At 41.3% G+C, this 144179-nt stretch overlaps 6 protein-coding genes across 12 annotated transcripts in view; 1 reads left to right on the plus strand and 5 right to left on the minus strand.

Annotated features, from left to right (window-relative positions):
- Positions 1–1249: 1249 nt before the first annotated feature.
- LOC124489033 lies at positions 1250–7701 on the minus strand. The gene is made up of 4 exons (XM_047051649.1): positions 5133–7701; positions 3008–4601; positions 2086–2889; positions 1250–1994 (listed from the first exon to the last, which is right to left on the minus strand). The coding sequence occupies exons 2-3, from the start codon at positions 3290–3292 to the stop codon at positions 2113–2115; spliced, it is 1062 nt and encodes a 353-aa protein (XP_046907605.1). The 5' UTR covers positions 3293–4601; positions 5133–7701; the 3' UTR covers positions 1250–1994; positions 2086–2112.
- Positions 7702–10715: 3014 nt separating this feature from the next.
- LOC124489025 (plakophilin-1-like) lies at positions 10716–46337 on the plus strand. 4 transcript variants are annotated; one of them, XM_047051632.1, is made up of 15 exons: positions 10716–11287; positions 12639–12754; positions 20207–20380; positions 20469–20653; positions 20982–21123; positions 22738–22945; positions 23197–23365; positions 23596–23725; positions 24027–24194; positions 24287–24460; positions 24627–24780; positions 43510–43696; positions 44041–44125; positions 44506–44593; positions 45553–46337. In XM_047051632.1, exons 1-14 carry the CDS (start codon positions 11113–11115, stop codon positions 44578–44580), a joined length of 2142 nt encoding a protein of 713 aa, XP_046907588.1. In that variant the 5' UTR covers positions 10716–11112; the 3' UTR covers positions 44581–44593; positions 45553–46337. The 4 variants fall into 4 exon arrangements, with proteins under 4 accessions (XP_046907588.1, XP_046907587.1, XP_046907591.1 ...); XM_047051631.1 differs by having other exon boundaries at positions 10718–11287; positions 45556–46337; XM_047051635.1 differs by lacking the exon at positions 10716–11287 and adding an exon at positions 11529–11588 and having other exon boundaries at positions 45556–46337.
- A 12359-nt stretch (positions 46338–58696) lies between these two features.
- tnnt2a (troponin T type 2a (cardiac)) lies at positions 58697–74199 on the minus strand. 2 transcript variants are annotated; one of them, XM_047051642.1, is made up of 15 exons: positions 74012–74198; positions 73644–73702; positions 73182–73192; positions 72854–72868; positions 72171–72248; positions 62174–62194; positions 61906–61927; positions 61667–61730; positions 61049–61165; positions 60817–60894; positions 60607–60714; positions 60110–60219; positions 59867–59957; positions 59575–59615; positions 58697–59042 (listed from the first exon to the last, which is right to left on the minus strand). In XM_047051642.1, the coding sequence occupies exons 2-15, from the start codon at positions 73673–73675 to the stop codon at positions 59009–59011; spliced, it is 822 nt and encodes a 273-aa protein (XP_046907598.1). In that variant the 5' UTR covers positions 73676–73702; positions 74012–74198; the 3' UTR covers positions 58697–59008. The 2 variants fall into 2 exon arrangements, with proteins under 2 accessions (XP_046907598.1, XP_046907599.1); XM_047051643.1 differs by lacking the exon at positions 62174–62194 and having other exon boundaries at positions 74012–74199.
- A 397-nt stretch (positions 74200–74596) lies between these two features.
- On the minus strand, positions 74597–106781 carry lad1 (ladinin). 3 transcript variants are annotated; one of them, XM_047051640.1, is made up of 12 exons: positions 106594–106781; positions 105706–105894; positions 104498–104759; positions 103599–103675; positions 103333–103501; positions 103079–103138; positions 102556–102599; positions 102388–102430; positions 101993–102036; positions 101720–101786; positions 101294–101425; positions 74597–75345 (listed from the first exon to the last, which is right to left on the minus strand). In XM_047051640.1, the coding sequence occupies exons 1-12, from the start codon at positions 106629–106631 to the stop codon at positions 75247–75249; spliced, it is 1224 nt and encodes a 407-aa protein (XP_046907596.1). In that variant the 5' UTR covers positions 106632–106781; the 3' UTR covers positions 74597–75246. The 3 variants fall into 3 exon arrangements, with proteins under 3 accessions (XP_046907596.1, XP_046907595.1, XP_046907597.1); XM_047051639.1 differs by having other exon boundaries at positions 104474–104759; XM_047051641.1 differs by lacking the exon at positions 106594–106781 and adding an exon at positions 106142–106311 and having other exon boundaries at positions 104474–104759.
- A 2962-nt stretch (positions 106782–109743) lies between these two features.
- On the minus strand, positions 109744–111936 carry LOC124489032 (putative nuclease HARBI1). The gene is made up of 4 exons (XM_047051648.1): positions 111416–111936; positions 110432–110547; positions 110189–110300; positions 109744–110126 (listed from the first exon to the last, which is right to left on the minus strand). Exons 1-4 carry the CDS (start codon positions 111846–111848, stop codon positions 109753–109755), a joined length of 1035 nt encoding a protein of 344 aa, XP_046907604.1. The 5' UTR covers positions 111849–111936; the 3' UTR covers positions 109744–109752.
- A 22313-nt stretch (positions 111937–134249) lies between these two features.
- The window catches only part of tnni1a (troponin I type 1a (skeletal, slow)), a 12625-nt gene continuing 2695 nt past the window's right edge, over positions 134250–144179 (minus strand). Inside the window, 2 exon segments of the mRNA XM_047051644.1 lie at positions 134250–134280; positions 134282–134352. Of these exon segments, the coding sequence (XP_046907600.1) occupies positions 134250–134280; positions 134282–134352 (102 nt within the window).

Raw genomic sequence — 144179 nt, forward strand, 5'->3', positions numbered from 1 at the left:
CGGCTCAGCCATCTGACCTCCAGTAGCTAGCTACTGTGGTGAACCTGGCTTGTTTTGCAGTGGTTTACACAGTCTCGCTAAACAGACGATTGGAGCGGTGTGATGGGCTCAAATAAACACGCATTGCTATGTTTTACAACCGGAGGATTTATCGGAAGACTAGAAACCGTTTTGTCAGAATAAAAAATAAAAAACTATGCCTCTGACTGGTTTTGAACCTACAACCCTTTGCTTACCAGCACAACATATCAGCCAATTGAGCAATTCCCAGGCATGGAATACACAAAGTTCAATAACTGGATAATAAAAAAAGCTGTTTCTCCAATGGCGACCATTGTTAGATTTGGTCCAAGTTCAAACAACTGTAATTCAGTCATATTTTGACATATCAAGGTAAAACTTTGCATGGTACTTCAGAGGCATGTCACCGTAAAGCCTTTTAGGTTTGAACCATCCTTCAAAAATACATTTGATTTAGTGACACAAACATATTGAGGCAATGTGGACATTTACATAAATACACGCCTTTCAGCCATTTTGTACTTGATTCAATTGCCTTAAGTAACATTTCTCAATACGTCAATTTCAAGTCAATTAGACCTTTGGTTCAAGAGAAGAGGAATTTTGAAGGTTTTCCAAAATTATCAATGTACAGGAAAATCCATCATGGCGGACCTTATGGGTCTTTGAGGCTTTTTTGTTCCATGAGGCATGCACACCAAGTTTCAGAAGAATTGAAGCAATGGGATGGAAATGCAATCACTTTGAAAATGTGACTTTTGGGCATGACCTGTGGCGCCCCCTATGGTCCGATGTGGCCCATATTTGGTGTGGGGGTACCCACTTGGATGTAGTATCAATGTGCTAAATTATAAAATCTATGACAAGGGACTTTTTGAGATATTGGGGCGCAAGGAGAAGAAAAATAATAAGAATAATAAGAATACCAACAATAACAATAGGTTCCCTCCTACCGGAGAAACCTAATAAGAATACCAACAATAACAATAGGAACCTTGATAAGAATACCAACAATAACAATAGGAACCTAATAAGAATACCAACAATAACAATAGGTTCCCTCCTACCGGAGGAACCCTAAAAAAAATAGAATACCAACAATAACAATAGGTTCCCTCCTACCGGAGGAACCCTAATAATAGGCCATTCCACCGAATGGGTGACATTTCCTTGTAGTAACCTTTAAAAATGTAACTTCATTTTTTTACTTTTTTCAACACTGAATCTAATAACACACACATTTCACTGTTCACAATGTAAATCGGTTAATCTCGGGTAACATTATTTTTTACATTGTTTTTTACAATGTTTTAAAGCGGGAGATGGATGCATTTTTCTCAGTCCTGTTACCAAAACTCATGTGTCTTTTAAAAAGCAAGTTTAAACGCGATGCCAACTCATTTCTTTGTTTTCCTCTTACAAAAGTGTTTATTTTAAAGAGTTTTTTTTGCAGTTTTAAATAATGTATTTTTGTCCAAAGAAATCACTATATATGCACACAAGGTGTAAAAATAAATAAATGCTAAGCCACTTTTTCATTTGAAAGGAAAACCAAACCTGAAGTTTTTTATTTTTTTATCATTTAATTAATTAACTATTGGATAAGAAAAACAATTTAATAACAGGAATGAAACATTGCGTAACAGGAATTAAACATTGCGTAACAGGAATGAACGTTGTGTAACAGGAATGTGCGTTAGTGTGTGTGTGTGAGAGAGTTTGTTTATGTCTGTGAGTGTGCATAGTTTATGTGTGTGAGAGAGATTTTGGAGGAATGTGCTTGTCACAGCAAAAAAGATGGAAAGAGTCCGTCCGTCATCTACCGCTTGTCCGGGGATCGGGTTGCGGGGGCAGCGACCTAAGCAGGGGGATGGAAAGAGTGAGAAGGAGAAACAGAGAGAATGGAGAGCCACTCTTCCCCATCAGCAGGCCATGGTGGGTGTGTCTGACTCCTGGGTTCTCTTCATCTTCATCTACAAAACAAAACATATTGAGTTGCAGAAACTCCATCCAACAGTGTTTTAGCTAGAATTGCACTCAATTAATTAAAACCACTTGCCTGACCTTTTCTAAAAAGCCGTCTAGTTTGGTTCAGACTTCGCTCTCAATTTCCATGTGACGACCTGTGACTGCACGTGTGGGTGGGATGATGCACACAATGTCCTCAAACAAGTACCAAAGGATGTCATCGCGTGCTGGCCAGAAAAATCTGTTGACCCCAATCTTCTGCATAAAACGGACCTCAACATGTATTTCACTTGTATCTGTGATGACACCAGGGTACATATCACCATCGTACTTCAGCACACACCATTTGCCAACAACTTCAGGACTTTGCCACTGAACTTCTGTCACTGTGGGGGCCATGGGAGCTGTTTGCTTACTGCTGAACTTGAAATGCTTTGCATTAAAGCACCGGCAGTTCAGATTTTGTGTTGCTGTGCACAAGCAGCTGACGTCCCTGTATATCAGTTCTCCATGGGCTTGGGACACTACCTGATGGATCCTCATAGTGGATGGAACTGGTGGCACATCATTGGGCATCTCAGAAACTGCTTTATCAACTGCTTCTTCGCTGACAAAAAACAGCTCAGCAGCATCCGGAATGTCTCTTCCTTGGCTGACTAGACCGTCAGCCCTCCTCTTCAGGGCCCCTCCCACACCATCCGGGGCACCCTTCCCGTGGCTGCCAGATTGCTGCCAGATTGCTGGTGGGCCCTTCGTTCTTGAGGGTGACACTGTGCAGAAGCACATTAGGCGAGGGGTTGCATTCACATTGCAAGCACACCTGTGTGCATGGTTGCCTGCTGATGTGATGCTCCGAAGTGGACTGCCTGTATTTCTGTGTGTACTTGCAGAGGTAATTTTCTGAAAAGTCAACATCATCAAAGTCAAACAAATTACGCATTCATGTGCTTTTAAGTTTTGTCTCAATGCCCTGTAGTGGGTAAACAGATTTTTTATGTTAAAAGTGTGTCTCTTAAACCTGAGCAGCAGCAGGTTGAGCTGTTCCAGCAGTTTTTATTGAGTTTCTCATGGTATCCAAAAGGAACCGTTTTTGCTTTTTGCTTTTCTTCTGAGTGAGGGTCTGCCTCTTCCCAGTTGTGATGCGACTCACATCATCCCTCGAGTAAAAATCCCTCACTCTGTTTATCAGACCATCTGCAACTCTGTTGTTCCGCTTCCGTTGGTATATGTAGTTGACCTTATTCTTCTCATTTTTGCATCTTTTAGTTGAAAAGCCCAATGAATTTAGGGCAAAGCGTTGCATTATCCTATTATCACTTTTGAAATAATTTGCTTTTCTCTCTCCCCCTGTGCATTTTTGTACTTGTTTCGGATTTCCTCCACCAGAGCTTCATGAAACAAAAGAGTCTTACGAATGGCCACATTTGGAAGCTGTCTCAACTGTTTGTTCACCTTTGTGCGTGGAGATGCATTTTTCTTTTTAATGCGCTGGAGTTTTTTCTTTTTGTGGTAGGGCTGACTTGCAGCGCGTTGGGCACACGCCCTCTAATGGGTGGGGTGTATAAATACGCAGTTTCCGCCTGAACTAAGTCGTTTTGAATTGTTTGACGCGTGGTGCCCGTGGTTGTGTGTCGCTGGAAGAACACTGGTAGGTTTCGATTTATATTTTTTATGTAGCGCTTACAAAAGCGCTTGTTAACGCGACATTTAAATCTGTCATTGCAGACGGCGCGTTGCTTGTGTGCTGGCGCATTGGCTGAGGTTTGTGTGTGGGAAGCCTGACTAAGGTATAGGGTTTTAGTTGTGTATTTCTTTCTTAATTATGTAAAGGTTGTTATGGTAAATATTATGTGTAATGTGTATCAGATCAGTCTGAACCTGATGTATTTTGTGTTTTAGCAGGAAAGACACGCATAGCGAAGTGGTTGACCACTGTTTTCCCTTACATTAATTTGTTTGGATTTATAGGTTGTGAGAGAACCACCAATACATATTTCTTTTGGGTTTTTGTTTACCTTTGTTTGTATGAATGTGTGTCCTTTTTGGTTAACTGCCACCTGGGTGTTACCACCCTCTGGATACATTAGGTCCAGTGAATTTATTGTCTGACATTTTGTGTGTTTTTGAGATCCCCAAACACTATTGTGTCGAGTGTGTTTGAGCCTTGACTCACATTGTTCTGGATTCTGTTAGTTCACTTAAATGGAGTGATTTGTAGTGTGTTAATCCAGATAGTGCTGCTTTCATTGGGGATTGGTTTGTCAGACTGTTTACTGGTTACTCGTGGCCTGTATACCGTGGTGGGGAGCTACTTTGATGGCAGTGTGTGAATGTATGTGTGAATTATTGTTCTGTAATCTCATTCAACATCAGCGACTAGATATTTATTAAATAAACCGTTCTGGATTTTGCTATACATCTGCCTCTGCATAGTCATTCATTTGATTAGCCTGCGTCCTGTGGACCTTCGTAATAAGTGACAGTCAGGGTTTGTCACATTGTACTTTTGTGTTTGTTGTGTTTCTTTTTTCAACAGAACCTTTAGTTCTTGTATTTGTTTATGAAGCTTCTTTCGTGTTTTTCGAATTCTTCTCTGCCCTTGATTATGTTGCCTAAAAAAACACATGCATCACAATAAATTACACATTGGAATAGTTAGGAAAACATACTGTTAGATTGTTAATTGGACCTCTATGACCTAATGGCTAAATTCATACCCCCGGTTTCACAGACAATGCTTAAGCTTGTCCCAAACTAAAATACATTTTTGAGATATTTTAACTGAAAGTAACTTGCACTAACATATCTTAAAATATGTTTTGTCTGAAGATGCACACACAATCATCTATATTTTCACTAACCCTAATCCCTCTAGAACAGGGGTTTCCAATCCTGGCCTCCCTGCCCTGCATGTTTTAGATGTTTACCTTCTCCAACACACCTGATTAAAATGAATGGTTGTTACACACCTGATTCAAATGAATGGTTGTTATCAGTCTTGGATAACGACCATTCATTGAATTAGGTGTGTTGGAGCAGGGAAACATCTAAAACATGCAGGGCAGGGAGGCCCGAGCACCAGGATTGGGAACCCCTGGTCTAGAACATTGTCTTTGGCACATGATTCAGTTCATAAAGTAGACCTGAAGTGCTTGGCTGTGGATGTACAGCTTGCTCTGGTGATAGCTGGAGGCTGTCTGGAGGGGTGACAAGGTGTTGAAGGGCTTCTTTTCTGTTCTTGGTCCTATGGTAAGTCTCCCTCCACTTTCTGCGGCATCTGCGCTTTACTCTCTCACTAAGGTCATTGATCAATTTCTTCCTGCCTGACTCGAGGTTCTCCCTGTATTTTTCGCATTCTATGTCTAAATATTTCTGTCTCCTCTCTGGGTCTGCATCGCGTCGGGTGCGATAGAGTCGCTGCTTTTCTGCAGCACTTAGTGGTGGATTGGCTCCCTGTAAGCATGGTTCACATTATAAAACTGATACGTGCACAACTTAAGTAACTGTAAAACTTAAACATTTAGTAAATTGTATTGCATAAACTAATATTCACACTAATACATCCATACACCAGAGGATGCTACTCACTCCTGTTACTGTTACTCAGTCCTGTTATGATTTGCAATGTAGCCACATGGCATACATGCTAATACCATTAGGATACTGAGCAAATTCTAGTGATTTACCTAAAATGTATATATTTAAAATAAACAAATAACATAACAAATAATTTAGGTAACAGGACAGTACGTTGAGATTTACCTTCTCAGACATAGCTGCAATATCATCAAATTTACAGAAAAGAAAATGAGAGGACTTACTTTTGGTCTTCCCATTGCCTTCAGAAGATTCAGATGATTCAACTTCCTGTTGAAAATGGGTCTTTGGCGGGAAAAATGTTTTAGGGTAACAGGACTGAGTGAAAACCTAGGGACACGACTAAAATGTGTATTTTATATAAAATATTATGGGTTTCTCGTGATGATTTTTTTAAAGCATAGATTGGATATAAAGTCACACAACGGTTTCTGAAGGTTTTTAATCATTATATTTCATGATGCAGTATAGCGATAAAGAGGGGGGACATGCAACAAATGCATTTTTTTGTGTTCTATGTAGTTTTTATGAATGTTTTTAATTATAAATTTTAAATTTGCATTTAGCTTAATGTGCAGGACACTTTGCTTAATAAGAACATTTATTTTAGAGTTAATTTTCATGCATTTTTATACATATAATGTCCTGGGGACAGAAATGTCACCCATTCAGTGGAATAGCCTGACGGAGGACCCTAATAAAGAGTGAATGCAATTATGGATTGAAGTTGGCTTTGTCCACATACAATTTGTCCATTTCACAACATCTTGTATTTCTAACGCTGAGAAGTAGCCTAGCCTAAGGAATAACTTGTCCCTGTGAGAACCCTGTGACGGACGCCAACTTTCCACCAGCTTTCATTTTGAAACGCATATTCAAGATAAGGGGTAACCTCTAGAATCACAGGAGCTTTTACTGTATTCCCATAAAGTATCCCTGAATAACTTGATCACTTGATAACTTGAACCCTGATACAACCACACAAATACAAGCTCTTATTCCAACTTTCTTGCGATGAAAGAATTCTTTCATCCATATAACAGTATCCATATTATATGTATGAGTATAAACACATATACGGTTCTTATATGTGTCTAACAAGTGTCTTTAAATGTTTTATCTCCATTACTAGCAGGAACATCATCACTGTTTGCTTTATAGTTTGTAATGATTCTCTATACTTGCACTGATCCCACATCCATTCCCTACACTACTGATTTGAATGACCGTCACATACAACCGTTTTGTTGTAAGCACTTTCTATTGAATAAATACACTGTTATCCATAGTCATGTGGCTTGCCACTTCCTTCATTTACTTCTGGAGCAATAAAGTATCAATCTAATCTTCCTATGAACCCAGTTAACACAAAATATCGTACGCTGCTAATCGTCAGCTAACTAAATGGTAGGCGAATAGACAATCAAGCTTGATATGGTATAGTCATGAACTAGCACTGTTCAAAGATGTCCAACCCAAGTTCTCACTGTCTGCAGAAAAACACAAAAGAGCTGCTCTCGCAATGCAGTGTTAGGCTACTAATAAAATAATTGTGATAACTTTTATTTATCTTCACAGTGCCCGCTCACTAGGGATAATTTTCCATAACAAATTACGCAATGCGCCCTCTACTTTTATGAGGTGACCTGACGTTCAGGTCATTGACCCTTTAGTGACACCATCTATATGGGTAACACCATTTTCATTTTCTGGAAAATCACACCCTAATCTTTGTTTGTTTGTTTATTTCCTTCTCATGTAATACACTTTCCCCTACATTCAGCCTAATAACATACTCCAAACTAACACAATGTACCATCATTAGGCTACAGTGTCTTGGTAAAGAGGTGAAAAATACTAGATTTTAACAAAACTTCCATTCAGGATTACGACTGCAGATGCATTGATTACAGAGAAGTTTAACGAATTATAATAGGCATTTTTGTAAGTCCAACTGTAATATCTGTAGGTTGCCACCTACACTCAGAAGCCAATGCTACTAAGAAAGACTGGCACTGGTCAGGGTACTCACGTTAACAAAGGTAAGGACAAGACAAAGACTGGACACAAAACAGGAACTAACCCTAACCCAAAACAGGACACAAAACAGGAACCTAAAATACACAGACCCTAACCCTAACCCTAAGACACAGGTGGACATGATAATACAAACCAGAACTGAAACCACTCAACGAGACACAGGTGAAGACAATGGCAGACACAGGGACGCGGTAGGGCAGGGCAAAACCAAAAAGGGGGACCGTGGCAGCTGTGGCCGTGACATCATGCCTGCCCAAAGGTGGGTGACTGTATTATCCCAGACTTCATGTACTGTTTGAACTGTACATAGGTTGTGTGTATGGGCAGTCTCAGGGGTATTTCACAGGTGTTGGCCTCTGGGAACACCCTTGGTGCTGGGGGAGGACAAGGGGATAGAAAGATAGTCAAAATATAGTATTTTCCTTAAAGTAAAGGTGCTAGACATGTCGTAAATGGATACAGGTCACTATACAAACGTTGAATGTATTCATTCACAAAAGGTAGTAGCCTACACTAAACCTTTCAAAGTGCCAATACACACATTTGTATAAGCCTGGCATGAGGTGTGTAGCCAACCAGTGCTTGTTTAATGCTGTCAGAACTGGATTCATAAGAAGATTTAGATAAGAACTTCAAGAAGTGACAAGCCACGGTAATAAGAATAAACATGTATTTATTTAATAAAAAGTGTTTACAAAGAAACGGTTGGTAAATTAGTAGTGTAGGGAATGGGTGTGGGATCAGTGCAAGTGTCGAGTGTAGAGAATCATTACAAACTAAAAAGCAAACAGTAATGATGTTCCTGCTAGTAATGGAGAGACCCAGCTTGTTAGGGCACAGCTTATTAAGGACCAAGGCACAGGTCACAGGTGTGCCCCTGCAGCAATCACAGCTCCTCTACCTGCCTGCCAACCTGCAACAGAACCAAAGACACAGAAACAGAAGACAGAGAAAGGAGACCCAAACAGTGCACATAAAAGCAACAATCTAACATGGTTTATGCCATCATCAAAGCAGGCATAGCCTTCCGGTCACTACAAGTCATTCAGGTAATGGTAATGTCCTATTGACTCATACAGCTGTGAACAGTATCCTTTCTGTAGAGCCATGGCTAGTGTTTGCTGACCATGGCAGTGTTTAACAGCGTTCAACTAAAATTAAAAGCAGTGGGCCTACATCTTACACAGCAGAAAGAAAAATGTATTTCAGGTCATCTGCAAGTCCTAGTGTGCCATTCCAATCAGCCCCAGCAGCAGCTTCAGTAGGCCTGGTTGCACAGTGAAACCCACCTGCAAGGTTGCTACCAGAAGGTGACCTGAGAAGGAGTTGGGCCTTTGGGACATCATAGATGATCTGTTAAGTATAAGGACAACAGTGTGTGAATGTGAGGACAGCCGATGAACCTTTATTTATTGGCTGTGTATTTCACTTTTGTAGGTCTATACAAGGAAGATGACTGCTCAACAAATTGGCATCACAATATATTGGCACAAGAACCTGTCACTTCATAACTGCTACCTCCAATCACTGTTCATAATGTCCTGTCACTGAACATACTGTCCTGTCACTGCATACTGTCCTGTCACTGTCCATATTATCTTGTCACTGGACATACTGTCCTGTCACTGTACATACAGTTCTGTCACTGAACATATTGTCCTGTCACTGTACATACTGTCCTGTCACTGTACATACTGTCCTGTCACTGCATACTGTCCCACTAGGCCTTCCATACGAACATGCGTCGCCGCTGGTAGACGTTCCTTACATGCCGTCGCCGCCACGTCGCCGCCAGTCTCTCATTTGCAGTCCCATTCACTTCCATTCAAAAAATCCACACGGTCTGGCGGCGACGTATGGTTAGGCTGCTCCTTCTCCTGGTAAGCCTAGGAATGTCCCTTTCCGCTCGCCATAGAGACAGGGCCGTGTCAAACAAGGCGCAAAAGACGCCGACTTTGCATGCCAAGTCGGCGTTAATTACGCGTGGTTAACACACGGGGGCGTCTTATTACTTGCCCACTGGGCCTTCCATAAAAAACGGATGTGTACAACCGTCAGTTTTTGACGTCTGTACACGTCAAAAATTGACGTCTGTACACAAACGAGATTTCAGACGTTTTGGCACAGTTGGCGTTCACACGTGGCACGGTTCAATTTGAAGCGAAAAATTTGCGTGGTTGAGACGGGGCCGTGTCAAACAAGGCGCAAAAGACGCCGACTTTGCATGCCAAGTCGGCGTTCATTACGCGTGGTTGACACACGGGGGAGTCTTATTACTTGCCCACTAGGCCTTCCATACTCAACGGCTTCTTCACTCAACAACAGGGTTCACGTCACGAGCGGTGACGTCCGCGAGAGATGTGCTGTAATAGGCTAGTATGGAACACTTCTAGAGACACAGCTGGTGCTTGGATAGGCTGGATCCAGTTTAGATGTTTTGTTTCAGTGATGGTACATCCCCAAATTATTTATACCTATAATGCATTACTTTGCTAAAATGCAACTTATCGGTACCATACATAAACAACTGATTTAATACTGTACAGTTTCCGGAGTGACAGTAGGCTATAGCACGAGCAAGTCACATCACAGAATGACACACAAACGAAAATATCCGTTCGGAATTTAGATGGTTACATTATGACCAACGAATGACGTTCTGGAACCCACCAAAAGTTTTTAACATAATGTCGTATCATAACCAACCAGGGACGTTCCTGGAATGTCCCGAATGTCCCCCGAATGTCCCCCAAAAGTTTTTAACATAACGTTGTATCATAACCAACCAACCCCTGAAGGTTTAAAAATAAATGTCTAGAACTGACTAAATAGTGACCTTTTAGGAACTTTACTAACGTCCAAAGAACGTCTTAGGACGTCCTGAGGACGTCCTAAGGATAACGTCACGGTATAACCTATAGGGACCAAATAGGAACGTCCCCAGGACGTCCCTTACATTTACATTTATGCATTTAGCAGACGCTTTTATCCAAAGCGACTTCCAAGAGAGAGCGTTACAAAAGAGCATAGGTCACTGATCATAACAACGAGGTAGTCCCAAACTTTGCAAGGAGCCAAAACATGAAGCATACATAGTGAAAAAACTAAACCCCTTGTTAGCTGGGTAGTAGGTTATAACATGGTAGGACAGTGGCCCCCTAAATTGTGAATTGGATAGACAAGTTTTAGGATATAATTTTGAATTGAGTCCTTAAACATATTATTTTTGACTCATACCATTTATAACCTGTTATGTGTGTTTATGCTTTCCTCACACTTCGCACCTCCCTGTGAAATTATCTCTCACTGGGGCGCGGTCCCATGGGTGTGGCTCTTTATAGGTAAGAGAACACATGTTACCCTACCAGGCGGAGACCAGACAGTGTAGTAACGCAGAACGTACATTTCTACGACTGCAGAACGTGTGGGTGAATTTTTTTATACCATAGTGTCCAACAAATTGTTACCTACCGACCAATTGGTAAGATGACGCTGGAGCCGTTGCGTTCGGCAAGGTCCATCGGTAATGTAGAGGACACGTCGCTTGCACTGCCTTCGGATAGTAAGCTTCGGTCTGGGCAACAACGGGTTCTGGATCAAGTTCATACCATTAAGAGGAGCAAGTCGAAACAAGGGAAGAACGGATCCCTCTCACCAGCAAGTAAGATATACTGATAGCATGTTGAGTGTGCGCTAAGGTGCGTCATTTAAAAAACTTCAAATAGGTCCCTGTAGTTTTGAAAACATTCCCTGTATTCCAACAACGTTGGAAAGCTGGACAGTATTGTTATCGTCCCAGATTGCTTGGCACTCTGGGATTTTCCCTATAGTTCCCTGCAAATATCTAACTTAAAGTCAGGGTAGGCAAGTTGCGCGAAGCTAGCTATTTTAGCTCCCTTCAAAGCCACTCCCACAAAACTACAGTATGGAGCATTGTGGAGGGGCAGAGTGCGCGCAGATAGGTACGTATGTAGACAGATTGGTCGACAGCCCCAAAGATTGGTCGTGTTTATTACAGTATTGCGACGCTCACAGATGTGGGAATGATTTCATATTACCGTCAAACCTTTATATATATTAGTTGCTATCAAGAATGTAAGTTACTTTGGCAAATATGACAAAAAGTGCATATGACTGTACAAATGCATGTCTCATGTAGACCATAAAACCTCAAATCTATGTATGAAGACTTTTGAAATGCATGTTTAATCGATTAAACATGTTGCCCAGACATGCTGTTTTCTGGGGTGCATGTCCATGTGACAGACAGACAAATAGATGTTTATACAAATACGTTGTAACCTAAAATGTGCACTTGTTGCAGAACATGACACTTCATGCCTGAGGGACTTGCATATATTAGATTGTAGTTTGGCATGCTTTCACCTCCTCTAAGACTGGTGTAGGAGTGTGTAGATAGGTATGTTTCTAAAATTACAATTAGTGTTAAAATAATGTATAGTGCACTCTTTCTCCCCTGCATGGTTCTGTGTTATTAGGAGAACGGTATTTGCTAAAGATGCAGTCCCCAGACAGACCAACGCCCTAGTGTGATTAAATAGAGCCTAGGTGCTTCGTGTTCTCAATGACTCATTCCTACAGACAAGATTTATGACGGACTGATTTAGTTATTGCAGGACATGCAGATTGACAAACCAATTCAGTAAACTAAAGTGACTGCCTGTCTGTCCCATTCAATTGGAGACAGTCTGGCCTGATGAACAGCAGACTTTAAATTTGCATCTGTGTGTTTGTGTGTTTGGTTACTACAGAGTCATGGTGAGAATTACACTCAACCAAACACACACATATGGGTGGGACATTGGATCTGTCGGATCTTTTTATTGTGTCAACATATATTATGCCATACTTTAACTTACCTACCCAAGGCTATAAAGGGTGCTATCCTTCAAAATAATAGTTGATGGATTAGGAATGGTACAAATATTTGTTTTTCCTTATGTATTTCATAAAGCACGACCCCTCTCTCCCCTACTCTTCTTCCTCTCCAGGTCCTCAGAGTTTGTCTATGTTTGCAGAGTTTGGTTCCTTCAAGTTCTCTCCTTCAAAAGCCAATGGCACTTTCAGCAGGAGCAACTCTTCGGGAAAAGGAGCCAGCAACAAAGCGGTAAACCAAATCACCAACTATCCTTCATTCATGTTAAGCCAAAGTCGTACTTTATACTTGCCAGGTCAAGTTCAGGACTTTCCATCGAGTAACTGTATATTGCTTTGCTCCATGGTATTTCCTGTTATAATACGGGTAGATGAAATCAAGCATTCTGATTGGTTGAAAGGGAGTCACGGGGTGTGCTTTATTGAGCGATAAAGTACTGAATGCCCATTTACTTTAAAGGGGAGAGTTCCATATTAGTGCGCACTCAATATAACTAAAAGGTTGCTGAAGAAAAAGACTACAAGTGTCTACAAGTACTCGTGTTCAGCAGTTTATTGGTTAGCAAGCTAGACTAGCAACATTCGGTTGATTTTTGAGCGACAATATTGCACTGTCCCGTGCTATCAGTGCTAACTAGCTGGTCTAGCTACTGAAACCTTGCACAGAAGCTCAGGTCTAGCCATTAGTTGCTTATTATCCACTCATTTAATTTGAGCTTCGTAGCCATGCAATTACATGACCTGGTCTTGGCTTCCTAAAACTACATTTTCCACGCATGCACAATTAATAGAGATATCCAAATCAGCATACGCAAACGTTAAAGATCCTGTAAAGTGGAATTAAAAACGAGTTTCAAGTTCACCACACCACAGAATAATGTGTTATTATACCATGGTCTGGGTGAATACTCGATTCTGATTGGCTGCAGGGGTGTCCATTATCGGGTGATAAAGGACACCTACTGGGTCATTGCAGCAAAACTGTCTTTTCACCGTTCTAAATTATTCCGCTGGCTACACAGGAGCCTGTACAAAGTGTCTGAAATAAGTAACCATAACAACAGTGATGGAGTCGAAGCCTCCATTTACAATTTTGAAAGACTTTAACAAGCTAACTTGTATTTACAACAATGAGTGACTTCAATATTTTTTACCTATTTCTAAAATGTTTCTTTTCTGAATGTAGTGTGTCAGTGTCACGTAACCGCTCATCTCACATCCCATTCGCTATTCACCTCGCTAGTCAATCTACTTCAGACAGGCTGCGGCCAACACGACAGTAGCAGCAACTCTACACATATTTTCTTCTTAAAAATCTTGATTTTATTTGGGGACAATGACATGGCTCGATAGCTGGCTAGTCTTGTTGTTAAACATACTGTCAAATTATAATCACTGTTTGGAGAAAATGTCAACTTTGATGCGGTAATCTCTCATCCATTTGCTATTCAACTCGCTCCACAGGCTGCAGCCATACTGTAGCCTAGTACAAGTATATGGACGATTTTGTCTGTGAAAATCTTGATATTGATTTTGGGACAGTGACATGGCTGGTTAGCTAGCAAATCTTATTATCAAGCATACTGTAAAATTATATTTACTGTTTGTCAACCGTACACAATGTTATTGCCTCTGAATATTGCTAGCATAATGTTAGCTTTCGGGTTAATAGCTCAGCCAAGGGAAAGCCGCTGTTGGTTCTATGAGCTGAGCGGACTATAAAATACCAGAGTTGGCTAACGTAAAAAAAAAAGTCAGATTTATTTTGCAAAACGCCTGAAAACATAAATCAATGTTTGTAAAAAAAATCGTTGGCAAGTGACCATGGTATAAGTGGGATAATGCCCTTCGAGGTGGACTCCGCGGAAGCAACGCCTCCGCATCGTCCATTATCAGGTGATATTGGACACCTCGATGGGCATTATCCCTTACTTAACCACCCATCCGAATTCGAATGAAAAAAAACTCCAACAAGTACGTTAATTAGGCTTTGAAATCGTGAGAAAATCAGCAGTCTTCTCTGTTCGAGACTGGGGGGGTGTGTCGCCTGAAGGAGCTGAAGCTCGGCCCCTTCACTGGAAGGCGCTGCCTCTTTCAAGTAAGCTACCTACAACCCAGATAATGGACGTTACGTCAAGCCAAACAAAACAGTATAGAATTAGAATGTATTTATTCAAGGAGTGAAACATACAGATGCATGTAAATTAAATATTCCCCTGAGCTGTAACACAGGAGTAAACATTTACAGCAGAGACAGCAGACAGTGAGCTCTCCAACTACTTCTAGCACATTAGCTACCATTTCACCAAAATACCATAATTCTACACCAAGTAGCCTAATAAAGTTAGCGGTTTGCACTAATTATAGCAGAGATACCTCTGGAAAAGTAATTTAGTATAATTATAAAAAAGCACACAGAACTGAGTGATGAACTGCTGGCGGCGGTGGATGGTCCAGGTGTGACCGGAGGATGAACAGCCTGGGGGGGGGGGCGATGCTCGGTACAGCTCCGCGCTGCAAGAGAAGCTGTGTGTTGGTGAACCCCGTCTGTCTCTGGTCCATGTTAAACTGTCCGCCGTGAAATGGTCAGTGGCGCAGAGGCGGCTGTTGGAGTTTATCCAAAGCTTTCCATGAGCGTGGCTCTTCACAAAATCTATCCACCTATTTTTCCTTTCATTATCAACAGGGAACTTAAATGGCGTTGCAGCGCAGCTGGAGTTCTTGCATCCAGGGAAGATGCAGTTGCGGGTGGTGGGAGACATACTGAAGCTAGCTAGCTAGCTGATGTAAGCTACAATAACAGTACAGCAGGAGGAGCCATTCAGTGATCTGACGTAGATAGGGCATTTTTTGGTTCCGCCCATTAAAACCTGATCTGAAAACGAAAGAGAAACTGTTCTTCGGTCTAACTCCACATTTCAGTGCGACAAAGTTTTAGCGCTTTGCACATGCTTCCAGGAACTCATTTCACACGTATATAATATACTTAGAAGCACAACATGGAATTTATCTTTAACAACAGCCTAATGTTAGTCTATCAAGTCCCAAGTCATTCGTACTGTACTATAGTTTACAGCATATGTAGCTAGCTAGCATATACCCAGTGCCTATGAAACGTTTATGATTGATTTAGAATGTTTAGGCCTAATGTTTAAATTAAATATAATTTCATTGAAAGTGTCCTATTGTCATTGTTGTTATTTTAAAGGCAACTTTTATAAAACGAGCAATATGAATGCCAAATCTAGCTAAGCTAAAAAACGTGAAGTTCACAATGCTGTTGCATAGCAACAACCACACGTATGGGACTATTTTTTCTCGGCTACTGAAGTGCGATACACAACGTTTGTTGGCTATAACTATTTTGTGCTTAAAGACAGCTTACTATTTATTTACTATTTATAATGTCGCTAGTAACCGTATTATAAAAGCAACAAGGTACTTGAGCATGAGCGTATCTAGCCCTATTTTGGGGCCCAAGGCCAAAAGTTTCATTAGCCCCCCCAATTTTTTTGATAATAAAAACATTTAAAAAAAGATCTTTCATATTTTAAATCAAAATTTGTTAATTTATTTTCCTAAAACCCACTAGAGGACACTATTTAAAAGGATATTTTCAAAAATGTCTTCTGGGGGAACATGCCCCCAGTCCCCCCTAGTTTTGCTGGGTCACAGGAAAAATAATAGGTTTTATCTAGGGGCTTAGCCCCCCCCCCCAAAAGTGGGAACCTAGATTCGCCCCTGTACTCGAGGCAGTACTTTAACGTCAATAAAGTACGTGTTCCAGGGTTTGCCAACAACACCCTTGAACACTTACTTTATTGATGATAAAGTACTGCCTCTCGTACCTTATTGCTTAAATATATCTTAGTGTTTCCCACACACGGACTAATTTGTGGCAGTGCGCCACAGAATCAACACTGGCCGCCACATATTGCGAATTGTAAAAAAATATAATAAACACAATTTAGGCTAAAACACTAATCTCTCTGTCACTCTCTCACAGACACACACAGTCACAACGTCAGCACACGTTAGCAACGATGCATACATCCGCCGTTCTAGTAAGACAGACAGCTATATCAGCGAGCCTTCAGCATTAGTACCGTAGCTTAAGGTCTAGGAAAGTTGTGGCTACTTTTCACCAGGTACCTACGGACATGTCTTAATCTGCTAGACAAGTGGGTTCCCTTCGTTCTTTTGGTGAGCCGTCTCAGGAGCCGTAGCTACTTACCTGGCATCATGGAGCCGACCAGTTAAATACTTATTTAGCACTAGCATTTCTACCTGCATATGCAGAAATTGTTTGTTTGTTGTTGATTTTGTGAAGGTGTGAATCAAAGTTCTGTGTAATGAATTATTAACGAATAAATTATTTTGAACTCCCCTCCCGCCCCTGACATGAAACAATCCCTGCCCCCCGCTATAAATTGCTTTCTAATTTGTGGGAAACACTGTCTATTTGTGTTCTTTAAGTCACCAGTCATGTTTAAAAAACATGAGAAATTATGAATACACCTTTGAAAATGCTTGTCAGGATGGGAAGGGTAAAAGTTAACTGTTGTGATAATGGTAGCTTTGTGTATCCGAGACCTACATCTTAGTCGAGGGAATCAAGCATGAAATGCATGAAATGTTTCCATATAGGTCTCTTCGAGCAGCACCCTAGTGTATGTTTTCTTCACACAGCACTAGGGCTGCAACAACGAATCGATTAAATAGATTAAAATGGATTATTAAAAGTGTTGGCAACGATTTTCATGATCGATTTGTTGTGTCGCGCGATTAGTACGCCACTCAATTTGTCGCGGGAATTTTTGAGTATTAAAAAAAGAAAGTTTAGTTGAGCGCGGAGCGGAGGTAGAGGAAAGGCCATCGGAGAGACGTTGTTGAGTAATGTTGTTCTGAAACCCAAGTCATCCAAGGTGTGGGAGCATTTCACACTAAATACATCGAAACAGTGTGTTAATTGACCGAGGTGAAGTTTGTTTCATATTCGACATTCGTCTCACATTCGGAAGACGCTATTGCAGCATCGCGTTCGGGACCAGGTGAAAACAACCCATTTGAAAAATGTAGACTTCTATAATATTTTTGGGAATATAAAACCTCAAACTGACACCAGAGTATCTTAACAATGTCTGGTATACTTCCACAGCCTTTACTTTTTCAATGAAGTTTCAAATAAAATGATAGAAAATCACTAATCTTTGAAAATATCTTAATCCTCGCAAATCTTAACCTTTTTCAAAATTGTGTCAAAAAATCTGAAATCTACACCAGATTATTCTAATAAAGTCTGGCCTACTTCCACAATCTTTCAATTTTCAATAAAGTTTTAAACAAAACTCAAATAAATTGCCCCTCTTGGAAAATAGCATTAAATTCACGCTAATATTAATAACTTTTTCAAAATTGTGTGCCTGTTTGTGCACATTCTGAAGATTTTTTGCACTGTGAATGTGCACAGTCAGTTCTGTTTTTGATTAAAGGGTTGGAAATCATTGCTTTTTTGTTTTTGTTTTTTATCCGATTCATCAATTAATCGAAAAAAGAATCGACAGATTAATCGATTATTAAAATAATTGTTAGTTGCAGCCCTACACAGCACCACCATTTAGTTTAACCCCCCCTTTGAACTTTTAACAAATCTAAGGAAACATCTCAACAAGCACAATATTATTTAATACCTGCCCACACTTGATTTAGAGGAGGTTGATAAACTGGATTTGTTGCCGGAGAAAGACAGGATAAGGCAGGGTCAAGTCTGAAATGCAGATTATCCACTGTTGAGGAGAGTGATCTCATTTTGCTGGTTGACCTGACCTGTCATAGAGCTGAGGTATTTCTAGAGAGGGTGATGATTGCAGCTTGCGGCTTCCAATTCATTTTCAATGAAACCGGGCGTTGACGCTCGCGTAAGCTCCCACAATGCCCTACATGAGCGTCAACGCCCGGTTTCATTGAAAATGAATTGGAAGCCGCCGCTCCGCTGTAGTGGACACGCACCGTAAGTGTGTCCTTAATCTGCTGTGCTCGTGCTTGCTGCAATACAGACATTTCCATTAGTGGTGGGAATCTTTTGGTACCTCACGTTTTGATTCTTGGGGTCACGATTCGATAACAAATTTATTCATGATTTATTTCGATAAAAAAAGACAAACTAAAATAAAAACTAATTTTTACATTTGTGAATCGATGTGAATTGCTAGAAGACTGAATGGCGATTCAAATGTGAATCAACTTTTCCCCCCACCCCTAATTTCCATATTTACTATTTAACCAGATAAGCCACCAAATGCATTAACATATTGGGTCTATTTTGTGGCTACCCATGCTTTCCAGCCCAAGGTTGTTAGCATTAGGGGGATGGAAATCTTGATCAATATGACTGATTCAAAAGTCAACAAATTGTTTGTTCCTTCTCAGACGTAAGAAAACATGTGTCTAGTTAATTTGACATAACAAGCTTCTTTTATATGTAGTACCAGGTGAAACAGGAACTTGCCAATGTAGAGGATTTATAGTTGTCAACGAAGGCCTCAAATGATACACAGAGATCATACACAACAGACAGATACAAGCAGGTTGATGTAGACAATCCAGGGTGATAAACTGTGTGAATTTGAGACTATTTTGTCTATACCGACATTGTTCATTTGTTCTATCTCTGCTCATGAGATATGAAACCGCTTTCACTCACGCTCACACACTTCACAAAGTTTTCAGTACAATCAAACAATGAAAAAACTGGTTGCAGTGTATCCTCAATTGTTTAAAATTAAAGTTTGTATAAACTTTGACCAATCAGTGTAAGCGAAGAAATTGCCTTTTTTATACTATAATTCTTTTTTTAATTTTTTTTTATGAGTCTTTCAATTTTTAAGGTCTGCATTTCTTCCTAACATCCCTGAAAAGTAACTTGAAGTAGCACCAGGTTTTAGACAGACTGGTCTAACAGGTGCTGTGTAGTCAGAACTCACAGAGCTTCATTGTGGGAACTTATGTTCCACCTGTGGTCAGGTATTGTCTTACAATAACATTCCAAGGCAGACTAATAGTGTTGTTAGATTAAATGAAGATGCTGGATTTGAATATTTTGTCTTTTTCTGTAGGAAAGGCCTTTCTTGTCATAGGAAAGACGTGTCTTGAAAAACAACACTTTCATGCATTTTATCTTTATTAGTATTATCAAATATTTCTGCAAATGTATTATTGGTTTGGTTATTGAGAGGCTGTAAATTGAATCTGTGGTGACTTTTGATGGGCATGTAAGCCAGCCTATAACATAGCATACATAATGTCAAGAGTAAGATGAGAGGAGCTCTGGTTTGGTGTGTATTTGGTCTCTCTTGTTTGAACAAAGAATGTGTTACTCACCTCTGCAGTTAGTGTATTTTCAATGTTTGTTCTTGTTGAATGAACAAATACTTTGTTAAAAAGAATTTCCCCCAAGCAGCAAAACGACAAGCATATAAGTATTAGCTGACCTGGTGTGTACATTATAGCCTACATTGTATTTTTTTTTGTATTATGTTGGTGCAATAAACACCTTAAAGTTTGTGCAAGTTTCCCTTTCCCTGTTGACCTCTTCCACTCTATAACCGTGACCATGGGAAGAAAAGCTGTGCATGGGTGTTTGAGGACCATACACCACCATAATAGCCCCTGTTCCTCTCTCTAGGTGAACGTCCAGAAGAGCCGTTCTCTGTCTGTGGGGCGAAAACATTTCACCAGCTCCAGCCAATGGGAGCAAGAAATGCATTCCAAAATCTGGCCCCAGTCACCCAATGGGCTCAAGCCGAGTCGCAGCGATCCCGCCTTGGGCCTCGCACCTGTGCCTGCCCCTGTACCCCAGGTAACCAACACATGGTCTGATATTGAAAGCAATATTTTGAAAGACGCTTAAATGTTTTATTATTCTTTTTCTAATGTCTGTTTTCCAGCAACGAGCAAAGGGTCTAAGAATTGCAGAATCGCAGAACCCCAACATCTCCATCACCAGTGGCAACAGCTTCATGGTCAGCAGCCAATCGCGCATTTTCCAGCCACCCTCTGTCCAATCGCATCATGAGACAAAGACCTCACTCACAGAAGTCACCAAGGCCACCAAGACTGAGCAGCAGTCAGAGTGAGTGTCTACATTTTATAGATGGAGTTGCACATCTAACCATTTTCTGGGGATTTTACCTAAGCTCAAGACCAGGTCAAATAAAATGAGCAAATACTGTCATTCGGTAAATGTCATAAATGTCAGAAAAACTTTTTACAGAAATACTTTCTTACTTACTTTAATTATTTCAAATAAATGGTCAATGTTTGTATCCCCTCTTTCCTCATTCCAATTTCCTTCTCTGTCTTTGCTCTCCCTTCTCTCTCCATTTGTCTTTCAAGTGGCCCTTCATATCCACCCCCCCACGTATCTTAATCTATTTTTCTCTCTTTCTATGCCTCTGCAGAGTGGACGCTACAGTCAGTATGGCAGACATGACTCTGAAGGAGGCTGTGGAGTTCCTGGCCAGCCCAGAAGAGAACTATCAGCAGTGTGGAGCCTCCTTCATCCAACACACCACCTTCAAGGAGGACCACTCCAAACAAGAGGTTGGAGCACATATATATATATGTGTGTATGTATACATACATACATGCATACATACAGACAGACAGACAGACACTATAAACACACACAGACTAAGGCCGAATCCCAATACTCCCCCTTACCCCTTCCCCTTACCCCTTCCCCTTAGTTTTGCGCGTTCCCGTGAGAGCTAGTGGTGTCCCAATACTCTTTTGGAGCTAGGGGAAGGGCTAAGACTAAGGGGTATACACCCCTTAAAACCAAGTAAGATCGGGAGCTTACTTGAAACCTAGGGCTATGTGTGAACTGCGCGACCGGCAACAATGGCGACCAAATCATCCAGAGAGTCCGATAAATGTTATATTATCGGCTTAATTAATTGATAAAAAAATTATGACAGTCTTGTTTTGTGTTATATACAGTCATGAACATATATATTTGCAACCATTTTCCTAATTGAAACGTTTCTAAAAATCGCTAGTTTGGTACGATAATGTTACAGTTCTGAATTGCACAACAGTCCCGCATTTCTTTGACTAGCATGTCTACAGTTCTAAGTAAACTCCATTAGCAGCGAATTTCGTTTAATATCAGTGCATAACGCTACTTGCTTTGGAGATATCGATACGTGCTAGATGACGTACCTGTAACCAAGTGGCGTCCCATTTCCTAGGGCTATGTAGCCCTTACCCCTTACTTTCGAGGGCCAAGGGGAAGGGGTCAATTAAGCGGAAGGGGTAAGGGGAAGGGGTAAGGGGGAGTATTGGGATTCGGCCTTATACTTAGGGGCAGCTGGTATAGGTTTAAGCCCTCCTTATCGTTTGCAATAAAGTTAAGATAACTATTGTTAAAAAACCTTAAAACAGACTGTTTAACCCGTTAATTAATAGCGTCACATATATGTGATTGTTCGAAAGCGGGCCCCGAGTACCGTCACACGTGTGATTCTGAACATTCCAGCCGACTATTTTCCGATAGACAAAAACTATATGACAAACGCTATAGTATGGCTTCAAAATTTACAATTAGGAGGCTAACAAGTAACACTAGCAGGTAGTAGCATTGCTACGAGTATTATGCTAGGTTGCTAGGTAACGGAAGCTAACTAAAGCTAGCTAGCTGTCGTTTTGAAAAAATAACTCACTCTGGTGGAAGCTTCGGTAATATTTAGAACTCACTCATCTAAAGGTTAAAATGCTGTGGCACCTAGAGCAGCAACACCAAATAGTCACACACAAAAACAAAAAAGGCTTATTTTTTCCAGCCCAAGTGCATCAACTACCATTCATCTTCATAGTGTGTGTGACAGGTTTTGAGGCACGCCCCCTTGATTGGCTGCTAGTTTGGGCTAAATTAATTCAGCCCACAGGCAACTGACTTTTTGACCAATGACTGCGGATGTAGGACAGTACGGTCAGGTGCTAGTGGCTACTGTGTAATAGACTATCATAGATTGGGCAACGTGATCGTTGACATTAGCAACATTTTGAATGAGGTGGCCGTCTGCTTGCCTAACATTTAAAAGACTGTACACTGTAACACTGTAGGTTTTAGTTATTGTGCCCTCAGGCAAAAGGGAGAAGTACACCAGCTAGGCCTTTAAATATGCTTTCTGTCTCTCCCCTTCCCCGTCCCAGGTGCTCAAGCTTGGCGGAATACCCCCCCTGGTTGCCCTCCTGAGCAGTTCCAACCCAGCTGTCAGCCAGAGCGCCTCTGCAGCCCTCAGGAACCTGGTGTTCAGGGACCAGGCGAACAAGCTGGAGGTACAGGCCTGTGGGGGCATAGACGCCGCCTTGCAGCTGCTCAAGGAGCCCGACTCCACAGAGACCCAAAAACAACTCACTGGTAAGAAACACACACCCAGACGTGTTTAGGGATGCACATGCTATGTATAAACACATGTATGCATGTACACAGGTTTTCATGTCATTGTAATTCATGTTATAGCTATATACCTTTGCTGGTTCTTACTCTCCTGCTATTGTGGTTTCTTCCTTCCCTCCTCTCTCTCTTTATACATTTTCTCTCTCTCTTTCTCTCTGCCTACATGCCCCCTTACTCTTATTGACCCCCACCCTCCCCCCATACCTATGCAGGTCTGCTGTGGAACCTGTCCAGCGCAGACAAGCTGAAGGGCGAGCTGATAGACCTCGCCTTGCCTGTTCTGACCAAGAGCGTGGTGGTCCCCTTCACCTGCTGGTCGGAGAGCAGCGTCAATCACAACATCCATCCGGACGTCTTCTACAGTGCCACTGGCTGCCTACGGTAATGCCCTGGTCACTCACCTCACTGAGTTGTACCGACCAGCTTGCAAATTAGCACCCTGGATTTATTTGTGTTGGAACTACAAGATTACTGTCCATTGTGCTGCTACCAAAGTGAGCAGACTCTCCAAAACAACACCTTGATATCTAAACAGTATTTGAAATCCTCCAGAAGAGTAGTTGTGGTTTGCTTTTATGTTATCTGTGTGTTTTATGTCTGTATATGTGCAGCAACCTTAGCTGTGCTCATCCGAGCACAGCTAAGGAAGAGAGACAGGCAATGCGGGTGTGTCCTGGCCTCATTAACTCTATCATGAGTTACGTCCAGTCTTGCATTGCTGAAGACAACCCAGATGACAAGGTACTGAACTGGACTGAGATGCAAGGCATGCCACTGTTAGTGAACTAAACCAGAAATTCAGACAAAAGTTGTGCTTCAGTCACAGTCCACTACAGACTAAACATTTATGACATACAATGTTTAATTAGTCAGGGTAGGGAGGTATGTAGGCTGAGTTGAATGCCTGCATGTGACGGAAAGTGCTCTCCAAGAGATGAGAAGAATGTAGTGTAAATGTGTTCGCGTGTACTACTATGTCACTATGGTAACCCAAATTCAACCTCCCCTCATTGTCTTCTCTCTCTCTCCCTCTCTTTTTCAGTCAGTGGAGAACTGTGTGTGTATCCTACATAATCTGACCTTCCAGCTAGAGAAGGAGGCCCCTCAGTGCTTCTCCAAGTTCAGCTCCTCAACAGAGCAGCCCTCAGGGGGACAAAAGAGTCCCACCATTGGCTGCTTCAGCCCCAAGGGTAGCAAAATCAACAGAGAGGTGAGTAGCCCACAACTACTTTCACATTGGCTCAGTGTAGCTCAGAATGGTTGGTTTGGATTCTTTCATTATCCTCCTCTCTGTCTCCACAGGATAGTTTCAGTTACCCTGTACCTGCGGAGGAGAGCGAGCCTGAAGGCATGTCCTGGCTGTGTCACTCCAAGGCCATGCAGATGTACCTATCTCTGCTCGGCTCCGCCCAGAAGGAAGCTACACTGGAGGCTTGCTGCGGAGCCCTGCAGAACCTCACTGCCAACAAGGGGCTGGTGAGAGAAAGCGAGAGAGAGGGATGGATGGAGGGACTAATAGGGAGAGGGAAAGGGGTAGGGAGAGAGACATGGACTGTTTGAATGAGTAATTAGGAGACAGGCTGGCTAGCTGGCTGATTTTATATTTTCTACATTGACCCTTCTCTATTCCCGGTGTGTTTAGGTGTCAAGTGTGATGAGCCAGACCCTGGTTCAGAAGCTGGGTGCTCTAGGCTATGTATCCCCCCTGATCCAGTCTCCCAAGCCCAGCCTGCAGAAGTCAGCCATGTCTCTGGTGGGAAACCTCTCCCGCACTGCCAGCCTGCAAAGCACCATGGGTAAGATTGCAGCCTGGAAAATTGAGTATTTGTCTATCAGCAATTAACTGCAACTGCAAGCGACAGGCATATTTGCGTACTTTACTATTTTCAAAACAATAGTTATCACTTTTTTTACGCAGTTGTAACGAGTGTTTCACTTTAACACTGCTACAAGAAAATAATAGTATAATGAATGGAACAGTTCAGAAGATTAAGGTCTTTGGAAAGATGGTAACTGTTTGCACTACAGAATGAAACACACTGACACATGAGCTATATTTCAGAGGTAAGAGAATGTTTGTTGTTATTATTTAGGATATTTGTTTTCTCTATTACCTCAGTTTTTTTTCTCAAGTAAAAATTTATAAATACACAACAATTGGTAAATGATTCAATGACAAGACACAATTCCCCAAATTAATGAAAATTTGAAATAATTGTACTCCCTTATTACCCTACGTTTTAGCTAATTATTCTTATTAGTTGGTTTTTCTGCTTTTAAAATATCTATGGGTTTATCACTATCTATCTTATGTATCACTATCTATCTTATCACTATATTATATTAATTTTATTAATGAATGTGGTGTCATTATCTTGTCATTATCTTGACCACATGGCTAGTAATGGCTGCCAATACAGTTTTCCATCAACCCTGTTACCGTCAACTCTGTTACCATTTTAGGGTAACATGGTTGAAAAAAGTTAATGCTTTTGTGTGTAGCTACATAAATGATCTATTATTACAAGTTTCTAAATTACATTGGTTACTGTTAACAAGAATGTTGTATTTATTTTTAATTGTTTTACTTTTAGTTATCAAGTGCAAGTCACAGGCATACAGTGCATACAGGAATGTAATGTATTTTTCTTTTTTTGAAACTTAAATGAACACCCCCCTCCCCCCTCCCCAGACCCATGGTACTCTTATAAGTTAAAAGCATATCCTAAATAGGTAAATAAAATGACATACATGTGAAATAATAATAATCAAAAATAGGTAAATGGATAAACAAATAAATAATTCAATGAAAAGAAATACAAATGAAAGTAAAATACATGTGTACTCTTATGCACCTTTTTACCACACAGCAGTGGCGGTTCTAGACACATTTTACTGGGGGGGCCAAGGGGGGGTCAGTGTTTAATCAGGGGGGCACATTAAAAACAAACAAATGATATTTAAACATTAAATACTTACATTTTGCTTTACATTAAAATCATACAAACGGCTCTGGCTCTCCCTCTTCCAGCTCTTCAGCTCTCTCAATACCTTGATATGCTTCTCTAACTTTTGTATTTACTGGGGCAATAAAGGCTGCAATGTCCCTTCCTCATTTCATGATGACTACTAGAATAAGAAAAACTAATTTTATTTTAACTTTTTTGTACTTTTTTTTTTTTACAGTCAGCTCAGGGGGGCCACAGGGGGGGCCAGGGACATTTTTACAGGGGCCCTGGCCCCTGTAGGCCCCCGTGTAGAACCGCCCCTGCCACACAGTAATAATCAGAAATACCAATGAAAGGTGCTAGTGCTGATCATTAACTGTACAAAGTAGGTATCAATGGCTGCTTACTCCTCAATCACCAAGGCCAGTTATTTGTTGTTATCTATAATGTTGGGGTGACAGATCATGGGGGGGGGGGCTACCTGCCGCTGGCGGACCAGAACAGACGGGCCAGTACACATATAAAAATGCCGTGGGACTTTACAAAGAGACTTCCCGAGCTGGCATCCTGTCTAGATACTTAAGTAGTGGCCTCCACTGAGTGTAAAACCTATTAGATGACCCTCTAAGTGAAAATGTGATCTTCTCCAGTTTCAGAAGGCCTAAAATGTCGTGTAGCCAGACTTTGATTGATGGTGGTTGAGGATCCTTCCACAATAACAGAATTCTCTTGAGGGCAATAAGAGAGGCGAAGGCAATAACATTACTTTGAATGTTTGAGGCACGGAGGCCGTCCGGGGGCTTTCCAAAAATGGCGATATGTGGGGTTGGAGTTAAGGTTATGCCTAATATGTCTGAAATTGTTTTAAAGAATAGTTCCCAGAATTTAGACAACTTGGGGCAAACCCAAAACATGTGGGTAAGATTACATGGAGTCTGCGAACATCTACTACAATTCCCATCAAATTTGTCTGGATAAAGCTTTGATAGTTTGTCCTTACTATAGTGTAACCTGTGGAAAACTTTAAATTGTCTCAGTGATAGTCTAGCGCAGCTAGATGAGGAATTAACAGCTCCAATAGCTCCGTCCCAGAATACTTCAGAAAAGTTCAATTGGAGTTCTGACTCCCAATCCAGCTTGATCCTACGTGAAATAGATTCATCGGCGGAGGACAGTAAATTATAAAAATAGGAGATATGGCCCTTTGACAGGGTTTTAGCCTTGAGAACCAGGTCCATCCCGCTGGGCGTTGGTATCTGTGGGAATGACGTGGCATGTGATTTCACAAAGTCCCGCTGTTGGAAATACCGGAAAAAGTCTGATTTATGTAGCTGTAAGGTAGAGATTAACTGATTGAAGCTTGCAAATATACCATCAATGTACAAGTCTTCCACACTACGTAGTCCTTTGTTTTCTAAGATGGAGAATCGTGGGTCAATCTTTGCTGGAATGTACAAATGATTATTGCAAATAGGAGTTGCTAGGGGGAGGGGGAGCCATCCGAAGTGGCGTCTTACTTGAGCCCAAATCTTTTGAGTTCCAACAACAACTGGATTAGAGGTAAAACTTGACGGTGAGAAGGGCAAGGTATTACATGCTAAAGCTAGTAGCGACGAGGAGCAAGAGGCTGACTCACTCTGCACCAACTGGATTGAGGGGAGGTAAACCAAGATATCATCTTATGTACGTTGGCCGCCCAATAGTAGCCGATTAGATTGGCTCGGATACAGCTAATTGGTTGATTGGAAAGTATTCACTTTTGGAGATGGTTAGCTTATATCCAGACAGACCAAAATAATTTAACACAGACAGGACATGTGGCACGTTTGCCAAGGGGTCACTTACATAGAGAAGCAGATCATCTGCATATAACGGAACTTGGTGTTTTACGCCCCACCTCTCAATCCCCCCAAATCCCTCTTCCATTTTTAGAGCAGCTGATAGTGGTTCAATCGCTAGCGCAAATAATAACGGGGAAAGCGGGCACCCCTGTCGTGTTCCCCGAAATAGTTGGAACGGAGTGGAGCGTTGATTGTTTGTGCACACTGAGGCGCAGGGAGAAGAGTAGAGTAATCTGACCCAAGAGATTAAGTTAGTATTAAAGCCAAATTGTTTTAGGGAAAAGAGGAGATAGGCCCACTCCACCCTGTCGAAGGTCTTCTCGGCGTCCAGAGATATTATTACTTCAGGGACGTTAGAGGAAGATTTAGAGAGAATGACATCCAGAAGCCTTCTGTTGTTGGCGTATGAGTGTCTTCCCCCTATAAATCCTGTCTGGTCCTCTGAAATGATCTGGGGCATAACAGATTCCAATCGCCGAGCTAAGATTTTTGTGAGTATTTTAACATCCACCTGAAGGAGTGATATTGGTCGATAAGAAGAGCAGCTCAGTGGGTCCTTACCCTTGTTATAAATTAGGGAGATGGAAGCTTGTATAAGAGTGGGTGGCAGGGTGCCTTGTATAAATGAGTGGTCAAACATTTCGAGTAATAGTGGAGCTAACTGATTCGAGATTTTTTTATAGAACTCGACCGGGTATCCGTTAGGGCCTGGGGATTTGCCACTGTTCATTGACTGTATCGCTTCTTTAATTTATGACAAAGTGAGAGCGGCGTCTAGTCGTAAATTGTCCTCGGGTGACACTTTAGGTAAGTCCAATTTTTCAAAAAAGTTATTTAGTTGGTTTTCATCTGCGGTGGTCTCTGAGGTATACAGTTGGGAAAAGAATTATCTAAACGCGTCCTTTATTCTGTCCGGGTTAGAGGTTATTGAGTCAGAGTCGTCTAGTATCTGAGTAATTTGATTTGATGCAGTTACCTTCAGTTGTTGAGCTAAAAGGCGTCCAGCTTTGTCACCATGTTCATACACTAACCCCCGAGAGCGAAGGAGAAGCTGTTCAGCCTTTTTGCATTGAATTGGGAGTGAAAAGTTTGGCCAATCCAAGGTCTATTTAACTTTCTATGGTCAGGGTTGCGTAAATGAGTCTCCTAAGAAACATTATGTCCGCATTTAGTTTTTTTATATGTGTCATAACTTTTGTACGTTTGATTGCAGCGCTTAGCCCACCAGTGTTTAGTGAGCTAATCCTCAGCCTGTCCGCCAGCGGCACCCCCCCGGTTACACTAGCCATAGTTTAACATCCAACAGTAAGATTGTTGAGTCAGTCTCAAAGAGCAAGCAGCGTAAGGTGAATGGACTTTCTGTATAGAAGCAGCCCAATGTAAAATAAATACACATAAAGCAAAGAACTCAAAATAAACAAAACCAGTTGAGTACATCCCTCCCCCTCTCTTCTACCCTATTCTATACATCAAAACTAAACCAAAGTGGTCAGACTTCCCTTTCTGCGTCATCTTTCCTCTTTTCCTTCACTTGTCCCAGCTCCTACAGCTTTAAATAGTCAGTTGGGACCCCTATAGTAATGAACGTACGTGAATCTTGAACATATTTTCATAACGCCTATATAGTATGAGTAGTTATCAAGATAGTTTTAGCATCAAAAGTGATTCCGAATGACCAAAGTGATTTTTAAGTAAACGTAGAGTAAAATAAAATAAATAAAATAAATACACACACACACCCACACACACATACATATACAACTAACAGGGTCTTAATTACTTAGATTTAAACATTGAGTGGACTGCAGAGGAAGTACCCCTTCCAATATAACATTAGTTGTCAACTGTGTGTTAGCTCGACAACTTTCTAACTTAAATAATATGAAATAAAATAATACAAGCTATTTTCCCCTTAGTTAACCTCAAGTTGGAATCAAGTGGAGTGTAACACACAAAGCTTCTGAACCCTTAAGTCTCTTTGAGATGAACACAATAACTCACTTAGTATATCGTCCTTATAAAAGTGGTGGGTGCTAATGCTCAGCAGTCTCCGGTCTTAATCTCAAGATTTACCAATACTAAAGCAGCTCTTCCTGCAAGGGAGCTAAGCCAGCATGGTACATATTTGGCCGCGGGTAAAATAGCCGTTAAGCTAATCGGGCTTCGGGGCCTGTTGATATTTGGTCGCGAAGGTGGTGGCTTCCTCGGGGGATGAAAATCTATTCTTCGTTCCGCTCTCCAGAGTAATCTGTAAACGGGCAGGGAAGAGAAGCGCCGGTCGAAGAGCCAGTTTGTAGAGATCGGCCTGCACCGCTCGATATTTAGCTCGTTCCCCGGCGACTTCTGGTGTGTAGTCCTCAAAGATCTGGATTGGTGATCCTCGGTACTGAAGTTTCCCGCGTCTCTTACGAGACTCCCAAATGATCAGCTCCTTGGTCTGATAGTGATGAAGGCGAAGTATTACCGGTCTGGGCCGAGAGCCGGGTTGTGGTTTAGCGGTGAGCGCTCTGTGGGCCCGGTCCAACTCCGGAGGAGACTGAAGGGTCTGATCACCGAGTACTTCGGCCAGGAGTTCGGCAAAAAAGCTCAAAGGCCTGGGTCCCTCGATTGATTCCGGGAGGCCGATTATCCTAATATTATTTCTGCGGCTACGGCTTTCAAGATCGATAGTCTTCTCTGTTAGTTTAGCGTTGCTATTTGCCAATGCTACACACCTCTCCTCCAGTGCTTGAATTTTTTGGGCATGCAGCTCAGCGTGGGAGTCCAGTCGCTGACCATGCTCAGTTATCGCTGTCTGCATTTTGTCAAGCCTCAATTCCAGAGCAGCGAATGTCGCTTTGAAGTCGGCTGCGATGCTGGCCCTGTGGTCGTCTAGCATATCTACTATGCTAGCCAGCGCCATGCTGTCACCCGCAGGAGAGGCGTTTGCTTCAGTCTTTTTAGATGCTTTTGATACTTTTGACATTTCTCCAGGGTGTTCAAGATTCTAATGTTAGGTCTTCTGCTCTCAGTTGGTTGGGGTTGGAGGAAAAAGTAAGTTTTCAAAGTTATTGCTGCGAGAGCCCAAGACAACGCTGCTTTCACATGCTCAGCCAAACTGGAAGTCGAATGTTGTAGTTTTTAATCTGATTTTGTTAGGATGCCTCTTTCTGCAGCTGAGAAACAGCGCTTGTACAGACAACGTAGAAGTGCTGATCCCGAGAGACGAGCAGAATATTCAGAAAAGGAGAGGGCAAAATGGAGAAAGGACCGAGATACAGGGAAAAAACTGTCTGTTAGTGAACTCAATGATCGAGAAAGGAGAGCCAAGTGGTGGAATTGGAGAGCAATTGTTGTTAATTGTTGTTAACATAGTTTATTCCCGTTATTTTAAAACAGATTTGATTTTTCGTAAAAACGTTCATGACATGATGGCAAATATATTATGTTAAGCGCGAGCATAGATTGTTGAGATGTCTATCTGGAGCAAAGACGAAGATTAATACTTCACTGTTAACCACAATAGGAAATGATATATATTTACATTTACATTTATTCATTTAGCAGACACTTTTATCCAAAGCGACTTCCAAGAGAGAGCTTTACTAAGTGCATAGGTCACTGATAATAACAACAAGATAGCCCCAAAGCATTGTGGGTAGCCAAAAACAAGAAGCACACATTGTGAACAACCAAAAAATAAGTGCTTAAGGGAAGAAACCATAAGAGCATGTAGTTAAGCAAGTTACAATTACACAACATGAATCTCTAAGTGCAAGTGTACCTGTAGGAAAGCAATAAAAATAGCATTAACTAAAATAGAATACAACAGTTTAAATCAGCTACCACTAACCAACTAGAGCAACAGTCTAAGCAAGAGTCATTGTGATCCTTGAGGAAACTAGCGTTGGGTTCAGCAAACCATTCCTAAGTACTGTTGTACTCCTGGAACAAGTGCGTCTTGAGCCTTCTCTTGAAGGTGGACAGACAGTCTGTGTATCTGATGGAGGTGGGGAGTTGATTCCACCATATTTAAATAATATTAGCCTTGCCTTCAGAAGCTTTTGTTAAACACACCCATTATTCTTTTTTGATCGTGTCATCAAGCCAGACTGCTTTTGTGGGACAATGAAGGTCCTCAGTGACTCTATGTTTCACCCCCACTTAGATCTGATGGAAAGGTCTTGTAGCCAATATGGTTCTGTGAATATGCCCCTTTTAAAGGCAAATGTTCAATAAAGTATATTTTAGACACAGTTCTCTAGCTTTTATTTATTACATTATTACCAAGTCTTGTTAAATCACGTTATATCCAATAGGCGTTTGGTTTTGTAGGATGAACATATAAAACACAGGCCACATTTCTACACTGATGATAAATTGAAGGCAGTGCGAATTTCGTGGCATTTCGTTTGAATATAAAGTTGACGGTAAGCTATGGTAAGTCAGCATTATGGAAGATTTTGGTTACCAAAATAATTATTAAGCTTTCTTTGCCTGGCGAGAACAACGACGGAGCTGTTCATGTTAACAGTTTATTTCATCCGATACAATGAATCAAATCAAAATCAAATCAAATGTATTTGTACAGCCCTTTTTACACGCAAGCATATCACAGAAGGCTTCACATATGCCCCCTCAACCAACCTAAACCCTCAAGGAAGACAAGGAAAAACTCCAAGAAAAACTCCAAACAGGAGAAAAAATGGAAGAAACCTTGGGAGGAAGAATTCAGAGAGGGATCCCCTCCTCCAGATACGATTGGTGAGAGAGAGGGGCAGAACACAAGCTAAACATAGTCATACAGTGTCAATGGGTTTTGAAACACCAAAATCCATTGTTGAACTTTAAAGATGTAGGACAGGACCGGGAGACTCGCTGTTGGCCGTCATGGAGACTGGTTTCCGGTTGACGACCAGGTCCAGCGTTGGCAGACCGACGACCAGGCAGGTGCTGACAGCACCAGGCAGGTGCTGACAGAGAGGGGAGAGCAGGGATTAGAGAATGCCAGGAGCAGCTAACAGTTTCAGTCATAATAGAATGAGATCCCCACCGTTCAAGTGTGGACTAGTGCAGCAATTTAACAGAGCAAAAGGGGGGTATTTGATGCAGCCCCACACACCAAGACAGTGACAGCCTCCCTCAGTTGGAACATGAAATCTGTTCCAGGGTCTTTCCAGGGAAAGAACTCTAAAATAAGTTATACTTGTACGAATGAGGATGAAAACAACCCGTCCCCTGTTGTCTCAAACAAGTAACAAAAACTAGAACAAAAACAATATACAGTAACAGGTTTACTTTATTCGTAACATCTAGATGTACCATCTAGATGGGGCAATATGAACATATAAGCTACAATTAAAAAATTACATGTGATACACACATAGGCAAACATGCACCCAAGGTTTATAAATAAAGTACATACACACATACTTACCTTTAACAATCGTAGAATTTTTACGCTTTTATCCAAAGCGACTTCCAAGAGAGAGCTTTACAAAAGAGCATAGATCACTGATCATAACAACGAGGTAGTCCCAAACATTGCAAGCAGCCAAAACATGAAGCATACATTGTGAAAAAACTAAACAAGTGCCAAAGGGAAGACCCATAAGAGCATGCAGTTATACAAGTTACAAATTAAAACAACATGAACCACAAAAAGTGCAGGACTGTACCTGTAGAGGAACAATCAACAGTAAAATATTTCACAGCGAGTACAAGACTTAACTTTGTTATAACTAACCTACAAGAGCAACAAGTCACTCAATAAGAGTCATTGTGATCCTGGAGGAAACTAACATCAGGTCCAGCCAAGCATTCCTAAGTGCCGTTGTACTCCCGGAACAAGTGTGTCTTGAGCCTTTTCTTGAAGGTGGGGAGACAGTCAGTGTCCCTGATGGAGGGTTCCATCAGGGACTCAACCCAGAAACACATTTTTCCATAGCATGTGGAAAATCTCCAGGCTTTATAGACATATATAGCTGAGTATCATCTGCATAACAGCAAACATTTACCCCAGAGTTTCTATTTATGTTTCCTAGAGGCAACATATAGAGTGAAAATAACAGAGGGCCTAGAACTGAACACTGTGGTACTCCGTATTTTACTGTGGAGCTCTTGGATGAGCAGCCATCATAGTGGACATATTGTAATCTATCAGATAGATATGATCTAAACCACTGAAGTGAAATACCAGAAATCCCAACATAGTTTTCCATACGTTCCAGGAAAATCTCATGATCCATAGTGTCAAAGGCTGCACTTAGGTCTAGAAGAACCAAGACAGAGATAGAGCCCGCATCAGAAGCTAATAATAGATCATTGACTACCTTGGCTAATGCAGTTTCAGTGCTGTGGTGAAGACGAAATCAAGACTGGAGAGGTTCATAAAGCTGATTTGAGGAGAGGTGCTCAGTGAGCTGTTGTGCCACAGCTTTTTCAAAAATTTTAGAGAGAAATGGCAAATCTGAAATTGGCCTGTAGTTGCTAAGACAACCTGGATCCAGATTAGTTTTTTTAAGAAGGGGCTTAATAATAGCTTGTTTGAAATCGTCGGGGACTTGGCCAGATACAATAGATTCATTTATAATACCAAGCATGGGTGGTCCAATAATAGGGAAAAGTTCCCTACAAAGTTTGGCAGGGAGGGGATCGAGAAGGCAGATAGTGGGTTTCGAGGAATCTATCAGCTTGATGAACGTTTCCATAGAAATAGGTTTAAAGTGAGTGAGAGCCTCAACATGCAGCATGCTGGGTATAGAGGAAAATTCAGTGTTGATGGCCACTCCTCCAGGACTAGTCTGTAGTTTGTCCCTTATAGCATAGATTTTATGGTCAAAGAAATCTAAGAAATCATTGGGAGATAGATCTGAACTAACACAAAGTGTACTTTTCTTAGTGAGTTTTGCAACAGTATCAAATAGGAACTTTGTGTTGTGTTTGTTCTTACCAATAAATTTAGAGAAATATTCTGATCTGGACCTGATGAGGACTTGCTTGTACTCCATTTGGCTGTCCTTCCATGCCAGAGGGAAAACCTGGTACGCCACTAAATGCGTTGAAAATCATACTCATATCACGAAGAAAAAAAGCAACATGTAATGAGTTCCATCTAGAATTGCCCTATATTCAGCCCTATAGCCTATTTCTAAAAAACAAGTGAAAGGAATACTATACAGTGACAGAATACATTTCCGTTAAGTTTGCACCATGTCTCTGATTCTTATCGGACTTGTACCCCATTCTGCCCATTGATTCTTCCACTCTAATGCCTTAGCTCACACGCTCGTAACCATATAAATCTATGCTCGCGACTGGTTGTCGCAAAGTATGAGGTGTACAGCTAGTTGCAAGCGTGCACGAGGTCTCGGAGCTAGGGAAAAAAAGAGCCACTGTTTAAAACTAGACCGGAAGAGTCGGAAGTGGAAAGATGGCCGCGTCCAGTCTCGCGCTCTCGCTTGACTCACTGCACCACTGAGCACTTTTTATAGAAATGAATGGAGACGCCATCTTGGAAGAAATGAATGGGGACGCCATCTTGGAAGACGCTTACTCTAGTTAAATTAACTCTATGCTTGAAACAGTGAATTCTGGTTAGACTTTTTGTCTGACTTGAGACAGCGCTGAGGCTAGGTCACTATGACTTACCCATCAAAGTACAGTGAGATCGATTCGAGAGCGCATTTCCTCAAGAGCAACTGCACGGGTTCTAATGACGACACAGCTATTTCATGATTGGCCAGACTCACACACGACAACTTTGACGTGTGTTTTGTAATTATTCTGACACCTTCAGTTTCAGTTTCAATGCTCAAATCCGGACCAAACTGTTTAATTGAATAAAAAACGTGTTGAAGAAAGGGTTTTAGTCCGCCTCTTCACTAACGAAAAGACTACGGTTAATTATAAATAAAGTAAAGTAAGCAAACAGCGCTTAATCGGCTGTGACTGATGTCAATGCAGCAAACCACGAGAAACTGGAATGTCCAACTTCACAGAGCCGTTTTTAACTCCTCCCCAACTGCAATCGGCTAATCTCGCCGGTCGTTTCATGCAGCCGCAGTCCATGTCGAACGCACCTATTGTTCTGCTAGAGGTAGTCACGCGTGTTTTCGTGACGTTAGTTACATATAACGTCACGTCAGTGACTGTGGCTAGTAAGTTAGCCACTGTTAGCTTCACTTTTCGCCACTTAAATGTAATTTCAACTTAAACCATGCAATGGAACGTAAATAAAAATACAAGCAACTCAACGCTACCAAGACAAAACTTTTGACACCAATGTTCTCTATGTAGTCCAAATGTTGACGGATGCTTAGGGGTGGCAAAAGAATTATAATAATATATATGTGAGAGAACAAAGGTTGTACCCTTGCCAAAGGCAAAACACACCCAAAAATATATTTAAAAAAAAAAGGTGTTACTGTTTTCCCTTTCGTTAATCAGCGTTTTGTTTTTTGTTTTTGCACTCAGCACATGAGCACAATTGTAACTGTTAGCCTAAACTCTGCCATACATACATTTAAATGTAGTCATTTAGCAGACGCTCTTATCCAGAGCAACTTACAGTAATTACTGGGACATTCCCCCCGAGGCAAGTAGGGTGAAGTGCCTTGCCCAAGGACACAACGTCATTTTGCACGGCGGGGAATCGATCCGGCAACCTTCTGATTACTAGCCCGACTCCCTCACCGCTCAGCGATCGGACTCCCCTACTTTGTTGGTGTTAATCCTTTAGGCAAAATGGCAAAGAAATCTGTGGTATGGAAGCAGTTTATCAAAGTACCTGATGACTCAAAACTAGTGCTGTCAAACGATTAAAATATTAAATTGCATTAATGTAATAGTTAACTCGCGATTAATCGCACATTTTGACATTTTCTAAATGTCCCTTAATTTCTTTTTGTCCCATTATTTTTTCTGATTTTAATGCTCTTATCAACATGGAAAAGTGGATTGGATTACTTAGTGCAAATGTTTTTTTATTTTATTGAAAACAACATTGCAATTGCCTGGCTTTGACGAGGGGGCGGAGAATTCACATCAGCTGTGTGCTTGGCCATCAAGTGGTATTTCAGACTGGACGTGCTGCGATGACAGCTCAGTTCACAACGACAAAACACACTGCGGTCTTGTCAATGGAACCATTTGGCAACTTTTTAAAAGTAAACTTTCCATTCAGAATCTTATTATACTCTGCCAACAACGTTTTACATTCCATAGTTCGACGTTGAATATGATGTCGTCGTCGTCATCTGCCGCTTGTCCGGGGATCGGGTCGCGGGGGCAGCGACCTAAGCAGGGAGGCCCAGACTTCCCTCCCCCCGGCCACTTCCGCCAGCTCTTCCTGGGGGACCCCAAGGCGTTCCCAGGCCAGCTGAGAGACATAGTCCCTCCAGCGTGTCCTGGGTCTTCCCCGGGGCCTCTTCCCAGTGGGACGTGCCCGGAACACCTCACCAGGGAGGCGTCCAGGAGGCATCCTAATCAGATGCCCGAGCCACCTCAGCTGGCTCCTCTCGACGCGGAGGAGCAGCGGTTCTACTCTGAGCCCCTCCCGGATGACCGAGCTTCTCACCCTATCTCTAAGGGAGAGCCCGGACACCCTACGGAGAAAGCTCATTTCGGCCGCTTGTATTCGCGATCTCGTTCTTTCGGTCACTACCCATAGTTCGTGACCATAGGTGAGGGTAGGAACGTAGATCGACTGGTAAATAGAGAGCTTCGCCTTTCGACTCAGCTCCTTCTTCACCACGACGGACCGATGCAGAGCCCGCATCACTGCGGACGCCGCACCGATCCGCCTGTCGACCTCGCGCTCCATTCTTCCCTCACTCGTGAACAAGACCCCGAGATACTTGAACTCCTCCGCTTGGTTCAGGATCTCCTCCCCGACCCGGAGATGGCACTCCACCCTTTTCCGGTCGATTACCATGGCCTCAGATTTGGAGGTGCTGATTCGCATCCCAGCCGCTTCACATTCGGTTGCGAACCGCTCCAGTGAGAGCTGAAGGTCACGGCCCGATGAAGCCAACAGGACCACATCATCCGCAAAAAGCAGCGACCCGATCCTGAGGTCACCAAACCGGACCCCCTCAACACCCTGGCTGCGCCTAGAAATTCTGTCCATATAGGTAATGAACAGAATCGGTGACATAGGGCAGCCCTGGCGGAGTCCAACCCTCACCGGAAACAAGTTCGACTTACTACCGGCAATGCGGACCAAACTCTGGCACCGGTCGTACAGGGACCGGACAGCCCCGATCAGGAAATCCGGTACCCCGTACTCTCGGAGCACCCCCCACATGAGCCCCCGAGGGACACGGTCGAACGCCTTTTCCAAATCCACAAAACATGTGTAGACTGGTTGGGCGAACTCCCATGTACCCTCCAGGACTCCGCGGAGGGTATAAAGCTGGTCCACTGTTCCACGGCCAGGACGAAAACCACATTGCTCCTCCTGAATCCGAGGTTCGACAATCCGACGGACCCTCCTCTCCAGGACCCCTGAATAGACTTTCCCAGGGAGGCTGAGGAGTGTGATCCCCCTAAAGTTGGAGCACACCCTCCGGTCCCCCTTTTTAAAGAGGGGAACCACCACCCCGGTCTGCCAGTCCAGAGGCACTGTCCCCGATGTCCACGCGATGTTGCAGAGTCGTGTCAACCAAGACAGCCCTACAACATCCAGAGCCTTAAGGAACTCCGGGCGGACCTCATCCACCCCAGGGGCCCTGCCACCGCGGAGCTTTTCAACCACCTCGGCGACCTCAGCCCCAGAGATAGAAGGGCCCCCCCCGATGTCCCCAGACTCTGCCTCCACGTCGGAAAGCGTGTTGGTGGAATTAAGGAGGTCTTCGAAGTATTCCTTCCACCGATCCAGGACGTCCCCCGTCGAGGTCAGCAGCGCACCATCCCCACCGTATACAGTGTTGACAGAGCACTGCTTCCCCCTCCTGAGCCGCCGGATGGTGGTCCAGAACCTTTTTGAAGCCGTTCGGAAGTCATTCTCCATGGCCTCGCCGAACTCCTCCCATGCCCGGGTTTTTGCCTCCGCGACCGCCAAAGCCGCGTTCCGCTTGGCCTGCCGGTACACATCAGCTGCCTCTGGAGTCCTACCAGCCAATAAAGTCCGATAGGCCTCCTTCTTCAGCTTGACGGCATCCCTCACCTCCGGAGTCCACCACCGGGTCCGAGGGTTACCGCCGCGACATGCACCGACCGCCCTGCGGCCGCAGCTCCGGTCAGCCGCTTCAACAATGGAGGCCCGGAACATGGCCCATTCGGACTCAATGTCCCCGGCCCCCCCCGAGACATGATCGAAGCTCTCCCGGAGGTGGGAGTTGAAGCTCCTTCTGACAGAGGGTTCCGCCAGACGTTCCCAGCAGACCCTCACATTACGTTTGGGCCTGCCAGGCCTGACCGGCGTCCTCCCCCACCATCGAAGCCAACTCACCACCAGGTGGTGATCAGTTGACAGCTCCGCCCCTCTCCTCACCCGAGTGTCCAAGACATGCGGCCCCAAGTCCGATGACACGACTACAAAGTCGATCATCGAACTGAGACCTCGGGTGTCCTGGTGCCAGGTGCACATATGGACACCCTTATGCTTGAACATGGTGTTCGTTATGGACAAACCGTGTCTAGCACAGAAGTCCAACAACAAAACACCACTCGGGTTCAGATCGGGGGGGCCGTTCCTCCCAATCACGCCCCTCCAGGTCTCACTGTCATTGCCCACATGAGCATTGAAGTCCCCCAGGAGGACGAGGGAATCCCCAGGAGGAGCGCTTTCCAGCACCCCCCCCAGAGACTCCAAAAAGGGTGGGTACTCTGAGCTGCCGTTTGGTGCATAAGCACAAACGACAGTGAGGACCCGTCCCCCCACCCGAAGGCGGAGGGAGGCTACCCTCTCGTCCACCGGGGTGAACCCCAATGTACAGGCGCCGAACCGAGGGGAAACCAGTATTCCCACCCCAGCTCGACGCCTCTCACCAAGGGCAACTCCAGAGTGGAAGAGAGTCCAGCCCCTCTCAAGGAGACTGGTTCCGGAGCCCACGCTGTGCGTCGAGGCGAGGCCGACTATATCTAGCCGGAAACTCTCTACCTCGCGCACCAGCTCAGGCTCCTTTCCCGCCAGCGAGGTGACGTTCCACGTCCCTAAAGCTAACTTTTGCAGCCGAGGATCGGACCGCCAAGGCCCCCGCCTTCGGCCGCCGCCCGTCTCACACTGCACCCGACCCCCATGACCCCTCCTGCGGATGGTGAGCCCACTGGAAGAGGGTCCCACGTTGTCTCTTCGGGCTGTGCCCGACCGGGCCCCATGGGAAAAGGCCCGGCCACCAGGCGCTCGCCATCGAGCCCCACCCCTGGGCCTGGCTCCAGGGGGGGGCCCCGGTGACCCGCTTCCGGGCAGGGGCAACTGAGAACCATTGTTGTATTTCTTCATGGTTGGTTTTTTGAGCCACTCTTTGTCTGGTCTTTCACCTGGAACCTGTTTGCCTTGGGTGACCCTACCAGGGGCATGAAGCCCCCGACAACATAGCTTCCAGGATCACTAGGACACGCAAACCCCTCCACCGCGGTAAGGTGGTGACTCAAGGAGGGGTGAATATGATGTACCACTTGAAAACCGCAAGTTGGCCTACTTCGCTAATGCGTGCTAACACGCGCTGGGTTGAAAAATGTACATGTTGTTAACATCTACAAAAGGAAAATGCAACTAAATCTTTCTCTGTTGCACCGTTCCCCACTAGTCTTGTACGTAAGTTATGGGATATCTTGAAAAGAAACTATAGGCTAGGCCCAGTCTATTTTATAATTAGAGTGGAATACTCAATGGCTTGTGGAGAGCGCTTGGGGAGGGGGAAGGGACAGAGAGAGAAATAGGTTTCTTTAGAACAATGGTGGACAGTCTATGGTAACTAATCCTTACGAAAGTTAGGTTAAATTGTTTGTAAACTAAATCAATCAGACAAATTAAATCACAACATGCCAATGTCACAAGTAAGAAATTGAGCAATATTGCAGTTACTGTGGTCGGTTTGAAGAAGAAGAGTCAAAGTTCCGTTATCGTAGTCAAACAAATAGAGCAAAGGAATCTTTCGTCAAAGATCCTGGTGGTCCAGTGAGTTTCTGATTGAGAAGGATATGTCAGACGTGTCGCAAACCCTTCTGGTGAATCCTTACGAAAAAGCAAGGTTTGCTTGTGCGTCAGGGTTTTATAATTTAATATATAATTTATATATATTTATATATTTTATAATCCAAGCGAAAGGGGGCTATCCTTTTGAAGGTGAACTTTTTGATTGTTCAGTTATTTCCACTGGGCGTCGTCCTGAGATTAGCGTATAGGTGTGAAATGGCTAGTTCAGTTATTTCAAATGTTCATGGATTGCTTATACTTCAAAATATTCAACTTCATAAATGGTTTTGTTAGTATGGTACAATTATTTGGATCTAAAATTGACTAACGTAACGCTTCCTGAATGGAAGTTATAATCCGACAATTAAACAATTAAAACAACATTTAAAATTATAAGAAAAGCACACATTATAACACACCAACTACTGTCATTGAAATAGTGTCCATGAGTCATATAGTCCTTGGGGAATGTTCTTATAAATCGAAAAAAAGTTAGTTTTGTCAGACTCCATTGTCTCCATATTGCTTGACCATTTTGGTCTACCTTCTGACCCCATGCTGGGCCAGCAGCTTTGAAGCTTCTCCTGATATGAAAGGGGGGGGGGGGAACCCCTTTCTCTGGTCGGAGGTAGGGTGTGAATGATCCCATGGTTTGTCTGTTGGCTCTGTGTTACACACCCTTTAATTGGCATGCGCTGATGATTTGCATGTTAAACAAAATATATTTTTAATTTGTAGTACATTGTAAGAGATAATAAATAATAACTAATCAGGCATTTTTAATTATATCGGCATTCGGTTACAACAGGTATGGTGACATGAGTCTTATTATTAGTAATAGCTCATGTATGTATGTATGTATTTCTTTCAGATTATCTCTTAAAATAGTGAGGTAAAACATCACACAAAAATGTTTGATGAAAAACATAATGACACTTGTAGAAGAAAAAAAAAACATTTGAAATTTGGATTAGTCAATTTTCAGAAGTGTTCAGTCGAGTCTTGGTCGACCAAAGAAAAACTTAGTCGGGAACAGCCCTAATGAGGAGATTATTGATTGGATTTTTTTTACAACAAATATAACATTACACAATTCAAGTTAAAAAAACGAAGTTAGAAACCTTATCAATTAATACAGCATACAAAACAGTAGCGGTGTTTTTGGCGGCCTGTTTAAATTTTTGTTTTAGTCTGTGTGTCAAGCTGTCATTTTAGTTTTTATTAGTTTTAGTCACGTTTATACTCTTTTTAGTCTAGTCAAGTTTCAGTCGACTATAAGTCTGAGCATTTTAATCTTATTTTAGTCAGACTTATCCATGTCTAGTTTTAGTCGACGAAAACTGATGACATTTTAGTCTAGTTTTAGTCTACTAAAACTGATGACATTTAGTCTCGTTTAAGTCAATGAAAATTGAATTTTGTCTATTTTTTATCAAAACAGAAGTACTGTAAGCAGTAGTCTCGGGAGGCATGTTAATGACAAACCGTTTGTTTAATGAATAAGGTATTTAAGTAATGTTGTTGATGCCAAATTCAGTTCAGTGTGATTGCTGTGTGAATGACAAAACTAGCTACAGTATTTGGCCAACAAGGGATGCTTGGTACACATGCAGTCTGTCAGGTAGGAACTAAGAACCCAATTTACACTCTCTCATACAAACAAATACACACGCACACACTAGTCACACATGGTAATCCACTGTACACTCTCTCACAAATATAGATATACTAATTATGACTAAATATATTTAGTCATAATTTTCGTTGACCAAAGCAACACTGCAAAACAGTGGGGCAGCGTAAACTCACGGGCACTTACAATAACCGATTTTGTGATCTAATGTCAACACTGTCTGTCAAAACAGCGATCAGCTCAGGTTCAAATGGTCGGCAAATCGCTCCAATTTAGACCCCAAAAATATATATAAATAAATTAAATTAAAAACCAGGCACTTGTCCTACCAGAAGTAGCAAGTAATTTTTTTTATGTGTCTCTCAAAAGATCTCGCTAGCCTCCCGGTTACCTAGAAAGGGATGGTGATGGCTTGCCAGTCTGTACTCCACTCCAGCACTCCGGGAACCGAGCACGCCGCAGATGAGTCTGTTACATTTTCCCAAAAAATTGAAGGGAAGGAAAAATAGAAAGACACGGCCGGGGTAGCTAACCTACAGTTCTCGGACTTCTCTTCAGTTAGCTTAGCCAACTGAAAAACAAAACTTTCGCTATATGCAAAACAACAAATCTTCTCTCAATCAACTACCCTACTCTCTATTTACTCACAAAATAAAAACAGCCATAACTCAGGAAATCAATATTTTTTTATTTTTCTTTCTTTTCAGTAAATGTAATTCTCTCTTTCTTCTCGTCTCTCGTTCAGTTCAGTTTTTGGTAGACTCTTTCTCTCCGCACGAGAGAGTGCGAGACCCTTACTTTCGCCTGCAACCCGAAATATGCAAATGTGCATTTTAGTTTAACATTAGAGTTAGTTCCATAAATTACATGTAGGGGTAGTTAATGTAACTTATATGTAAGTAAACAAGTATTCATCAGTCAAGTTCTTAGCTCTGACCAGATGTATCCAATTGACATGGATTTGCTTCTTGTTTTTTATCCAGCTAAACAGCTTCTCCCTGACCTGGTCACTCTCCTATCCTCTGGCAGCAAGAATATGGGCAACAATGATGACCTAATGGCCACCACCGCTCATACTGCCCGCAGTCTGCTATTAGCAGACCCTGAGATCGGCAAGAAAGTTGTTACTACAGACCTGGTGACATCACTCTGTGACCTCAGTGAGAACGGGTAAGACATCCCTCAAAACGTCCTTGGCAATTATACATTTACATGTAGTCATTTAGCAGACTTATTCAGAGCGACTTACAGTAAGTACAGGGACATTCCCCCGAGGCAAGTAGGATGAAGTGCCCAAGGACACAACCATCATTTTGCACAGATCGAACCGGCCACCTTTTGATTAATAGCCCTATCCCATAACCGCTCAGCCATTTGGCCCTGTATACAACTCAAAAAACAGGTTCCCCCTCTGCCAGATGATTTTTCAGTACATTTATCACATATATCTTTAGTCTGTTCTCTCCTCTGTCTCTCTTTCTCTATCTGCCTCTCTCACTCTCTGTGTCTCTCAGGTCTTTTCCCAAGGCTAGCAAAGCAGCCTCCCTTTTGTTATACAGCCTCTGGAATGAAAGGAGTATGCAAGGGCTGCTGAAAAAGGTATCGTAGAGGCTAATACACACACATGCAGGGGTGTTTCTTTCCATTGCTTTCACTAATCCTTATTCTCTGCTCGCTGCCTCACCTGGCCTGACCAAGCACAAAGGAAGGAAAGGAATCCTGGAATACAGGTTCTCAATGAAACTGAAACAAAGGCGATAGATGAGATGGGATTCAATACGATGTAGAGAGTTCTATAATCAATCAGATGAGCAAAACATGCAAAGCACAGTGGTACCAAATAGTTAATCAATATTTTTTATATTTAGTTTAAACATACTGTATGTGTGATACACCACCAAATGAGAAAATAAGATTTAGGAAACATAAGGGACATTTAATTTAACAAGGTATTATTGTGTGGTGTGTGTGTGTTACAGCTTGGAATGAACAAGTCTGTGTTTGTCAATGAAACAACTACTGCAGTCCACAAGTCAGTGCAGGTCGTAGACTGAGGAAGTGACTGAGGTAAGTGTTCACATAAATCTTTGAACTGTCATAGAATGAAACCGAAGTAAACAATAAATAAATAAGTTCCAAACCATAGAGTAAAACAATCTACATTGAACAAAAACGTTTCAGTAGAATAATTGTTTTTGCTTTATGTTGAAATTGTTTCATATTTCATATGAGATAAAGGTGTTTGAGAGGTTGTCTCATTTGTGAGCACTAAAACAAGCTGGTCTAAGGGATCCTCCTATTTGGATTTCTTGTTGTCACCAGTGCTTTATATTTATGAAATTGTTGGTCAGCCTGTTGAGAGCATACAGCTTTTTTTTCTGTATTTCAATGTATACATTGGGAACAGACACCGTTGCCCTGCTGGTGTCATTCACCATGTTTCAATCTTAGTATGTATTTCAACATTTTATTAGAAATTTCTCCATGTGACTTACTCCATTTGATTAAATGCTTCTGCAGGTGTTAAAAAAATACATTCTGATACTCTTTATTTTCAGACAAAATGTTTATGGCATTGAAGACCCTTCTAGCTTTTTCTGTTAATTCATATTAAGATAATAGTTGGTGGATGTTAAGTTGTGATCTTTCTTTGGTAACACATACACTACTTACACCCCTCACCTATACTGTGCCTTCTTGCAGTTTTTTAATAACCTATACCGCTAATACTTCTAATACATTTGATTACATAGAAGTTCCTACAGTGTTTTAGCACATGCATCCATGTAGCTACATGTTAGTTACCTTAAGTGTTGTAATATGTATTGTGCATTACTGGAATTCATTTTTTAGTAAACTTGTGTCTGCCTTCCTGGAACAGGGAAATGTTTTTTATAACATAATATCTTTCTCACACATAATTTCTGTGTGCGTATGTGTTTGTTTCTGCATGCCTGTTTGTGTCTGCGTACTTGTGTCTGCATGTGTGTTTGTCTGCATGTGTGTTTGTGTCTACATGTGACTAGCAGATTAGTCCCTGCAAGCTGGGACACTGCTGTGGACACCTTTTCTGAGACAAGATGATACCGGAGAAGCTTTTACAGAATAATAACAGTGGTTCTTCAATTAATGTCACAGGAAAATATACTTAAATAGGCTATGTGTTCAGTAAATAACTTACTTTACACAAAAGTAAGTACTTACTTTTTGTATCAAACTGCTTTACACAGCTTAACAGTTTAAGGTATTTGTATTTGTTAGAAAATTGACCTTAAGGCTGTGTTTGTGTATTTACATTTACATTTAGTCATTTAGCAGACGCTCTTATCCAGAGCGACTTACATGTATGTTTATGTCTGTGTGGAGCTTGCTAGTGTGTGAGGGATGGGAGGCATGTGTGTGGATTGACACATTTTCAGTGTTAAAATAACCGATGAGGAATGTAATCCCGGAGAGGGAGTTTGTTGGTTGGCTGGAGATACTCTAAAACTCACATTTTGTTTACGTGTGGGTTTATTTACTTATTGAAACAGTGGAATTGTGCGTTTGAAGTCAAATTTCACTTGCACATGATGACAGTTGATATAACCTGCAATAATTGAAAAGTATGTTTTGCTTTGTAAATGTTTTGAAGTTCCACACTGCATTGCAACATGTTTTGTTGTTACGAAATTGATTTTACACAAATGTTATCTAAAATAGTAATCCTGTTATGAAACAGGATTCTATGTTAAAGAATCTATTAATGTCTTCTGAAAAGCAAGAGCCTGCTCTCTATTTAAACATAAAATAAAAAAAGATGATTACAAAATGATGAACCCCCACAGTCATTGTTCACATTTATCCACTGCTATTAGTGATTTTGATGCAGCTCTATTGGTTATTAAGCTTTATGGACAATTTTGTCATTTGTAGTCTGCCTCTAATGTCAACTTTACCAATGCCACCACTAGGACCACATAATTTCCATGATACGCAAAACATGGACGGACTCGCGGGGTAATAAATAAATCTGCGGAGACACAGAAAACGATGAACTTTTTATAGTTGTATTGCATTGGTCTGAAATAAGTATGAATAATAGAAATTAGATATTTTATTTCTTTGATCACTTAAATTAATTTATAAGTTTTTGGTAATGACGTGTGAATAATGATGATTATCCGAAAGTTCAAATGCCTCCATATGGGAAGTTTTCAATGGCCAAAACGAAATATATAAAACTAATATAACAAAATGTATATCATTATAGAATGTATGCTTACATTAATGAATATAAAATTATATTAGAAATATTATAATTATAATAATAATATAATAATATATTATAATATTATTATATTATATTATAATTATATTAGAAATTATAATACATGAATAATTATATAATTGAATGCTTAAATGAGATTTGTATATTTATTCATTCGTATATGTATAGACTTTTATATGCATATTTATTTATTTATATTTATTTATGGCATTGGCATTATTAAAATGATACACATTAATTTAAGCTTTCAATTACATAATTATTTCTTTATTTATAAATGTTGTTTTGGCCCTCAAAAAACTCCATACAAAAGCAGTAGATTTGAGTTGAAAAAACAATCAGAAGCTTTAAACAGCCTCCTGACTTTTGATGGATGAAGTTGACAGATTACATTTGCTGCAGCGAAGTTACTCTATGAATAAATGAAAGTATATAAATAATAAATAACAAGTTTTTGGTAAATAAATGAATAATTATACAAATGCGTGTATAATATATAAATACACAAATAAACAGATTTAATGTCTCGTTTAATTTGTGATTCATTTATTTATGAGGTAAGTTAAGCATAAATTATATAATTATTTTTATTTAAACCTTTTATTATAAAATTATATACTTATTCTTTAATTACAGTCGTTATTGTGTTGAGGTGAGGCTTGTGGTATTCAAAGTCCCCAAAATCGATCTGAAAAACTCAACAGCAATGTGTCTTTCCAGATATCATTAACCTGGTTACTGAAGGTAAAACATACTTTGTTGAGCAGTTCATTTAAGAACTATTTTCTTTCTGCCAAATTTCCTACATGAAACTGCTCAAATACAGTGCACCAAAAAAATATAGACGGATAAATAGCACTGGAGGTAAGAGGAAAAATATGTATTATGAGATCTTTGGCTGAACTGTCCCTTTAAGGTGCTGGTGGTGCTTAATGGTGGTGAATAATAAGCAGGCTACTTTCTTGATGTCTATCTATGGAATCCTTGCGTGTGCAACCTGGGTATGGATGTGACACTGTACCTGTAAAGATGTAAAATTATGTCACCACTTTCAAACTCACTTGCACTGTTGTGCTGCCTATTTTATCAACTTTGCCAAAGTCTTTGATGCAGCTGACCATTACTTGATATAGGCTGAGGAGTTTCTGAGCCTGTGACATTTGGATAGGGTTAATAACTATATCTCTCTCAAACACACAGTCTGTATAGTCAGACCACACTGTCCAAGATCCTGCATCTCAACAAGACTACCCAGGTGAAAAAAAAGTATACTTTAGAGTATTTCAAGCATATTCACATTTTCAATAGTACATTTTAAATATACTAAGAAAAAGTGTACTATCTGTTAATATATAAAAAGGACGCTACCTTCATGCTATAACCAATTTTAATGTTAATACTTTGAACACACTTTTTTTTTTTACTACAGTACACTTTCAGTAAATATATTTTAAATATATTTTAAATAATATATACTTAAACGTATGTGTAATTTCTAAAGTGTACAACTGGAACTTTGTTTTTAAACATATTATTTGTATATTTTAAATTGCATGCAAAAAATAATCTTTGTAACAATGTACTTAAAGAAAGCTGACTTTAAAAATAAACATTTGCTGAAATGTTTTGATATTTTAAGTTACTTTCGAAGTCCCTTCATTAATTCAGCCTTCAGTGTACAGGTATACATTTATTGTACTGTAGTGTGTAGTAGAGTAAAGTACCCTATTTTTTTGTACAGTTTTCTTGTGCTTGTGTGGCTTCTATTTCGAAGCGGCTTATAGTCCGGTTTTAGAACAAAAAGTGGCTTCTTTCAAGATCTCTATTGTTTACCGAGGTGAAATCAGTTTCATATTTGAGATTCAACAGACATTCATGTTCGTACCTCCGTTCGGGCTCCGCGTCATATTTAGGGACCGGGGTAAAAGAGTAGACAGTCCGAATGTTTCTTCAATATCTTAGTCAAAATCGACCATACAAACTTAAAACTTGTTGCACATTCTTCTACTACTGACTGACCAATTTGTCCAAGCTTTGGTTTGGTGATAATGTTGATAATTAATTAACCCATAGGCAATAAATCAATAAAAACACAAATGTTCCAGTATTTCATCGATATCTTTGTCAAAAATTACCTCAGAAACTTCAAACTTGTTTCACATTTTTCTACTACTATCTGAACAAGTTATCCAAGCTTTGGTTTGGTGATAAAGACGATTATTGATTAACCAGGGCCATAGCAATAAATCAATAAAAACAAAAAATTTCCAGTATTTCCTCAATATCTTGGTAAAAAATGACCACAGAACCTTCAGACCCGTTTCACATTCTTCTACTACTAGCTGACCAAGTTGTCCAAGCTTTAGTTTGGTGATAAAGTTGATTATTGATTAACCCATAGCCAATAAATCTACAAAAACACACATTTTCAAGTATTTCCTCAATATCTTTCAAAAAAATAAACATAGAAACTTAAAACTTGTTGCACATTCTTCTAATACTTGCAGACCAGGTTGTCAAAGCTTTGGTTTGGTGATTAAGTTGATTATTGATTCATCCATAGCCAATAAATCAACAAAAACAACAATATTTCAGTATTTCCTCAATATCTTTGTCAAAAATGAACATTATTGGCTATGGCTTCATCAATACTCAATTTTATCACCAAACCAAAGCGTGGACAACTTGGTCAGATAGTATTAGAAGAATGTGACACAGGTCTGAAGGTTCTATAATCATTTTTGACAAAGATATTGAGGAAATCCTGAAATATTGATGTTTTATTGATTAATTGGCTATGGATTAATCAATAATCAACTTTATCACCATACCAAAGCTTGGACAACTTGGTCAGCTAGTAGCAGAAGAATGAGAAACAGGTCCGAAGGTTTTATGTTCATTTTTGACAAAGATATTGAGGAAATACTGAAATATTGATGTTTTTATTGATGTATTTGCTATGGGTTAATCAATAATCAATTTTATCACCAAACCAAAGCTTGGACAACTTGGTCAGATAGTATTAGAAGAATGTGACACAGGTCTGTAGGTTGTATAATCATTTTTGATAAAGATATTGAGGAAACACAGAAATATAGATGTTTGACACTTGAACAGGGGTTTATTACTTGAATGAGGAATTATTTTCTGTGTTTTCTCAGTTACACTATCAGGGCTTGGAAATACAGACTTGCAAATGGCTAGTATAACATAACATTTCATAATAATTTCAGTTAATCAAACAGCTGCAAGACCCAGTGAAATGCTATAGGCTAGCTAGCAAACTAACGCTAGCATCGCTAACATTACAACTTTGGTAGTGTAACCAAGCTCTTTGTAAGTTCTTTTTAGATATAATTGTATATGATTGTGTGGACACACAGACGCGTTGCTTTTTTCAAAACTTTTATTTTACCGCTGCTCTTCTTGACATAGCCATTCGAACAGCCCTCACTGATTTCACGGAATGGTTTCAGCATCAAGCCTACGGGAACTCCCGAGGGACCGTAGTCCGTTGTCACATAAAAAGGTCTGCTACAATAGGCTATCTTCATGATTTGAAAACTAGCTAAACTTATACGAAAATAATTCTGTAGACATAAAAATGGATTCCCATTCTGGAGATACTATCCACAACCGAAGTGTGTTACACAATGCTGTAAGATCGCATGTATACTCCTACAGTGCTGTTCTTGGTACCCAGAATGCCTTGCGGCAAACTGAAAAGCTACTAAGTTAAGGGAATTACCTTAGTTAAATAAGCATTGTTTGGAGTTTTATTGTTGTGTTCGTTGTGTTTTGATATGTGTATATACTTAGTACACTTTAAGTATATGGACATAGCCGTATACTTAAAGTGTACTAAGTATACTTGAAGTTGTTCCACTTTAGCACATAAAAGTACACTTAATACACTTTAAATTGTGCTTTAGTAGCCTACAATTTAATTACAACTAAAATATACTTAGTACAAAATAAGTTGTTCCAAAATACCACACTTCAAATTAACTAATCATTCAATAACTTGAAGTATACTGATGATTAATCAGTCTTCAAGTATACTCGTATGCTAAGATTTAGTATACTTAGCATATCTTTTTTTAACCTGGGTAGGCTCGATCCTGGACCATTCTACATTACTCAGTCAGTAGGAAGCTCATGTCACCTGTAGACCTGGTTAGCTTTATTGCAGTAGCTACAACTGATGTTACTCAATATGCCTGTTACATGTGTGATCTCAAAGTCCAAAAGAATAACAATTTGAAGAAAAATGGTCTCATTCAAGTTGAGACTCAAAACAATCCTCTCAATTGAAATAATCGTCTGAGAGGATTATTTGAGCATTCTTTTCCTACCAGTGTTTAAGTCTCGACTTAATAAACATTAATAACTCTCCCTTTTTCTTTAATAAAATACTGGAGGGTATTCCAGGTAGCGGGTTTAACAAACTCTGAGATTAACCCTGAACTCTGAGTTGAGTGTCTCTAACATGGGAAATTCGGTTCCAGAAAAGCTGATATGAATTTGTTAACTCAACTCGGAGTACGTCAACTCAGAGTTAAGCGCGGGCATGAGAACTGTTAAAAGCCAACATCAATGGAGCTCCGATTCTAGGATCCACCATGGCACACGGCGAGAAAAAAAACGTTGCATACTCCACCAAACTTCAGAAACAAGTTTTATTTCGTGTTTATGGTCGAGCACATATTCCAGGAAAAAAGCAACACGGCTGTAGCAGCGTATACAAGTGGCGTGGGAGACAATTGCTGCCGAGTCAATGCATACATTTGAAGGCAATAGAATAGAATTTATGGACTGGTCCATAAATTAAACATGTAACCCCACTGTTGTTAATTTTACAGGAGAAAAAGTGTTCAATGTTTTATTAAATGTAAAAACATACTACGAACCGGTAACGCATATTTTGCTTAGGCTATACGCTTGTGATTGTAGCCTCGACGTCACCTTAGTTTTAGTCATATTCGACATGATACTGAGTAAATATCAATTGGTGCCTATTTCAATTTGTAGTGGCAGTTTCCCCCAACAGAATGTTTTTTATCAAAAGATGATGATGATGATTAAGATGACGAAGAGACATTGGCTGCTGCCGCAGAAATGGATGCAGAGAATTATGTATGTAGCTACTGGTAGTTCTCTCAACATCTACTTTTATTTAGGCTACAGGCTAGTACGGAATTGTCAGTTACACTGACATTGTGAGAATAATTAATATTAAAAAAACGATTTGCACATTCTGATCCTGTTGAACAGAGCATGTATACAGTGAGATGTTCATTTAATGGCAAGTGAATTTTGCATGTGAAACTGTGAAATGTAGCTAATGTCATCTCATGTATACCCCGTTACAAATAAATGAGTTGTACAAATTGCACCTCGTGAAGAAAGTGCCAAAAACTGACCAAGAGATGGTGTAGGCCTACTTAAGGTAGAAGAATAAAGGCTCTCCAAAATCCTCTTGGCTCTCTTGGATCTCCAAAATCCAAAAAGATTTACTGGAACACCAGTTATGGGAGGATGCATGGTCACAGGTGATGTTAATTGTAGGAACAATAACCTACAATAATATTAATTGTTGAATTTGCTGAATTTCTATTTTGACCAAGAGATGTTGTACATAGGGCAGAAGAATAAAGGCTGATCTTGTAAGGCTATCCACCTGCCCCCACCTCTCAAATGGTAAAATATGGAGTTACTGGATGGAGTCTCAACTTGATGGCTCTCACATCTTTGTAACTTACTGTAGCATTGCTAGACATGTTGATAAGTAAGGGTCAAGATTCTGGTGTGATTGTAGTTGTTCTTGGGTATAAAAGGAATTGTGAAGCATTGTTCTGTGGATTCTTGAACAACTGAGACCTTCTCCTCAGCTCTGGCTTGGCCTAGGCCTACTCCTTCTTCTTCACCTCATGCTTTCTATCTCTGGTTTACAATAATCATGGTAGAGTAGGCATAAGAGTTAACTGAATTGATTGCATTCATTTGCAATATGATAAAATGATTATATTATTTAACCTTCATTTGACCATTCTTGCTCTGATTTAACCCAAAGAGTCAAATAACTGTAATTCCATTGGTATTGGCATTATTTGGTTAATGTTAATACTAGTGCTGTCAGTTTAACGCGTTATTAACGGCGTTAACGCAAACCCAAATCAACGGGTTTGCGTTTGCAAATCAAATTTTTTAATCGCGCGATTAACGCTCTTTTTGGCCTAGCAAACTTTGTAGTTTTTTTCACATGCTGTTGCAACAATTACCGACGTTAGAAAGACTACAACACCACACAGGATCTAGCTAGACCGGAAATAAAACAACAGGCACGCCACACATACACTTGTTTGGCTTGCGAGCCCGGCTAAAGAGTAGTAGCAGAGCCCGTTTACGGATATTAGACATTCTCTGGTAGTAGGCTAACGTTACGTTTTGAGTGGATGGCGAGCGCGAGACGCCGAAATGGATGCCAATAAGATTCTGAATGGAAAGTTTACTTTTAAAAAGTTGCCAAATGGTTCCATTGACAAGACCAAAGTGATCTGTGTGTTTTGTCGTTGTAAACTGAGTTATCATCGCAGCACGTCCAGTTTGAAATACCACTTGATGGCCAAGCACACAGCTGATGCGATTCATGCGAATTCTCCGCCCCCCCGTCAAAGCCAGGCGATTGCAATGTTGTTTTCAATAAAAAAAATATTTGCACGAAGCAATCCGAAGCACTTTTCCATGTTGATAAGAGCTTTAAAATTGAAAAAAGAATGGGACAAAAAGAAATCAAGGGACATTTAGAATAGATAAAAATGTGCGATTAATTGATTAATCGCGAGTTAACTATGACATTAATGCGATTAATCGCGATTAATTATTTTAATCGTTTGACAGCACTAGTTAATACACTGTTCAGTTTCCCATCTTCCTTCAAACCATAGGGGAGTTGTAGGAATCATATGAATCATGTAAATTGTAGGAACAATAGCCAATAGAAATAGGCTACTCATTGTTGAATTTCTATTTGTAGGCAATAAAGACCAAATATAACTTCAATTATTTGTCTTTGTTTCAGTGCCAAAAGGCATTTGGTTAATTCTGAGTGCAAATCCACGGCGAGTAACACTATCGCTGAAGACCCAAGGGCTGAGAATGTTGCTAAAATAAATTACAGATTGTGACAGGAAACGGTAACGTTAAATTAGGTATTCATCAGGGAATTAAAGTACATCAAACCGCAGTCTTAAAATCGTCTCCCGGCGTTTAACTAAGCAAATTAAATTTAGTTTGAGCTCGCTCGGCTGAACCAGGAAATTATATGCCGTGTCTGCCAACGCTATCAGGCTAAAAAAGTGGGAGGGGATCGGAAGAAATGCAGAGTTTCGCATGGAAAACCTGCTAGCGAGCAGGTTAGTTTCAAGGAGTAAGTTACCATGGAAACTTACCAAAAGGTTTCCTAACCTCTCTTTCTGGAACGTGGAACTCGGAGTATGCCTCTTTTCAGGGTTAAACAACTCAAAGTTTTCATTAAACCCGCTACTTGGAATAGCCCCCTGGTCTGTCTGGGGGGTATTCCAAGTAGCGGGTTTAATGAAAACTTTGACACACACACACACACACGCACTCAAAGCATAATCACAAACATGGCCAAAGCCATCCTTAGACAGTTGCCAGTTCTGGTAGATGGGTTTACCATGTTTAACTGTGTGTGCAATCAGGCTGAGTTGTAGAGTATTAACCTGAGAAGTGGTCTCCGCAGCACTTTTTTTTTATTAACCCTAGCTATATGTAGAGCATGGCATTGTAATTGTAATTGTCACCAGTGCTCGATCATGTGCAGAATGCACATCCGGAGGTCTCTACTATACATTTTTTACAGTGATGGACCTTGCACGCAGTACAAACAACGAGGTAATTTTTTCTTGTTTTGTACTGAGCTGTTCATGCGAGGCAAGTCCCACTGCCGGGACATGGAACTTTTTTGAGGCGAGCCACGGGAAGGGTGCCCCGGATGGTGTGGGAGGGGCCCTGAAGAGGAGGGCTGACGGTCTAGTCACCCTTACGGAAGGAAAATATATTGCAGTATATTGGAAAATATCATGTGATATATTAGGCAACATATGTCCATATATGGGATGTCATATTTATATTGTACGGAAATACATGGGATAATATATTGATGATAAATATATTACTAATATATTATAAATTATAATATATATTCATGTAATACAGCAATGATTGCCGTTTTCCATATACTGCAACATATTCAACATGAATATATAATATATGTGTTTATATATCCCAAAATATATGCAATTTTATATCTATAAAAACCACCATAATGTATTCCGATTTATATGGGAAAATGTATTGGTAATATATATAAAGATATAGTGTCACATGGATGTTTAATATATGGTAGAATATATTTGAATTATATGTAAAAAATATAGCTGCAAGCAGCAATGGCAAATTCCTCCTTCAAAATATTGTAAAATTGACATAATAGATAGTTACACCGGGATTACCCAGAAAACCAAAAACTGTTTTGTAAAAAATAAAAAATGCCAATGTCTTGAGTTGAACCTGGAACCCTTTGTTTAGCTGCACAACCTCTCATCCAATTGAGCCATTCCAAGATCTAGACTTTGGAGTGTTCAGTTACTGAATAATAAAATAAGACGTTTCTCCTATGGCAATCATAGTCACATTTGGTCCAAGCTCAAACAGCTCAAATTCAATCATATTTTCACATATTAAGGTGAAACGTTGCAGGGTACTTCAGGCGGAAGTCACCTTAAAGCCTATTCCTGACGGGGGAATCCTAATTATATGGAAAGATATACATGAAATACATTTACAGATATGTGTTCAATATATTGTGGGATATATTTGAAATATAGGTAAAATTATATGGAAAAATATTTGAAATCTATTTGAAATATATATGAATGATCGCTTCCAGCAAACTTCTTTTGAATTAGCCATTTCCCCCTAAATAAATGTCAATCTTACGGTATTTACGTTTTTGGGGGCACATTTTCAGTTAGCAGGTGGTACTGTTTGAATCGGGATTCCATTCGCAATAATGCCGTTGACAACCTTCTTAGAATACCTTCTAGATGGCTGAGCGGTTAGGGAATCAGGCTATTAATCAGGAGGTTGCCGGTTCGATTCCCGGAACCGCAAAAATGAAGCTGTGTCCTTGGGCAAGGCAATTCACCCTACTTGCCTTGGGGTATGTCCCTGTACTTACTATAACTTACCTGTAAGTCACTCTGGATAAGATCGCCTGCTAAAGGACTAAATGTAAATATCACCATAGATGTCTGTACATTGTATGGGCATGTTCACATTTATATACACATGCATTGTACAATATATCTTTCCATATAATTTTACATATATTTAAAATAAATTCTACCATATATGAAGCATACATGTGACACTATATCTTTACATATATTACCCATACATTTTCCCATATAAAGCGGGATATAAATTGCATATATTTTGGGATATATAACCACATATATTATATTTTAATGTTCCAGATATTGCAATATATGGAAAACGGTAATCATTGCTGTATTCTGCAATATATTGCAATATATTAAAATGAATATACATTATAGTTTATAATATATTTGTAATAAATTTATCATCAAAATATTATCCCATGTATTTCCATACATTATATATTGGTCAATGTAATGGAAAATAATATATTACAATATATTAAAATGTATTTCAAATCATATATTGGTAACATATTTTATTTCCGTAGGGCAGCCAAGGAAGAGACATTCCGGATGCTGCTGAGCTGTTTGCTGTGTTGCAAGAGACAAACACAAAAATCAAGCTGTTTTTTGTCAGCGAAGAAGCAGTTGATAAAGCAGTTTCTGAGATGCCCAATGATGTGCCACCATTTCCATCCACTATGAGGATCCATCAGGTAGTGTCCCAAGCCCATGGAGAACTGATATACAGGGACGTCAGCTGCTCGTGCACAGCAACTCAAAATCTGAACGGCCGGTGCTTTAATGCAAAGCATTTCAAGTTCAGCAGTAAGCAAACAGCTCCCATGGCTCCCACAGTGACAGAAGTTCAGTGGCAAAGTCCTGAAGTTGTTGGCAAATGGTGTGTGCTGAAGTACAATGGTGATATGTACCCTGGTGTCATCACAGATACAAGTGAAACACATGTTAAGGGTCCGTTGGATGCAGAAGATTGGGGTCAACAGATTTTTCTGGCCAGCCCATGATGACATCCTTTGGTACTTGTTTGAGGACATTGTGTGCATTATCCCACCTACACGGGCAGTCACAGGTCGTCACATGGAAATTGAGAGCGAAGTCTGGGCCAAACTAGAGACGGCTTTTTAGAAATGGTCAGGCAAGTGGTTTTAATTAATTGAGTGCAATTCTAGCTAAAACACTGTTGGATGGAGTTTCTGCAACTCAATATGTTTTGTTTTGTAGATGAAGATGGAGAGAACCCAGGAGTCAGACACACCCACCATGGCCTGCTGACGGGGAAGAGTGGCTGGACCGCCACTCTCTATCTCCATTCTCTCTGTTTCTCCTTCTTACTCTTTCCATCTTTTTTGCTTTGACGAACCACAAGCACATTCCTCTGAAATTTCTCTCATTCACATAAGCTATGCACACTCACAGACACACACATACACACACTCACAGACATACACAAACTCTCTCTCACACACACACACACACACTAACGCACATTCCTGTTACACAATGTTCATTCCTGTTACGCAATGTTTCATTCCTGTTATTAAATTGTTTTTCTCAATTTCTTTAAGTTAAACCATTGTTTTTCTCAATTGTGTTATGTCCATAATATTCCAATAGTTAATTAATTACATGATAAAAATGTTTAAACACTTCAGGTTTGGTTCTCCTTTAAAATGAAAAAATGGCTTAGCATTTATTTATTTTTACACCTTGTGTGCATATATAGTGATTTTTTTGGACAAAAATACATTATTGAAAACTGCAAAAAAATCTATCTTTAAAATAAACACTTTTGTAAGAGGAAAACAAAGTAATTAGTTGGCATCGCGTTTAAACTTGCTTTTTAAAAGACACATGAGTTTTGGTAACAGGACTGAGAAAAATGCATCCATCTCCCGCTTTAAAACATTGTAAAAAATTAAATAATGTTACCCGAGATTAACCAATATACATTTTGAACAGTGAAATGTGTGTGTACATTTTTAAAGGTTACTACAAGGAAATGTCACCCATTCGGTGGAATGGCCCTTCAGTGACAAATTCATGCTGTGAGTGTGAATTGCTTATAATTGGAACCCGGAATGAGAAGCTATGAAACATGGTAATAGCTATTTAATAGATTTTTTAAAAACTAGTCTTTATGCAATGTTCTAGTTCCTTAAATCCTTTCTGAAATAACCCACAGCTGGTAAAATAAATTCATATTTTATGTATACAAAAAACAAATATCCAAACAGTGGAACACTTCACACAAAGTGTTTCCTTGTGTGAGTAACTGGGTGAGTCACACTCCACAGATGTCTTCTGTCAACATATTTTCCTTTTTCCCTTCTCTCGTTCTCTCCCTCATTGTTATTATCTGTGTGTATATGGAAGGGGCATGTATTTCAGTCATCGTGGGAGTTTGGGGTGTTTTTGTATGTTTGGGTGGAGGCTGGGGTGTTTCCCCCTGTGAATCTTAGCATGTTCATGCCTGTCTGTCAGTATTAAGGTTTACACACCCACACACGCCCACACAGACAGTGCTAAAGGCTTTTTACCCATGCATGTCTTTGTTAACTTGGCAATACTGTAGGTGCTGGCAACTCCACACACACAGACTATTTGCATAGATCAAACTAGATTACATTTTCATAGATATTTAGATGACTTTTATTTACACTACTCACACACTTTGGAGAAAACATACGTTACATGAGCAGAAAAGTAATGGAACTTTGAACCAAAGAAAGAAAATAGGGAAAAACAAACTGTCATCATGACAGCAAGGAAAGTTAGAGTGGAGTGAGAGAGGTGAAGGTGAGGATGTAGAACGGTTGACCCGTCACTGGTAAGGAGAGAGGGGGGACACAGTGACACAAATGGAGAGACAAAGCAAGGATACAAATGGAAAGGGAGACAAAGAGATTTACTCAGATTGGTTAAGTTCTTCAGTTCATCAGACATTTATTTTCTCAGGCCTCTCTTGGTCCTCTTGGAGCTGTTGACAGGAGACCCGTGTCAGAGACCAGATTCAGACTTTGACCTTGTCTAGATTTAGAGGTTTAGGTTTAAACTTCTAGCAAAAGACAATCTGCTTAGACATGTTTCTGAGACATTTGGAATCAGGAAACCACCTCTACAATATGATCACCATCCATTATCAATGTCTGCAAAGGCTGAGTTTGTGTCTATGGTCAATGCATTTCAGGAAAGACAGCAGGTATAAAAAATAAAAAAACATTTAGTTTAAAATGTTGAAGCCATGCATCCACCCACACAGGCACATGTGGTTTAATCTGTGTTGGCGTATGACAGCTGCAACTGATGATCTGCCAACGTAGATAGATATCCCACCATCATACTGAGTTTGTGCACATCTGTACACCTTGTGGGCTGCAGTCCTCAAGTGAGGCACTCTTTTCATTTACAATGAATGTCAGTGTGTTTCTGTGTGATGTGATAAACTCGCCAACTGACTTACCCACAGGGGGACAGAAAAAATAAACAAGGGGAGAATTCAATGCATTCACCTTTTCTGGTGGTCACTCACACGGTTCCTTAGTACATTAATCTGGAACACGAGAAGAGATTTAGAACCACATGGACTACAGTATGTATATTATTACATTTTACAGAACTTATATATGATTGTATTGCAAAACACTATGCTATATCTACCAATACAATGAAAATACTATCTAAAGATAAAACACAGTACTTCTTATGCATTTTGGCAGTATAATCATCATGTCTTTACAGATTCAGTATTGAGTTAACTCTGAGTTAAACCCTTATGACCTTTACATTGTATTATGTTCTCACCTCATATTTCTGCCGAGTGAACTGGTACTGCAGCTCAAACTTCTCAGCTTCCAACTGGTGCATCCAATCCCACAGCTCTTTAGCTTTATCCCTGTGCTCACACACATGCACACACACACATGCACACACACACAAACACACATTGTTTGGTTCCATAACCATTTTAGTGTACCTTGTGTTTATGGGGTCCAGTGCATTCTAACTTTTTAGAAAGCTGGGAATAAACGGTTGGGCTCAATTCACCTGAGCTTGTCCTGGCTGGCATTCTCCACATCCAGTGATTTGCGCCTGTCGTTCAGGATTTTCTTCTTCTTCTCTCTCTCAGTCTGTCTCTTGCCCACACGTTTCTCTGTCTGAAAGATTAAGTGATAGATGTATTCATATCTAACTACCTACCCCTGTCCCCCCACATCACCCTCCTCTTTGGACAGATATTCTCTCCATTATACTGCATCCCTGACCTCTTCCACAATCCCTTCTCAGCACCAACTCTCCCCATCCACCTATTCCTCTCCCCCTTCACCCTACCATTTGTCCCCTCTCCCCCTCCTGCTCCCATCTCATCCTGCACCCTTCTCATCTAACACCCTGCCCAGCACTCATCTTTCATCCCCCCCCTTCCCCCTCCTTTCCATCCTTCACCTTCTCTTCTCCCCCTCCACCCCTCCCACTTTCTCCTCTCCATCCATCCATCCCTCCCCTCCTACTTCCTTCTCCCCTTCCATCCCTCACACTCAGACCTTTTGCATGTAGCCTCCAAAGTGCAGGCTGGTCAGTGTCTTCTTCTTCTTGGCGTCATCCTCAGCTTTCCTTCTGGACTCCTCTTCCTCCTTCCTTGTCCTCTCATCCTGGGGGGTTAGGGCTAGGGTTAGCCTTCATTGTTGTGTGTCATGTGTGTGTCAGTGAAAGGATGTTGTTCTCATATTAGACCAAAGGAAATTGTTTCTTGCCTCGAGACGCTTCTGTCGTTCTTTCTCACGTTCACTGCGGATCCTGTGCTGCTCGGCTCGCTCAGAGCGACGCTTGTCCTGCAGGACATATCAGAAAGTGGAATTAGTCAGATATTCAAGTTTTTCTCTAGATTTATTACTGGTATCAATCATCTTTGATCTTTCAGAGTTTTGGTTAGGGCCATGGGAAAGCAGTAGCAGCATTTTTGTGACAGGGGCGCAGGCCACTCACAATCCTGTCCTTCAGGTTGACAAGCTCCTCCTCTTCCTTCTTCCTGCTCTCAAAGTGGACCTCGATCAGAGTCTGCAGTTCATTCAGGTCCTTCTCCATTCTCTTTCGATGGATGTCCTTGACAGGGAGGGATGAAAAGGGGTAGAAAATTGAGAAATAAAGACCATTTGAATATGCCATGTGTATATTAATGTACATCTTAAGGATGCATATCATAAATCATTTGAACTTGTCTTTGATTAACATGATTCTATATACATGAAAAAGGGGTGTACAAATGAGCATCATAACTTGTGTGCATGCTACGGTTTACAGTGGGATGCCCAAAGGCAAGGCAGCTTCAGACATCAGTCACACACAACCCATTCTTTTTTTGTGATCAATTATTTATTGTTTGTATGACAAAAGGTGACACGGCAAACATGGCAAAGTGAGATACAACTATTTTCTATGTATTTTTTTCTTTCCTCGTAAACTTTTCTAACAGAATCTAAAAAAGGATTATTGCCAGCTCAACATACTGTAGGAACCCTTTCTGAACCTTCTTGAACCTTCCAACAAATCTACTGTAGGGTTTAATTGTATACAGTGCTTAATCCCGGCAACTCTCGTACTCACATCAAAATCTACTTTCTCTCCATCTGGGATCTTGGGAGGGATGAGGTTCGGCATCATAAAAGGCCTTGAAGGAGTAAAGGAAAAAAGGTGAACTGTGTGATAAAAAGGTGAGAAAATGTAGGAAGGAAAAGAAAAGAGTAAAAGTGTAGTGAGAAAATTATAGAAAGAACTCTCTTGAACAAAACCTCTATTTTTTTGTGTATTCTGATTGTACATGTGGGAATGGGGTGAGAACTCACTTGAATTTAGGTTTGGCCTCCTCTATAGACAAAATAACAGGGAAGGACAAACAGAAAATATAGTTATCTTTAGGCATGACTGTCAGACAGACAAGATAACTTATGGTTGTCATCCTTCAAACACAATAACACGGGTAGAAGTAAGAATAAGTGACACACACTATCAGGGTGTGTCAGGTTACAAGACATAAAGGGGTAACAATCCTGCCTCAACAGGCTGTGTACAAGGGGATACTATCTTGTTATCCTTCGTGACATAATTTTTTACCTCCTTCCTCCTCTCCTGCCTCTGCAAACAGAAGAGAGGGTTAAAAGTGTGTGTGTGCTTCTGCAAGAAGGTATGGTATTCTAGATATATCTGTACGAAAACGCATGGTGCACACACAAATACATACACACGAAAAACACATCCTCTTTCTGCTTGGGGAACGGCTTTTATTAAAAATAAGATTGAGGGGACTAACCAATAATAAATTCAAGGAATCTTCCCCTAGTTATTTCACACGGAGATGCATGTGTTAAGGATGTGTGTCACCCTTGAATGTGATTTGTTTTGTTTTTCCGTAACTGTGGCAGTTACCCCCTTGAGGACTTTTGTCTGACAGACCGTTGAGCTCTGTAGAGTGGGGTGTGGTGAATGAGGAATGGAGACATGACACTGGGTGTGTCTGCAGACAGACAGAAACACAGTGTGTGCCCCTGCGTAACTCAATAAAAGTTCTGAACTGCACTTCTCATTGTAATCACCATCCAGCCATGCAAACCAAATTCCTACTTTCTGTTGTAGATGGCTTTTTAGATGTTTTTGGTTAAGACATCGCAGATCCTCTTTTAACGCATGTGATATGTTGAGATTTACATTTTATCCATTAAGCAGATGCTTTTCATTCAAAGCAGCATGTGTAAATTGAAATTACATCACAAAATCGACATTTTGTGGGTGCAGTCAGTTACGTGACAGCAGGATGTCAAAGGTTTCAAATACAACATTCAAAAAAAGCCACCAGAAGTATTGTACTGCTAAGTGCAGCTCTGGGTGCCCTTAGGCTAACTGAAAAGTAGTTAGTCCATGCAAATCTTGAAGAAGTGTCTCTTCCAACCTCATCAGAAGGACTGGGATTTATCTAGATCATTCCATCACTGTGGAGCACCGTATGGTAGATGTGCGAAAACCCTTCTTTAGCAGTGCAAAGCAAACGAGTTGGGGTGCACGGCTGGATGATGCCCTGGATGATGCCCATTTTCTGGTGGGCAAAGAGCAAATCGTTGTGGGAATACAGCATACACTTAGGCAGACATTTTAGAACCGAAGAGGCAACAGGGTATCTTCTGAGGCAACGGGATACCGTCTAACGCTATTGTCTAACAAAGTGAAATGAAAATAATTTTATAACTTGCTTACATCATTTATCCGGTAGTCAGTGAGACGGGCTCCATCATGTTCGTGGAATAATTGCATAATTTAGTAATTTGGCTGGTCTATTTAACCAATCAGGAGCCTGGCAGTTCACATGGGGGTTGACAAAAAATAAGTGAGAAACTATGCAGAGATTAAACAACCTAACTTCATGAGACTGAGACGAAAGTTCACCAACGCAGTTTAAAACTCATATGTACTGTACACACAATACATTTCCTATGCTGTAGAACTTCTATCCACGTGAAACTTCTATTATCAATAATGCAAAACCATCAATAATTGTGTATCAAGTTTTAACTGATAGAAAAAAACTGATTAGATATATTAGAGAAGACAGAGATATACATTTCAATAAAAAAAAAAAGGAAAACTATGCTATGCACAGCTTTTCTGGAAAAGACTTCCATGAAAACTTTGGCTAAACGTCTCTATTTTCCTGTTCTGTGGGTGCAATACCCTGGCCGTTTGCCACTGCCTCATCTCGTTATCCATCACTTGCCTACAGCCCTGCAGTCTTCTTTGTAATATCTGAGTGGCACTGAGGGCCTCATGATGTACTAAGGCTTTTGCGCCCACTTCAGGCGTATTTGTTTTGCAATTTGCGCGTTAAAGCATGGCGAGGTGTGTACAAACGTGCCGCACTGAGGTAAAAGCGCAGACTGCCTGTCGTGGGAACTGAAAATGGCAAATTGCGCTTTTCCGTGTCATGCATATGCATTCACGGGAGGGTCAAGGGGAAAGTGGGAGTTTCCCATAAAGAGATGGGAGGGGATGCGTTAAATGTGCCTAATTGTGTACTATTCCGCCTGTGAAAGCACACCTCTATTTTGCGGTGAAAATTCTCCGCTTTTTGAAAGCAGGCGTAAACAAGGATGCGCATATGCCTCATGGTGAAATAGCAGCCGTAACCCAGGCAAGACGAAGACATAGGCCAAAGGAATTTTGCCAAAAGGATCACACTTTTTGAGTAAAGTGAACACAAAATCATTACGCGATACAGATTAAACAGCCATGCAATATTACAGTTACTGTAAGAAATAAAAAATTACATCAAATATCCGACTCAGCGTTCACATTCCATTCCAGCAGTTGTTAAACTCATTGCTACACATGCGCGCAGATGGCACTGGGGAAGGGGGGGACATGTCCCCCCCAGATTCCTAGCGACCCCGATTCGTCCCCACCACTCTTCCTACGTAAGGCGACAAGCATCAGTTATAACTGCACAGCTGATTAGGCGATGTTAGCGTGTGTAACATTGGCCACACAAAAGTACTACAACATTTGAAAAAATAAAGTGTATTATGCTTATTAGGGTTCCTCCAGTAGGAGGGAACCTATTGTTTGTGTTAGTATTCCTATTATTATTATATTTCTCAGCAAAATGGCCCATCAGCTCAAAAAGTCCTGGACCCGATTTTTTCCAATTTGGCCCAATGATACAACAGGTCACTCATTACTCCCAGACGGCTAGTGGCCCATGTGTGCCCATAGGTGGCGCTATAAAACACGCCAAAAGTCTACGTGATTTCCCCAGCGCCCCGTTACTCCAAAATGCCTGAAAATTGGTATACATGCCGTATTTCTCATGGGGAACAAATAAGGACCCATAAGGTCCGCCATGATAGATTTGGCTGTACTGTCCAAATTTGGTACAACCTTCAAAACCCTTCTACTCCTGAACCATAGACCCAATCGACTTGACATTTGTTCCAGATGTGTAGAATACATGTCTTTACATAGGGTGACATGGAATAAGAATTTCAATACAACATGGCTGAAAGAAGTGTATTTATGTAAATGTCCACATTGCCTCAATATCTTTGTGTTAATAAATCAAATATAATTTTGACTGATTGTTTTTCAAACCTAATATGGTTCAAGACGACATCACTCTGAAGTACCGTAAACAATTTCACCTTGGTATGTCAATATATGATTGAATTCAAGTGAATTGCTCCACAGCGCGCGCGCTCCATATTCTCAGACTCATCCTGCCCCTTGACACTAGGGTGACCACCTGTCCCGCTTTGCGTTGTGTCGCACATCATTTGCACCCCTTGTCCCGCACGTCGCATATTGAAAATGCTGTGCGATACGATACAGCGCACAGAGGGACAGGTGGTCAACCTACGTGACACGAGCGAGCTTGGCGAGACGCACACACATCCTTTCTGGAAATGGTGTGCTGACCAAGCCCCCACCCTTGGTCTTTAACTTCTGTTTAATTTTGCTTCCAATCGCAGCTCGCCGTTTACGACTATAAATTCTTTTTCGGCGGCCATTGTTGTTTTCAACTGGAATCGCCTGGTAGCCGTGTTGGAGGCAGCCACGTTTGGTAAGTCCTATTTTTACACATTTTAAGCTAGAATCAATGATTGGGTTCGTGAAAGTACACTACTCTTGAATTATAGTGAAGGTTTGAGCACTTTGAGACCATCTTGAGTTTGAATGACGGAAAACCGAACTCGAAAAGTAGCTAGCTTTTCCCTCTGTGTAATTAGTGAATCATGTAGCATCTCGGTGAATTCATCAAAAAGGTAGAGGAGGGAAGCTTTTAGGAGGAGATGGGTATGGCTGCAGCCTGCAGCCTCCCGTCTCATACCCTACCGTCTCATGCCCAAGCTGTCCAACAGTAAATGCAGAGGGTCAAAAATACCAAATCGCAAATAATTGTACAGATGGAGTTAAAGGTAAATTCGTGAGCACGTTTGTTGCAATAAATTGAAAAACTTACATTTTACTTTTTTTTATCCATATAGTTTGCTGATTTCTGGATGTTTTCCCTGATGTTAACGTATATTTAATGAAACCTGCGTTGACTGCATCAGCGTTTTATGAACATTTGTTAGCAAATATTAGCTAACGTTACCTAGAGCAATTTATGGTTGCAGTCTTTGATGGTTTCTACACATCAGTGTCTTTAAAAAAAAGAACAAACCGCAGATGACAAAATGCACGGTGTGCTGTACCGACCATCATTGTCCCCCAACCGTCATGGTTGTGCCTAACCTTAACCTCGACCTCTGCTACGACTCCTGGCCTTAAACTAATCCTAACCTCAACCGTCGTTGTGACGCCTAAACTCAACCGGGCCTCCCAGGCTGCTAGGCTGATTTTTGTTTAGTCTAGCTAAAAAAAACACGTACACCAAAGTAGAAAGGAGAAATAGCGGACCAGACAAGCTTTTATTTTGAAAAGTAGAAGCATGAGATGGGAGGGCATGAGACGGGAGGGCATGAGGCGGGAGGCTGCAGAATGCAGCCATACACTCTTGTTTAGGAGAACAAGCGATTCCCCACAGACCTGTTGGCTCAGAATTTTGATTTAGCTTGTGAGAGTCTTTGTAATAAGCCTATGCGCCAGGGAGACCGCATAGGCTTAGGCGGCAGCCATGTTTTGGTCGCGTCATGTTCATAAGTTCACCATTTTACAGTTCGGTCGACACCAAAAATGTCAAGGAGGGCAGCCTTCAGGAGATGTGGGAATTGTGCTTTTAGCCAGATGCTCCGATTGTTTTTGTGATTTGTGGAAAGTGAGACTGCGTCCCGGGGTACATTGTTTTGACTTGGCCTCAGAGACAGACTCGGCTCGCTCACTGGCAGTGTGTAAACAATATTGTCTTTCACTCAATTTTACTCCTAAAACGTCAGGGAGGGCTGCTTTTTGTAAACAAGAGCCTGCTGAAGATAGCCAGTATATAGGATCTTTCAAAACAAGCCTATTTCATTCGTCATTTGCCTGAGAAAGCAACTTACATTAGCCAGGCTAGTTTCACTCGGTCAGCCTATTTAAAGGTCTCTGACAGTCAGAATCACTGTTTACAGGCAAAGGTCGAGCTGGTCTTTTGTCAGATTTGTATATATTGACCAGTTTAGAGCTAAATACTCCTGCCAGAGCCTGGAATCGAACCAAATGTTTTGAGTGACTTTGCATGGACGGGTCTCCATCAGGTCACCACATTTGGATTCAAGTTCAAGAAATGCCACTGCATTTCACAGTCAAAACTGTAGTTTATGTCAAGTGTAAATGTAAAAAGTAGTGCTGTCAGTTTAACGCGTTATTAACGGCGTTAACGCAAACCCAAATTAACGGCGTCAATTTTTTTATCGCGCGATTAACGCTCTTTTTGGCCTAGCAAACTTTTTTTTTTCACATGCTGTTGCAACAACTACCGAAGTTAGAAAAACTACAACACCACACCGGATCTAGCTAGACCGGACACAAAACAACAGGCACGCCACACACTTGTTTGGCTTGCGATCCGGCTAAAGCGTAGTAGCAGAGCCCGTTTACGGATATGAGACATTCTCTGGTAGTAGGTTAACTTTACGTTTTGAGTGGATGGCGAGCGCGAGACGCCGAAATGGATGCCAATAAGATTCTGAATGGAAAGTTTACTTTTAAAAAGTTGCCAAATGGTTCCATTGACAAGACCAAAGTGATCTGTGTGTTTTGTCGTTGTAAAATGAGCTATCATTGCAGCACGTCCAGTCTGAAATACCACTTGATGCCCAAGCACACAGATGATGCAAATTCTCCGCCCCCTCGTCAAAGCCAGGCGATTGCAATGTTGTTTTCAATAACAAAAAATATTTGCACGAAGCAATCCGAACCACTTTTCCATGTTGATAAGAGCATTAAAATTTGAAAAAAGAATGGGACAAAAAGAAATCAAGGGACATTTAGAATAGATAGAAATAGAAATGTGCGATTAATTGTGATTAATCGCGAGTTAACTATGACATTAATGCGATTAATCGCGATTAAATATTTTAATCGTTTGACAGCACTAGTAAAAAGCTTAATTTTTCACAACTGACATGGATCCTTTCTTCACTTTACAGGTCTGAAGGGTCATGCAGAGGCCTGCTCAACAGAGTTCAACAGAGGATGCTGAACTACCTGAACTTGCTGGACTACCCCCTTCCAACTGGACAGCTTTTCCTCAGCTTCTCCTCAGCCCTGACCAGGGCAGGCCAGCTTCATCCAGCTGGCCTGCCCTGACTGCCTGCATGCAGGCCCTGCTTGCCAGCCTTCCAGAGACAGACAGTCACCCCACAGACACAGTAAGCTCTGCAGACTGCTTTTTTGAAGACATTGATGAAAAAGGACAAACCAGTATTTTTTACTTTGATGAAAGTCAAAGTACCATAACACAGTACATATGATGTACAAAGCTGCAGTCAGATTTGGCGAAATTGTTAGCTTGGATGTTATCTTGACATTTACATGGGGCCTTTATGATGATGCGCACGCAGCGTCAAGGCAGAAAGACGCGTTCCATTTCAGGAGACTCCGAGACCTTAGCGCGTCACTAGCATCTCGTCATATCACGCAGTCGGAGCACAGCTAGATCATCAGCTTCAGTGCTCTTGGGTACCCAGCATGCAGTGTATGTAAAAAAATGCCAAGACTTGTGGAAAATAGTTCGGTTACAACAGCAATGCAAGCCATTTCAGTTGTTGCGTTCGTTCAGTTAGATGTTTGTAATATTGTTTGTTAGTTAGGAATAATCTTGTTGGTCACCCTGAGATTGCATGTTGTGTGGTTTAATCGTAAGTGAGAGTCGGCCGTAGGAAGGTAATACTTGCAAAGAGATGATCATGGGTTGTGTCATAGAATTATTGCCTATGAGGTTATTCTTGATTGTAATTTGACTGTGGTTCTGGATTGCGGTCTTCAAGCCATCTTTGTGAAATTCATGGCTGTTTAATCTGTATCGCGTAATGATTTCGTGTTCACAAAATTTCGTGTTGCGATCAATGTGTTTTAATTGTGGGAGACAAATTTTGGTCGACATCTAAACCTCATGCGTCCGCAGCAGCATTTCTGCTTTGGCGTGGCTTGCGCTGGAAGGGAGTAAAACGGCATGGATTGGGATAGTGTGCGGGCAGGTGTGTTTTTATATAGGGTGAAATGGAATGAGAAATGTAATACAAAATGTCTGAAAGGGGTGTATTTATGTAAATGTCCACATTGCCTCAATATCTTTGTGTCAATAAATCAAATATCATTTTGACTGATGGTTTTCAAACCTTATTGGGTTCAAGATGACATCACTCTGAAGTACCATCAACAATTTCACCTTGGTATGTCAAAATATGATTGAATTTGAGTAGTTTAAACTTTGGCGTAATCTAACAACTCTTACCACAGAAGAACCAGCTTACTTTTTTATACAGTAACTGAACATAACAATACTCAACATTGAGAATAGCTCAATGGACTGGGACAGTGACTTGCAAAGTAAAAGGTCGTAGGTTTGAATCCAGCTGCCGTCTTTTAGCCTGTCTTAAATTTGAATATCTGTTTAGTTAAACAGGATGACATCATTATGAAATACCATGCGCAATTTCATGCAATTCCACTTTGAAATGTCAACCGCTTCTTAACCTTTGTCCCAAAGCTGACCAAAGCTAATAGTCTGCCCTTTCTACTCATATAATCCCAACAGTTGGTGTGTAGCAGAGAGGCTAGAGAGGCTGCCTTGTAACCTTGTGCTCAAGAGTTCAAATCCCCATTCAGCCTATTGTAGGTGGTCCTACATGAAGTAGTTTTGCTCTCTTGTTGTCCAACTCTTGACCTTCTACAATGTACATTTACACAGTATAATATTTTGCCATTTTGCAGAGGAACCCACATTGCTGTTTGCAGCTACATTTTTAAAGTATTTTTAGAGCCGGCGTTTGTGCTTTTAGGCTTGGCGTCTTCCTTGTTGTCATGGAGATGACGTTAGTAGGCCCGTTCTTTTGGCTGCTTAAAATTGTATGTTTGGCTTGCTCCTTTTCATTCAGTGCTCAAATTACGTGGTAGCCAGAGGGTCTCTCATATCTAAGGTGTCTGCCGTATGTTGCATTGTATTTTTGATCTTAAACAACGCTCATTACCCATCACTGTGCGCCGCGGTCTCTTACCATTAAAGACGTTAAATTATAGGCTACTACGGGACGTACTAGATGCAGATTTAGAATCAGAAAATATGGCTCTAGCAACAGCTAGTTCTAGCCAGGCGACTAGCTCTACCGAGGCAGAGGACGTGAAGAAGAATTTATGAAGGTAAATATTGCTGGTCTGGTTTAAATGAGTTACGTTTATTTCATTTTTAAATTGAGAATGTCTTCTTTGTTTTGCGAAATTGAAATGAAATATGGACTATTGCTATAGGCTACTGTTATCAATAATATGTTGCATGCATGCAAACACCTCACCTAAGGGAGTCAGATGGCTGAGCGGTGAAGGAGTTGGGCTAGTAATCAAAAGGTTGCCGGATCGATTCCCCACCGTGCCAAATGACATTGTGTGCTTGGGCAAGGCACTTCACCCTACTTGCTTGGGGGGGAATGTCCCTGTACTTACTGTGAGTCGCTCTGGATAAGAGCGTCTGCTAAATGACTAAATGTAAATGTAATGCCTAAACCTCACAGCCAATCAGGGGCTGGTTAAAATAACATGATATTGTTTAGAAGAGCACAGATTCTACATTGATCTAGCCTCTTTGCTCTCAAAGTGCACTAGATTGATGCGTTTAACTTCACATTTTAAGAAATTTTCTTCCGGGGGAGCATGCCCCCGGACCCCCCTACAGGGTCGGGGGATTGCAGTATCCTTCTCACTTTTGTTACCTCAGTATTGCATTTCAGTAGGCCTATATATACTGAAGCTGCAATAAACATTGCATATATGTACATATATATTACAAAAAATAACAAATGGAGTTGGAATCATTTGCTGACAGCTTGGTCCCCCCCAGTTCAAAAATTCTATCTGCGCCCCTGTTGCTACATTACAAATATTGGAATCAGGATCATTTCAAACAATCATCGCTGTTTCGACTTTGGTGGCTGATCCATGTTAGAAAGAGAGGAGGCCCATTCAATTGCGCGTTTAAATGCTCGTAATCTACAGTATAGTGGACGGAGAAAGGCGCTGATTACCCGATGACCTGCATGTTTCCTAAATACGACGTAAACTGAGGTAACACAGCGTGCGCAATCTGCGGGTTGGCCATGGCGCTAATAATGCTAGGTTTGCGAATGTACGTACATGAGGCCCTGAGTGTCATTCATTACCATGGCAATATTGTGCAGAACACAACATTCCACAAAGGAAGCACTGGATTTTTGATGGCTGCATTGTAGTGTGCCCCCTCCCCAATATTCTTTCTATTGCTCACAACGTTGACAGCATTGAATCAATGCGAATTGTCTCTGAGAGGAAAGGACTACAGTATGTACAGTATGCTGTGATGAGCTAGGTTATCTAGTTAGGATATTCCCTGTCTCACATTAGTACCCGTCCAGAGCTTTGCTCTGGAAGACATTAAGTACCGAATTGTTTTTATAATAAAGGTTATTATAAGGTTATTATTATAGATGAGGTTAATAGCATACAGTAGGCATGAGTACACATTTACACAGTGGAACTGTCATGCCAAAAATGGCCGGGTGCCAAAAACTGTCCAGTACTACATTATGACGTCAGACGGACAGTTATACTGTTATGAATTACCTAAAGTACTGTATTTGTGTGTCAATGATTGTACAAATATGTGTGTGTGTGCTTAGACTCTGGTTGATAAGAGGACAGATAATAGGTAGACAGCCTACCAACACTGCTCCAGGGTCTTGAGTGAGCTACCGTGCTCTGGAATTCACAGACAACAGTCAAGTGTTCAAGTGCTTGCATGATAAGATCGGTGTGTGGGTTTGGGTGTGGCATACTGGAAGAAAGCTGTGTTCAATGCCAATGTGAATTTATAAGGCTAATGTAAGGGCTTAGTATTCAACATCTTAAAGCATGACACAGCAAATGAGAAGAGGCTAGCAAAAGCCTTTAGCTCTACCTTCCTCTGCCTCCTCCTCTTGCACCTGCTCCTGCTCCTCCTCCTGTTCCACCTCCACCATCTCCTCCCCTTCCTCCGCTTTGCCAAGGCAAGTAAAGGCTCACTGTTAGTAGGATCAGGTAACCGCCAGCAGCACCAGCAAACACATACTAAAACACACACACAATCCATGACATCCAAAGATAGCCAACTGCTCACATCTCACTGACCCAATGGGATTTTAATAAAGATTGGTTGACTTGGATAAGTAACCAATGATTCATTGCAGCATTCCTCTTAAGTTAAACTGGTGAAATGCTATGTACATTTCACCAATAGCTGTAAGTCATCATTCATCAGCACATATTATAACTAATATGCATACAGAACAATATGTTGATTTGATCAATAGTTGTGGATCATAATCTTGCTATATTGATAAAAATGCAATTTGTTCAATTAAAAGCAGATGATGTAACATACATAGAAAGAGATCAAGCAATACATCTGTTATATGCACACACACACTTAAAGAGCTTGGACTTATTACACACTAATGAATGTTGTCACAGTTTTCACCATTCCAAGACTCTTAATGAATAGCATTCTCATGAATGTTGACTTTTCTAGTCAAGTAAAAGGATCACTTGTACTGGATGCAGAGGGGTACATGTAATTATATAGCAAATGGAGCAGGGTCATACCTTCTGCCACTTCCTCTGAGAAACACACATGCAGGGAAAGGAAAACAATAAAAGTATGATTTTATTTTACTTATCACAACACAAAATCCACCAGCAATATGTACTGTATGTATAAAGGAGTCATTGTATTCAATGACTATATACAAACTCACACATTTACACAACTTTCAACTCATTTATGTTGATAGGCCAGGGATTATCAGTCACAGTCTTTTTTCATTAAATGACATGTGGTTTGTCAAAATATTATAACACTTTTTTACTTTGTTAAACTTAACCCATGCAGTCACAAACACAGATCCACACACACACAAACACATATTCTTACCTTCCTGCACCCTGTGGGAAGACAAATTGAATACCTTTATTCCCAATAGCTAATTTCTATTAGGTTAAGTATACACAACGCAAACTTTACACTAGTAAAACTGTATGTTTCATATAAAGTATTTTAAAGGATAGGCGCGCTCTTCCAAAAATAAAAGGCGATTTCGTGTGCGAGTGAAAAAAAACTAATAACTTAAAGTAGAAAAAAACACACTCTCAAGCTTGCTCGTAGCTTCTTTTGACCAGTTTATTAGGATGACAGACGCGCTTCGGCCTAAGCCATCGTTTTTTTTACTTTAAGTCATATAAAGTATCGCAATAACCAGAAGACAGATTACGCTTCAGTGAAAGACACTCTCGATTGGTAGCCTGTCACATTCCTGACAGTTAATTCATACAAGACCTATAGCTCTTATGTGACCTTGTAGCAGGATGCATATTGAAGGTTTGATGTGGGACTTACTGGTACTCATCCACTTCCTCGTTGTCCGACATGTTGGTATTAGTAGTTCTACTGCAAACCTAAGCACAGAGACAAATACATTTTTCTCTGATTCTAGCACCAACAAGGGTTTGTAAAACCATCACAGGATTTAAATGGTCTCAGTTTCATCACTAAAGCAACTATGCTTTAAACCAGGGTTCTCAAAGTTTCTCATTAGTGGTTACATCCACAATACCAACAAAAGAACCATATGGAGTTTTAAATAGAACCTTCTTGGATTACAATACGAAATAGAAACTTTCGTTCATTTGCCTTCATTCTCTAATACCAACATAAATGCATGCTCCATGGTATTCCAGTTCATGTAAAATATAAGTAAGACTTACCTGAGCGAGAGAAAAAGATGGAGAGATCCCTTTTGACACAAGCAGAAAAGAACACCAGTCTGTAAGAAGTCCTCAGCTGTGTTAGTGGCCAACAGATATGTGACCAAATATAGATTGGAGGAGAGAGATGGAGTGAGAAAGAAAGATCCACAGAGAATGGTTGTGTGGAAGAGAGGCTTCATGGGACACATTATATTTATTAATAACTTCTGAGATAGCATGCACACACCCTTATCATCACTTCCAAAAAAGGATAGTTCAGTTGTTGGGGACAAACAGATGCCACACACACACCTAGAATGTAGAATACGCACACAATCTACTTACACGCAACCTGAAAACACACACACACAGTGGCAGGCTGCCATTGAAAAAACACATGCATTCCACTCTTATCACCCCCCTCTTGGCCAACTGTTTTTAGAGTAGAAGTGTCTGTCCTTTTCCATCTTTTGTCAGGAGTCAGAACAGTGCCTAAGCAAGGAAAGAAGAACTAAGAAAGGCTTTGTAGAGATGGCTTTTGGAAAAATACAACCCGATATTTCATTATCTAGAATTTTTAAAAATATATACTTTCAATGTAGCTTTGTAGGTATATAACACTTTATTTGCAAGACAGTGTTTCAGGCAGTACTGTGCCCTGAGAGACAGTGAATTGAGCAGTACTCTGCTCTAGTAGGGACACAAAGAATGGCATGTATTTATCAGATAGGGGTCAAAACACAGACACACACACCTTATTCACTGAATTAAAATCTATTGCCGGTTCACTTCAGGAATGGACATTTGTCAAATGCAGCGCCATCACCATTGCAAAGTGCTTTAAGAATCACCCTAAGGTCAAAATGACTTAAAAAGAGTCTCCAAAGGTTCCTTAGAGAATTAGGCACATTTTAGAACAGAGCATCACAGAGCTTTTAACAGTCTCCCACACACTTTACTCCTCTGATCATGAACTTCTTTCTCAATCTTTTTTGTATTTTCTTGTTTTTCCACTACTATGCATGCAGGGGTTGTAAAACAAAGCATAGACAGACAAAAATAAATCAATTAAAGTAACATTCAGTCCTGCTATCTTTCATTCTGTACTCTCGGTTCTCTGTAATTTAATAGATACTGGAAAAGGCATTAACAGAAAAAGAAAAGGTAGACAGTGGTCTTAACCACTTTCCCCCAAATAAATGTTAAGCAATGATAACTTGGACAGGGATCAGGGTTGGGTGGGCGGGCGTTCTTCACTTGTAAACCTTGTTGTTAGTAGTTGGTTTTGGGGAGACCTCCCCTCGTCTCTCAAACAGACTTCTCTTACTGACGATGTCCACATGCCTCAGGTCCTAGAGAGACAGAGAGATGTGGAATGGAATTGATTTTAAAATGACACATGCAAGTAATGAATATACACATGCACAGAAAAACACACCACTTCAAAATCCACACACACCTCAGCCCTAAACCCCCACATCACAGACAACCACCCACTCCACACTACAAAATGCATCTGGTAAGCATGACTCACAGGGAATCTAGCTGGTTGACCCACACGTGCTGAACCCCAAAACACACAATTACAGTGTATATTACAGTTTCTCAGTGCTTTGTACATTTCTGAAATCATTCTTCACATTTGCAAAACAGTAAGTGAATTTCTTAAAACACTTTGTAGAAATTGCAACACACAATGGATTACTTGCAAAAGCCTGTAACTTGCTCAAAATCCTTATTTAAAAAATATCAATGAACATGTCAGTGTTAAATTGCTAAAAAACTAAACCCCATTCTCTGAATCAAATGTTCAGTGAACTAAACCAATTTGTCAAATCAGACACTCTTTTGGCAAAACACTAAACACATTCTCATTCACTAAACACATTTTGCACTTGTGCAGCAAAATGGTAGCCTGGCTGCCAGCCCAACTGAGTCCCACCCACAAAAAAATGTGGTCGGGAAGTTGGGTCTGGGGTAGCTCAGTTGGGGAAAAACGATGTCCGAACAGGAGCTGTTCCGAACAATGAAATTGTCAGGGCGGACTTTATACGATGATGGATAGATGATCAACAGTAACGTAATCAACCACGTCACCAAAGAGCGCTTGGGTTGAATTCATTTTCAACAAACAACATATTACGTTGCTCTGATTGGTTGTAGGTCTATCCAATTGAGCGAAGAGACATTTGTTTTACGAGTTCGGTTGAAACACGCCCCATAATCACAGCTCAACGGAGAGTTATCAGACTCATATTCTGACTAGAATTATGAGTATGACAACGTCAGGCCAGGGTTTTTCCTACATAGAGAAAATGTTGGCGCGCGCCAAAGCCGTTTTCCCAAGCGCCAATGACAAATCCCGAGCGCCAAAGGCAAAAAAACCTGTGTTCATCACGCGTGCAATGCATGTCAGCGAATATGTTCTCAATAGTATGTTTCAAGTAGGCTACAGCCGAACCCTCGTTCTGTTTTGATCAATAATAATCAAGTTGATAAGCGTGTGTTCTTGTCTGATCAATACGCAACTGTGAGGTGCGCGAATGGACAGAGCTGCCACTGTCGTTCCGCTGCGAGGGCCAGATCGACGTGCACGAATAGTACACCTGTAGCCTACAAATGCTAATTACATTTCCACAGAAACTGCTGACAAAAGTTTGATTTACGATTTCAAACGCAGCCTCCATTGGTATTCTTAACCTGGAATGATAACATATAGGGCAGTGTTTCCTCTATGGCTACATTTCTGCCGTCACGGTATTAGAAATCAGGCTGTACAAAAGTTTAGTCCGTATATCAGCAGTGAGTGCATGTCGGAGAATAGCACGGACACGCGCTTCACACCGCAGTTGAGATTGCGCGTGTGCGTCCTTGAGAACGTATAACTTATGTTGTCAGTTCTTAAGATCGTTAATGTATAAGTCTATTGTTCTTGCAAATTTAAATCAAGTTAACTGGTGATTTTCGTTGTTTGTATTCTTCCCCTGCTAGCTAAATTGCACATGGCTGTTGATTTGATAGCGATTGCTGCCCCTTTTCAGGTTTGTATTTTAGGTGCATTCAGCATTGCTGAAATAGTTTTAATTAATAAAAAGTGGGTATATTGTTAATATTTGCTACAGAATGCTTAGCCTATCAAGATCAAATGAAGCAGGCAGTGTACATGCTTCAGAGTGGCCTACCTTAATCGATAGGCTAGGCTACTGACCATTTACAATAAGTTGTTACGTCAATTATTAATTGGCAGCATTTATGCCATTTAAAACATACTTAAAACATAACTGTATTGCTTTAGAGGAAATAGGGCGAAAATATGTGTGTGTGTGTGTGTGTGTGGGGGGGACAAACACTTGGGAATAAATACATTGTTTAGAAAAAATAATATATATAGATATATATACACATATTTTTTGGAGCACTGAAGACCCATTTTGACCCAGGAAAAACCCTGCAGGCTAGCAAAATGGTAAACACAGGCAGCAAACAGCAAACACAACTACAACACAGTTGTCATCTGTAAAACACAATGGGCCCTATTTTAACGATCAGACACGCAAGTATCAAAATGCAAAGCGCAAGTAACTTTGTGGGCGCGTTGCTATTTTGCCGGCGGGATGACTTAGCTCCTGGCGCAAATCTAAAATGGGTTGGTCTGAAGTAGCTACATTACTAATGGGTGTGGTTTGGGCATAAAATGCAATAAACCAATCAGAGCATAATTTCGCATTCCCTTTACAGTTTTTCACAATTGTTAGCAAAAATTTGCCAACATTTTCACAACCTTAACTTCATGTACCAATTGCTCGACCCAATTTGGCACTACTTCACACTCCCTTATCTGCATTAGACTGACTTTCCTTGTTTACACACTGATGTCAATTACACATCCCCTTGTTGTCAAAACACTACACACAATGTTCAGTTGTTGCACACACTTCTCGAGTAAAGTCCCAAAGCATCGACCTACAACACACAAATATTCAAATCGCTAAACACTCAGGTCTGATGAACAATTTGCGATCAGGACTGCAGCATTAAAAGGGGCCTTGTTTTGTTTGGTGTACAATGGAGAGCTTAGAACATATCAACAACCAGAGAAGGATAGGAGTAAGACAGAGAGGAGGAAGAGGAGAACAAGGAAGAGGACAAGGAAGAGGACAAGGAAGGGGGGAGAGGATGACAAGGAGGAGGAGGAAGAGGAAGACGACAAGAAGAAGGAGGAAGAGGAGAAGAAGGAGGAGGAGGAGAAAGAAGAAGGAGAACGGTCATCTCTAATGAGATTCGGGCCACCGTGGTTGACCATATGAGGGAGGCTGGCCAGAGGGTCCAACCAAATCTCAGCCGCTTCACAGTTGCTGCCATCATTAGAACCTTTAGAATGGAGAACAGGTGGGGATTTTATTTGCCTTGTGTACTGAAATACTGCATATCAATAGACTACAGTGTGCTCACTGTATTTGCATTTTACAGCACTGAAAGAGAACCACATCGTGGAGGAAGAACATGCACTTTCACAGCCGAACAGGAGACTGACATTGTGAAAATGGTTTGTGAAAACAACACTATCACACTCCGACAGATACAAACCAGAATCCTGGCTGACCATGCCACATTCAGAAACATCGAGACCGTCAGCCTCTCTACACTGGACCGTGTTCTCCGCAGGAATGCCATGCGGATGAAATAAGTGTACAGGGTCCTATTCGACCGGAACACAGACCACATCAAAGAGTTACGGAAAGAGTTTGTGCTTGTAAGTCCCATACATTCAGCACTGACACATGCATGTATTGTACCTGTAATCCAATATTGTTCCTTTTCTACAGTGTTCCCCCTACTGTGTTGACCCATCTGTGTCCATACTATAACTTGCATTATCATGCTGTTTCAGCGGATCCAGGAGCATGACACGGCTAATGAGCTATATGAATACATATTCATTGATGAGGTTGGATTCAACCTGGTGAAGAGGAGGCGCCGGGCAGAAATGTCATTGGCCAGCGCTATTGAGGTCCCCGCCGAGCGTGGTGGGAACATCACTTTGTGTGCTGCAATGGGTTGAGCAGGCCCGTTGAAAGTACTGTAATGTTCAAAAAGAAAACTTTTTTTTTGCCGCATATGTGTGCTGTTTTATGTTTGACTATGAAAAGATTTGGTCTACACTGAGACATTTTACAAAAGTTGAAATGGCTCATTCTCCAGAGTCATTGTCATTCATATGGTGTGTTCCATTTCTAGAATTGTTTTCAATTTTGCATTACTGTGTGCTGTGAATGCTTGGTAGTGTGCAGCAAATGCTTATTGTGTACTGTTATGAATGGTGTGTGTGTGTCATTTGAAAATATGGCTGTGTGTACCAAATGAAAACACGAGTTCCATTTTGTGAACAAGTCATTTGATGGCAAAGAGTCATCTCGCAGTGTGTCAGGTTTATCATTTTGTGTGTGAGGTTTTCAGTTTTGTGTTTGCAGTTTTGAGAAAGCGTTATTGTTTTGAGAAATGTGTGTTAACAATTGTGAAAAACTGTAAGAGTAGCGCTTGTTCCATGGCGGATTGCTATTATAACGGTGGATTTGCCAGGCGCACCCCAGGAGCGGTTCACAGCCAAGGAGACCGACGTTCTAGTCAGGACCGTAACAGATAGAGAAGTGACATTGGATGGGAAAGGCAGAACAGTTTTCTCATTGCACTAAATTGCCCGCTCATGCTGCTCATTCAAATCCTTATTCTTATTTTTATAAATATGTTATTTAAAAAATTGTTTTATTGTTTAGTTCTTAGAATTAGTGTAACTACTATACTTTTTTAACTTAATTTGAGACCCGTATATGTTTATTGTTTGCACCTTCCTGCCACAGTAAATTCTGTGTTTGTGTTTGGCTAAACAGTCGTGGGAGGTTATTGCCACAATTGTTACAAATCAAGTTCACGTAGAGAAAGTGTCAATGGGTGTTGAAACACCAAAATTCAGTGTTTCGAAATCCAATATCTATTTTCTTTATTGTTACAGTAAATTAATTTACTGTGTAAACATAAACAAATTATTCTTTACATGTAACTACATGCCCTGGATGCTGTGTTCTCAATTGTTTTGTGTTGTGTCTACTAATTGCTCCATAGTGTTTATATATTGATTGGTTGTGTTTATGATTTGAAAGCATAGTTTGATTTGGAGCACAGGTTACATGGTTTAGGAGCAAGTGTTTGATTTTGCAGGAAGAGTCAGAGGTTTTGGAAATTGAGTTTGAATATTTGGTTTTGTGTTTACAGTTTTGAGAAAATGGTTGAATGTTTCAAGAAATATGTTTTAGCAATCGTGAAAAACTGTAGTATTGTATACTGTAGTACAGTGCATTAGTAGTAGTAGGCTGTATACTGTACAATGAACAAATTGTATGGCCCTGAACATTGTTACAGTAACAGTACTGACTGCTCAATAGATTTTGACTGGTTGCAGGTTCATATCAACAAAGAACAAGAGTAAGTTGTGAGTAGTGAGATGCAGAGTACAGTACTGTATAGGGGTACAAGGAGGAGAGCAAAGAGCAAAGCAGAGTAGTAATTTCTGATAAATGTTGAGCTACTATGATAGAACATGTTTTTGTTCATCAAAAGACAAAGACAGATAAATATAACATTTGTTTTGAGATTAAAAATGTACTTATCCCAGAGAATTATAGGTTTTGAACAATGTGTTCTCAATTTTTTGGTGTATTGTTTACTGACTGCTTGATAGTGTATATCATTTTGATTGTTTATGATTTGAGAGCAGTGTTTGATTTTGAGCACATGTAAACTGTTTTGAGGCAAAAGTTTCATATTGCGAGAGGATTCAGAGGTTTTGTAAATAGTGCTTAAATATGAGGTTCTGTGTTTGCAGTTTTGAGAACATGGGTGACTGTTTCCAGAAATGTGTCTTAGCAATCAAGAAAAACTGTAATGTATTACCTAAATTCCTGCCTGTGCCTATGCCTCTGGTCAATATTTTCTAAAACTACAAAGAGTGTGTAAGAGAAAGTGGAGTGATCAGGGGCCATATCCACAAAATATCTTAAGGCTAAAAGTAGCTCCTAACTTGTCGATTTAGGAAAAACACAAAAAAATTATGAGTGTGTCAGTCCTAATATTAGGACTCCTAATTTTTTACAAAGTGTTTTACACTTCACTACATCGGTGAAAGGATGCCAGTAGTCAAAGGATTTTAAGTTATGGATAGATTCATCCTAAGAGTTGAGCAACACTAGTTGTATGACACAACAAATCCACAAAAAGCCCACACAAAGTTGTATCTCGCGAACTTGCCAATACAGCTGGCAAGTGAAGGTCTGCCAAAAGGGGGACCAATAGCTTTGGGTGAATTATGTGTTGTGGACACTCCATTCAGAATGTATAGAAATACGCTAAATGGGGCCACTCAGATATTTGTGACAGTTAGTTTGTGACATATGGGGTATTTTAGAAAGCAGGGTTAAAATTATGCTGAGTTCAAACCACAACTCTGGGTTGACTGATTGAGCTGTCAAACTCATGAGTTGACGGTTTCAGAACCGGTGGTAGAACTTAGTTTAGTCAACTTTGAGTCTGATTAACTGAGTAAAGCTTGCACCTGAGGAAATAAAAAGCCCTTATCAATGGAACACAGATTACACTATTCGTCATGGCAACAGGATAACAAAATACTTGAAGAATTTCTCCCCAGAATTTCTCCCCAGACAAACTGTAAATATTAATGACTGCTCATGTCAAATATGAACAGCTATTTAATATTTAAAAAGCAATAGCAGTAGCAAAAGAACGTGAGTTGGCCGTCGCAGAAAATAGTTACAGAGTCAATGCATAATTTGGGGAAAAAAACAAGGTTTTTATCTTGTGTTCCACTTATTCAATATTTGTTTGTGCATGCACAAGTGCAACCCAACAGGCATCAAACGAACTTGGTAGCAACTGAAGATTAAATAAAAATATATACTTTAAACCGGTAAGATATAATTGCAATACAAGCAATTATGAAATTGTTGAGATTCATTAAACAGCATTCAGTGGCTACATTTTCTGAGCAAAATTACTGCCAGTTTTTAATTTTGTCATTTGAAAGCAAATTATTTTGTATACATACAACTCTCAAAATGTGTGCTAACTGAACACATTCTAATTTGACATCTGTTTGAGCCAACAGGGAAAAGGCTGAGGCTCAGAGAACAGGTGGGGGAGTCCACCACCATCGGAGGCTGAAGAGTTTGCCTACTATCCTGCATTTTCACTTACAAGGAATAAAGAACACATCATAAAATGACAAAGGGGAACTGATGGGTAATTTTATACATTATTATAGCATATTGCATCTCTGACTGCTCTCCCATCTCGTTCCGTGTTCGTGTTCCAAACTGAGAACATGTCCACACTGTCATAGCTGAATTATTCTGCAGATAAATGGTAAAGCTCAAACAGGGTTTCTGCAGGTTTCAGTAAGTCAAATTTAAGACCTATTTAAGATCATAAAGATCGAAATTTAAGACCTACACGACGCATTACCAAAATTCAAATCAAATCAAATAATTGGATCTAAATGTATTCAGTCATTGAATTGCACATAGGGCTACAGACTAACTTTTTTTACTAGGAGCACAGTAGCGCCTGACTGAAAACTTTAGGAGCGCAAGCAGAAAATGTAGGGGCACACCTTATATTGACCTGTAATGCATTTATTAATGTAACTAGAGGGGGTACAATTCAGTGGCAATTTTAGACCCTTTTAAGGAGTGCTCAAGCGCCCCTAAATTTAATCTCAGCACCCCTAAAAATTATGTATATTTTTTAGATATTGTTTATTATCATTTGATGCTGGTAGTTCATGAAGAAAGGACATCCTTAGTTTTTTTATTCATTTAATAGTTTGCATAATAATACGTAAATGTATTGATGTATGTCATTGTTATCCAGTGAAATTAGGGATTTATATTAGCAAGGGGGTTTACGTTTAGCACTTTTGCAAGGCACTGTATTCATGTCACATTCTCATTGGGGGCTGAGCACCCCTAAAGGTCTGATCCTAGAATCGCCCCTGGTGTATGGAGGATTATAGGGGCCAAAACTAAATAAATAAATACTATAACACAAAGCTTAAATAAATGACTAATTATATAATGTAATGCCTAATTGATATACAAAATATATAAATTACTAATTAAATGAGACACTAAATATGTAAATATTACATGTATTTGTGTATATATTTACATTTACATTTATTCATTTAGCAGACGCTTTTATCCAAAGCGACTTCCAAGAGAGAGCTTACAAAAGAGCATAGGTCACTGATCATAACAACGAGATAGTCCCAAACATTGCAAGTAGCCAAAACATGAAGCATACATTGTGAAAGGCTAAACAAGTGCCAAAGGGAAGACCCATAAGAGCATGCAGTTATACAAGTTACAAATTAAACAACATGAACCACAAAAGTGCAGGACTGTACCTGTAGAAGAACAATCAACAGTAAAATATTTCACAGCGAGTACAAGACTTAACTTCGTTATATCTAACCTAAAAGAGCAAGAAGTCACTCAATAAGAGTCATTGTAATCCTGGAGGAAACTAACTAACAAGTCCAGCCAAGCATTCTTAAGTGCCGTTGTACTCCCGGAACAAGTGCGTCTCGAGCCTTTTCTTGATATTTATCATTATTTGTATATATTAACATTTTAATGTGTTTATTTATTTATCCTTACATTTATGTACTTATCCTTACATTTATTTATGTATCCTTACATTAATTTATTTATCCTTACATTTACCCACGGTGTAACTTGCTGCAGCAAAATAAATCCGTCGTCCCACGTCACCAAGTCAGGGGGCGGGTTAAAGCGTCTGATTGGTGGTTCAACTTGAATCGACTGCTTTTGACTAATCCAAGATGGCAGCACCTTGTGCGGATTCAATGAATGAAATATTGAATGCTACAGTGGTCGAAATGTTGGCGGTAGCTGAAGAGATGGAGGCACCTGCCAATTCACTTCTTTTTACATCATATTGAGAGCTTCGCTGAAATTATAGGAATGCTATTGGCCCTAACTGACACAGACATCAATGAAAATGTGTTCACGATCCTCAGTGAGATGATACAGCATAGGGGTGGGCAAATCGATCTCAAGACCGACAGTGGCCGGGTTGGGAAACCCGGCAAATATCGATACCAACGTTGGTATCGATAGCATAAGATCGATACTTAAGTTTCATTCCACATTGTGTACACAACTCCCTTTACATCATAGTAGTTGTGCAAACACCGTCTAACTTCGCTCAAACTCACTTTGCCCCTCCCCTGCTAGGCTGAGTTGTTGCCGGCGTGTACGTGCAGTAACACGACTCACAGCACACATTAACAGTATTTTTGACAAAACTCGTTGTCCTGTGTTTTATTATGATCATAATCATGAACAATTAATTAAAGAAAACATTTTAAATGTTCATTCAAATATTCATATTGATCATTCACTTAATCAATTGAGGCATTGCTTTCCCCGACACAAAAGGAGATAAACTGCTTTTCTAAGCCAAAAGTATCGGTATTGGCAATACTGGCCCTGTATTTACTCCTTGGTATCGGATCTATACCACATTGTGCAGTGTCGCACACCCCTAGCAGCTGTAGAGTGAAGCGATAGAGGATCCCTCTAGATTGAAGAGAGCTTGATCGACTGGTGGAGTCTGCCTGGTATGTAATAAGGCGGGAGTCAGATGGCTGAGTGGTGAGGGAGTCGGGCTAGTAATCGGAAGGTTGCCGGATCGATTCCCCGCCGTGCCCCATGATGTTGTGTCCTTGGGCAAGGCACTTCACCCTACTTGCCTCAGGGGAAATGTCCCTGTACTTACTGTAAGTAAACTGCTAAATGACTAAATGTAAACGTAAATCACAGTTCTGTACTGTTCATTCACCAATCAGAGGCTTTAACCCGCCCCCTGACTTGGTGACGGGGGACGACGGATTTATTTTGCTGCAGAAAGTTACACCGTGGATAAATGTAGGTATAAATAAATGTAATTATAAATAAATGTAAGTATAAATAAATAAATGTGAACACATTTAAAACTTAAAATATATATATATATATATATACACAAATACATGTAACATTTATATATTTAGTGTCTCATTTAATTTGTAATTTATATATTTTGTCTGTCAATTAGGCATTACATTATATAATTAGTCATTTATTTAAGCTTTGTGTTATAATATTTATTTATTTAGTTTTGGCCCCTATAATCCTCCATAATGGTGTGCCTGCGTCGGTTGCAGGTGGGTCCTTTTTTTATTGTCATTTTTACAACTGATATAGCCTACAGCGACACACCATATAAGCTTGAGTTTAAATACATTATTTCATGTGACATTAGGTAGGCCTACTGTACATGCAAGTCTTGGCTAAAAGACTTAAATGTATGATGCACTCAACAGCTCAAACACAGGCAGGGATACAGTAGCAACGCTAGTGCAAAATAATTATTTAGCTGCTCAGCTCCATGAAGAAGGGCTAGCGAAACTGCTCACCAAAAGAACAAAGGGGAACCCACTTGTCTGGCAGATTAAGACATGTTCAGGCATGAAAACGGGTCAGGGAAGAAAAAGGTGAGAAGGATATTACCTCTCTAAAGGGGTCTGGGTGCATGCTCCCCCATAAGAAAAATTAAAATATTCCATATTTTAAAGCATCAATCTGATGCATTTTGAGATACTTTTTTGCCAACCTGGGGAGAGCTGGAGAAACATAACTTAAGCCATGAGTCAAATTATTATGGCGTCCTTACTAAGTATTAAGCAAGCCATTTCATGCCAGCCTGTCACTGGGTCTAACATTTACAGTATATGAGGCACAATGTGGTAAGGGCACTACAAATGGCTTAATGCATTACCCCCACAAGAGATGGTGGACATGTTGTAACTTGTCTACTCTTCCATCATGATTGACAGCCAATACAAGTACCAGCGTACTTTGAAGTAAAAATGCGTATCCGCTACACAAATTGCGTACAGGTTGGCAGGTCTGCTTATTGACAGAACGGCAGGGACAGACTGGGAGTAAAAATAGGCCCTGGACTTTGATCCAGACCGGCCCACCAGAACCCGTCCCGTATACGCCACCACAACGAGTGCCCTGCTAATGCATGCAAATTCTGTGCCTGTTGTGATGCTAGTTAGGGACTTCCATGGTTAATGCGAGCGCGCGTAGCGAATCTTTTGGGCTGATTTGAACAAAAAAAAAAATTTGGAGCTTGAAACAAACAAACATAGCCGTTTGTCCAATTGGTAAAACGTTGTCTAGTGAACGTACGTTTACATTTCTTAGCCTGATTTTCCATCTTTATATTGTCTCAAATTAGCTTTCGATATGTCAGTGTCACTGGGCTGCATACTTTCATTTGGAATTTTCCACCGGAGCTTTAGCTAGCTGGCTAACATTGCGTTCTCTCCTGCTGTGTTCAATGACTCAATTCATCAAGCTGTAGCTAACGTTAGCTAAGTCTATGTCAACAGAGCTCCTGGGTAACTTAACTTAGATATACCAGAAAATATAAAAATGATTGAAACCATCATTCACCAAATTCAGTCAGGTAAATCGCAGAGTGCTTTCAGCTTTTGATGGTGGTCTGCACTGGTGATGCAAGGCCCTTCGCGTTAACATTTCCATGCACTCGCACTGCCTTCTGACACACGCACCTGTTTGCAGTTCACTGAATATGAATAACCCCCCCCCCACAACAATTTTTCATCGAATCTACACGATTCACGTAGGTAGGTCACTTATTTTGGTTACAAAACGGCGAATTTCGCCGAAAGGTGAGGGATTTTCATGTGTGCATGTTTGTAGGAACCTAGCTAAAAATAGCCTAAACTTTCCAAGACTTTTAGCAACGGTACTTACAGTGCGTTTCCACCGCAGCGATGCGATGCGAGCGACAACATATTTTCCATTCATTTTCAATGGAGCCAGGCGAATCGCTTGTGTGGTGCATTGTGGGTAGCGACGCGACGTGACAGAGTTGAGATTTTCTCAACTTTATGCAAATGAGGAGCGATTTTCACTAGCGATGGCCAATCGGAGTGTTTTCTTGTTTCTTGTAACGTAGCAACCATGGTAAACATTTCTAGCTTTCTAGGTTTCATGGTTGAGGAGAAACTAATCGTTTGTGTGGCCGCTTACCCAGTCCTGTACGATACATAGGTGTATTCGTACAGAGATGTTAGTTAATACAAAAAAAAATGCATGGCGCAAGGTTTGCCGAAGTTGTGGGTGCTTGTACTTTCAAATTCTGTTTAGTCACATTACGTACCTTCGTTCTGTGGTAACTAGCTAGCTAGCCCGGCTGGAACTCCCTATCGTATCGACAGATTAGTTGAGATTGAGGAATATAGTAAAACGTTTTTAACACATGTCAACGTGTATGTCTATTAAACAGTTTTGAATTTTGTATACAAGTTGTATCGATGTTGCAACTACCTAAACCCAAGTCTGCACACTTGGCCATGACAACTACAACAGTGACTGTAGAGAACTACATTCTACATTAATCTGTTTGAAACGCCCCTGAGCGTGGTGAACTGTGGGAAGGCGAGCGATGGCAAGCGATTTGCGTCGCTGCAGTGGACACGCACTGTAATGCTGAGGGCTCGCTGGTGTCACTGTGTTACTAGATTAGAACGTTGTATCGCGTCGTTGCTAACGTGTGCTGACATTGTGCACACTCAATAAATTCCAAATTTGTAGGTCGCACCAAGCCCCCACCCCTCGCCCCTCGTCTTGAAGCAATGGCCCCGGTGGATGTAGGTGGTATTGCATTACGGTTAGGTTCCCGTGTCTTCCGGTCGTTTTTATTCTATTAATTCCAGTCAACATTTACAAAACTATCTCCCCCAATAAGTTTGTTCCATTCTCGAACCTGGCTCATACTACTACATACCTGCAAACTCTGAAGGGCTGAAAAAGGTGACACATTTTATACATTTTATCGTTGTGACACATACATGAAATGTTGTTAATATAGTTTATTCCCGTTATTTTAAAACAGATTTGATATTTCGTAAAAACTTTCATGACATGATGGCAAATATATTAGGTATGTTAAGCGTGAGCATATTGTTGACGTGTATCTGGAGCAAAGACGAAGATTAATACTTTAACTGTGAACCACAATCGGAAATTATATATATATATATATATATATATATATATATTATATTTATATATATTTAAATAATATTAGTCTTGCCTTCAGAAGCTTTTGTTAAACACACCCATTATTATTTTTTTATCGTGTCATCAAGCCAGACTGCATTTGTGGGACAATGAAGGTCCTCAGTTATTATGTTTCACCCCCACTTACATCTGATGTAAACGTGTTGTAGCTTATATGGTTCTGTGAATAAGTCCCTTTCAAAGGCAAATGTTCAATAAAGTATATTTTAGACACAGTTCTCAAGCTTTAATTTATCATATTATTACCAAGTCTTGTTAAATCACGTTATATAAGTGTTTGGTTTTATAGGATGAACATATAAAACACTGGCCACATTTTTACACTGATGACAAATTGAAGGCAGTGTGAATTTCTTGGCATTTCGTTTGAATATAAAGTTGACAGTAAGCTATGGTAAGTCTGCATTATGGAACATTTCGGTTACCAAAATAACTAAGCTTTCTTTGCCTGGCGAGAACAACGACGGAGCTGTTCATGTTAACAGTTTATTTCATCCGATACATGCGTTGGAAATCATACTCATATCACGATGAAAAAAAGCAACATATGCGATGAGTTCCATCTAGAATTGCCCTATATTCAGCCCTATAGCCTATTTCTAAAAAACAAGTGAAAGGAATAGCCTACTATACAGGGATAGAATACATTTCCGTTAAGTTTGCATCATGTCTCTGATTCTTATTGGACTTTCTGCCCATAGATTCTGCCACTGCAATGCCTTAGCTCACACGCTCGTAACCATATAAATCTATGCTCGCGACTGGTTGTCGCAAAGTATGACGTGTACAGCTAGTTGCAAGCGTGCACGAGGTCTTGGAGCTGGGGAAAAAAAGAGCCACTGGCTGTTTATCAATCCAGGTTTTTTTCCGTTCTTGTGTTCTTGCGAACTCGTTTGACGTAATCTTTTATTGCCCAAGTACGGTTCCAATCCAAAGAACACAAGTCACCAAGAACGCCAAAAATACCCGGAAATGTTCCTGATCCGCCCCTTTTATCGAGGATGCATCGGATGGTGACTTGACCAGCGAGAACGCTTCTGATTTCCCAGAAGTCATTGCAAGATGTCAAGCGAGGCTGACAAACCTCACAACTGTAATTTTTTACTTTTCATATTTCACCTAAACGGTACGTGTAAATCAGCATCTGAATTAAAATGTGACGAGAAATAGACAGTTCAGTCGCTGAAAATGTTCTTATTTTATTGATGAAACGGCTAATTTGTAAATTTGCTCCGACTTGTCGATAACCTAGGTAGTAGCATCTCAGTGCAGTGCAGACACTAGTTAACAGGTACTGTAAGTTAGCAAGGTCTACAGAAAACGTACAATTACAGGTAAACGGACCATTTTTTAGCTTTGTTATCTAGTTTTTGTAGTAAGTCAGTGATATTATAATGCTGCGAGTCCAGGAAAACCCTAACCATTTCAATTCATTCTCCGTCCTTGCGTCCTTGCAAGACCATTCTCGCAAGGAGGCTTGCCAGTACGTTCTTCAAAAGAATGTACTTGCGTTCTCAGCGTTCTTCGGATTGATAAACAGCCACTGTTTAAAGCTAGACCGGAAGACATGGAAGTGGAAAGATGGCAGCGTCCGGTCTCGCGCTCTCGCTTGCCTCACTGCGCCACTGTGCACTTTTCATGGAAATGAATGGGGACACCATCTTGGAAGACAAAAGTAGCTTACTCTAGGTATATTAACTCTATGGTCGCACATGCGCGAGTGCTTGTAAAAAATGCTCGCACCGTCTCAAAAACTGGTCGCAAAATGCGACCATTTGGTTCAGTCTGGAGCCCTCACATTAGTAACCTTCCACATCCAACAACGTGCCAAATGCCCAAAACCTTACCCCCAAAATGAAAATATGGTAAAACAAACTTGCCCTCAAATAGAGAGAGAAAGTGTGTGAGTGAGTGTGTGATTAAAGCGCCTTCACAACCAATTGAATATTTTTTTGGCAACGTTTGCAGCTAGCCTCGTACCTGGAGCTGTGTAACCAACAGCGGAAATCGCTGTGATCTAGCCATGGCTCGTTGACAGTAGGCTACACTTTCCCATTTTCCACACGTAGCCGAACTTTAACAAACTGTGAGGAGATGCAGACGTATTTCGCGGGCAGGTATTGTACATTTATCACAGGATTTGTAATTTTATCACCGCATACGTACAAACACAGAGATTCCACAGAAAAAACTACAACACACTGAACCAACGTCCTGAGGGCACCGTTCTGCTGGTTTTGTAACGACTCTAGAGGTCCGATTTACAGAGGGTTTTCACAGACGTCACATTCTGGGTAGTAACCCGGATGCGAGGCCATCTTGGAGGCACTCGATGTAAACAACTCAACGGAGTACAACGAAAATAACGTAAATTGTACACTCTTTGGTACAACTGTAGCCATGTCTAAATGACCGAAAAAGTCACCAAAACATGTCCAAGATAATAACATGTAGGCTTATCTTATCTTAAAAAACTAACTCAGATAGTGTACATTGTACATAGCAAACTGGGGGTCTTTGAAATGAAAAGAAAAACACGATTGAGTGTCACTTGGCTACTAGCACACCTTGAGTATTGCAATGATATCATACAGTTATGGTTAGGTTGATTTAAGACGCTATTGCATTACTTACTTTGGACTTCACAACACAACGGTCGTTGAGGACTTGGTAGCCTACTGCATCTCCCTCTCCCATCCACACACTATCTGATTGTAGGCCTCCAAACCTTTGTAAGCTTTAAGGTCTTCGGTATATGGGCTCGGCGAGAAAACCAGGTAGTTCACAATATCTGGATATCCAACTGAAGGCAGAATCACAGGGTCATCACATATCCAAGAAGAGGGAGATAGTTAACTGGTAGGGATCTGCACCGCCAATAAATCCAATTTTCTCAACATATCAACGGTTTTCTTGCGGTCCAAGGCCTTCCCTGTATGCCTTTGGATCTTGGACACGTTTTGGTGACCTTTTCGGTCGTTTAGACATGGCTACAGTTGTACCAAAGAGTGTAGAATTTACGTTATTTTCGTTGTACTCCGTTGAGTTGTTTACATCGAGTGCCTCCAAGATGGCCGCGCATCCGGGTTACTGCCCAGAATGTGACGTCCGTGAAAACCCTCTATAGACTACGACTCAAATTTTTTGCTACTTTATAATAACTTTCTGCGGCCAGCGTTTCTGGAAATGAACGAGGGTAAAACTTTTTTAAAGACCTGATTAGATGAAATTTAAGCCGTTTTTAAAGGAGACATGACATGAAAACTTCATTTTATGAGGTTATTTAACATTATTATTATGAGTTCCCCTAGCCTGCCTTTGGGAACTCATAATAATAATGGCTAGAATTTTCGCTAGATAGTTGTAAACAAAGCCCTGGGTGTTCTTCTCCGCCTTTGACAAAATGAAGGCTCAATTGCTCTGTTTGAAAATCTCCTCCTATTGATAGGAGGAAGGTTAGCTCCCCTCTCTCTGCTTTGCCCGCCCAGATCATCTTGCCCGCCCATGAGAAACTGAGCTACCACCGTGCAAGGGCGAGTGCAATATCGTTTTTTTCCTGGAGAGACATCATGGCGAGCAAACAAACGAAGCATAACAGTTGCTCAAGCTTCTGCACAACCAGTTTCTTAATTTGACTTTTGCTGGAATTGCGCCAACACAACTTCACAAAGTTTTGTATGTCTGCGCCAAACATTTCAGGCTCCACTGTTTCCTCAACTTGAGCCAATACAAAACTGGCCTTGCTGAAATAGTATAGTAATATTGCTGAAATAATCCTTGGTCAAGCTACAAACCTTGGACAAGTAAGTTAACTAACGCTATATCATTTTGTTGCTTTACTGTATATGGTTACCTAGCTTGCTATCCTTAGAATGTGGCTGTAACATTAGCTCTGCAGCTAACAGCTGAGTTACTGTTGCTAATGTAAAGATAGATGGCATCAAGTATGTGTGTGAATACAAACGCTGTAACGCCAGTGTTGTACACTTCTTTGTTATTTGGATAACCGTTATGCTGTTGGTGTTGCGGCACGGGCGATATCCGCCTTTCTCTTCATTGAAATGACTATGAGTGTGCACCTCTGCAAACCAGGGTGATCAGAAGAGAATGGGCAAATTCGAGGCATCTTACAGCAACGGGGGCTACGAGCCATTGCAATACATCCGTTGTAAACATTAGGGCATGTTGCCGCCCCTCTCCTCCTCATTAGCATTTAAAGCTACAGACACCAAAACAGCGCGTTCTGAGGAAAGCTCATTGTGGGACTACTCGTAGTGGCTATAATTCTGCACCATGGCTGAATTTCGGGAAAGAGACTTCAGATACAGTATTAGGGGACCACTAAGGCGTATATAAAAGCATCCAAAAACAGCATTTCATGTCTCCTTTAAGACGTGAATGATATTCGTTTACAAGTGATAATTATAGGTTTAGTTATTTTAACTTCTTCCTGAGTCATACTAATGATTCGTTCAAAATGAATGAATCGTTCACAAACGACACATCACTACTGCAGAGCCGGAGAGCTGCAGTTTCAGGGCCGCAGTTCTAGTACCCTCGTTTTATCTGACAGCGCCATCTAGAGAATTGGATAACCATGGACCGGAACAAGATAATCAATATTTTCCTGTAGTAGTGAATGTAGGCTACGGCTCAACATTAAATTATAACAAGAAGAAGAAGAGGAATTGATGTAGGCTAGCTTGTTTCATAACAAGATGGACAACAATCAGAGTGTAAGTAGCTCATTTGAATCACGAGTGGTTATGTGTAAACAATTCTAGTGTCTTGAATTGGACAGTAAAGTTAACGTTAGCTAGCTAACGTCAAATTTGCTGTCGAAATCATTTCACGACACCAGAGTGGTTTTTATAACCACACGTGATTCACATTAGCTACTTTTACCTATGAGCTACACTAATTGTCAAACATACAACTGTTAACAACCAAGTTGTAGACAGAAAGTACTGTTTGTGGGGAATACTGCTTTGGTCGCACTGTTTTTTTTTTCTTTTGGTGGTCTCGAAAATCTAGAAATCCTTCAAAATGTTGCTCTCAGGAGTGGTTGATGGGGTGGAGGGAATGATGAACAGTTGGATGGAGCGAGTGCAAAATGAATGGGAGTCTATTGAGCTAAACAGCTACGTTTGTTTCTTTTGCCCGATTGTCGTTGAGAAATCTCTGATTTGATTGTAGTTTTTGCATGTTAAACATGAATTATAGGTCGAAAGTTGACTGAACGAGTAATTATGTCCTTTCGATTTCTTACAGGGTGAGTCGTTGTTGCTCATAACACGCTAGCATTCTGCTAATGAATGCTGATTGGTTAGTGAAGGACTGACTAAATCCAGAGATCCCCCTTGATGGCATCCGAAGCGGAACCAGAATGTCAGAGCATTAGCAACATTAGCAACAACATTAGTAAGCCAAAACTCTTTCTAGCATGTGTATTGACAGGGAGAGCCTAACTTGTCAGCTGTGTTGTCGATGACCAGAGCTTGCCGTAAAGCAGTAACTCTGGTTGTACGATGTGTATGACGTCATGGACATTTTAAAAGGCTTTTTAAGACAAAAAAGCGTTTTTTTACACCGAGCAGTGTGTATTTTTTTGCCTCCCCTTTCAAATTCAACATTCAAATCACTAGACAAAAAGAATTATCCTGAGAAAAGTGGATTTTGAGGGGTAGAGCTCCATAGACCTCCATTCATTCTGCACCTGCCCATTAGTGCCCTAATATGGAACTAGAGTAGAACTGCAACCAGTTTAGAACCCAGAAGTTTCCCGAGAGTGGCAGTTCTCCCCATAGACACAATAAAGAGTAGACACCGCATTGGCTGCTGAGCACAAGAAATGCAGCCGCCATCTTGGAAAGGTCAAGTTCCTAGTTGCTTAGCATCAAAATAAACAAGATGCCAGCCCTGTGCAGCATGTTCCTGCTCAAATCTGCGGACAATCGCAAACATGGCTCGGGGGATTACTTTTCACAAGTAAGATTTAACATTAACATACTATTGGTTGTATTTCGTGAAAATAATAACCATGTCCTGTATCATAGCTACATGTATGACCTTTGCTGCTGGCGCTGCAGGCGACGCCAGTGCTGAATGAAGTCGAACGCACCTAATAACTTGTTAGCGCTGTACGTGCGGAGTGTTGCGCAAACCTGGAATATCTACGGAGTCTGAAAAGGCAGCCGGTAAGAAAAGGAGCTTTTCAATCGTGTTTCAAATCTTATCTCCATCAAAGTCTGTCGCTGCTCCTGTATCGTGGCTTGTGCAAAAAATAGTTTTTTACTGCAGCGACCGTCTGCTACTGGTTCCGGTTTTAAATGGGCATGAAATTGTTAGTTATTTGTAAATGCCAAATGACTATTTTGTTTATACTGAGCATTGTGAAAGGATGTTGCACGAATTTACACTTTGTTTGTTACATTTAAGCTGTTAAACTTTTAACTACATTTTAAAGTGTATTTTTTCTACAGTAGTTTATTTCAAACTCAAGTTAATTATTTAAAGCATTTTTTACAAGTTAGTGCCTGTGTGCTATTACTGTGTACTGCTGGGGACTTATGCGTGTTCTATGTTTCTGTTTATCTTTGAAGGTTTTTTACCTAATTGCCTGATATTGCTATTGAACTGACCAAAAATGCTGCTAACCTGAAATTAAAAAGAAAATAAGTGGAAACGTAGCTACTGCCTGGGACTCAGTCATTCAGTTATTCAGCAATTTGAGTGGAATCCAGCATGGGCGTATCTAGCCCTATTTTGGGCTGGAGCCCCCTCAAAAGTTTAATTAGCCCCCCCCCAAAAAAAGATTATTATATAAAAAATATATATTATTTTTTTTTCTTCATATTTTAAATCTACATTTGTTAATTTCTCCTCCTAAAACCCACTACAGGATACAATTTAAAAGGACATTTTCACCCAAAAATTCTGGGACCCCACTAGTTTTGCTGGGTCACAGGAAAAACAATAGGTTTTATCTAGGGGCTTAGCCCCCCCCCCCAAAAGTGGGAACCTAGATTCCTCTGGAATCTAGTGAACCTAAATCTCCATGTAGATAATTCAGTACCTTTTTCAAGTTGGGGAAAAGTGCATCAAGTATAAAGCTCCGGAAACTTGACAACAACATTAGGTGTGTTCAACTTCATGCAGCGCCGGTGGCGCCGTCTCAAGTCGACAAAAAGTCGACAGACTAGGTCACTGCGACGTATGCCATCAAAGTAACATGAGATCGATTTGAGAACTGCCGGCTGTGTAGCCGAGCGCATGCTAATAGCATTCACTGCTTCAAGTCAGCCAGCTGCAGCCTGCTTTCAGCGCTCCAACACAAGTCCAACACACCTAATGACGACACAGCTATTTCATGATTGTCCAGACTAGGGATGCACCGAATCCAGATTTTTGGGATTAATCCGAATACTGAATCCTCCTCCCATCTTCAGTCCATTAACAGTTAACACATTAATGAAGTAAACAACGTCCACAGCAGTGTATTTTCCATTTGTATTTTTTTTTTTACTGTAAAAAAAAGAAAGAAAAAGAATATGCAACATTATGCCAAGAAGACAAGTGGGAAAACTATTTTCACAATTACCATATGCCTATGTTTACCCTATCAAGATCCAAAATATTCTCTTTTAGATTTCTTGAATTTCTTTTTGAGTGTTTCATACGCAAATGTTTTAACAGCGGAGATGTTGTGTATTGTTTAGGGTCCTTGCCAACAGGAGACAAATCGTCACTGCAAATTGAACATGTAGCCGACTTGAATCGCCTTCTTTTGACTGAAAGTACTACCAAACAACACTTTTCTGCTCACAAATTCCATTTTCCCTTTCTCTCAGCCTACTGCATTGAACGGTCCACCTACGTAAACACCTTCTCGTAATCAACGGCGGCGTCATTATGTCGACCAGCGTAGTGCGCGTAGTGAAACCAAACCCAGTCAAAAAGCCAAATATTCGGTCTAATCCAAAACCGAATCGTGGATTCGGTGCATCCCTAGTCCAGACTCACACACCACAACTTTGTTGTGTTTTGTATTTATTCTGACACCTTCAGTTTTGCCAATGCTCAAATCCGGAACAAACAGTAGCCTACAAATGAATTAAATATTTGCCTTTATTGACAAACTGCAACAGCCTGCTATTGTTGAAGAAAGTGTTTTAGTACACTTCTTCCAGAAAGACTAAGTTTAGTTGAGTTCTGGTTGTATTATCAATTTGTAGATTGGAGAGAGTTTAACATAAACCAATACATAAAATTACAAATTTCAGTGCACTGCTTGGTGCAAGTTCTAATGCGAAAACAATTAAACACATGGTTGGCCGTTTGTTACCAGTAGTGAAATTAGGCTATATATAGCCTACAACTAACGTAGTAAAATCTCAATAACATGTACATAAATATTGTCTTTCTCTTAGTTAACTAGCCAGCATCTCCTCCATAAAGAAAACCCTGCTCACCTGGCCGTATTGACATTTGAAATCTTTCGCAGAATCCGCTCGTCTTTGATGAGTTTAAAGTCACAGAAAGCGATGCACTTTATAGGAATATTACATTTTCATAAATCACTCATCAGAGCAATACACAGCATTTTTACTTCACACACTGTTGCGTGAGATCAGTTGTTAAAGCGCTTAGTGGAACTCAGCTGAAGTTACGCTTCAACGCTATGTACAGTACACCTACAGTGCCATGGGCGGATCTACAGGGGGGCAAGAGGGGGCAGCTGCTCTCCCACTCTAGAGCCTTGCCCCCACAGCTGCCCACCTAACTTTGGTGATCCAAAAACTGTACTTGTAGAAACAAACCGCCACTGTGTCCACAAGCTTCTCAAAACATTGAACTGAACAATACATTTACCGAAAGTGAACAATTACATTTTATTTTTTTTACGTATCCTTAGCCCCCTGCTCCTTAAATAGCGACGTCCCTGCATCAAACGTGCAGAGCGGCGTTCACACAGTCTGGCTCGCACACAACGAGTCTGCTGCGGTGCGGTGTCACTGCACCCAGGCAAAGACTGGAGCAACTGAGCTGCCCCCAAGCCTCTGAAGGTGAAGGCCGAATCCCAATACTCCCCCTTACCCCTTACCCTTACCCCTAGCCCTTAGTTTACCCCTAGCCCTTGGCCCTCGAAACTGAGGGGTAAGGGCTACATTTCCCTAAGAAATGAGACGCCACTTGGTTACAGGTACGTCATCTAGCACAAATCGATATCTCTAAAGCAAGTGGTGTTATGCAACGAAATTCGCTGCTAATGGAGTTTACTTAAAACTGTAGACATGCTAGTCAAAGAAATGCGGGACTGTTGTACAATTCAGCATTGTAACATTAACGTAACAAACTAGCGATTTTTAGAAACGTTTCAATTAGGAAAATGGTTGCAAATATATATGTTCAGGACTGTGTATAACACAAAACAAGACTGTCATAATTTTTTGATCAATTAATTAAGCCGAAAATATAATATTGATTGGACTCTCTGGATGATTTGGCCGCCATTGTTGCCGGTCGCGCAGTATTCACATAGGCCTAGGTTTCAAGTAAGCTCCCAATCTTACTTGGTTTTAAGGGGTGATACCCCTTAGTCTTAGCACTACCCCTAGCTAAAAAAGAGTATTGGGACACCACTAGCTCTCAAGGGAACGCGTACAACTAAGGGGAAGGGGTAGGGGGGAGTATTGGGATTCAGCCAAAGTCAGTTTCCCCAGGTGAAGTTTAAACACATGTTTAACTTAAACTTACATTGGTAATGAATGTAATGTATGCTAAAGACGATTCAGCATCAGCAAAAACAGCGAGTCTATTAGGCCTACGTTAGCCAAAAGTCAAATCGCTTCATTTGTAAGAGCACTCTGCCCTTTGATTAGTTTTGATTTTAGTAAAGACAAGAACAGCTTCATATATAATATAAACTCTTGTTTGTATCAATAACGTTTACTGATGGTCGCTGTTTTGCCAACCTTACATTACAACACATAATACAGTGCCAGTTGGGAGATGATTTATATGATTAGCTAAGCAGTCCTATAAAATCCACTTACTCTCACATATCGTTTGTGAAACGTTTAGCTGCAAAGCACAACAACCGTAGCCTTAAGCTTTCCTAAAAAGATGGGTGATCATGGGTCATTTGTGGACTGTAATGATACGTTTTTAATTATAATAAGTACTTGAGTATTGTCTGCTGTTTTATACTTGTAGTCCACTGCATCTTGGACACAAATATTGTACTTTTAATTTTAACTATATTTTGACTTTTTAAAAGATGCACAGTTTTGCTTTGTTTGAACACTGGGCTCAGACCCAGAGTGGCCTTCAGGAGAATCGGGAGAATTCCCGGTGGGCCGCTCTGCCCGCTCATAAATTGGACCAGCAGATCGCCTGCTTTCTCTTTGTTTTTTCACACACCGAATAAAACGATATGTGCTAAGTTTAAGTTACCATGTGACTGATAAGTAAGCTAATAGGCTACACTAGGTTTTAATTTCAATAAACGCATGATCGGACTGTGCATTAAAAAGTGCAGTTTTCAGTTGTCGCGCATGCTCTCTTTCTCAAACACAAGTGTGTGTACCAAGGTTGTAGCTTTATTTATTTATTGTTGTGGAGGGACAAGATTAAGCTGATGTGAAAATAATAAAATGGATGGGAAAAAGATGCCAGGAGGAACTGAAAAAGCCAGGTAAAAAAAGAAAGATCTGTCACTTAATAAATCTAGGTTCCTGCAAGGGTGGACAAGGGTGGTTTTCTCGAAAGCCCCGAATATTTCGGGTAAAAATTTGGGTTGTAATTTCCGGAAATATAACAACATGAGTCCAACGTAATGTTCATATTACATGAAGCTAAAAAAACTATTTTGCACTGAAATTTATGCAAAAATATGCACTATGCGCCCTCCCATTAACGTGAAGTTCTGATTTCATATCACATCAAAACCTTGCTTCGGTGCTAGGTTTGGGTTAAGTCCCGAATGTTCAACGTATGGCTCGGCCCCTTGTGGGGATGGGCTGGTTTGGGCCATTAAACTCCCGTGCTGAATATTGGTCCCAACTCCGGCCATGGCTGGGCTTATTCCTGTGGTGGCGTTAAAAACGCTTGTAGTGTGTAAGGGCATGATTAAACAATAACTACCGTAGTTTAAAAGTATTTTTGTGTTTGTTTTGTTAAAGCTATTCACATATTGGGATTCCCACGTACCATTTACCCATGCTACCCTGCCAAGACCTCTTGCCACCCCTTTGCCACCCCATGTAAAATGTTCTAGATCCGCCACTGTACAGTGTCACCTCAATATGGCTGAAGGAGATCAATCGCAAAACTGGCTGCAATTGTGCAAATGCGGCACCGCGCGTCCATGGGTTCTGAAATGGACACCTGCAAAATTAAAACTTTGCACAGTACCCTGTTCTCAAGGTAATTGTTGGACACTTGTTGCCCTACTATCCCACTATAAAACCACAATAAAGAAATACAGACAGACAAACACAGATATTCCGTGCATTATTATTTTAGTAGATCCTCTACACAAACGTTTAAACTGTCTCTGTTTTGGAAAGCCTGGTTATACCCTCCCTATCTGATGACAATCAAGACAGTCACATCAATCACACACCTAATTCCCATCTGCTACAAATCACAAAATAGACCTGGGACTAGGAATGGGCGATATAAACGATATGCAATATAAACGATACAAAATTGGCCTACGATAGAGATTTAAATGATATTGCACAATCGCGATAATGCATGTAGAACGCAATCTACCCGCAAAATTTAGAGAGACGAGCTGCAACGCATCATCGTATTCATCATCTTGAGTAGCTAAGGCTGAAAGCGAAAGCTGGAGAAAAAGACCGGTGCAACATCCATTATTTGGACTTGATTCAGATTTAAGCCGTCCGACAAGCAGCAGCAAACTACTGGGGAGGGTCATTACACAGAACGTTACACATAACCTTATAAATTAAATATATATGTATTATATCCTCTCCTACTCTTTCTTAAAAGCCTAACTAATCTATCTCTTTCTCTCCCTGACCCTGTCTTTCTGCTTGAGCAGCACTGGTTGAAAAATATTGTAACCAATTTCTGCATATATGCAGGTAGCAACGCTAGTGCTATGTATTTGGTCGGCTACATGACGCCGGGTAAGTAGGGCTTGTGAGACAGCTCACCAAAACAACGATGGGGAACCCACTTGTTTAGCAGATGAAGACATGTTTGTTGGTACCTATAGCGAAAATCACCTCAACTTTCCTAGACTTGTAGCTACGGTAGCCTACTAATGCTGAAGGCTCGCTGACATTGCATAGCGTCGTTGCTAGCGTGTGCTGACGTTATGACTGTGTGTGCGTGTGTATGTGAGAGACGCGTGAGTGACAAAGAGACAGAGGGAGAGCAGGGAAAGGAAATGCAGGTGAACTAATACGCTGCTTGTTAAAAAAATAATAACGAAACGCAATATGTGGCGGCCGGTGTTGATTCTGTGGCGCACCGCCACAAATTAGTCTATGTGTGGGGAAACACTGGGGTCTGTGTAACCTGTTCTGAAATGGTTCTATTATAATTTATATATCGTGATATATCTCGTTATCGCAAGAGGCTGCAATGTATATCGCAATATGGATTTTAGGCCATATCGCCCATCCCTACCTGGGACCAATCAATAATGGACCATAAATACAATATTGCTCTACTCATATGTGTTTTTACTCATGCCCCACCCCCTCCCCATCTCCTCCTTTATTATCCAGCTTTCCTTTCTACATCCAGACAACTCAAGGGTAATCTACTGAGATAACAGCCCAGAGCTCATCTGCCTGGAACATTATATTGTTATGCCTTCAAGTTAAACAACCAAACTTATTCAGTTGTTGGTGTGGTGTTTGAACTTTAGGATCCTCTCAAAGGATGTATGTAATTAATGTTACTTATAAGTAACATTAATTCCATAAATCCTTTCAAAAAAATTTATCCTAATCAGTGTGAAGGATTTGAATGAAAATGTAGTTTGGCTACATGATATTTCTACCTGTTTGAGCAACCCAGGCCTTGCCTGGGTGGCACCTGGGTCCTTCTCAAACAGGCCTCTCTTCCTGGACACCTCATCTAGCAGGAACAGGGTCCTCTGTGCCACATCAGGAGAACGCACCATATCTGACTTCTACAGAGAGAGGGGTAGGGAGGAGGGACATGAACAGAGAAATAAGTTTATGTCTCTTACAAGCACACATCCAATGAGCAGCACAGCTTTAATATTGTCAACAAAAGGTGTAATGCTGTGTGGTTGTGGGATATGTTGTACTGTTTGGTTTGATTCTGTGATGTCGTGTTTTTTTACTCTGAACTGTGAAAAGTTACACGCCACCATGTTACAGTTTTCTTGTTATGTGACGTCATGTAACAATGTGTTTAGTGTTGTGCTATGTAACTTTGTGTTTAGTGCTTGACATCCAACCTGGGCAGCATGAGCCAGTCTCTCCATCTTCTCCTGAATGGTGCGGGATGACACCCTCTGCCTGGAGCTGGAAGGAACATGACTGATATTCACCACCAACTACTTCTAACTACTTCATGTAACCCTCTTTAAGGGCAGAATAATAGTTGTAGAGCCACATATTTGTCAAGCTGTGCATGACTGAAAGTAAACATAGAATATGACAGGCAAGTGATACATGGTGCACAATAAAAGGACAGGAAATCAGATATAAAATGGTTAATCCACACTCACTTTCTCTGGAAAGGTGATGTCTTGCCTTCTTCCTGTTCCTGGTCCTAAGTAGGAGAAAGTATACACCTTCAGTATCTGCTTCATAAATCCAGATACTGTGATTCAAGTTTAATTGGCATTTCATCATGCTGTTACTCAAAATAAATGTTCTATATAGGATACTTACTTATGTTACCATTAATACACTATGCTAGTGATGTGAAGACATTACTTGAAGGGTAAAAGCATTATAGATAAAGCTGTTTCTCCAAAGATTGCCATAAAGGTATATTAGCACATTCTCAACTAATTTAAATGCACAAAGCAGATTTCTTTACAACTCAAGTATAAAATGGAGAATTAATTTCACGCAGCTTGTTATTTAATGTATTGTAATGTGTGGTTGCCAGTCTCACCGCGTTAGCTTCAAAGGCCTTGGAGGTGGTCCGCACACTCGCACTGATGGAGGGTAGCAGAGATATATTATAATTTCACCATGAGAAGAAATACTAACAAGTACTGCATTTTACAGTAGTAGCAGTTTGTGTGTGTGTGTGTGTGTGAATGTGTGTGTGTGCATGCACCTCCTCTGTAAAGGCATTATTTCTTCTTCTTGCTTTCTCAGCATCTGTGGAAGAGTAAGCATGAGGAGGAAAAAATGTATACGCACACATACATACTGTGCACTACATATCAACTTGGAAATGTTGAACTGATATGGACATTCCAGTCAATGTTCCAATGTCAGAAGTTGAACAGAGATAATAGTAAAAGCAGGTGACATTACAACAGGCAGTATGGCACTTAATATCTAAAGTTATTGCTGGGTTCAGGTGACACAAGCAAATAACCTAGACACTCCTTGAATGAGAGCATGTATGTATTTAGAGTTAAGTTGACAGTCAAATTAGGATAGGGAACAATCAGCATCCATTTTCTACGGTTAGAATCTTGTGTGTTTGTGTGTGTACTGGGTTTGGGTGTGCAGGGGTATGTGTGAGTGGGGTACACGTTATGTAGATATAGTGGATGAGTGGGCTTGTGCACTGATTATAACTACATTTGTGAAGTTGTGTGTTCTGTGTGCGTGCATGTGAGAGTAATCACCCTATAAGAGGCCGTCCTGGAGCTCTGTCTGACGAAGGCAGGATGGCTGTTAGAACTGTCCTGTGGTATGAATCAGACTTGTTACTGAGAGATCTCTTAACTTGTCAAATATACCAAGTACCATAATAATATATGTTACTCGCCAATAAGAGGAAATAGAGTGAAATGCAATGTGTGATTGCAACACAAGGGAATGTCATTATTTAATTAATTAGATTTGACAAAACGTGTGTGTGTCTGAGCAGCTTTTTTACTGGAGTTTGTCCATTTGGGGTTGGGCTCTGGGCCCCTCTAGGGAAGGGGCTCTGGGCAGGCAAGGGCTGCAGAGCTGACAATAGGGTTGGGGACTGAGGGCTCGTGGTAGTTGTAGGGTTGATCCTCTCAGTATGATTACAGCTGTTGTCAAAGCAGATGGACATAGAACTAGAGAGAGAGAGAGAGAGAGACAGAGAATACAGTAAGAAGCCATTGTAAAAACACGTGTAAACACGTGTAAAAACTTGTGTCTGGTCCTTCTTACCTGACAAACTTATGAGAACCTATTGGAGGTGGTTTGGTGCTTGAGTCTTTGTTTCTCAATGAGGAATCCTTTTCATGCTGTAAAAGCAGTGCAGAATTACAATTACATATGACAGACATAATCCCAATCAAGACAAGGACACACCTTACTTACACAACAGAGTATGGCTATGTTGGCAGAAATTATATGGCGCTATAAAAGATAACACTAACATGATAGCCTTTTACTTAAGTGCAAAGTATAAAAAACCACAACATTAAGATAAAGAGAACAGTGTTTGTGTATGTCAGTCGGTCTGTGCCAGCTTCTGTGAATATGCACCAGCCTTTACTGTTTGTATGTGCAAGTTTTTTTGTATTTTGTGTGCGTGTGTGTGCCTTCATGTCTGTGTGAATAAAGGTCAGAATTTGATGTGTGCAACTTCTTTTCTGGTCAAGGGGAAAGGTTCCCGTCTCTCCTGGTGGTGTAAAACCAGTAGATAATTAACAGCCAACAAACCCTGTGTGGTATAACAGCAGACAGTAGGCTGTACTTCTGTAGTGTAATAAGAATTTAACTGTTTATGAATACATGTCAAATGATTGTCAAGAAAATTACTAAGGCAGCTTTTCCCAATCCTGGTCCTTGGGACCCCATTTTTTAATGAATGGGTTGTTATCAAGTTTAGCAGAAACCTGATGACGACCCATTCATTTAAATCAGACATATTGGAAGAGGTAAATATCTAAAACATGCAGGGCAGAGAGGCCCAAGGACCAGTATTGGAAACCACTGAATAAAGGGACAGCAAAGACACTAGCAGAATAAAGAAAGCTTCCTAGATTGAACTTGATCTCTTGCAAGCACACAAACGCACACTATCTCCCTTCACACACCTGTGGATCGGTGCTGGTGGTTACCGTAGAGGCGTAGGCAGGACCGGAGCCATTCAAGGAAGTAGGTGCTGTCTGCGGAGGACTCTTCTCTTTCCTTATTGTCTCCTCCTCTGCCTCGTCCTCTTCTGCATCCAGGTCCCCCAAGATTTCCACCCTGACCTGCTGGCTCCCACCTACTTTCTCCTCCCCCTCCTTTTGTTGTCTCAGCGTCTCCACATGCCTCTTCCTCCTCTTCTCATCTCGGACACGCAGCATCTTCAGAAAGTCCAGCTGTATCTGCTCTGCACTACAACATTCTCACACAGACACAAGCCCATTCAAACAATGCAATAAATCATAAGAGAGCTTTCATTCTCTGTTACTGTACCTTCTTTATATACTTTTTTATTATTTGTGTTTTACAAAATGTCCTTTTAAAATGTATATATTTTATTAAGATAACATTTTCAAAAACACAGATAGAAATGTACACTTGTTAGTTATACATTATATAGTATCTTGACATATACACATAACACTAGTCAGAGACAGCATGACAGTTCTCCCTTGAAAATGGATCCTTAAGATATTTGGTATTTAGTTTCACAGTGAAAAAACACCAGAGCAATGTTTCAGTCTGCAGGTGAAAACTCTCTTTGAAGTTTTTCACCTGAGTGAGTGACCGTATGTATTCACTACAGAATTGAACTGAAACACTCCCAAGGATGAACTGAACACTGGGTAAGATATGTGAATGACTGAAGAGTATGCCTAGCCACAAGGAATATTCCACATGCTGCAGTCTCCTAACAGTTTTTCTCTTTACTTCATTCTTGAATGAGAATAATCATTTTCAAAACAAGTTCAAATCTCAAAGTAGTTTCTTGTGCACACCAAATTTTAATTTCCTATTCATTCAAAGCAATCCCTCATGTTATGGCACAATAATAACATGCACATGGCTTGTTGATGAGTTGATTCTCAGTGAATCTCTTCAAAATTACTAAACAACATGTGAGACTTCACAAGCAAAATTATCTATTCAATTTTCAAAATCTGATTACATATATTTGTCATATATGTTTATGACATGGAATGGCATGGAATAGTCTTAAGTACTGTGCTGAGGTACAATTTATAATAAATATATTTGTAAAATTTTTTAATACATGTTATGAGAACAGGCCAATGGCATTGACAGCTAAACTGAAATTGATGTCTGATTTTTAACACAAAACAGTTTCTCCTCTGACCTGCTTCGAGCCGCAGCACTGTCATTGCTGGAGATCTGCTCAGGAGTGCCTTCATTGGTGAGGCTGCCTTTGGGGGAGTGTCCAGGAGAAAGCTCATCAGGGTCAGCAGTGCTGGTAGAGCTCCTAACCCTCCGCCTCTTCTCCCTTTCTACCTCCTCCTCGTCCTCCATCGTCCACTGGCGGGTCAGGCTAGGGTGCACGAACATACAAATATTCACAATATTAATACTCAGACACACTCACATTCTCTACATCTTCATCTAATCACTGCCTTAAGTACATTACACACAGTACTAGAATAGTAAGAGTAAGATAGACTTTCACTGGTGCTAAGTAAAAACTCTTAGTTTGCTATTTGTCTTTGGCAAACTGGAAATATTGATCGTTCTGGTTGCAAACAAGGAACTGTTACATATAATCTGTATAACTAGCTCACCTGGGAAATAACGATCAGAAACGCAAAGACTGATGTCCATAAAATCACTTCACGCTTGGGAGAAGCCCAGCCCTGATAGCTGACAGCAAGTTCTCTTCACAAATGTCATGGAAAGAGACTGGACCATGGCCAAGACATAATTGTGCAGGTAGATTGAACATAGTCCGCTCACATGAAATCAACCATTGTCAACCGTAGTTCAAGTCTAGACAAGTTTAATTCTCAGTGCATCTGTATAGCGTCAATCAAATGTTACCCACGTCAATCAAATGTTGTCGTGTAGCCTACCGAGTCTTCAGAAAGTCTACCGCGTGATAAGACAATTACAGTCTACTTCAGACATAAAAGAAAATAATGTACAAATAATGGATAAAGAAACAGGTTTCCATTCGTTGTCAAGTGCATGTTCAAAGTTTCAACGGTCTATTAAAAATGTTTTATGCTAACCTTACCTGGTAAGAGCTGACCAGCTTTTCCTGCTCAATGACATTTCAGAAAAAACTCCGAACGGTAAAAGTATTATAAGTAAAGGTGAGCGATGCACTTGACTCAAGAGCAAAAAAAAAGACAACTGCCACAGCAGTAATCATAACTTAAATGTGAGGTCCACCTTTAGCCGCTGCGAAGAAATATCACATGATTACAGCGGAGGTAGGACTACCTTGGGGGGGGGGGGGGGGGGGGGGGGGGGGGGCGGAACTATGTGGCCATTCTATAGTTATGATCGAAGTGCAATTCTAATCGCTCAAATATACAGCAGCTTTAAAATAAATCATCTTTCTGAAAAGTTCAATTACAGTTAGGGCCTAATGTTGATGCTTGAATTTGGATCCAACCCATCACTGGAGACGAATAAAATGCAATGTTGACATTTGGAGGAACCAAATATAGGCTATCGAAAAAGATTAGCCTATATATTTTAATTAGATAATGCACACCCACACTTTTTTGGGTTAGGGTTTAGGGTCATTTTATCTGCTTTGAAGACAGCTATGGTCCGCATTCATCTTCAGCATGCAATTTTGCACTTTTTCATGCAGGCCATGTTGTTATTGGCCAACAGTCATCAATTATCTGAGACATACTGGTTAAAACAGTCGATCACGAGCAGCTTTAGCTATAGACCAATTATCACCCTACGTCACACAACTGTCAAGCAGTCTCAAGTGCGCATGTCAGTTGCAAAAGACATTTACATTTAGTCATTTAGCAGACGCTCTTATCCAGAGCGACTTACAATAGGTACAGGGACATTCCCCCCGAGGCAAGTAGGGTGAAGTGCCTTGCCCAAGGACACAACGTCATTTGGCACGGCGGGGAATCGATCCAACAACCTTCTGATTACCAGCCCGACTCCCTCACCGCTCAGCCATCTGACTCCCCAAAGATGAATTTCTCCCCGGTATATTACACTTGGAGTGTCAATCAGGTCATCATACATCTCTGGCCACTGGATTGCAGGGCTTGATATTAACTTTTTGAAGCTCTTGGCCTTTGGACAAATACATTTACGTTTCACTTGTCTATGCCCAAAAGTCACTTGACCCCGATACCCCGAAACAGCCTGACCAAGTCATCGGACAAAACTAGCCTGGCTAACGGAGGTCGCTTTCTCAGGCAAATGACAAATTAAACAGGCTTGGTTAAAGGAATCCGAGATGCTGGCTATCTTCATCAGGCTCGTATCTACATTAGGCAGTTCCTCCCTGACGTTTATGGTGTAGAATGGAGTGAAATACTACATTGTGCACACTGCCAGTGAGCGAGTCTGACTGAGGCTAATGTCAAAACAGTGTAACAGGGATGCAGACTCACTCAGATTGCCAGTTTAAATAAATCAGAAAAACAACCGGACCAGCTGGCTAAAAGCAGAATTCCCATATCTCTTGAAAGCTGCCCTGCTCGACTTTTTAAACGTAAAATTGACTGTAAAACTGTAAAATTATGAACTTTGTGACATGACGTGAAGACATGGTTGCCGCTCGACTATGTGGTCTGTACCGGGCGACATTCTCACTCAAATTTCAAGACCTTCGTGACCCAAATCAAAATTCTGATGCGACAGATTAATGGATAATCGCTCTCTCTTTTAAAGCCTGTCCTCCTCGACCTTTTTGGTCTTTTTAAATCTAACTATTTGTATTATCCGTGTGGTCCTTTTGCCATAAAAAATGCTATCCTTTCTCGGTTTTCTGCAGCCACATTGCGCGCGCATCCCGAATGTTTACATTCAAATAATTGGTCTATAGTGGAGAACTCTGGAGACCACGCAAGTCATCTGACGTTTACGCATGCTTTACGGTTGCCAATAGGTGTGTTTGACTTCATGCAGCGCCGGCGTCGCCTGCAGCCACGAATATGTGAATATTGTAGGAGTGAAATGTATTACTGTTCTCTGCAGTGACAGGAAATACAGTGGTGTTACTGCCACCACCCACTGTCGTCCCACTGTGCCATACAGAGGTAACAGTGAAACTAATAGTCATAAGCCAGTATGTATGCCATATGTGGTTGCTGAATATTGATCAAATATGCCATTCACTTTCTCAGGTGGAGGCCCTAGATGAGGAAACTCTGTCAGCCTGCTCAGAGAACGCTTTAGGGGTACGCTTTTCAGTTTTTTACCACTTCCAACAAAAATGCTGAGCGTGTGTGAACGTGTGCCTGTGATTGAAGTGTCTGTAATGACTTGCTAATGGTGGTGGTCAGAACATGAGACACAAGTCCTTAAATTGCTCATTTCAAATATGGCTCAATTGATTACATTGCTTTGGTGTTAAACTCAGCAGGAAGAGGAACTTTTTTATACCTTTTTTGTGGCTTGTCCCAAAGATTTATTTTGTGCCTTAGTCCTTTGAGGGGGTTTTCAACATTTCTTTCTTTCAACGTTCTATTTATTTTTTGTGAAAATTGAAATAAATGTAAAAAAACATCAACATTCAATGAAAGTAGTGAAATTATTTATTTAACTTGTGAAGAGCATTGCAAAGTACCATACACATTGTTCTTTTTGGTTTGAAATGTTTTGGTTGAAAGAAACCCCAATTTCTGATATGGAAATTATTAGAAAATGGGTCAAAGCAACCCAAGGACAAAGGGGTCAAGGGGAGACAACCCAGTGAATAGGAATAACATAACATGAAACCTCCCTAGTTGATAATTGGGTCAAATATTGTTTTCAATACTAGCTTCCTGTAAATGTATGTTTCAATGAGCAAATGATGCATTAAGTTGTAAAATATGATGTAATTTGCATACATTTCCAGCATGGAAATCAGAACATTGGATGAAGACAGAATGCAAATCCTTGTTTCATTTTGTCACCATAATTAAGAGTCCAAAGTTTCTACAGAGGGCACTCTGGATATCTTTCATCACGCCATAATCCAAATATGGTGGCAACATTAAATACATTTATATTTAGTCATTTAGCAGACGCTCTTATCCAGAGCAACTTACAGCAAGTACAGGGACATTCCCCCAGGGCAAGTAGGGTGAAGTGCCTTGTCCAAGGACACAAATAAAATCTACATAGCTCAAATGCTATGGAAAAGGTAAAGAATGCCGCTACATGACTAAATGTAAAGAAAAATTGCTTAGCCTGTCTCCCCTTAAACAAAAAACTGCCGCGTTATAGCGTCTCTCACGGCCCTGCCAGTAGGGTAGTCGAGGGTGATGGGGTCTACCACATCTGGGGGTTGCTGGCTGATAGGTGGGGCTCTCTCCCTTCTTATGGAGGCCACATTGTGGAGCACGGCACAGGCTGTCACCACTTGACAAGCCCGGTCTGGGGCAACTCGGAGGCCACGCAGGCAATTGAAGCGTGCTTTGAGGATGCCAAAGGTCATCTCAATCTTGACCCTTGTCCTGCTAAGGGCCACATTGAAAGCAGTCTGTGGCCGTGTGTTTGGGTCAGGATAGGGGGTCATCAAAAAGGGCTGGCAGGCGTGCCTTCGGTCCCCTACCAGCAATCCACTGAAGAGCCCTGAAGAAAAAATTAATATTAGCATAATCGCTATAGCAAAATGTTACTTACAATTGCCATACCTTGCTCTAGTCTGTGGCACAGTGCAGACTCCCTAAAGATCCGGGAGTCATGGACTGACCCAGGCCACTTTGCCTCAATGCTGGTCACCAAGCACTGGTGGTCACAAGTCATCTGCAAAATAATCTTGTGTTAAAATCCATCCACATAACAGCATTAACGTGAGGGATACATCAATGTGAATTAGAAGGACTCCTCCTTTATCAGTATGACCAAACATGTGTAGCCTGTCCTTTATGCTTTACCTGAACGTTGATGCTGTGGAGTGACCTGCGATTTATAAAGTCGCCTTCATTCTCCCCCAGCGATGTAGCAATGGGGATATGGGTGCAATCGATTGCCTCAATCACCCTTGGGAAGCCTAAAGAGTATGATGAATTTCATATGCAATATTATTATAAGTGCTGTCAAACGATTAAAATATTTAATCGCGATTAATCGCATTAATGTAATAGTTAACTCGCGATTAATCAATTAATCGCACATTTTTATCTATTCTAAATGTCCCTTGATTTCTTTTTGTCCCATTCTTTTTTCAAATTTTAAAGCTCTTAATAACATGGAAAAGTGGTTCGGATTGCTTCGTGCAAATATTTTTTTTATTGAAAACAACATTGCAATCGCCTGGCTTTGACGAGGGGGCGGAGAATTCGCATGAATTGCATCAGCTGTGTGCTTGGCCATCAAGTGGTATTTCAGACTGGACGTGCTGCGATGATAGCTCAGTTAACAACGACAAAACACACAGATCACTTTGGTCTTGTCAATGGAACCATTTGGCAACTTTTTGGCAAGTAAACTTTCCATTCAGAATCTTATTGGCATCCATTTCGGCGTCTCGCGCTCGCCATCCACTCAAAACGTAACGTTAGCCTACTACCAGAGAATGTCTAATATCCGTAAATGGGCTCTGCTACTACTATTTAGCCGGCTCGCAAGCCAAACAAGTGTGTGTGGCGTGCCTGTTGTTTTATTTCCGGTCTAGCTAGATCCGGTGTGGTGTTGTAGTCTTTCTAACGTCGGTAATTGTTGCACAGCATGTGAAAAAAACGACAAAGTTTGCTAGGTCAAAAAGAGCGTTAATCGCGCAATAAAAAAATTGACGCCGTTAATTTGGGTTTGCGGTAACGCCGTTAATAATGCGTTAAACTGACAGCACTAATTATTATATATATATTTCATATGCAATATTATTTATAGGTGACGTTTAAATTTAAGTGAATATTTACCTGCTATTTCATAAAAGCCCTCTTTTATTGTCTGCGTGGGCAGGTGCCCTGGGAACACAACAAATGTGTCCACGTGTGCCGTTAAAGCAAGCACCACCTTGCGAATAGCGAGGCAGACCGTGTTCTTGCTTATATTCTCCGCATCACCCACACTGTACATGAAAGTACCTGTTGCGAAATACCGCAACGCTACGCATACAGTCTGTGGGACTGTGAGCGCACGGCTTCGATGTGTCGCATTTGCAACATACGGCTCAAGAAGCTGGCACAGATAGGTCATTCCCTTAGCTGAAAATCTATATCTTTCATAAAGATGGTCATCGTGGAATGCCAACGGGTTCTGCCGGTCTCTAAAAGTTCTGGCTCTTCTGAGCGCACCTCTCACTATCCGCGCACCAACCTCCACGGGGTCTTCTACGAACGGTGACGCCATTATCCTCTCAAGAATGAGTTAGTGGGCGGGGTTTTTATACCGGTTGATCTCTGATCTCAAACTTATCCTGCTCCCGACCAGGTTAGCCGTTCAGCATGTGTTACTATGGCGATCTACCCCGGTAACAAGTGATCCACCGTCGTAGTACAGAAAACCCTGGGTTATACCTGAAGTTACCTCGCTAACGCCAAATCTTGATTCGTAGTACAGGCCCCTGGTGTTCCCTATTGTCTTCTGTATTTAACCTCTGTTCTGGCAGTTGCCAGATCGTTTTGTGTCTCACAGTTGTTTCCAGCGTTCAGTGTTACTAAGTATTCCTGTTTCTAGATCTCGTTTTTTCTGTCTTCACTGTTTTGATCTCTACCTGTTTAGCCTCCCGACCACGAATCTGCCTGTCCCAGTGTACCTCTGCTATTCGGCCCGATACCAACCTCTGACCGCCCACTGACCACAAACTTGCCTGCCATTGTACAGTGTGTCAGTGTACCCCTGCCATTCGACCCTGATATCGACCGCCCACATTACCTCCCTCATCTTTGATCTCCATGCATCGTCCTTTCCCACTGAACAGTCTAGAGTTGCATATCTCATTGCCCTGATGTCCGGGAAAGCTCTGGACTGGGCTACCGCTGTCATGGAACAGCCTTCACCCATCTGTCATAGCCTGGAGGCATTTACTACATAGCTAAAAAAGGCTATGTAGTAAGGCAGCACATCAACCGTTGCTGCTAAAACAAGGGTCGCCGACTCTGCGATTGGGTTCCAAACCCTCGCTGCAGACAGTTTGTGGAATCCCGAGTCCTCATTCGATGCTTTCCTCTTTGATTGATTATGCGTTTATTTGAAAAGGGACAGTGTACATTGATAAACATGTTAAATTATAAATGCACCGGAATTAGCTAGTTTAGCTAGTTTTCATCCGTTGTCCGCATGATAGAGAGATACGGAAATAAAATAAAGAAATAATAAAATAAATTATATTATTAAAATGTATAATAATAAAAAATAATAAAAAAGATAAGCAAGAGTTTGACAAAACAGTGCAGGATTCGGATTATCCGGCCTGTTAAGGATGAGCTCGAGATACACCCTTGGACTAGGATTTGCTTATCACACTTGCTACACGGATTAGCAGCAGGCTACGAGACCGCAACATGGAGAGGAGGTCTCATTGCCCCGCTCCGACACTGCCGATGCATCGTGGAAGCACAGACCGAATGCCTCAAGAGTTCTCTGCCAAATCGTTCCGGGGTCCTCTGAGAGCGGCTGGTCCCGACCCTTCGGAGCTCATGCAACTGGGTAGAGCCCGATTGACACCCGAGGAACGGCAAAGGAGAGTTGCGAGCTGCACCTGTCTCTACTGTGGTGAAGATATGGGTGAGCCAAATATAGATTTTTTCTCCTGTTCGTTTGCCTTTTCATGCCACTGTCCTGTGGGATCACAATCACTTGGTGTAAACGCTTTTATAGACTCTGGGGCAGATGAGTGTTTTATGGATTCTGCTCTTCTCAAACAACTGGTAATACCTACTTGCCCTCTCCAGACACCCAATGAAGCAACGGCCTTGGACGGTCATTCTGTCGGTCGTATAGCTCAAATGTCCCTGTCTCCCTAGTTTTATCTGGAAATCACGTGAGGAAATACAGTTTCTACCCCTGAGTTCCCACCAGGTTCCGTTGGTGGTAGGCCTTTCCTGGCTGGTCAAACATAAACCCCACATTGACTGGTCCTCGGGTTCCATCGCTGGTTGGAGCCCCTTTTGTCTGGCTAATTGTTTGAAGTCTGCCCCACAGGTCCTGAATAGTAGTGTCCCGTCTTCCCCTTGTAACATTGACGTTTCATCTGTTCCAATGCCATACTGGGGCTTAAAGGAGGTGTTCAACAAGGCTCGTGCTACCTCCCTTCCACTCCATCAACCTTATGACTGCACCATCAAGCTTTATCCTGGCACAACGCCCCCCCATGGGCGCCTTTATTCCCTGTCTGATCCCGAGACCAAAGCTATGGTGGACTATGTTGAGGCATCTCTCCGGGCGGGGATTAATGCCTACCACTCGTATGGATGAGGGAGGGGGATGAGTAGATGACCGCATTCAACACGGCTAGTGGCCACTACGAGTACTTGGTGGTGCCGTTCGGGTTGACCAATGCCCCTGCTGTCTTTCAAGCCCTAGTCCAGTGGTTCCCAACCCTGGTCCTCAGGGCACCCTGTCCTGCCTGTTTTAGATGGTTCCCTGCTCCAACACACCTGATTCAAATAAATGGTCATAAGCAGGCTTCTGCAGAGCTGGATAATGACCCACTCATTTGAATCAGGTGTGTTGGAGCAGGGAAACATCTAAAACAGGCTGGACAGGGTGCCCTGAGGACCAGGGGCCCGTTCGTCGTAAGTAGGGATGTCACGAGAACCGATACTTACGGTACCTTCCGATGCTAAAATAAAAAAACACAGACGATGCCCATTTTTTTGAAGCACCGTAAGTACCGTGAGCGCCAATGCCAGATGTTAGCATCGGTGCTGCGCCTTCAGGAGTGTTCCAGTCGACGTTTACATTAAGAAAAACAAGATAACAATTGCTGCTTTAGCGATCGCCCCGCTTCGACTTGTTGACAAGAAAGGCAAAAAAAGTAGTTTGCGTTTGAGGCAGATGACCGTGGCGTTATAATTAATCCGCAGAAGCCATTATGCAAAAAATGCTACCGCAGTCTTCAGACCAAGGGGGAATACTTCCAATTTAGCTAAGCACCTGAAAGATCGTCATCTGGATTTGTTTAAAGAATTCAAGGCAAGTTCTGATTCAGTTCCAGAAGAGGCGCAGCACCGATGCTAACATCTGGCATCATACAAAATAAATCAATGTTCGTTGAAGTCGCGGCGAAATTCTGAATACATCCAAAGAATGCTTTTTTTCTGTTTGTTTAATCTGTCATACTAAAATACACGTTACATGATGATTGAGATGGTGGGCACGTGTGTTACAATGGCTTATGTACATAGTTTAGGTTAGCTGTGGTTTTAACGTTAGCCCATAGCTTAGAAGGTAAACTCATGTCATGTTCATCTTGTTAGCTGAATGGCTTAATTGCACTTTATTATGTTGTGCTATGCTCTATTGCACATGTTTTGTATGTCTTTGTAGGACATTTTGCTATTTTTCAAATATTTTAAAGAAGTTCATGGTTCAAGTAGCCTACATGGAATCTTAGACAATCCTCTTTTTTTACCATGGTATCGAAATTGGCATTGAGAATTGTGTTATTTTAATGGTATTGGCACCGACTACTGAATTTTTGGTATCGTGACACCCCTAGTCGTAAGGGTTGAAGCTAAGTTAATCAATTGTCCCTTTAGCCCGTTAACATTAGCGAGCTAAATATCGGTCCGTCGACGGCTGATCCGCATCCAAATCATGTGGTTAATTTCAATCAGGCTAAACTTATCAGGGCAAGTGCACGAGCACGTCCTACTTCAAAAGGCAGGAAAGGTCGATCACCAAAACCGTGATTTTCTAAAGGTATGATGGCGGAAAAGACGAAAGAGAGAGCAGTGATATTCTCGCCATCTGAGCAAACTATTATAACGAGTCTCTACGAAGACAATAAGCATATTATTGTGGCTAAGTCAAACACCGCCACCGCTGCCAGAGCAAGACAGGCAGCTTGGTAAAAAAATTGCCGATAAACGAAATGCGTATTTTGGTAAAATATATAGGCTCATCTTTAGTGCCTTATTACCCCGATCAATCAGATCACATTTCTTTAAATGTGCCTGCTGGCAGTAGGCTTAATGGAAATTAATCATCGAATGAGATCTTGCTAGCGAAAATAATGATATCAACTCTTTCAGAATAAGTATAAAAACAAGGCCAAAGAGTATCTAATTGATGCAAATTCATAGACACTTAAGAGGATATATGTAGGCCTGCTGAAAGCGCATGTACTATGGTGATATCAGGTAAAATGGGCCACTTTTTGGTAAATCGTTTGGGACAATAATACAATACCATATATGCCTTTTCCATGTGTTTTTATGATAATAAATGACTGTTTTTGATCATTTTTGTTGAAATGATGTAATAAAATATAATTATTTAGGCCCTACAGTTCTTGAAACATCAGCTGTGCCAACTTTTTTGGCACAAGCAGTTTCAGGTCAAATGGACCAGCTGTTCAGGTAAAATGGGCCAGTGAAATTGCAAAGGGAAATATTAATTTATCATCAATTTAAATGTTTAAACACAGTTGCTTATACAGCCACATAACATTTAAACTGCATTAAACAAACATATTCATATGTGCCATAATTAAAAAAATGGTCCTGAAGCCCAGACTCGTCACAGTTCCATATATATGTGACGGTGTGCCCTCAATAACCAGCTTGACCAAAAGGCTCTCATACTGGTTAAACCACTGGCTAACCACCTCTTTGTTGAGTCCAGCAGCCCGTGCTGCAGACAGGACCTCTGGCTTGCGCATCCCAAGCTCTGGGTTGCTTTAGAAAGATCTTAAACCAGTAATATCCGGCCCTCCCTGCTGTCTTGGAGAAACCAGATATGTTGTTCGTGGCTGCAAAATCAAAAGGCCACTTGTTGGACATCACGTTTTGTGAAGGAGAGGGGTGTGATTCCACCACTGGGGGGCCAGGCAGGAGAAGAGCTTGTGTTGGGACCTGGCGGTCTTGAGCGGTGGGACCACCAGGCGGTTGTCTGAAGAGGACCGTAGGTGGCGGGTGGGGGTGTAAGGCTGCAGGAGAGACTTGATTTAGTCGGGTGCAGTCCCGTTCACTGCTTGGAAGGTCAGTACCAGGGTCTTGAATCTGATGCGGGCCGTTATGGGTAGCCAGTGGAGGGAGATGAGGAGCGGGGTAACGTGGGAGCGTCTGGGTAGATTGTAGACCAGGCGGGCCGCTGCGTTCTGAATCCTCTGAAGAGGGCGGGTTGCGCATGCTGGGAGACTGGCGAGCAGCGAGTTGCAGTAGTCCAACTTGCAGTTACTTGCAGACTACTTACAGTAGTCCATTGCTTGGACAAGCAGCTGGGTGGAGTGCTCAGACAGGTATCTCCTGATCTTCCGGATGTTGTAGAGGGCGAATCTACACGACCGGGAGACCGCAGCAATGTGGGCCGTGAGGGAGAGCTCGTCATCCATGGTAACCCCAAGGTTCCTGGCAGAGGATGAGGGGGTCACCGTCGCAGATCCCAGGGTGATTGAGAGGTCGTGGGAGTGGAGGGTTTGGCCGGGATGATGAGAAGTTACGTTTTGGCAAGGTTCAGCTGGAGGTGGTGCTCGGTCATCCAGGCGGAGATGTCTGCAAGGCAGGCCTCAATCCTAGCTGAGATCCCCGGATCGGTCAGGGGGAACGACAGGTACAGCTGCGTGTCGTCAGCGTAGCAGTGGCAGGAGAAGCCATGGGAGGTGATGATTGGTCCAAGTGAGGTGGTGTACAGAGAGAAGAGGAGGGGTCCAAGGACGGAGCCCTGTGGGACACCAGTGGAGAGCTGGCGAGGGTCTGACACTTTGCCTCCCCAGGAGACCTGGTATGATCTTCCCGACAGGTAGGATGAGATCCACTGGAGTGCAGTGCCAGTGATCCCCATCTCAGAGAGTCTGGAGAGCAGGATCTGGTGGTTAACCGTGTCAAACGCCGCAGAAAGGTCCAGCAGAGTGATGACGGATGACCTCGAAGCCGCTCTGGCAGACTGGAGGGCAGTGGTGACTGAAAGGAGGGCAGTCTCTGTGGAGAGGCCGGTCTTGAAGCCCGATTGGTTGGGGTCAAGCAGGTTGTTCTGAGAAAGAAAGTTAGACAGTTGGTTAGATACAGCACGTTCAATTGTTTTAGAGAAGAAGGGTAACAGTGATACCGGTCTGTAGTTCTGGAGGACGGCAGGGTTAAGGGAGGGTTTTTTGAGTAGAGGGGTAACTCTGGCCTGTTTGAAGGCAGAGGGGAAGGTGCCAGAGGTAAGAGAGGAGTTTAGAACATGGAGCAGAAAAGTTATGATAGAGGGGGAGATGGTTTGAAGGGGAGGGGACAGGATCAAGGGGACAGGAGGTGGGGCGATGAGAGAGAATGAGGTCAGAGAGCTCTGCCTCGGACAGGGGAGAAAAATGGTTTAGACATTTAGTTGGGTCAGTCATGGGGGATGATTGGTCCAAGTGAGGTGGTGTACAGAGAGAAGAGGAGGGGTCCAAGGACGGAGCCCTGTGGGACACCAGTGGAGAGCTGGCGAGGGTCTGACACTTTGCCTCCCCAGGAGACCTGGTATGATCTTCCCGACAGGTAGGATGAGATCCACTGGAGTGCAGTGCCAGTGATCCCCATCTCAGAGAGTCTGGAGAGCAGGATCTGGTGGTTAACCGTGTCAAACGCCGCAGAAAGGTCCAGCAGAGTGATGACGGATGACCTCGAAGCCGCTCTGGCAGACTGGAGGGCAGTGGTGACTGAAAGGAGGGCAGTCTCTGTGGAGAGGCCGGTCTTGAAGCCCGATTGGTTGGGGTCAAGCAGGTTGTTCTGAGAAAGAAAGTTAGACAGTTGGTTAGATACAGCACGTTCAATTGTTTTAGAGAAGAAGGGTAACAGTGATACCGGTCTGTAGTTCTGGAGGACGGCAGGGTTAAGGGAGGGTTTTTTGAGTAGAGGGGTAACTCTGGCCTGTTTGAAGGCAGAGGGGAAGGTGCCAGAGGTAAGAGAGGAGTTTAGAACATGGAGCAGAAAAGTTATGATAGAGGGGGAGATGGTTTGAAGGGGAGGGGACAGGATCAAGGGGACAGGAGGTGGGGCGATGAGAGAGAATGAGGTCAGAGAGCTCTGCCTCGGACAGGGGAGAAAAATGGTTTAGACATTTAGTTGGGTCAGTCATGGGGGGTGAGAGGGTAGGAAAGGTGGGTTTAGGGAACCGACTGTTAATGTCGGCAACTTTTTTCTCAAAGAAGGAGGAGCAGTCGTGCAGGCTTTGTTGACAGGGGACAGAGAGAGTCAAGTGATGCAGTTAAAGTGGTTAACAAGGTGTCGGTGGCAGTGTTAGTGGGGTGGGACGAGAATTCGTCAATGGGAGGGAGGGAGGATGTTAAAAGAGAGGAGAAATTGGAGGGGGATAGGGAGCGGAGGTTGCGCCGGAAAGTTACGAGGGGAGGGGAGGTAGGAGGGGTTTGAGGGAGAGAGACAGAGAATTTGATAAAGTAGTGATCAGAAATGTGCAGTGGGGTTACAGAGGTTAAGTCAGTGAAACAGTTACGTGTCAGGACGAGGTCTAGCTGTTTGCCTGCCTTGTGGGTCGCCGGTGTGCTCAGCAGCGTCAGGTCGAAGGAGGTCAGGAGAGACAAGAAGTCGACAGCCTGCGTTCCTTGGAGGTGGATGTTGAAGTCCCCGAGGACTATCAGGGGGGTTCCATCATCCGGGAGGACGCTGAGGAGCATGTCCAGCTCCTCCACAAAGTCAGCTAGCGGTCCTGGTGGGCGATAAAGAACAATTAAGCATGCTTTGATAGGATCAGTTAGCATCACATAATGGTGTTCAAACGATTTGGCAGTAACAGAGTGGTGTGGATGTGTATTTAATATGTGTTGAAAGAAGTAAATCTGTCCCACCACCCCGCCCGGTTGAGCGGGGTGAGTGAGTGAAGGAGTGGTTGACGGAGAGAGCAGCTGGAGTTGCAGTGTTCTCTGGGCGGATCCATGTCTCTGTCAGCGCAAGGGCATGAAGAGAAGCATGGGATGCAAACGCCGGGATGAAGTCTGCCTTGTTCACAGCAGACTGGCAGTTCCAGAGGCCTAAAGAAAGAGAGAGGGCAGATGGAGAAGATCTGGATAGGTAGTGAAGGTTAGAAGTTGACCGAATATACTTTGAGACATATCTACGTCTACGGGTAGTGTAATGGACAGGAATGCTAAGGAAACACATGCTAGCTATGAATATGTTCTAGGTAGAATATAATCTAATTTTGAATATGAATAGGTTGATACTTATCAGAAGAGGTGATCCGGCCCCGTCGGCCTTCCTCGGTGGACTCCGCAGGTAGACTCCTTTGTCTTTGTTCGACTGAGTCTTTGTGCGATGAGGCTGGCAGACGAGGCTGCCTCTGTAGTGCTAACCGCCTTAAATATGCTAATGCGCAGATACAACGCCCCCAATTACCGTCAAACAAAAGAATACCCTGAATACCCTGAAGACAAAAATGACTCACTGGCTAGCTAGTTTAGTTAGATTTGGTATGCCAGGCTACTTACCATGCAGCTTTCTGGTGCAGGCTTGTTTGAATTATTTTCCCGCCTACCATAGCAACCATAAAGCAATCAAATCCCCTGTTACTTGTCAGGGCTGGGAGCCCCAAACCTTAAATGGCCCATTTTACCTGATGGCCCATTTGACCTGATATCACCCTATATATGTGTATGCATGTTGGCCTATGTGTAAATCCCTCTTTGATTTCATTGACTGGGACATGGCCAGGGAATATGATGAATTGATTCATCAGCTGGTTAAGCGCCAAGTACACTTTTCTTACAGCAACGCATGCTGTGGCTTTGCCAATGTTTTCTGCATCGCTTATACTGTATAAAAATGTAGCCTACCTGACGCGAAAAACCTCAAGGCTATGCAGAGAGTCTGAAGCACAGTAAATGTTTCAAGTAGCTTTATTGTCCATTTCTTCACGTGAAGACATAAAAAGGAATCGATATGACGTTTCCCACTCTCCCACAGTGAAACATAAAAAGCACAGGCACAACAGATAAGACATTTCCTAAAACATAGCGTTACATATTCACATACAGCAGCATAAGCTCATAAAGCATAAAACTTGCTGCGGCGTGTGATATTTGCAATGTACGGCCCGAGAAGGTCTTGCAAATAAATGAGTCCTTGTCGGCTGAATCGATATCGCTCAAACAAGAACTCATCTGTGTGAAATAAAGGATCTTGGCGATCGCGAAGAACTCTATTGGTATGGAAAGCTAATCGAACTAGAATATATCTCCTTGGTCAGGTGGGTCTCTCAAAAAGGGAGCTGGCAATTATTTTCCGGGGGTGTGGCAAGCTTATCCAGCTACACTTACGTTAGCCTGCTCTCGAGCAGGTTAGTGCTAATTGATATATTACTATGGTGATTTATCGAACCAAAAAGAGGGGCGTGTTTTATTTTAGCCTGAAAATTAGCTCGCTAAACTGCTTAGCGAGCTACGACGAATACCCCCCAGGGTTGGGAACCCCTGCCCCACAGAACTCCGGCTCCCCACTATCGTGTGGGCCAGCAGGTGTGGCTGTCCACCCGGGATCTGCCTCTTCGGGTAGAGAGCCACAAACTGTCCTCCCACTACATCAGACCCTTTCGGATTGCCCAGGTCATTAGCCGCTCGGCTGTTAGGTTACCGTTTGCGTCGCACCCTTCGTGTCCACCCTACATTTCATGTGTCCCGTGTTAAACCTGTCTCTACCTGTTATTTGTCTCCCGTTCCTAGGCCTGCCCCTCTCCCCCGTCTTATCAACAACCATCAGGCATTCACGGTGCGGCGTTTCCTGAAGGTCCATCCCCGGAGAGGCAAGCAGTTAGCAAGCTAGCTTTTAAAAGGCCTAGCTTCAGAGGTGTCTCCAAAGCCACATCTCCTGTGTTAGGCTACACATGAACACACACACAGAGTCTAAATACTTAATTAAATTACCAAAATATTAAAAAAACTAATCGATCCATGTAATTACCTGTCCAAAAGAAAAACTGCAACCATGGCAAAGTTTTCAGATAATTCGATTGCCGCAGTTGTCTCCAGCGTGGAAAAGCAACACCTGTGTTGATTCAGTTTTTTGACCTCTGTTGATCCAGATGTTTTTAATTTGTTGATGTTTCTAATAGTCTTTCTTTTAGTCTTGGCTTTTTTTGGAGGAACACAAGGTTGCTGATGCCCTCCATTGAAATGTTCGCTCTGCACAGCAACATTGAACCCGCGCTAATCACGTGTGATTGTCGGCGCAAACACGTTGTGTGGAGGTTTGCAAATATAGATTGATAGACAGGAAGTACATCTTATCATTACATCTGGGCTGAATGCAATGATTGATAATAACTAGAGAGGGTACAATTTCTGAGGAAATTGTAGGGTGTGCTTGCTTGCGTCGGTTGCAGGTGGGTCCGTTTTCCCATCTAGTGATATTTTCAAGCATTTAGCCTACTCATATTGCATAATTCAATAAGAACAACCTTTGAAACAAGGAACCCCCTTTGAAACAAGCTACTGTAACAACGTTGTCACTGGCAGAATTTCAGATGGAATTGCGATTCAAATAGTATCGTCTGCTAATAGAAAAAAAGCCCCCAAAAACGTAAATAAGTTAGATATTAATTTAGGGGGACATGGCTAATTCAAAAGCAGTTTGCTAGAGGCAAGCCCGTAACGGAAACACGAGGCCCCCCCGCAGAATAAGTCTGAGAGCTCCCCCCACATATGTAAGGGATAATGTAATACAAATACCGACGGGCCGAACAGGACCCAGACGCGATCAACGGAACTTTTTGGAACATTCTGAGAGCCTTAAAATAAATGCACAATATCAAAACTCAAGCTTGTCTTGTGAGGGAAATGTATTCAATCAGAAAAAAACGTTTGGCGCACGCCTGGCTCTCCCTTATCCTCTTTCACAGAATATGATTTAAGTGTAAACGGTGAATGGGACTTCGACTTTGACGCCCATAGAGATCGGGAAAGCAAAGGAAGTTTGAAACGTACACAAACCGGGCATTGTTCACATAGCAACTGTCAAATAGCTGTGAAGTTTAATGTATTCTCGATCTGTCGTGTGAAACTTGTAGAAAGCAATGACTGTACGTTTTACACAATCATAATATGTATATAACTGAAATACAATGAGTTATTGTAACTTTGATGTTTTTTGCATGTTTACTGTAAATAGTCAAACGCAATTGCTGCAACTGCACGATACTACTATGTCGCATACGTTAGCATGTTTGCTAATAATGTCAGTTATGTAATATATTTTATAGGATAATTAAGCACTTTTTCTACTTTCTCTTTTTTGTAGTTTCACGCCATTTTAATGTTGTCAGCTTGATAGGAAGTCAATAAAGGAGCAAGAAGGCTAATTTTCCTGGCTCTTGGAAAGGAGGCTCGCTGTTAACGCAAGGAAGCACAACACAGACAGAGTAGTACAGCTGTCAAAGTATAACGTTAACTAGATATTTTCCTGATCTTAGCAGTTAGCCAGGGGGTCCCATTATCATCCACCCAACCACTTTCAATAGAGAAATGTCAGTTTGACGCTGCGCAAGGTAGATGCTACATACGGTTTGAGAGCGCATTTAGATACTCAAATCTCAAAGTAAGAAGATGTAATTTGGTGTGCAGCAATATAAGATGTGTACATATCGATAAGTTACTTTCTTTCGTTGCTGTTGCATATCTTCTTTAAGAAATGAACGGAAGAAACGGTTGTGGAAGATAATGGGGCCCCGAACGTTGGAGATTTAGAGTGGACGATAATGGGGCCCCTTAAACTGCGTGGTACAGTAATGCATTGTTAGCTATAGCAAACAGTACAATACCTGTCTCTTCTGTGCACCCTCCTTCACCGGCTGGTCATAAAAGACTAGTAAGTTTTGTAAGTTTGGCAATTAATTCAGATTTTTTTTTTTGGGAATGCCGCTTTTGGGCACCGCTTTCAAATGTGCATTTTTCCTACAGTTAGCTACATATTTGCAGCGGGCTCGCCGGTCTGTGTGACCACCTGACCTGCTTCGTCACGTCACTTACCTAGCTAACAAAGAAAGCACAATTAAATATACTTTTCTTCATTTTCATATCACCTCTAGATAAGACCATAGTGTGCATACCATGTAATTAAATTGGATAAAATAATTTTAAAAAACGGGAGACTTCCCACGAGGCCCCCCCCCGCGGTGCGGGGGCTGCGGGGGTATTCTTTACGGGCCTGGCTAGAGGCAAGCTAGCTGCCGTTGCTATCCACATTTCACTCATTGTTTGAAAGCGCTGGAAATGAGAATATTTCTATTGTTAGGGATAATGTATAGAATGCCCCGACAGGACGAACAGGGCTTATTTTCCCAATAATGACCGGCTTTCTATGCATTATCCCGCTTATTACACAGCTACTTGCCAACAAAAATAACTTAACACAGTGTGTCTTTTTACAATGTATTTGTTACCATTCGTATTGTTGATCAGCAGAGAAATAGTTCGCCAAAGACGTTGAACTTCAAGACTTTGAGCATTATTTAGGCTTCAAATCAGCTGACGTCGCTAAGCAACAGAGTACGCTGGGGTTGAAAAGTTACCGGACTACTTGCGGAGTGCTACGAAAGACGTGAATCCGAGGCAAAAAGGCCACTTCCCTTGACAGCGGTCAAATGTGCATAGCAACGGTCAAATATGAGAATTGTTCACCGCAGAACGTTGGGAAGCCCCATTCAAGTAAATGGAGCATTCTACAGCATTAAAGAACAGCCGTGTAATAAGACATAATAAAGTTTAGCCATAGCTGTGGCATTGAAGACAGAACTGTAGCCATGGGCGTCAGCAGCATTTTGAGAGTGGGGAGACACACATTATGCGGGGGGTCTGGGGGTTTCTCCCCTATATTTTTTTGAGATGTAGATGCAATTTCCCGCATTCTGGTGCATTTACCACAACTATTTACCATAGTTGTTATACATATACTGAGGGGCTGGACATTAAACTATTTTGAAAACTAAACTTCCCAATAAGCAATGGGACATCTTCAACTACCTGTCACCTTTCAGCACTCACCTCAGCAACAGAGCTTTCACCACTGCCCCTGCATGCTGCCCCTGCCTCTGACTCACTCTCAATCTCTACCAGCTATATCAGGAGACATGGAGATGCATTGAGCATTCTTTCATATTGATAATAATAAGCTTAATGTAGATTTTTCATATGAAGATTTCTGAGATGTAAGTCATGTTATCAGCATATAAAATTCACAATTGGTATAGGTTTAGTAGCCTAATAATTATGTAGGCTACATTAAAAAAAGCATCTCCCAAAAGCATGACTGGACAGTTCAGAAATGATCAAATTTGTGTTCAAACCTGTAGTCTTTTCCACAGATCGCATCCTTGGGATGTAAGCTTTCAGAAAATACATGGTTTAGGTGGTTGAATCAGTTTCCCTAAATGGCACAGCCAAAAACAGTATCAGCCATAGTGCCTACTCCATTTACCAATACCGAATTTATTATGCATGGGCAGCATTCTAATATGGAGAGATGGACGTGTCTCTTGTCTCATTAGATAACATCCTGAGGGTTTAAGCTTTCAGAGGATATATGGTTTTAATGGTTGAATCAGTTTTGCCTTCATGTTACAGACTAACATGTGGCAATAAAATTCTGCGAATTGCCAAAATTACAAGTTGAGGAACCTTATTTAAATTGGAAGACATTGTTAGACAAACTAGACAAACTAGCATGTTAGCTAAGGTTAACTCCAGATTAGCTCACGGTTGTTATGGCAATAAAAAAAAAAACAGGAATTTCTTTTGTAGCTACTTGGAAAAAACATCCTTGTCATCTCTTTCTGCCTGAAACAGACGCCTAAGTCTGAACACGGCCAAAAGCACAACATATTTCAGACCCCGATTAAGAAATCAACAAATGCTGTTCCACTTGTAATGTGTAAATAAAGTATGGTATAGCCTAGTGCTAGATGTAGGTAAAAAGCTTGCTTATTTAGCTAGCAATAATCATAATGTTTGCAGAAGGATCTTTGTGACTCAACTAACGCTATTATAGTCAGAGAATGTCTCATAAGGGTGCTTTGGCCACTGAAGGGAAAACTGGGCAACTTCGACTTACTTTCCTCTTCGTTGAATAAACCCTCCTTATGTCCATCTCATCTGTGGAACAGTCATGTCTGAAGTGCTAGCTACAAGCGTGATGCGTCGATCAAAGAATATGGGAGTTGAATCTGCGTGCGTGATGCTGTTTTTCTAGAAAACGTGTAGTGGAATTCTATTACTATGGGTATTCTCCCTACTGATAAAGTGGAACGGATTTGATTGTGAAGCAATGTTAAGATCGCTGGACTAGTAGACCAGTCATGCACTAATATTTTATCGCAAATGTGGAGGGGTCCAAACGGACTGTAGCCTCCTACTACACACTGCCAGAGGGCGAGCCGAGTCTGTAACGTCAAAACAAGACGCTGTCTCACTCAAATTCCAAGTTTTACACAAATAACAAAAATATGCTGACCCGCTGGCTGTCTTCGCAATCGCTATATCTTTAAAACACTGCTCTCCATTTGGATGTAGAATTGACCCTGGTAAGAAATTAGGAAAATACTCATCCGACGCAGATCGACAACAGTGTTGTCAAACACTCGTCGACAACACTGTTGTTGCTGCCGGAAATCGTCAATGGAGGCTGACTGGAGGCTCTCACGTAGCAAACAAATCAACGTTTTTACAGCAACCTACATTAAAATCTCACCACCTGGCTGTCTTCACAATAGTCATATCGTCATAAAATGTCCCTCTTTCTGTTTTTTCGTATAAAATTAGCTATGAAAATACTACTATGATGCTTTCTAGCATGGCTGCCGCCTAAAAGACTAGGCGGTCTCACGGGCGACCCGCACTCGCTCAATTTACAAAGACTTTGACGACCTAAATCAAACATCCGAGATTGCAGTTCCACTCGAAATCGCTTTCTCAACAAAGCCAAATGGTTGGGATTTTTGAAGGGTGGTATTTTTCACTGGTAATCCAAGCTCCAATTTGCGTGCTAGAACGTCTCTATCACGTTGTATCCATGCGTCATTGCTAATGTGTGTTGACGTGGTGACGTAGCTAGCATAGATTACCCTTCATCGACTAAAGGCACTTTGACGCCACAAAAACGTTGTAACCTCCTAAACTGTACAACGGAACGTAAATCCCAATACAAGCAACTCAATCGCTAGCAAGACGAAACTTTTGACACCTAGTTTGTCTTTGTAGTCCAAATATTGACTGAGTTTTAGGGGTGTGAAGAGAAACAATAATAATAATAATAATATATATGTGAGATAACAATGGTTTGTGCTAGCCGAAGGCACGCACACCCCAATTAAAAAAAGTCCCATTGTTGCTATCAGGATGTGGAGACCTTCAACCAGTATAACAAAAATCATTCTGGAAACGATGAGACATCCTCGCTTTAATACAGTGTATAGTTTGGGCATTGTTTCCTCTCAGCTGTTATTTGCTGCTACTGTCACACCTCGCACGTTCACGGAGATATTGACAGGCAGGCCAATCGTTTCTGCAGGCCTCTTATAATTGACCACTTGGTGTGTGAAAAGGTGGGATTTACACAAATGAATTAAAGAAATGCAAATATGCGGGCACCAACAATGAAGCATTAGACCAGATGCACATCATAAAGCAACTGAAGACGACATTTTCAAAAATTCTGAAATCCCGGTTAGACAAAAGAGGATATGTCGGGGAAAAAGAGAACATATGGTCACCATACCACTTGCGTAACAATGTGAATTTTGTTTTTTAATTTTGCTTTATTGTGTCATTAATGGCAACAATTTACTTTGTCTTTTACTATCAAATACAGTCAACCTAAAATACAACCTAACCGAAAGGGTACATGTATTTAAAGGAAAAAGCATGGGACAGTGCAGTTATTAAAGCCTTACAAAAACACAGAAAACCTTTGTTAGGTGATCATACAATGTGTTTTCTGAATGTAAGCAGAATTTGAGAGATACATAAAAAAAAATATTTGGCAACAGAGCTGGCCAAAGCCTTTCAGGGGCCCTAGGCAACATTTTATTTTGGGGCTCCACCGCCAATACTATTGACTTATCTGTAGACCAGGGGTTCCCAACCCTGGTCCTCTGGACCCCCTGTCCTGCATGTTTTAGATGTTTCTCTGCTCCAACACACCTGATTCAAATGAATGGGTCGTTATTCAGCTCTGCAGAAGCCTGTTAACGACCATTCATTTGAATCAGGTGTGTTGGAGCAGGGAAACATCTAAAACACGCAGGGCAGGGGGTCCAGAGGACCAGGGTTGGGAACCACTGCTGTAGACCATTGTAAGGGTAGCGTAAGGGGTCCCATTATCGTCCGGCTAGCTCTCGACGCGCCTCATGAATTTTATGAAAATGTAGATATAACCCAAATAAAGACCATTATGGGTTAGGGTTAAAGCACTGCATCACTTTCTCCATCAGAAGGGCACTCATTAAGACATGTTATCAAATTGTTTGGCTCTAGATGGCACATCATTATAATTCATTGCATGAAGGGGTATCCTAGTAGCCTCGCTCTGCCCTCCTACGTACTTCCGCTCAATTTGGATTTTGCTTCTGTATTAGGTCTGGGAGCTCGGCTCTGAAGTCGGTTTCCGGAAACAATTTTTTTGTAGGACCAATCAGCGAACAGAGGGAGTGGCTGAGAACGATGACGTTAATGTTGTGCACTTGTTTGAGTAGTTTAGTAATGGCGGCGTAGAAAGATGGGAGGGAAACTATTCTGCGGTTGTGGCAACGCTGCCGAATATAGGTTAAAGCCGGAGCAAGAACATTCCTTGCTGAGTTTTGTTGGTGGCCATGATGTTGTGGCCCTCCTCCCCACGGGGTTCGGGAAAAGTTTGATTTTCCAGCTACGGCAGCTAGCTCCGTTACAGTAGTGGTGAAGGAGTTGGCTAAGGCGAACGCTTGCAAATCAAAGTGGCTCTGGGCGGATCCAATAGTTTTAAACTTCAACAGAGGACCCGCCTTCAAGGAAGGTAACGTTTGTCAATGGAGAGATCCCAGACCCTCTGTACAAATGAAATGTACGAGGGTCTGGTTAGGACCAGGCTAGTATCCTAGAGGGCACTCAATAATTGTTGCTCCATGGGAATGGCAGCCAATAGGGCACTTGCTCTAGTTTTTGCCACTCTAGAGGGCACTTTACTAACGCTTTTCCAACCATGGGGGAATCAGGGGTGGTCTACCCTGTGTCCAACATTGTGAGCATATATACCCATCTTTAAATTCGAACATGTCTTGGATTACCATATGGCCCTGTCTGTGATTACCTACCTTTGCCTGCACTTTGATGAAAGTTTTTGAATAACCCATAATAAAAATGAGTCATATTTATTCATGTATGCTGAGACTACACCCTTTTGAAGCAAGTGTGTCGGACTCTGACCCTGTCTCTCTCTCTCAATCTCTTATACACACACACACACACACACACACAAAGAAAGCAATACAGGGATGTGTGTTAGAGTGCAGACACTCAGACATGACCAGGCAACAAAACTAGAGTAACAAAGACTCAATTGGTCTGGGGGGTATTCCAGGTAGTGGGTTTAACAAACTGATATTAACCCTGAATTCTGAGTTGAGTTACTTAACATGGGAAACTCTGAAAATTTGGATCCAGAAAAGCTGATATGAATTTGTTAACTCAACTCTGAGTACGTCAACTCAGAGTTAAGCGCGGGCATGAGAACTATAAAAAGCCAACACCAATGGAGCTCCGATACTAGGATCCACCATGGCACCCGGCGACAAAAAAACGTTGTCCTACCTCACCACCCTTTCGATATAATTTTTCTTTTTGTAGTAGCAGTTTTCCCCAACAGAATGCTTTTCATATAAAGATGATGATGATTAAGATGACGAAGAGACATTGACGCAGAAATGGACGCAGAGAATTTTGTATGGTAGCTACTGGTAGTTTTCTCCCCATGTACTTTTATTCACAGGCTTGTGTGGAATTGTCAGTTACACTGACATTGTGAGAATAATTAATATTAACGATTCGCACATTCTGATCCTGTTGAACAGAGCATGGATGCTGTATACAGTGAGATGTTCATAGCCTGGCTGCCAGCCCAACTTAACAAAAAAAAATTGACGGGAAGTTGGGTCTGGAGGGGCTCGATTGTGGAAAAACTATATCCGAACAGGAGCTGTTCGGACCAATTAAATTGTCAGGGCGGGCTTTATACGATGATGGACAGATGATCAACAGTAATGTAATCAACAACGTCACCAAAGAGCGCTTGGATTGAATTTGTTTTCAACAAACAACATATTACGTTGCTCTGATTGGTTGTAGGTCTATCCAATTGAGCGAAGAGGCATTTGTTTTACGAGCTCGGTTGACACACGCCCCATAGTCACAGCCCAACGTGGAGTTTTCAGACTCATATTCTGACTAGAATTATGAGTATGACAACGTCAGGCTAAGATGTTCATTTAATGGCAGGTGAATTTTACATGTGGAACAGTGAAATGTAGCTAATATAATCTCATGTATACCCAGTTACAAGTGAATTAGTAGTACAAAATGCACCTAAGAAGAAAATGCCAAAAACCGACCAAGGTGTAGGCCTACTTAGGGTAGAAGAATAAAGGCTAATCTCAAAAAAGATTTACTGGAACACAGTTACGAGAGGATGCATGGTCACAGGTGATGTTAATTGTAGGAGCAATAACCTATGTGAATATTAATAGTTGAATTTGCTGAATTTCTATTTTGACCAAGAGATGGTGTACTTAGGGCAGAATAATAAAGGCTGAACTTGTAAGGCTATCAACCTGCCCCCACCTCTCATATGGTGAAATATGGAGTTACTGGATGGAGTCTCAACTTGATGGCTCTCACATCTAATTGTGTAACTTACTGTAGCATTGCTAGTCAAGTTGATAAGTAAGGGTCAAGATTCTGGTGTGATTGTAGTTGTTCTTAAGGAATTGTGAGCATCGTTCTGTGGATTATTGATCTCCTGAGATGTTCTCCTCAGCTGTAGCTTGACCTACACCTTCTTCCTCACCTCTTGCTTTCTATCTCTGGTTTACAATAATCATGGTAGAGTATGTAACAGTTAAGTTAACCTTCATTGATATCATTAATTTGCAATATGATAAAATGATAACAATTATTTAACCTTAATTTGACCATTCTTGCTCTGATTTGACCCAAACTCAAATAACTGTAACTCCATTGGTATTGGCATTATTTGGTTAATGTTAATACACTGTTCAGTTTCCCATCTTCTTTCAAACCATAGGGGAATTAGTTTTGGTTGTTTGGCCACCCCCTACAATGTTGAAATAGATTTGCTGAAACACCAGGTACAGGATGGTACATCATATAAATTGTAGGAATCATATGAATCATGTAAATTGTAGGAACAATAGCCGATAGAAATAGGCTAGGCTACTCATTGTGATTTCTATTTGTAGGCAATGAAGAAGACAAAATACAATTTCAATTATTTGTATTTATTTCAGTACCCAAAAGCATTTAGTCAATTCTGAGTGCATGTCCACGGCATGTAACACTAGCGACGAAGGCCCAAGGGCTGAGAATGTTGACAAAATAAATTACAGATTGTGACGTGAAACGGTAACGTTAACTTAGGTATTCATCAGGGAATTAAAGCACATCAAATCGCAGTCTTAAAATCATCTCCAGCGTATAACTAAGCAAATAAAATTTTGTTCGGGATTGCTCGGCTGAACCAGGAAATGATATGCCGTGTCTGCCAAAGCTATCAGGCTCACAAAGTGGGAGGGGATAGGAAGAAACGCAGAATTTGAAATGAAAAACCTGCTAGCAAGCAGGTTAGTTTCACGGAGTAAGTTACCATGGAAACTTACCAAAAGGTTTCGTTACCTCTCTTTCTGGAAAGTATGCCTCTTTTCAGGGTTAAACAACTCAAAGTTTTCACTAAACCCGCTACCTGGAATACCCCCCTGGTAACACTATCTCTTAGAACTGAAAACAGTTTGTGTGAGTGTGTGTCTGACTTGCCACTTTTCTGCAACAGGACAGTGTTAAGGTCAGTAATGCTGTTGTTTCATTCTTTGTGTTTTCAAGGTGTGTCTCCATCTATTGCATGTGTATCTCTGTAAGGTTGTGCAATGGAAAACAAAAACTTATTGTACACAGAACTGTTCTTTTTTACAGTACATGGCTTATTTACATGGATACACATACGTTAGATGGAGACACACCTTGAACACACAGAGCATGAAACAACACACACTCAAATAATGAAGGAGGTGTTTTCATAGCTGACAGATAGCACACATGCAAACTCATGCCAGAAGTCTTAGTCAAAGTGGTCAGTTCCATGTATTGCATCATGTTGTAGATTATGCATTTCACTTTCTCAGAACCTGACATTTGATTTCATCACCAGGAGATTTGCATGGACATGGACAGAGCAACACACACACACACTGTATGCACATGGGGTATTTGCATCCAACCGAATTGCAGGATAAGATGAGTTGTCTATACAGGAAGTATTTTACAGAGCAATTGTTTTATGACCACGGACAAAAGACAGAGGCAAACTTTGTTCAGCCATGGACATAGCCTCACCATTTGCTTAGATTATAACATATTCAGTCTACATAGAGTAGAGGATCTTAAATGTGTGTATAGTTTGATAAATAATGCATAATTTTAAAAAGGCTTTAATGTTTGAAATTAGCATTTGACCATCAATATCATTTTCATTTCTTATAAAGGGATTTGAACCTGTGGCATTTTGATCGAGAGTCAAATGCTTTACCACTGTACCTAGCGTCAGCGTAGTGAAGATTTCTTCATCCACTGAGTAAATAAAAAAGGAGGAGAACTTAACAGAACTTCCCAGGACTTAATGATGACAGACATAAAAGAACACCAGATCATCTCACTTGTGCGTACAGTCTAATAAAATGCTACACTATAACCACATGAGCCCTGTAAATGTGAAGAGCTATACATTTTTGAATCAATGTCAGAGTGAAATTAGGCTCAAAAATTCACATTACCAACCAAGCTTGATGTGACAGCATTAATTGATATTTCTTGATTTGCTGATGTTTGAAAAGAGGTCAGAGAGCGAGATGAAGAAAATGCAGAGGATGCAGACGATTTTTATTTTTTTTATTTAGGATGACTTATGATGCAGTATGACCCATGTCTAATTATAATTATGACAATAACTGAACTCCAGTGGATCTCTTCCTAACTGTCGGGAAGATCCTACCAGGTCTCCTGGGGAGGCAAACTGTCAGGCCCTCGCCAGCTCTCCACTGGTGTCCCACAGGGCTCCGTCCTTGGACCCCTCCTCTTCTCTCTGTACAGAACCTCACTTGGACCGATCATCACCTCCCATGGCTTCTCCTACCACTGCTACGCTGACGACACGCAGCTGTACCTGTCGTTCCCCCCGACCAATCTGAGGATCTCAACTAGGATTGAGGCCTGCCTCATAGACATCTCCGCCTGGATGACCAAGCACCACCTCCAGCTGAACCTTGCCAAAACAGAACTTCTCATCATCCCAGCCAAACCCTCCATCTCCCACGATCTCTCAATCCCCCTGGGATCTGCGACGGTGACCCCTTCATCCTCTGCCAGGAACTTTGGGGTTACAATGGATGACGAACTCTCCCTCACGGCCCACATTGCTGCAGTCTCCCGGTCGTGTAGATTCACCCTCTACAACATCCGGAAGATCAGGAGATATACCTGTCTGAGCACTCCACCCAGCTGCTAGTCCAAGCACTTGTCCTCTCCAAGTTGGACTACTGCAACTCGCTGCTCGCCGGTCTCCCAGCATGCGCAACCCGCCCTCTTCAGAGCAGCGGCCCACCTGGTCTACAATCTACCCAGACGCTCCCATGTTACCCCGCTCCTCATCTCTCTCCACTGGCTACCCATCACGGCCAGTATCAGATTCAAGACCCTGGTACTGACCTTCCGAGCAGTGAACAGGACTGCACCCGACTACATCAAGTCACCCCCACCCGTCACCTACGGTCTTCTTCAGACAACCGCCTGATGGTCCCAACACTTAAGACCGCCCGGTCCAAACACAAGCTCTTCTCCTGTCTGGCCCCCCAGTGGTGGAATCAACTCCCCACCTCCATCAGAGACACTGACTGTCTCTCCACCTTCAAGAAAAGGCTCAAGACGCACTTGTTCCGGGAGTACAACCGTACTTAGGAATGGTTTCCTCAATGTTAGTTTCCTCAAGGATCACAATGACTCTTGCTTAGAGACTTGTTGCTCTTGTGGTTAGTGGTAACTGATTTAAATTGTTGTACTCGCTGTGATATATTGTTTTTATTGTTGCTTGTTTTTCTACAGGTAAACTAACACTTATAGCAGTTCATGTTGTTTAATTGTAACTTGCTTAACTAGATGCTCTTATGGTTCTTCCCTTTGGCACTTATTTTGGTTGTTCACAATATGTGCTTCATGTTTTGGCTACTCGCAATGTTTTTGGGGCTATCTTGTTGTTATTATCAGTGACCTATGCACTTTGTAAAGCTCTCTCTTGGAACTTGCTTTGGATAAAAGCATCTGCTAAATGAATACATGTAAATGTCTAATTGTTGCTTGGCTGACGAGCTTCACTGGGCAGGGCCCTTGGCAGCATAAAAATGAAATCATGCCCTCCATTCCAGACATGGCCTCTACGTTCTTTCTCCAGTCGCTGTCTTCCACTGGCCTCTTCTGTAGGGGTAGTGTATAGAGAGAGGGAGGAGAGAAAGAAAATTATATAAAGGGGCCAAAGAGAAGATGTGTCAGAGAAGGAGGAGCAAGGTAGTAGGAAAGAATAGGAAAGAACAGAATGAAAGAGATGGGGCAATGGAGAGAGAAAGAGAGTGAGGGAGGAAAAGAGAGATGTAATATCTGGTCGTTCCAACAACAACAAAATGTGCCAAGTAGTTATTGCCAAAGCGTAAAGAAACTTTGGTTTGCTTTTACATTAGGAGTCAACCATTAGGCATGTTTGTCAAAACCTTTACCAGTGTAATCCCTAATGAGTAATTCCCCTTAGGAATACAATGTATTTATGCTAGTCTTATAAGTTTAGAGGGCCCCTGTGATAGACACATACAGACACATTCTGACCCAACCACTTTAATGGCAACAAAAGCTGTTCTTTGGCCTGCAATGCTGTCATTGTCCTTCCTCTACTCCTCTAAGCACCACCCTGCTAGTATAACTGTGTATAAGTAGCTGTATTATCCCCACTGAAGCCATTCATTTTGCAGTTAACAGTTAAAAAGCATAAAGAATAATAAGTCATGAGACAAATGCAACTGAAATAAAGTATGTGTTCCGCTGCGCGTCGGGCCTAACAACACCCTTGAACACGTAGTTTATTGACGATAAAGTACTGCCTCGAGTACCTTATTGGGGTGTGCTTGCCTTTCGGGGAGCACAAACCATTGTTATCTCACATATATATTATTTGTATTATTATTGTTTATTTTCGCGCCCCTAAGGCTCAATCAATATTTGGACTACATAGACAACGTCGATGTCAAAAGGTTCGTCTTGGTCGCGATTGCGTTGGTTCTATTGGGATTTATGTTCCGTTGCACGGTTTAGGTTTTAATTAAGTTTTTGTGGCAAAAGTGAAGCTAACGGTGGCTAACTTGCTAGCCACAGTCACTGACGCTACTGACGTCACTAACGTCACGAAATGTCGCGTGACTACCTCTAGCTGAACATTAGCAGCTCGTTAACTTCTGGGAGATAGCTAGGCTAACTGCTTTACTGCAAGGGAGCTGCAGAAACGCCACATGCAAATAGGCCAGGGTGATAACTATTTACTAATTTTACTTTGTGATATGAAAAACAATATAAGCTGATATAATGAAGTAGTTACCTCTACTTTCGAAAACATTAGTCTACTATTTCACTGAAGCATTAGCATCATGACATTAGCCTCTGTTGTCCGGGCAACACATACTACAGCGGTCTATGATGCATATGTTTTCAATCGTTAAAATAAACATTCCTCACAATTACATTTTCGTTGTAGGATTTATTATGACATTAGATTACAAGTAAACGATTTGTTGGTGAAATTATCATTACCTGTGGTTTCAAACCAGTGTAGCTCACTGCAACGCTGTACCAGAGCCTGTTTAAGGAGAGCCGGCCCACTCCCTATTAAGCCCCATTGTATCGAATTTTGTTGCAGTTCCACCAGAGTTCCACTGGGAGTGATCACGGTCGAGTGCAAAATGAATGGGAGTCTATGGAGCTAAACGGCTAAATTTGTCTCTTTCGCCTGATTGTTGTTGATAAATCTCAGATTTGATTGTAGTTTTTGCATGTTCAACATAGATTACAGGTCAAAAGTTGAATGAACGAGTACTTATGTCCTTTCGATTTCTTACATGGTAAGTCGTTGTGGCCCATAACACGCTAGCATTCTGCTAACAAATGCTGATTGGTTAGTGAAGGACTGACTACGACCAGAGATCCCGCTTGATGACATCCGAAGCAGAACCAGAATGTCTTTATTAGACATTCTCTGACTGTACTGTTAGTAGCTAAAAAAAACATCTCCACAGCTGTTTACAGTAGCATACGTAGGAAGTCAATGATGTTCGGCACTACCCTTACTTAAATCAAAAGTCTTTCAATAGGTGAAACTATCTGACTAGTGACTACTAACCTGAACTCCATTGCCACAGCCTAAACTTAAATCTGTTCATGAAAATAATTCATTTCAGCCTAGACCGTACAACGGAGGTAACGTTAAATCGAATTCAACCAACGCAATCGCTACCAAGACAGTCTAGTAGTAGTTGTAGCCTACAATTTACCGGGGCAGCTTCTCCACACAGCAGGGCTATATCGCATTTTGTCTTGTTACTGACAATGATCGCTACCACTGAAATTTTTATGAATGAGTGATTTTCCCCTAAATAAATGTCAAGCTTATTTACGTTTTTGGGGGCATATTTTCAGTTAGCAGATGATACTATTTGAATCTCGATTCCATCTGAGATAGCTACTGCTGGTAACGTCATTGTTAAAATAAATTTCAAAGGGGTTCTTTATTAATGAATGAATGCAATATGAGTAGGCTAAATGCCAGAAAATATCACAAGAAGGGAAAAACTTACAATGACGTTTAAATCATAGAGATTAGGTCAATTTTTACACCGGTCTGCCAAATATATTCGTTTTGATTCAACTATGAGGTTGCTGATCACCATTCCCTCTTGCAGGGGAAATGACAAGACTATTTCATTCTACTCTTCACTCTTAGTATTTTGAGTTGTAAATGAGCAGAAAAAATATGCTTTTAAATCTATGTAATCTTAATAAATAATAAGTAGGCTATGCATTTTAATATAAAATATACAGAAATATCAGTTGTAAAATGTAATTTAAATACGGACCCCTGCAAGTAAGCAAGCACACCCTACAATTTCCCAGAAATTGTACCCCCTCTAGTTGCTTTTATAATACAGTTACAGCGACATAATTTTTATTTAAGCATTTTAAACATTTTACATAACATAACATTTCCTGACATATTACTTGTGATAAGTGACATCATAATAAACATCAAAAGTACAGAAATATTAACAATATTAACAACAACAATGGGGACGATATCCGTCAATGATGGCTAATCAAGATGAATCAAAGAGAAAGTCCAACAGTATTCTATCCCATCACCCTACCCATCAGACACCCAAGTATCGTGAAATACAGGTCCATCTTTGCACTAAAGTGTCCATTGTTAACAGTAGACTTGCAGTCATTCGCTCCATCATGTAAACATTTTTAAGTCTCTGGACCCATTGACCAATAGTAGGCGATTTTACATCTCTCCAGTTTACCGATTATTTTCTTTGCTACTAGCAGTAGAACCCTCAGTGCATATTGCTGATCTGCATTATAAAGATCTTTAGGCATGGCTCCCAACAAGAAGAACACGGGTTCTGGAACAACATCTACTTCCAAAATTCTATCTATTTCCTTTTTAATGTTGTCCCAAAATCCTTGTATTACTGGACAATCCCCAAAAATGTAGGTGGTATCTCCAACATTTCCACAGTTTCGCCAACATAGCGCTACATTCGGACCTTTCACAAATGAAGAGATGATAAAAGGAGTGTTAACATACGTGATTTTCACTTTCCAGTCAAATGTCTCATCTGAAGATATCTAAACAAATCATTTGAGGGGAGGTCAAATTGTTCTCGAAGTTGAGAAAATGATTTGAATTCTGTTCCTATAAAGAGTTGATGAACTGTGTGGAGACCCCTGTCCGCCCACCTTCTAAACCCGCAATCCCACATTGAAGGGGGGAATTCTATATTTCCTACTATCGGCATGCCCCTGGAGATCGACTGTGGTCCTCCAAGCATTTTTTTTTACTGTTGTCCAGACTTTTAGAGTGTGTTTTATCCATTCGTTCTTAATTTAATTTTATTGATAGACTTTGTATCCAGAAAGGGCAGTATCGATAAAGAAACACCTTTAACTGAGTCCTGTTCCAACTGAGGCCATATTGCCTCCGAATCATTTATAATCCATGCCACTACTGCATTTATTTGTGCAGCCCAATAATACTTTGTCCTCCCTTGTCCTTAGATAGATGAAGACACTTCAATCTTACCCTAGGTCTCTTCCTTTGCCAGATAAATGCTGAGATTAGTTTGTCTAACACGTTTAAAGAGGAAACAGGTACTCTTACAGGGAGAGATTAAAACAAAAAAAGAAGTGTAGGTAATAGGTTCAGTTTTACAGTATCTGCTCTACCAATTAAAGAAAGGGGAAGGACCTCCCAACGCGTCATATCATTTTGTATTTGTCTAATTATTTTGCTATAATTGTCCTCAAACTATTGAGTTGGGTTAGGTGTAATAATAATTCCCAGATACCTAAATCCTTGTTTGGACCATCGAAAGGAGTAACTGTTATTTAGTTGTGCGGGCCAGGTACCCGAAATCATCATGGCTTCTGACTTAGTCTCATTAATTTTGTATCCAGATACTGACCCATATTCATGTAGACACTTCATCAGTGCGGGGATGGAGAGAAGTAGATCTTTCACCAAAAGTAGAATATAGTCCGCAAACAAAGCTATCCTATGAACTGACCCCCCTTCATCTGTTATCCCTTGAATCTGTTTGTTTTGGCGTATTGCCTCTGCCAAAGGTTCAATACTCAGGGCAAATAAGATAGGAGACAGCGAGTCCCCCTTTCTCACACCTCGCTCAATCCTGAAGAAACCAGAGCAGCGACCATTAACTCTAACTTTGGAGCTGGGCTCTTTATACAGTAGATTGATTCAGGTAACAAAGTCTTTCCCAAAGCTCATTTCTATTAGCGTCCGCCTCAGAAACAGCCAGTCAACTTGATCAAATGCCTTCTCAGCTTGGACGCTGAGAAGCATTGATGGTTTGTCTCTTGTCGCCATTGTCTGCAGGTTCAGGGCTCTCCTTATGTTATTCGTTCCTTGGCGTCCTAATATGAATCCCGTTTGTTCCGGTTGTATTAATTTCTTAATATTCTTTTGAATTCTGGCAGCCATTATAGAGGTCAAGATTTTATAATCCACACAAAGTAAACTTATTGGGCAGTAACTGGTACATTGAAGGGGGTCCTTCCCCTCCTTATGTATGACTGGTAATATGGCCATAAATGGCCATCTGACCATAAATTTGGGGGGTCTCCTGATTTCAGTGCATAATTGTATACTATTACTACATAATATAGGAGCGAGTTCATTCACAAATACTGTGTAGTATTCTCCAGAAAAACCATCCGTTCGAGGCGACTTATTATTTTTTTGTTTGGCAATGGATTCTATAATGTCATTTTCCGTGATGGGTTTTATTAATAGTTCTGTTTCCTCACTCAATAGTTTATTTAGTTAAAGGGGACTTAAAAACTCTATTTTCTCTTCCTTGAATTCTAGGTCTTCAGCCCTATACAACTGTTTGTAATATGTTGTAAATGAGTCTGATATTTTAGTAGGATCGGTTTCAATCTGACTGGTTTCTTGATTCCTGATCTTGGGAACTGTACGGCTAGATTGGGCTTTTCTGAGTTGAAAGGCCAATAACCTACTTGCTTTATTCCCCATTTCGTAATATTTTCTATTGGTATATCTGAGAGCACCCTCTGCTTTAAATGTCAAAGTTTCATCCAGTTGTTGTCTAACTTCCCGTAATCTTTTTAAAGTGTCTTCCTTTCCAAATTGTTTGTGTCCTCGTTAATTTTTTTATTTCCGCTTCCAATCTTTGTTGTTTTTCTAAACTTTGTTTCTTTATTCTAGATCTTATAGAAATTATCTTCCGTCTCATCGTGGCCTTACTGGCATCCCATAAAACTGAAAGGGAGACAGTACCATTGTCATTTATAGTGAAGCATTCATTCAGAGCTCCTTGTATTTCTCGCCTGATGTTTGGATCCGTTAGTAATGAGACATTAAGCCTCCAGTGTCTAAAATGGTTGTCTGCTCCTAAATTAATTTTCATGGTCACAGGGCCATGGTCTGAGATAGTGATTGGTTCAATTGTACTTTATTTTACTCTATGCATTTCAGTTTTTGATAAGCAGAAAAAATCTAGCCTTGAATAACTCCCATGTACTTGAGACAGAAAAGTGAAGTCTCTCTCATTAGGGTGTAGTTGCCTCCAAATATCTACTATGCCCAGTTCTTTCATCATATCTGACAGCCCCTTAAGACATTTTAGATGGAGATCGTCTTGTTGTAGGTAACCTGTCCAACTTTGAGTCCAGGGTGCAATTGAAATCGCCCCCTATTAGTATAATCCCCTCACTTTTATCTGCTAGTAAAGTTGCAACCTGTCAGATAAAATGTGGGCAGTCTTCATTTGGAGCATACACATTAAGTATTGTTATTTTTACTCCCCAATTGTGCCTATTACCATTACGTACCGGCCTTCATCATCTTGAAAGATTTTCTCGTTATTGTAGTACACAGATTTATGAAATAGTATAGCAACCCCTCTTTTCTTTGTCCTTCCACAAGATGCACTATAAACCTGGTCAACCCACTCTCTCTTCAGTTTCAGATGCTCAGTCTCTGACAGGTGTGTTTTCTGAATCAGAACAACAGAACAATGCAATTTCTTTAATTGTCCCAATTTTTTTTTCGTCTTGATCGGATTGCTTATTCCTCTTATATTGTAACTTATAAAATTAAACTCAGCCATGGTCCCTATAGGATCTTACAACATAGCTCTCCATAATTTTACCCCTCGATGTCAGAATGTTTTTTAACAATAACAAAGCGATGCCCTTTACATGTGTCAGGAAAACAAAACAGAACAAACAGTATAGATAACACAGAACTGAACTTCCATCTCAAGAATCTGACACAGCAGCTTAACTCTGTGTCAGGTCCCCGGAGGTACTGGGGCAGAGAGGTGTGACCTACCCTCTGTGTAAAAGAGCACATACAGTGCAAGTGTAACCAATATTACACTAACATGTAAAAAAGGTCCAGGTGAGTGTGATCCACTCATATACTCAAGTGTAGCTTCCTTTGGAATATCTAACACATAACCTTATTTTATGACAACAAGTATATTCTAATAATTAGATCCAGTGACGCTTAAAGTACCCCTATAGGTCTGTCAGTTATACATAGTGTGAGACTGCCAACCTTACCACTGGTGTACGAAACACTTTTTATCCATCGTAATGGTAGAGTCCCTCTAGTCCTCCCCCTGCAGAAGGGCTTGAGGTCAGCTGATGACAGAAGCGCTCCCCTCTTTCTCCTGTCTTGGCTCCTCCATGTATCCTTCAGATCTTCCTCGATGTGCTCCCTCTCATCGCCTCGCACGTCAACCCCCAGCTCCTTTAGCAGCGGCGCGGCGGTCCTCATCGATGCATATGTCTTCTCCCCGGTGTTCATCTTAATTCTCAACTGCGCTGGATACAGACACCTTGCCTGTGTGCCCTTCTTTTTAAGCTGCTTAATAACTTTGTGGACCCTCATCCGTATTCTTCTCATTCTTCTGTAGATCGGGGGAATAGTCCTGATCAAAATAGATCCGCTTGTCCTGAAAGAGAACTGGCCCCTGGCTCCATGCCTGCCTTATGACCAAATCCTTTACCGCTGCGTCCAGAAATCTCACTACTATTGATCTTGGAGGGGCCGTTGGATCTTTAGGCTTAGCCGCCAGTGAACGATGTGCTCTTTCGATCTTGATGTCCAAGTCTGGTGGTAGTTTAAGTTCCTTCCTGAGCAGGCCTTTAACAAAACCAGCCATATCCCTTCCCTCTCTGTCTTCTGGGATTTGAAAGATCCTGATATTATTTCTTCTCAGCCTGTTTTGGAGGTCATCACACTGTCTCGAGAGCTCAATATCACGGTGCAGTGATGCGGTGGACCTGAATGCCCTGCGATGGCGCATCTGCGTATCCTCAGCTGTGCTGATTCTCTCCTCCATTCTTCCCATTCTATCTTCGTGTTCCACCAGCTGGTCTTTTATGTCTGCAATAAATTGTTCCACACGGCCCGGGCCAGTTTAGTGTGGTTATGACCATCTTGATTGTCTTTTCAGTTTTCTCAGTTCTTCCAGTACCGTTGAGTCCGATTGACACGTGTTGCTACTAACCGTGTTTTTGCTAGTTGGGCTCGGTGGATTTATCTTATTATCATCTTTCCCTCGTGAGGGATCAAGTTTCTCGTGTCTCCTTTGCCCAGCGGAGGAAGTCATATTTCGTGAGTGTATTTTTTTATGTTTCTGCATCAAATAATTTTAGTTGTCACTCTTATTTTTAATAACGTCCAGCTGAGCCAAGTGTAGTGTGGTTTGCACGGTTAAGATTAGCAATACTTAGTTTATAATAAAGTATAGTCGTTCTTGGGGGCACCACCTCTGATTCGTGAAAGGGACAGAGGAAACCTTGTTTAATAATATTGAATAATAGCACTCGTAATAATCAGTCTAATCTTAAGTAGGGAATTCTATGAAAGTAGAGCAGATCATATAACGTGAGAGATACGCGAGTATTATACACAATGATTTATTTAAGAGAATGTAATTATAGTGAACACATACCAGATAAGTTATGGGTTAGTTGGGCTAAAGCAGTACAGTAGGCCTAAATTCTAATGAGAGCGCACTACACAATGGCTGCGTAGAGCGCGTGTGGAGGGGGAGGGGAGAGAGAGAGTGAGGAAGAGGTACAGAGGAAGAGGCTTCTATAGTAACAATGGACGATCAATAGCAACTGATCTAACGATGGTCAAGTTAAATCATTTGTAAAATACAATCAAACATCGACAATTCAATCACAACATGCCAATATGTCACAAGTAAGAAATATTGCAAATCGCAGTTACTTTTGTCGGTTTGAAGAACGGAGTCAATGGTTCGTTATATCCAACGAATAGGAAACGGAATCTCTCGTCAAAGTTCCGGGCGCAAAGTGAATGTGCAGGTTATGAGGTAAAGGTTAGAGAGTGACGCGTTCACCCCAAGTTAATCCTACGAACAAGCGGGGGTGATTGTAAGTTCGGCGATTTTATACTCCAAAGAACAGGGGGTCATCCGTGTGAAGGTGACCTCTCTCATTGGTCAGTTACTTCCACCTGGGCGTCGTCTTGAGATCTGCCCAGAGGTGTGAAGTGGCTGATAGTTTAAATTCCATTATCTCAAATGTCCATGAAATGCTTAAACTTCAGAATAGAGCAATACAACGTTCATAACTGGTTTTGTTAGTATGATACAATTATTTTGATATCAAGATTGACTGATTTAACTATATCTGAAGGGGAGTTATAATCAAACATCAATTAAACACGTTCTAGGTAAATGAGAAAACACACATTATAACACATCGACTACTGTCATTGAATTAGTGTCCATGAGCCATGTAGTCCTTGAGAAATATGTTTGTAACTCCACGAAAGAAAGTTCTCCCTTATACTCCATTGTCTGATACTGTGTGACCATGTGGTCTCTGTTCCTGACCCCATGCTGGGTCAGGGCTTTTGAAGCATCTTCTGGGAGATAAGGACAAAAGGGGGAAGGACCCTTCCCCCTTTTCGGGGGTAGGGGAAAGGTACCAAGCTTTGTCTGTTGACTCTCTGCTACACAAGCTACAGTGCTGCAAGCGCGTCCATGACGTCACAGGAAGTCTACCAGCGACATTATAAATAGTAAATAAATAGTAAGCTGTCTTTCAGCACAAAATAGTTATAGCCAACAAACGTGGTGTATCGCATTTCAGTAGCCGAGAGAAAATAGCCCCGTACGTGTGGCTGTTGCTATGCAACGGACAAACAGCATTGTGAACTTCACGTTTGTTAGCCTAGCTAGATCTCGCACAATCTCATTCATTCACATTCCTAATTTTATAAAAGTTGCCTTTTAAATAATAACGACAATGGGACACTTTCAATAAAATAATATTTAATTGAAACATTAGGCCTAAACATTCTAAATCCATCATAAATGTTTTGTAGGCACTGGGTATATGCTAGCTAGCTACATATGCTTTAAACTATAGTTACGTGTGACTTGGGACTCGAT

Source organism: Hypomesus transpacificus, unplaced genomic scaffold (genome assembly GCF_021917145.1).
Source record: "Hypomesus transpacificus isolate Combined female unplaced genomic scaffold, fHypTra1 scaffold_162, whole genome shotgun sequence".
In the NCBI taxonomy this organism is placed as follows: domain Eukaryota; kingdom Metazoa; phylum Chordata; class Actinopteri; order Osmeriformes; family Osmeridae; genus Hypomesus; species Hypomesus transpacificus.

What these genes read in the sequence shown, in the direction of transcription:
- lad1 (XM_047051639.1), bottom strand. Translation starts at nt 106,631, where the DNA reads ATGTCATTGAGCAGGAAAAGCTGGTCAGCTCTTACCAG. An exon ending in GGTTCTCATAAGTTTGTCAG is followed by an intron (nt 103,502 to 103,598) that starts GTAAGAAGGACC and finishes CTCTCTCTCTAG; the next exon opens with TTCTATGTCCATCTGCTTTG. An exon ending in GACTGGCTCATGCTGCCCAG is followed by an intron (nt 101,426 to 101,719) that starts GTTGGATGTCAA and finishes CTCTCTCTGTAG; the next exon opens with AAGTCAGATATGGTGCGTTC.
- tnnt2a (XM_047051642.1), bottom strand. Translation starts at nt 73,675, where the DNA reads ATGTCGGACAACGAGGAAGTGGATGAGTACCA. An exon ending in TCAACCTGAAGGACAGGATT is followed by an intron (nt 60,895 to 61,048) that starts GTGAGTGGCCTG and finishes TATGTCCTGCAG; the next exon opens with GACAAGCGTCGCTCTGAGCG. An exon ending in AACGACAGAAGCGTCTCGAG is followed by an intron (nt 60,715 to 60,816) that starts GCAAGAAACAAT and finishes CTAACCCCCCAG; the next exon opens with GATGAGAGGACAAGGAAGGA.
- LOC124489032 (XM_047051648.1), bottom strand. Translation starts at nt 111,848, where the DNA reads ATGGCGTCACCGTTCGTAGAAGACCCCGTGGAGGTTGGTGCGCGGATA. An exon ending in GGGCTTTTATGAAATAGCAG is followed by an intron (nt 110,548 to 111,415) that starts GTAAATATTCAC and finishes CATACTCTTTAG; the next exon opens with GCTTCCCAAGGGTGATTGAG. An exon ending in GTGCCACAGACTAGAGCAAG is followed by an intron (nt 110,127 to 110,188) that starts GTATGGCAATTG and finishes TTTTTTCTTCAG; the next exon opens with GGCTCTTCAGTGGATTGCTG.
- LOC124489025 (XM_047051632.1), top strand. Translation starts at nt 11,113, where the DNA reads ATGACGCTGGAGCCGTTGCGTTCGGCAAGGTCCATCGGTAATGTAGAG. An exon ending in TGCCTGCCCCTGTACCCCAG is followed by an intron (nt 20,381 to 20,468) that starts GTAACCAACACA and finishes TCTGTTTTCCAG; the next exon opens with CAACGAGCAAAGGGTCTAAG. An exon ending in TGTGACCTCAGTGAGAACGG is followed by an intron (nt 43,697 to 44,040) that starts GTAAGACATCCC and finishes TGTGTCTCTCAG; the next exon opens with GTCTTTTCCCAAGGCTAGCA.
- LOC124489033 (XM_047051649.1), bottom strand. Translation starts at nt 3,292, where the DNA reads ATGCAACGCTTTGCCCTAAATTCATTGGGCTTTTCAACTAAAAGATGC. An exon ending in CTCAACCTGCTGCTGCTCAG is followed by an intron (nt 2,890 to 3,007) that starts GTTTAAGAGACA and finishes TTGACTTTTCAG; the next exon opens with AAAATTACCTCTGCAAGTAC.